This window comes from Anolis sagrei, chromosome 1 (genome assembly GCF_037176765.1).
Source record: "Anolis sagrei isolate rAnoSag1 chromosome 1, rAnoSag1.mat, whole genome shotgun sequence".
Classification (NCBI taxonomy): Eukaryota; Metazoa; Chordata; class Lepidosauria; order Squamata; family Dactyloidae; genus Anolis; species Anolis sagrei.
The window spans coordinates 316,162,615-316,272,216 of NC_090021.1; the positions used below are offsets into that span (position 1 = coordinate 316,162,615).

Below are 109,602 nucleotides of genomic sequence, written 5' to 3' on the forward strand. Positions count from 1 at the left end.
TATTTCCATCTATGTACATAATGAGATGTCTTGGAGATGGGACTCATGCCTAAACAGAACATTCATTTATATTTTATACACACCTTGGACTGAAGATAATTTTACACACAATATTTTATACACAATGCATACGAAGCAAAGTTTGTGTGCACTGAGTCATCAGGAAGCAATGGTATCATAATCTCAGCCACTTGTGTGTGGGCCATTTTGGAGCATTTTGGAATTCAGAATAAGGGGTGCAATAACCTGTCTTTTATTGCTTCCTTTTCTTCAGGGGGAGAAGTGTGAGCTTTTTCTGCCACAACTTCCAAAATAATTTGAATCTCCTTGGGCATTATACTTCTTTGCTCCAGGCAGTAAAATGTCTCAGGACAGCTCTCCTTCCTGGAAGCGGCGGAGACGAGGCCTTAAATTGACAAGCCTTAAATTCTTAAATAGGCTGGATTGCGTGGAGTTTAATCCACTGCCTCAGCAGAGCAGATTATAAAGTCAGGTCATTCTTCACACAGAATGCAGTGTGTGTGTGTGTGTGTGTGTGTGTACATGCACACGAAAGAGAAGCAGAGAAAAGGAGAGAGAGATTGATTGATTCTACATCCTGAGAAAAGGTTAGCATTTATGTGGACGCAGCTCATCAAAGGCTCAGCGTTGTGGGAAAAGCCTCGCTCCAGTGTTCAAAACCAGACAACAGTTTGACTCAGCAGCTCAGATAGCCAGTTATGTAATGCTAGTTTGTGCTATAAAAGGCTTGTAATCTACGGATTAGCAGCCCAGGAGCCCTCAGCGGTGGGTTCAACGTTCTTATGTAGCACCCAGGGGATATATAGCAAGCCGCTCACAAGGGGAGGAGAAAACCATTGTTATGCAATTTGCACTTCTGAGAGCACAGTGGTAAAAACCATAGCTTATCCCTTTGGTATTTGTTAGGGTTTACTGTCACAGCTAGAATACATTATTTTCCTCTCTGGAAAGAGATATTGCAATGTAGTCAAATATGTGCTACTCCTTTGGAAGAAATAAGTTTGTTTTCTAATCTGTACATTCATGCATTTTTAATCAGAGCCAGTTACAGCTATTAATAAGATTTATTTATTTAATTAATTTACTATATTTTTACCCCGCCCTTCTCACCCCGAAAGGGACTCAGAGCAGCTTACTAGTAGGCAACAATTCAGTGCCGCTTAAAACAGACATACCAACAAAATAAACATATACATTAAAAGCCATAAAGTTAAAAAGCATCTAAACATTAAAACCAATTATTAAATTACACAATCTAAAATCATAATTCAGGAGCCATTTCAGTCGTAATTGCACTTATTCCATATTTACATTGCACTGAAATTACTGTCCAAAGGCTTGGTCCCACAGCTATGTTTTTACTTTCTTTCTAAAGGTCAGAAGGGAAGGAGCTGATCTAATTGCGCTGAGGAGGGAGTTCCATAGCTGAGGGGCCGTCACAGAGAAGGCCACATGGGAAGGAGGTGGGACCAAGAGCAGGGCCTCGAGGTGGTTCATAGAGGGAGATACATTTGGACAGGTAAGCTGGGCTGGAACCATTTAGGGCTTTATAGGCTAAAGCCAGCACTTTGAATTGTGCTCAGCAGCTGACTGGCAGCCAGTGGACTGGTGTAACAGGGGGTTGTATGCTCCCTGTACACTGCTTTGGTGAGGAATCTGGCTGCTGCTTATTGGACCACTTAAAGCTACCGAATAGTCTTCAAATGCAACCACACATAGAATGTGTTGTGGTAGTCTATTCAAGATGTTTGTTCACTTAATCGGTTAAGAGAACGAACTCAAAGGGTACTCACAAATTAAACATGAGCCAACAATGTCATGCGGCAGCAAAAAAAGCCAATGGGATTTTGGCCTGCATAAATAGGAGTATAGTGTCTAGATCCAGGGAAGTAATGCTACCCCTCTATTCTGCCTTGGTTAGACCACACCTGGAATATTGTGTCTAATTCTGGAATTGGAAAAGCTGGAATGTGTCCAGAGGAGGGCGACTAAAATGATCAAGGGTCTGGAGAACAAGCCCTATGAGGAGTGGCTGAAAGAGCTGGGCATGTTTAGCCTGCTGAGAGGAGCCATCATGGCCACATATAAATATGTGAGAGGAAGTCATAGGGAGGAGGGAGCAAGCTTGTTTTCTGCTGCCCTGGAAACTAGGACATGGAACAATGGCTTCAAACTACAAGAAAAGAGATTTCACCTGAACATTAGGAAGAACTTCCTAACTGTGAGAGCTGTTCAGCACTGGAACTCTTTCTCCCAGAGTGTGATGGAGGCTCCTTCTTTGAATGCGATTTTCCTGCTTCTTGGCAGGGAGTTGGACTGGATGGCCCATAAGGTCTCTTACAATTCTATGATTCTATGATTCTATGATTTTAAGAAGAGCATAGTCCACGGTGACCAAGTCTGACTTTTCAAGGTATGAGTGCAACTGACGCACAAGTTTTAATTGTGTGAAGACTCCCCTGGCCACCGCCGAGAACTGGGGTTCCAGGCTCAGTGATGAATCCAGAACTCCCAAGCTGTGATCCTGTGATTTCAGAGGGAGCGCAACCCCGCGCAGCACAAGTTGTAACCCTATATCCTGTCGGCTTTTCAACTGACTCAGGTAATTTTCAATGGTAAGCAAACAGTACCCCCCCCCCCCCCCGCCCACCAATCACTGATATATATTTTCTGTTTGTCGTGGGAGTTCTGTGTGCCATATTTGGTTCAATTCCATCATTGGTGGAGTTCAGAATGCTCTTTGATTGTAAGTGAACTATACATCCCAGTAACTACAACTCGCATATGTCAATGTCTATTTTCCCCTGGGCAAAATCAACTATACTGTAAATGCTTACTTTGCATAATGGCTTGAGCTGCCTCTGAACTGACTGTATGTCTGTCTTGTCTGGATTCATTTTCAGTTAATAATAAGATCATAAGTAAAGATAAATATTTCCCCTGACATTAAGTCCAATCATGTCTGACTCTGGGAACTGGTGCTCATTTCAGTTTCTAAGCCAAAGAGCTGGCGTTGTCTGTAGACACCTTCAAGGTCATGTAGGTAGCATGACTGCATGGAGCCCTGTTACCTTCCTGCAGAAGAGGTACCTATTGATCTACTCACATTTGCATGGTTTCGAAATGCTAGGTTGGCAGAAACTGGGGCTAACAGCGGGAGCTTGAACTGCTTCCTGGATTTGAACCTTCCACCTTTCAATCAGCAAGTTCAGCAACTCAGTGGTTTAGCCCACTGCACCACAGGGGGCTCCTAATAAGACCATAAAACCAATCAAATAAACACAGATTAAAACTAAAATTAGGCCTAAATCATTTTTTGCTTCTACTTTAGATAACATTTCCTTACCTCCAATGCATATTTTCTGTTTAGTTAAATTCTAAAGATATAAAGACAATAGCAGTGAATCAAACATTAAAGACCAGATCCTAATCATTCATATTATTATAAAATAACTTCTACTTATATTATTACAAACGTGGTTAACGTAGTTTAGGGAGAGGGAAAGAGGCAAGTAAAGTAGAGGAGGTTGGAGAGGAAGGAAAGCCGAAGGGCATACAAATAAACTTCAAGAATAAAAGGAAATGGGAAGAGACAATGAAACTTATTTGATTACATTTCAACTAATAAAGTATGTGGATAAACAGCCTCAGTCTGGCACTTTAAAAGCAATGACCCTCATCCTACAGAAGTTCTATTGCTGCAGTTATGCTCTTATTTTATATGTTAATTCATTCAACCCCACACCATTTATTCTCCAACCAATTACTGAACAAAGGCGCATATGTCCTTTCGCATAATTTAGCAATACAGATTTTTGCAGAAGTCGGAAGAATTGTAACTACGTCTAAATCTGTGGCTTGACCTTTGGATTTTGAAAGAGTCGGAAAACCATTTTAAGGTTTCATGCTAAATTACACTCAGTAGTCTGCTGAACAACATCCAACACTTGATTTCAAAAATTATGGGGTTTGCTTGTTTTGTGATTTATTTATTTTTCAAACTCTACCCATAAGCATTCTCAGAAAGACATAGTTTCTTATAGATCCTGGATTTTTTTTTTTATGGAATGATGCCCCAGTGATACACCACAGTGAATACATTTTCTTTTAGACGTGAACTGGTTAGATTAAATGGGCTTGCATTAACCAGCCCATTCCTCTTTGACTGATCAGTTCTCAGACAAAACTTTAACAGATTTTTCTTCCTATTTGCTCTTATAAATGGGATATGACCAAATATATTTGAGATTAGAAGGTTTTAAATGACTGTTAATGACTACCATATATTATTGAAGGCTTCCATGGCCGGAATCACTGGGTTGTTGTAGGTTTTTCGAGCTGTGTGACCATGTTCTAGAAGCATTCTCTCCTGAAGTTTCACCTGCATCTGTGGCAAGCATCCTCCAGAGGTTGTGAGGTTACTTCTAAGGATGTTTGCCACAGATGCAGGTGAAACGTCAAGAGAGAATGCCTCTAGAACTTGGCCATACAGCCCAAAAAACCTACAACAACCCAGACTACCATATATATTCGTGTTTAAGTTGACCTCATGTATAAATCAAGGGCAGATTTTGGGGGGTCAAAATTATGGATTTCTTTGGGCTCAGTAAGTCCTTTGGAATACATACAACTATTAGTCCCAACTAAAACAGACAGTGGTGATGATACCAAGTTCCTACTGATTCAGCGGCTCTATTTTAGTCTTCGTTGCCTGCCTAAGTGTTTCCAGGGCCAATTCAAAGTGCAAATTATTACCTTTAAACCCTATGGAGTTTGGGTCCAGCTTATTTACGCAACTGCATTTCCCCCTATGAACCAGTATGGTCTCTAAGATCTGCCTAGGAGGCCCTCCACATGGCCCCACATTTGTCACAAATGCAGTTGGTGAGGACGAGGGAGAGGGCCTTCGCAGTAGTGGCCCCTGGCTCTGGAACGCCCTCCCCAGAGTGATTAGAGAGCGCCCCCCCACGCTATCCCATTTCCAGAAGGAACTGAAAACTGACTATTCAAACAGGTATTTGAAAATGGGTAAAATTAATGTCATCCAATAGTTGGAGATATGAGATAAATCTAAAATTAGATCTTACTGTTCCATTTCATTTCAACAGTGGCTGGGATTTTTAATGAATGATGTTTTATATAATTTAAAGTGCTGCTTTATTTTTGTATTATTTGCCTCGTTATTAACTGTTGGTTTAATTTAAATTGAAAATATTTATGTGAGTTGTTGTCAAGATGATTTATATAATTATACTCTTATGAGTTGCCCTGAGTCCCCTTGGGGAGATGGGGCAGGATACAAATAAAGTTGATCATAATTATTATTAATAATATTATTGTTATTATTTTTACTCTAGTTTGGGCTATTACATGGAGTACCCATCTTACTAACAAGATAGGTTCTGTAGGTTTATTCTTAAGCTGAATTTGTATGTAAGTTTGATCAGGTACATTTTTAAGTGTGACACACACACACACGTAGGGTGAGGGGAGTTGGATAGCATAGGGAAGTGTTAACACTCCCATGATGTTTGTTTTGCAGCCTGTGCTCCTGTTCAGAAGTTTTCACCGCACTTTCTGTCCCTGTGATAACTAGGCTTTGAAAAATCTGCCTTGTTGTGGAAACAAGGATTGGTGAGAAACTTCCGTGGAGAAACCTTTTCCCCATGATTTTCCCTTCCGAGGGGTATATTTCTTTCACTTTCTGTTGTATAACTCCATTCTTAGCTATGATGCGTTTGTAAGTTGGATCTTTGCAATTCAGGGAATAGGCTGAGATGTTTTCTGGAGTTCTATTTGCCTCATTAAAATCTTTGACACTAAAATGAATGTGTGTTAGTGGAATATTAGAAAAATAGACACATGCTAGCTCTGGGCACATATCCAACCTAATTAAAAATAAAGATAAGAGTGAGACAATAAGGGGAAAGGAAAGCAAATGACCGGCTTGTAATAGCCCAACAGTACAGGGTTATTGGTCTAATACCAGCAAAACATTCTGCAGGAATAGAGGACATCAATAGATTTGTGAGTGAGCAGGTACAGTCGCTGAGACAAGTGGGAGGGGAATGACTCTACTTTACTGCAGGGGGGATCATAGAGAAGATGGTTGTTTTGATTGGATGACATAACTAGGGGAGAAGTGAGAGCTCTTGCATGACTGGCTAATAAAGAAGTCTGGAAGGGGTATAAAACCGAAGCCTTGCTCTCAGCAACTTGATCCATTTCTAAGTAACAGATAACCTGAACTCCCACATGTGGTAAAATATTTATTTCTTATATGCCAACATCCTAAATAACCTGGCTGGCACCCGTTGTATTGACTGAATCAGAAACATCAAAACTCATTTCAGCCCATTATCTTTTGCCACATTGCATTCCTTTCCACTTGCACCTTTCTCCTGGACAGATCAATACATAGATACAAACCTTCAAATATACCAATGACAGTTTATATTTTTTCTCCAAATCTAGAGACGAATCAGTAAATGTGACAGACAGCCCATCTCAGCCAACCAGCCTGCAGATCCTAGCCTGCCATGGTCAGGACCAATCAACACTCAGGGTACCGGAAGCTCTTAGTTTCAAACTGCTGTCAAAGTGCTATAAACATTTCTGTGTGTTTGCATTGCGGTATGTCAATTCTTTGGAGTGCTTTTTCAACTGACATCCTCTCTGGCCATTGAGAATAAAGCCTCCGATTTTTAGCTTCAGCCTGCATGTGTCTTATCTTGGTCCTTTGGGAGCTTGGCTCTCCAGGCCCTGGATCCACAGTTTTAGCAGAGCTGAAATTACAGAACAGATATGCCCTAAGAGGTAAGAATAACAAGACTGCAAATGCTGAGCCATGCTTTGGGTTTACCTGACTTCCATTGCTTTAAGGGTTGTGGCTTTTAAAAAATAGCTGGATTTACTTGCAAATACACAAACAGAGCACACAATCCTATGCTTTCGTCTTTGCAAAATATGCTTCTTTTAAGAAAATAATTTACTGATTGCTTCACTGCTGCTACAGTGTTATTGCATGATAATGTTTCTCTGTGAGTTGTTTTAATTTACTGCACTGTAAACTGTTCGCAAACCCTTGATATCACATTGTTCATAAACTTGGACAAGTAGATAAGTAGAAAAGGGAGAGGGAGAGAGATTCCTGACCACATTTTGGAAGTCATAGAGCTGGAGAGCTGTAGCTTTGAGGCATAAAGATCCTCCCAGATCACAATCTCAGATCAATTCTGGCAGAAACTAAACCCTGGGCTCCTCCAAAAATACAGCAACTGATGACACAACCTGCAGGAAATGTGTCAGCAGCCCACTGCCCTCTGTGGTATTACACACCGTACTTCTTGTTTTTTGTCTCTTTAAAAAATCCAAATAATGTTTTGGTCACCCCAGATTGTTTTCTTATATTGCCTGGCACCAGGAAAAATATTTTATTCTTACTTCCAAGGTCGGAACAGCAAATTGCGGCTAGTGTGCTTCTCCCTTTTATTTTATTTATTTACTGAATTTATATCCTGTCCTTCTCACCCTGAAGGGGATTCAGGGCGGCTCACAAAACATGCATAATCCGATGTATGTACATACATAAGATTATATATATATATACATACACATATGCATTAAAACCAATAATTAAAACACATCAATCTTAAAACACTTAATTAAAATCACACAATCCAAAAGCATATTCCAGGAGCTATTCTGATCCATAAACACTTATTGTTCCATAAACACATTGTACTGAAAATTATTGTCCAAAGGCTTGGTCCCATAGCCATGTCTTCACTTTCCTTTTGAAGGCCAGAAGGGAGGGGGTTGATCTAATTTCCCAGGGGGGTTCCATAGCTAAAGGACCACCATTGAGAAGGCCCTATCTCTTGTCCCCACCAGTTGCGCCTGCAAAGGGGGTGGGATCAAGAGCTGGGCCTCCCCAGATGATCTTAACCTCCGAGATGGTTAATTGAGAGAGATACATTTGGACAGGTAAGCTGGGCCAGAATGTTTAGAGCTTTTTAGGCTAAAGCCAGCGCTTTGAATTGTACGCGGTAACAGACTGGCTGCCAGTGAGGCTGACACAACAGGGGGGTTGTATGCTCCCTGTACCCCACTCTAGTAAGGAATCTGGCTGCCGCCCATTGGACTACTTGAAGCTTTCAAACAGTCTTCAAAGGCAACCCCACATGGAGCACATTGCAGTAGTCAATTTGGAATGTAACAAGAGTGTGGACCACTGTGGACCACGCTCTTTTATAAACAAGAGTTGTAATGCACCAGGGCTTTAGTGAATGTGGCACTTTTTGCATCATACCACTTAAATGCTAAGCACTTTCTGTTTAAAAAATCATTGAAGATAAAATTTCCTGTCAAGTCATAGAATCATCTTTACAAAACATGCCCCTTCCTTTTTAAAAAGAAACTTTTGGAAGTGTTTTTGTGCAAATCCAAGAAATCATTACAAATGGCACACAACATAAAAATAATGGGATATAGATATAGAGGTGATAACAACCAGCAACACCCCAGGAGCTGTATGAGAATTTATGCTTCCTTGGGTGGGTCTGGAAGAGCCATCTGCTTATTTATATTGCTCTTATTCTTGCCCTGAATTTGCACATTCCTCGGGTGGGAGGGAGGACGTAATTCCCCTTCCAGGTCCCCCCAAAGCATTTCCTTGTGTCTACAAAGCCAACCATTCCAGGGACATCCGTGCTGGATTTCTTTTCAAAACAGGATCTGATAGACTGAAGTTGCTGAACTAGTTTGGGTTTCCTTGGCGGTCTCTTCTCTGTCTTTTCCAACAACTGCAAAGGCTTTGTTTCAGAGCTCTCTCTGGTGCATGTCCAGTATCTGCCCTGCTTTCAAGAGAAGGAAATATCTTTTGCTGCTGCCTACAGATGTGGAATTCAGGGTAAAGTACTGGATGTTACTAGTAAATTTGATATCTTTGACTAATTTTCCTCTTTGAGTCACCTACAAAGAGGAGTATAAGGGTGTGTCTACAATGTAGAATTAATGCAGTTTGACTCCACTTTAATTGACATGCTCAGTGCTATGGAATCCTGGGATTTGTAGTTTGCCTTGTAAAATTACAACTCCTATTATTCCGAAACATTGAGCAATAGCAGTTAAAGGGATGCCAAACTGCATGAATTCTACAGTGTAGATGCCCTCTAAGACAGGAGCAGAGGGACCCAAAAATGGACACTGTATGAAACAAATGCTCCAAATAGTAGAATCTCTTGTCATTGCATCCTGTTGGCACTCTCAACTGTTTGGTGGTTTTCTTATTTTAAAACAAAGGATTTATCAAATGACACTTACTGTTTTATTTTATTTTTCTGTGTCAGGAGTGACTTGAGAAACTGCAAGTCGCTTCTGGTGTGAGTGAGTTGGCCATCTGCAGGGATGTTGCCCAGGGGAACCTTGGATGTTTTACCATTCTGTCCCTGCATCGGAAGCTGTAGCTGACAGATGGGAGCTCACTCCACTGCCTGGATTAGAACAGTTAACCTTTTGGTCAGCAGTCCTGCTGGCACAAGGGTTTAACTGGGCGTGGTACAACTTATGGTACAAAGATTTGAATGCTGGACTGTTACTCTGGTAACTAGGGATGGAATCTCCATTCAGCCATTGAAATCTCACTGGGTAACCTTGAGTGAGTCACATGCTCTCAGCCTCAGGGGAAAGCAAAGTCCTTTGAATAGTTTTTGCCAAGAAAAGCTTTTATTAAGGTTCCCATAACTTAAAAATGACTTGAAGTAACACAAAACTACTGTGTGGTTATTGCTTATTACTTGCATTCACCCAGCCTTTTATCCATTTGTTTCAAGGCATGGCTTTTCTCCACATTATTCAAAGTGAGGGAGAGAGTCTGGCCAAAGGTCACTCAGTGAGTTTCATGGTTTGGCAGAGACTAGAATTTGAATATTCTAGCTTCTCGTTCAGCCGAGTAATCATTACCTTTCATTGGCTTCTGCTAGGATTCCTAAGTCCAGTTCTCAGTCTAGCAACTCCATTGGATCAATGGATTTGACACAAGGGTTTACAGCCCAGAGGGAATCACAATTTGATTTCACTTTCTGTGTTCTTCTGGACAGCTTTTCTATCAGCAAGAGAGATGTGCCAATTCATGGGGAAGCACTTTTGTTAAAAGACAAGAGGAGGCACAGTAAATACTGGCTGAGATACTAATGAGACTGTGGAGAAGACAAAGCATGTATCTCAGTGATGTTTCTCCTTCTGGTTTACCACTAAGATTGTGTGATTCAAAAATTCCAAGGCACGTTTTGACCTGGCCCCTTATGCCTAGGCTTTTAATGAGTGGGACAAGTTCAACCCAAGATGTTTTGCTGTCTGAAGTGGGGAAGCAAATTGCCTCTGTGCCAAACCATAGTACCCAGAGCTGATTTGTACAGATGGCAGAAAATGCCATTGGACTCTCCCACTTCCCACAATAACACTCTGGGCCCTTCCACACAGCCATATAACCCAGAATGTCAAGGCAGAAAATCCCACAATATCTGCTTTGAACTGCTTTGATATTCCAAGATATAGTGCTATGTGGAAGGGTTATCTGAGTCCACACTGCTATATATTCCAGTTCTGTTTTGTGCTTATTGAAAATTGGCTGTATTTTTATGAATTACAAAATCTGCTTCCCGAGTTTGCCACCTCCCTTAAGGTTGACCCTAATGTGTTCATATGGTAGCAAGTTGAGGATACATAAATGCAGCGTGCCATCAGAAATGTGTGCCACTTCCAGTGTGTAAACGTTCCACTCTTGCCTGTGCTATGTAAATAGAGTGAGGGTTTCCAGGCTCCATCTGGTTCCAGTTACTCACTCACACACGCCAATACACATGCCTCAGGAATGTGCAGATGGACACTGTGCCGCTGTGCATAAAATCCATCGTAATGTTCATTGTGCTCTGTCACTTCCTCACCTCCAGAATGTACCTGTAGCTCTGATGAATTAATCCCTTCCTTCAACTTGAAGGAAACGCCAGGTACAAAAAACAACTGCTGACTAACAGTCACAGGCCTCGCTTTGTACTATCTGAGCTTAAGTTCATGACCAAAAATGGGTTTAATAAAAAAAAAATCAGAAGAAAACACCCTTGACCACCAAGGACTGCCTCTTCCTGAAAGCCCCCGTTCACATAAATACAGGAAGTAGAAAGAAAGCAGCTAAAAGCAGACACATTTGGAAGTGTATCCTGACTTGGGAGCCTCTGGGCTTTTGGAAGCACGGCAATAAAAAAGCGTCCTGTCAAAGGCATCATCTGCCAAAAAAAAAAAGTGGGTCTGGAGAAGGCGTGGAAGTTTGGTCAGGCTATGCCAAGGTATATCTTGCTTCACAAGGGAGATTGTGAGTGATTTTGAAGGGAGAAGCAACTCACCAGCTTCTTGGCGAAGAGGATGAAAACATCGCTGGGGAACCAGGGAGCTGGGTGAGTCCTGAAACTTTGGAACAACTGGACTTTTTTCTCTCCAGTGAAAGCCTCTCTCTTTCCTTTCACCCCACCCAACCTTCATGCTGCCTGCTGGAGAAAGAATGCCTCTCTTCTGTCTGCCTTTCCCCCTTTGCACTCTCTCCTTTGTATTAACTTGCTGGAAGACTTTGGGGAGGTATCAACTGTGCAACTGCAGTAAAAGTGATTTACAGTCTTTCTGTGACCCAAGGCCACTGAATACCTGTTTCGAGGAATAGGTGTTTTATGGCAAGGGAGAAGTGCAGTTTGAACAGGAGGTGGGGGCAAGGAGGAGAATTTTGCAGAAAATGCTCTTGCTACCATGTTGTAGATCTGGAATTATAACAGGGTTTTTCTGTGACTACTTTTTTCCCATGTCAGGAGCATCTTGAGAAACTGCAAGTTGCTTCTGGTGTGAGAGAATTGGCTGTCTGCAAGGATAGCCCTGAGGTCACCCAGATGTTTGATGTTTACCATCCTTGTGGGAGGCTTCTCTCATGTCCCCACATGGGGAGTTGGAGGTGACAGAGGGAGCTCATCCATGCTCTCCCCAGATTCAAACCACTGGCCTGTTGGACATCAGTCCTGCTGACACAAGAGTTTAACCCATTGTGCCACCAGGGGCTCCTCTGTGACTACAGACTGAAGAGGAATGCCCCCCCCCCCCCCAGTTTGGCAGTTCGAATCTGGGGAACAGAGTGAGTTCCCGCTGTTAGCCCCAGTTTCTGCCAACCTAGCAGTTTGAAAACAAATCAATGTGAGTAGATCAATAGGTCTACTGGCAGGAAAGTAGCAGTGCTCCACGCAGACATGCTGGCCATATGACCTTAAAGGTGTCTACGGACAACGCTGGCTCTTTGGCATAGAAATGGAGATGAGCACCACTGGCTCTTTGGCATAGAAATGGAGATGAGCACCACCACCCAGAGTTGGAAACGACTAGACTTAATGTCAAGGGGAAATCTTTACCTTTACTTACTGAATGAAGATGGGTTTTGAGTTCTTCATCTGGGTCAGAAAGATGGAGCTTCTTGGGTTGCAATGAGTTTTCTGTGCTGTATAGCCATGTTCTAGAAGCATTCTCTCCTGACATTTCACCCACATCTATGGTAAGCATCCTCAGAAGTTGTGAGGTCTGTTGGAAACAAGGCAAGTGGGGTTTATATATCTTCAGGGTGAGAGAAAGAACTCCCGTTTGTTTGAGGCAATTGGCCAGCTTGATTAGCATTGAATAGCCTTGCAACTTCAAAGCCTGACTGCTTCCTGCCAGAGATGTGGGCAAAGCATCAGGAGAGAATGGTTCTGGAACATGGCCATACAGGCTGGAAAACTCACAGCAACTCAGGGCCCTTCCACACAGCCCTATATCCCAGAATATCAAGGCAGAAAATCCTACATTATCTGAGTGTGGACTTTGATAACCCAGTTCAAAACAGATACTGTGTTGCCAAAAACTCTTTAGCTATTGGGTTTTTTTTCTTCACAGCATGTTGCTGTGAAGGGCACACTTGCAGTAAACAAAAGGTCGTGGTTCCTGTCACGGCAGCGTGAGAGGGAAGAGGCAGCCTTTGAGGCACAGAACAAAAGCATGCAACATTGTGGTCCATGGCGAAGACAGAAGAAAGTTAGAAAGTTGCAGCTAAAGTGTTTCTGTTTTTGTTTTTGTTGTTGTTGTTGTTATTGTTGCTGAGATTGCTCTACTTTTATTTGAAGCTATGAGTGATATCAAGAGTACAGTCAGCCCTCTCCATCTACACATTCCACCATCCCTGATTGATTCTCGTCTGGAATTCCTCAGAGAAGTCATTGAAATTCGATAAGCATGTGGACACTTTCAGCAGAAAAGAGGAAAGCATGAAAATGAACAAAATCTGTCTACCAATATTAAGAAAACCCTCTAAAATCAGGACAGTAAATAGAGAGCAACACTTAAAAAGGGAAATTCCAGACAACAAACAGTCAGGGCCAGCTAACACATCCCAACAAAGGACTCCCCAGGCAGCAACAGACCAGGCTTTGAAGCTACAAGGCCATTCAATGCTAATGAAGCTGGCCAATTGCAACATTCCCACTTGCCTCAAGCAGAGAGAGTTCTTTCTCCCACCTTGGACATTCCATATATATATAAACAGACCTAACACCTCTGAGAATGCCTGCCATAGATGTGGGTGAAATGTCAGGAGAGAATGTATCTGGAACATGCCCATACAGCCCAGAAAACCCATAGCAACTCAGGGCCCTTCCATGCATCACTATATTCCAGAATATCAAGGCAGAAATTCCCACATTATCTGAGTGTGGACTTAGATAACCCAGTTCAAAGCAGATATTGTGGGATTTTCTGCCTCAATATTCTAAGATATAGGGCTGTGTGGAAGGGCCCCCAGTGATTCTGTTTCACGCTGGATGGTTATTGCAATTATATTGCACAGCTCCGTGTTTTGTGAAGGCTCCTTCTTTCTGCCTTTGTACATATTTTAGATTACCGGTATATGCCTTGGCAAGACTCCTTGTTTGTGGTTGTTTTACAAAAGCACCATGTGCATTTGACGGAGTTGTATCATCAACAACAATAGCATTTGGTATCATTTTAACTCCCTTGCCTGCATCCAACAAACTTGCAGTTTCTCAAGTCGCTCCTGCCTGCATCCAACAAACTCTTGCAATTTGTACTTTGGGAAGGCACTAGAGCTCTCTGGCAGAAAATGGTAAAGATTACAGCATCCCATAGGATTGTATTTAGGTAAAAGTTTCCTCTGACATTGTCTAGTCATGTCCAACTCTAGGGGATGGTGCTCATCTCCATTTCTAAGCCAAAGAGCTGGCATTGTCCATAGACACCTCCAAGGTCATGTGGCCAGCATGACTGTATGGAGCGTCATTACCTTCACACAGAAGCAGTACCTATTGATCTACGCACATTTGCATGTTTTCAAACTGCTGGTTGGCAGAAGCTGGGGCTAACAGTGGGAGCTCACCCATCTCCCCAGATTTGAACCACCAACCTTTTGGTCAGCAAGTTCAGCAGTTCAGTGGTTTAATTCGCTACATCACTGGGGGCTCCTAGGATTGTATTTAAAAGGGTACTAAAGTGCTCAATTTTGTAGCATGAATGAGATCCAATAACAAAACCAGCACCATTTCCCCTGCATTACACTTTCAAACAGTTTTGCCATAACTTTTACATATTGATGGTATTTGTCCCTTATCCTACAAGCTGACTGATGAACTTTCATGCAAAAAAGTGTCCCTTAAAGAGGGAAAGCATAGCAGTTTAGTGGTAGAATGAGCAAAGCTGTCGTTTAATGCAGATGTGACAAACGTATTTGTGAGTATAGAAGAAATTTGAAGTTACGCCAGGATGAAGAGCCTGTAGTGAAATGTTCTTAAAGAATCACATGCAACTTTTGCTTCATGTGCATTCCTTTGTATTTCTGCACGTATCTGATCCAGTTAGTTATCTTACTAACACATAGACACCATGACTTGTGGCATCCCACAGCTTGTTTTCTGTGCTGATTATAATTAATTCTTGAAGATATTGTCTTGTTTTTTGGACTACAGTTCTCAGAAGCCTCCCATGGCCATCTTAATTATGGAAGTTGTCCATATTATGCTAGCAAATACAGGGAGCCACTGTATATTTTCATGCAGTTGTAGTTTGTAATATTTTCAAAAAAGTTTATTTTTTAAAAATTCCAACATAATTTTGGAGAAAGAGTTCTCAATCCTTTGTTTTGTGCCTTGAAGTTCTTTCTGATTTATGGTAACTCTCAGGTAAATATATTGCGAGACATGGTTGTTCTTATCTTCCTCTGAGGCTGAGAGAGAGATACCTGCTGAAGTGTGACTCAGGCCCCTTCTACATTGCTATATAATCCAGTTCAAAGCAGATAATCTGGATTTTATATAGAAGTGTAGAAGGAGGCTCAGTGTGTTTCCTTGACTGAAGAGTTATTCAAACCCTGGTCTTCTAGACCAACACTCAAACAGTCAAACTATGCTGTTATTCCTAACTGCTGTCAAAGTGTGTACTGTGGCATGCAAATTAAAAGTGCTGGTTTTGTCCTATAAAGCCCTAAACAGTCCCAGCCCATTTACCTGTCCAAACACATCTCCCTTTATGAACGACTGTGAAAACCAAGATCTTCTGGGGAGGCCCTGCTCTCGGTCTTGCCACCATCACAGGCACGTTTGTGACAGGGCCTTCTTAGTCATTGCCCCCAGTTATGGAACTCTCTTCCTGGCAATATTAGATCATCCTGCTCCCTCCTGTCCTTCAAAAGGATGGTGAAGACCTGGCTGTGGGATCAAGCCTTTGGGGCAGTGCAATGATGCAAAATGGTATCCTGAGATGGATTTTAAACAACAGATTTTAAAGTGAATATAAGTGATTTTAATGTTTGTAGATAGAATCATAGAATCAAAGAGTTGGAAGAGACCTCATGGGCCATCCAGTCCAACCCCCTGCCAAGAAGCAGGTGTATTGCATTCAAATCACCCCTGACAGATGGCTATCCAGCCTCTGTTTAAAAGCTTCCAAAGAAGGAGCCTCCACCACGCTCTGGGGCAGAGATATTTATGGTTTTATGTCCCAGCATTGAATGCTTGCCATATATATGTTGTGCGCTGCCCTGAGTCCCCTGCAGGGTGAGAAGGGCAGAATATAAATGTTTTAAAAAAATAAATAAATAATAAAATCCTTTCTCTCTCAGTAGTAAACATTTTTGTTGGTAATGCCCCTCCATCTCTGAATAATGGATGGAGGGGAAAGGAAAAATGAGGGGATGTTGGAGCTGGAGGAGAAGAATAGCCAAAAAGACAATGTTGAACTAATCTTCCAAGAAGTGATTCATAAGGAACCCAGATTTTCTCACTGGATGAAGATGCACTTGTAAGCACAGCAATCTGCAATCCACATGGAAGCCATTGCCATTGAGGGCATCAGGCATGCAAACAGTTTAGAAACCATAATTCTCTGACCTGCAGAAGTGATGAGAGACTTGAGAATGAAAGGGGGAAAGACAACAAAATGTATTTTGATGGGGATCAGGGGAATCTTAATATAGCAATTAAAATTAACACATTTGTACACATGACTTAGGGACCTCCGCTCATGAGAGTGCGACCAGGCTATAATATGGTTCCATGAAGTCCTGAATAAGGATCATGGTTTGATTTGGACTGAGAGAGAATACTGAAACCTTGGCTGGTAGAATTACAGATATTATTTAACTAAGACTGTGATACAGAAACTTCTTTTTGCAAAAGTCGTTTTACACTCACCTGTGCCTCCGTTCATCCTTGTTCTCTGTGTAATAACTAGAAGTGTTTCTAGCAGTGTCAGCATGGAAGACAGGTGAAGGAAGGCAGGCGACATGCAAGACTTTTAGAGGTAGTTTTCAGTAATGATTCTGCTGTCAACTGAGATCCAGCCTGAACTGGGAAAAAAATGGGATTTATTTTTATTTATTTACTTCATTTCTATCCCGTATTTCTCACCCAAAGGGAGGCAAGGCGGTGTACAACTCCAGCAAAGCTTCAAACCAGTACTAACAATAAAACTTAAACAGTTAAAAGCAATTAACATTAAGCAATAATATACATAAATCAGTATACAAAATTTACAAAGCATATAAAGTGCATGTTTCCATTTGTCCAAAACCCTGCTCATAATCCTTAACCCAGACCATGTCACAACCGTAGAAACTTATTCTTTGAACACTTGTGCAGAGAGCCAGGTCTTCCGCTTTTTTCTAAAATCCGGAAGCAACGGAGCCTGCCTAATATCACTGTGGAGGGAGTTCCACAGTCGAGAGGCTACCATGAAAAAGGCCCTGTCTCTCGTCCCCATCAGTCGTGTTTGCGAAGAAGGTGGGACCGAGAGCAGTGCCTCCTCAGAAGATCTTAAAGTTCTAATTGGCTCATAAGAGGAGATGCGTTTGGACAGATAAGTTGGACCAGAACCATTTAGGGCTTTATAGGCCAAGACCAGCACTTTAAGTTGGGCTCAGTAGCATATCAGCAACCTGTGGAGTTGACGCAACAGAGGAGTTGTATGCTCTCTGTACACCGCTCCGGTTAGAAATCTGGCCACCACCCATTGGACTAGCTGAAGCTTCCAGGCTGTCTTTAAGGGCAACCCCACATAGAGTGTGTTGTAGTAATCTAAGTTGTGCCTTAGCCAACTCTATTGTGCAGCTGTGTATGGTTCTGAACAATAAACAAGATAAACAGCAACTGCCTTCATATTCTCTTACTGAGCATGCATAAACAGTGGGGAGTAGGTAATCTATTTGCCTAACTAAATCAAATATATATTTTAAAAAGCATAAATCACTTAAGTTTGTCTACCAAATCAAAAGGAAAATGGAGGCTGGGAAATGAAAAACGCACCCTTTGGGTGCATTTTGAAAGAAGCCATCAAGCGCATTGTAGAGGTTTCTATATTTGTTTAATTCTTGTATGCCAGGTTTACCTGACCTGATGGTTTCATTTCATACATGCCCATTGGTAGTTATGAATAGAAAATTAGCTGATACATACTGAACTGTTTTTATTTTTGGAAGTGTAGGATTTCTATCTCAATCTGTTCCATGTTGCTTCTGCCTCTGGAATCATACTTTCTGTTAAAGAAGTAATGTGCAGAAACACACCTACTTTGGTAAATGAAGCCTATCTGTAATTAATTGGGGAGGAGCACTGCTTCTGAATATAGAAGTCTTTGAGGTGAGTTCAGGTTTAGTTCTATCTTTAAAAAAAAAAAAAGGGTGGGGGGAGGTTGAAACTAAAAAAAGTTCCTGTTTCCTCCTGAAAAACAATCAGGGGAAGGTGGCGTCACTTTCCAAAACGTCAATGAAACATGTGGAAAAATGCTGCATGCCAGCCACTGCAAGGATCTCTTATCTGTCCTACACACCTTGGGATGCTATTTCCCATGCAAAAGGCATCCAGATCCTCCAGAGAAGCTGAGGGCAGAGGGGAGAGAAAGGCTTGTTCTGACAGTGAAGGAATGGAAACAAACACATTCTTGAGATCCAGGGATAACTCTCTTTAGAGGTTTTATCTGGCAACTGAGAACACAGTTCTAGCAAAAAGAGGAGTTGGCAGAGGGGACCTTTCAGGAGCTTGGGTCAAACAGGAAGGAAATGGCAAAAATGCCAAAATAGCACAGGGAAGAATGAGTGTACATTATATGCGGTTGACCTTACCTTCTTCAAAATAGCAAAATATTCCAAAGGTATCCACAGCAGTGTTTGAAAGAGTGACACAATTCAGTGTAAACAAACATTGGTGCATGCACAATTGTTGTGTATATAATGACCTTCAGGCTATGTGTATAAGGTGTATATAAAACAAAACAAATTTTGTGTTTACACTTGGGACCCATCTCAAAGTTACTATATCTCATTATGCAATATATGCAAATACAGCTCTTCCCAATTCCTAAATAAACAAATGAATGAATCCAAAGCACTTCTGGTCCCAGACATTTTCAGCAAGCGATACTCAACCTGCATGATAACATAGAAGTGTGTTTTGATGCCATCTATCATTATCTAAAACACTGATAACTGTGCAATGAAGCTGACACTTTTGGGAGGTGTGTGTGTTTATGTGTGTATGCATATTTATGAATGTGTATACATATACATACAATAGAACATAATATTTAAACATTAATAAGGAGAACATTTGTTGTGACTGCTTTTATATTTTATTGTTGTTTATTCATTCAGTCACTAATGACTCTTTGTACCTCCTGGACCAGCCCATGCCAGCGCTGCCTGTCAGCTGTCACCACCCCCAGCTCCTTCAAGGTCAAGCCAGTCATTTCAAGGATACCATCCATTTATCTTGCCCTTGGTTAGCCCCTCTTCCTTTTTCCTTCCACTTTCTCCAACATCATTATCTTCTCCAAGCTTTCCTGTCTTCTCATTATGTGGCTAAAGTACTTCATCTTTGCCTCTAGTATCTTTCCCCCCAGCCTGTCATTATTTCCTGGAAGATGGACTGGCTTGATCTTCTTGCAGTCCAAGGAACTCTCAGAATTTTCCTCCAGCACCACAGTTCAGAAGTGTCTATCTTCCTTCGCTAAGTCTTCCTTATGGTCCAGCTCTTGCGTCCATAGGTTACTACTGGGAATACCATTGCTTTAACTATGCAGATCTTAATTGCCAGTGTGATGTCTCTACTCTTCACTATTTTATCGAGATTGGTCATTGCTTTCCTTCCAAGAAATAAATGTCTTCTGATTTCCTGGCTACAGTCTGCGTCTGCAGTAATCTTCGTGCTCCTGAGCTCCTCCTCGCTTTCAGCCATCAAAGTGGTATCATCTGCATATCTAAGGTTGTTAATGATTCTTCCTGCAATTTTAACTCCAGCCTTGGATTTATCAAGCCCTGCACATTGCATGATGTGTTCTGCATACAAGCTGAATATTTAGGGTGAGAGTATACAACCCTGCCATAGTCTTTTCCCAAACTTGAATCAGTCGGTTGTCCCATGGTCTGTTCTTTCTCTTGCTACTTGGTCGTTATACAGATTCCTCAGGAGACAGACAAGGTGACTTGGTTTTTCTGAAACTCCTGGTTTTCTCCATTATCCAGCGGATACTGGCTATTTGGTCTCTCATTCCTCTGCCTTTTCTAAACCCAGTTTGTACATCTGGCAACTCTCTCTCCGTTTATTGCTGAAGTCTACCTTGCAGGATCTTGAGCATTACCTTGCTGGCATGTGCAATGTGCCACAGTAACTAGTAATGTTATCAGCACAGTTTAAAATCTCACTAATTTTTAAAAGGAAGATATCATATTTGGGCTCCAGTCAGCACCATCCTAACCATGTTGACTCAGAAATACATTTATTTCATTAGGTTCAGCGAGAACACCCCAGAGGCCTTAATATTCGTTTCTCTCTGACATACACATATAGAAAGAGGATGATTTGCGAGGATTTCCACACATGACTACTGGTCACAAACAGGGCTTCTTTTTCTTCTTCAGAGTGTGATAGGTGGCGTGACGCATTTCTTCCTGAATAAGGCCCATTCATTCCATGACTTCATTTTTGCCCACTGGTCTTAATAGGTTTTCAAATTTGTCCGGAGATTATAGCAGACTGAGAAGTAGCTGCTCATAAAGACTTGGGCTGAAGAGGCATTTTTTCATTTCATGAGAAAAGGAAATAAAATTGTTTTGAGCAATTTCTTCATAGTTGTATACAGCATACCTTTTTTGTTGGTGCTCCGGGCCACAGCTGCACAATATTGAAATTTTTCATTACTTCGAATGAAACCCACATTCCATGTTTTAGAATATGTATCTGTGTGCAATAGTTGTTCATGCTGGCAAATCTTCAAAGGCAATTTATGATTTATCCTTTGGCTTGTCACGCTATAACTTGGTGGAAGGGAGCCACATGTTAGGCAACTGAAAATGTCGCCTCCATTTGCACATGCCCCCTGACTTCATGCAGTTATTAATGTGGACAGAGACAAAGCTAGTTTTAGGGCTCATCTATATGGATCAAATGAAGAGGGCAGAGGGTGAATGGACTTTATGTTGTCCACATGATGCATGAAACTGATTCACTCCACATGCCTGGCAAGACTGCTTAGCACAGTCTTGCCCCCACATTACTCAAAGTCGGAGGATGCAGTTCTGATTTGGAACAAACCACCACTGTTAACACAGCCACCCTGCTTTCTTATTTATTTATTTATTTATTTGCTATGCTTGTATACCGCTGTTTCTCAGCCTAGCCGGCGACTCAACGCGGTTTACAACAAAATATAACAATCCACAGTATACAGTTTAAAACCATAAAAGCATAATACACAATTCACATTTCAATAACAATCCAATGCATCTCCTGACTAAAATCGTGATCCAGTTTCGTCGTCCATATTGCCGTTCCTTTCTCCAGGCATTTGCTATCACTGCCCTGTCTTCAATGCAGTAGTGACCATTGGATTGTTGGTTCCCATAGCTTGTTGCAAGTGCTGGTGCTTCCAGAGCTATTGGAGAAGGGAGGGGAAAAGCAAGGGGTGATCTCTCCTTTCCTTCTCATCTCCCGAGTCGGTCTGGTACATCAGCTAGTACCAGCACTTGCAAATGCAATGACTCCCAGCAATTTCACACATCATAGTACAAGCATGGGCATTTTATAGACATTTTACAGATAGTAAAAGTAGTGGAAAATTGCAGTTTCAGGATCTGTGGTCTCATTGGTTAAACTTGGCTGCTGATTGATTGAAAGTTTAAAGGTCCATTCAACTCAACTGTCAATAAGCAAGGAGGTCTGGCAGGCCTTTCAATAAACTGTCATTGGTTAACTGGGAAACCATTTACTGTCTGGTGAGTCTGCCCACTCTGGGTGTGGAAGGGTTGAAAAAGAATGTGGATTGGGTCATGGAGACAATGGGTGCTTGATGGATTTTTCCTTGGGTTAAGGGTCCCATGGTGGGATCGGATTTCAGCCAGTAGGTGTCAAGATCCATCTATGGGTCCCAGCAATGCAGAAAAAGGGTGTGAGGATGGCCTGATTTGTTTTAGGGTGCTGCTGGATATGGGTCCATTAGTGGATGACCAATCCCTATTTATTGTGAGGCATGTGAGTAAGAAGAGATAATTGTGCTTGCGCATATGGTATGAAAGGGTGAACCAGAACTTAGGAAGAATTGCCCAGTTTACCTCTTGGACTTTCTAAACAACAGCCAAAGGACCTCTTTGGGTCATCCATTTGGATTCCAATTTGAGCTCCATTGGCTGGGCTTTCATTAACAGTAAGGGTGGGTGTCCAGAGGCACTGAATTGGGTTCATCACTGTTGGACCATGCAGACTTCTTCCTACTGCTGTGCTGTGCAGTATGGCTACCCTCCTGCTGCAAAGCCACCTCAGAGGTTTGATGTGCAAGCTCCTTCGCACTGAGATCTGGAAGACCCCAATCCAGATTAGATCTGGTGTATGTGGCACATGTAGATGTGCCCTTAGTCAACATTGTAAACAACAACATTCTGCAAAACATGTAAACAACAACATTCTGAAAACCAAACAGATATGCTTCCTTGCACATCTATGTTGGTCTCTCAATGCTGAGCTACTGATATCTCTGAATTAAATAATAAAGATAATGATATGTCTCTGTAGTGCAAGATGGAGCACTCGATCTCCTCTCTGTGTAAATTTTGAATGTTCAATCAGCCCTGTACATTTGAGGGTGTTCCTTTGGCAGATTTGATTATTCATGAATTTGATTAATATGGTCTCTTTAGGAATCTCGACGTCCTCCAGCACAATTTGCAGATCAAGATCTAGCAGGCACTGACCACAGAATCACATTGGATGACCTAGAGATTACTAGAGCAGTGTTCTCTTAGATCAGTGGTTCTCAACCTGTGGGTCCTTAAGTGTTTTGGCCTACAGCTCCCAGAAATCCCAGCCAGTTTACCAGCTGTTAGGATTTCTGGGAGTTAAAGTTCAAAATAACTGGGGACCCACAAGTTGAGAACCGCTGTCTTAGATGTTAGAAAAGCATTTTTTTTAATTTAGTCTCGCTTTTACAGAGTCCAGACCCTGGAACCCCAGTGAATGCAGAGGGCTGACTATAGTCATTCAGAAGATCATTTTGTTATGTTTCTGCATCAGTCTGTATTTTTATATGCATTTTTGTATGTCGTTCCATTTGCTTAAAATGCAGACCAAACAAAATCGTAAAGCATCCCCCAACAATTTAGTTACCAACAATCTCATGAGCATATCCAGGGACCTGATGTGACTTCCAAGAGAATCAAAGTGTGAATATCTCTACATGTTCAAATTAAAGCTGTCTTCCTCATTCCCAACTGGTCTTCCCGCTATGTTCAGATATCTGCCTGGGGAGGTAACTAAAGAATCAGATTTCTTGCATTAGAAACAGAGACAAAGATAAAAAAAATGTTTGATGTCAGATGAAGTGCAAACATTAAAACAGGATTAAATATAAACAGTATTTTAAAATTCCCAGTTAAAAACCATTAAAACATATTCACAGTTAAAAACCACAGCACCCCTGACTAGATCTTAATCTTTAAACGCCTGTTGGAATAAAAAGGTTCCAGAGTCAAGAAGCAGTCACTGAGAAGGAAGTCTTGCTCCCTCGTTCCCACCAACCAAGCTTGAGATGGAGGTGGGACTGAGAGAAGGGCTCTCCTGGAGATCTCAGGGCCCGGGTAGGATCATACAAGGGGATGTGGCCAGCCAAATAGCCCAGACCTGAACCATTTAGGGCAGCTTTTCTTAACTTGGAGGTCGCGAGGGGGGTTTCAGAGGGGTCACCAAAGCCCATCAGAAAACACCTATTTCTGATGGTCTTAGGAACCCCTGTGGCAGAGAAGGCTTAAGATCTCTCGGCCTGTCCTTCTCTTCCTTTTTGGAAAGAGATGACGAAAAAAACCCTCGTCCTGCTGTGATTGGCCAGCCTCTCAGCCAGCCTCTCAGCCAAGGGAAGGGGTGTTTCTGAGACTCCAAGTGGGGAGGGGAGAGCAGGCATGCTCCATGCATGGCACTCGGCGCTCCCACTGAATCCCACCAGTATTCAATATTGGTCATGTAGGTTGTGTGGCAAGTTTGGTACAGATCCATTGTGGGCTGGGTTCAGAGTGCTCTTTGATTGTAGGTTAACTATAAATACCATCAACTACAACTCACAAAGGACAAAATCAATCCCCACCCAAACCCCACCAGTATGGAAATTTGGTCATATTGGTATTTGTGCCAAATTTGGTCCAGTGAATGAAAATAATCCTGCATATGAGCTATTTACATGACAATTCATAACAGTCGCAAAATTACAATTATGAAGTAGCAACAGAAATATATTAAGGGGTTGTGGCATTAGGAAGGTTGAGAACCACTGGTCTAGGGCTTGAAAGGTCATAACCAGCACTTTGAGTTGTGCCCAGGAACAGACTGGCAGTGGAGCAGCTGCAACAAGGGGGTTGTCCGTTCCCTGCAGCCAGCCCCCCGTGAACAATCTCACTGCAGCTCTTTGGACCAGTTTGCTACTTTAGGCAAAGCGTATAATGGCAGAGGCAACAGGAAAGCCTGACATCAGGAGGCCAGATTGCAAGTGTGAGAGAAAAGTGATTGTGTCCTGCATCCTGCAAGATAGTTCTTCAAAAAGAAGAGTGTTGCCTGAGGCATTTGCCTCACTCTGATAGGGCCAGTCCAGCTGATAGCATTTCAAAGTTAGCATAGATTAATTGGGGTTTTCTTCCGCTGTGAGATAGAATGTGGCTTTTTGTATGTGTCTGGCAAAGCAGCAAGGGAAGCTGCTGTGGTCAAACAGAGCTTGTGGCCTAAGCTGGAGGTCTGTCTCTACAAACATCAAACAAAGCAATGGCTGCTGCTGCAGCAAGCGCACTTTCATTGTCCATTTCCTGAAACAATGATAAGGCACGTTAACTAATAATACATTGTTTCATTGAGAGAAATGAAGGATAGCCAAACAGAAACATCACTGGCTGTGACCACCAGGTACTCTTTCCTTTTGTAACACATTGCCAATAAAGAGGAATTGTAGAGTTACAAGGCATTGAAAAACCCTTCAAAACCTGTAACGGGAGGAAGTAGTACAAGATATGAAAACTGGAGGCAATCTTCAAATTCAAATTTAAGCTGCCTTGAATTTCAGGCACGGGATAAATGTGCAGGGTAAATACACTATTTCCAGGTCAGTCCTGACAGTATTCCCACAGTTTACCAGGCTAAATAAGGGAGAAGAATTTCTGGTGTGTCATTTCTATGTGCCAGGAGAGCTCGCCGGGGCTTCTAATGGAGGGCACATAAGTTTTTCTTAGTTTTCTAAGGGGTCGGGGGGCTTGGGGAGAGGGGGGGAGGGCCTCCACATGTTCTCTTGGGCTAGTCCCGAGAGAACGTGTGGACACTCCACCCCAGAAAGCGCACACTTTCTGGTGTGGGTATAGACAGGCCCCCAGAAACACCGGTGTTAAAAAAAAAACCCTGAATGCTTCTGGGACAAGGGCCTGTCTGGATCCAGCCCCAGTTCAAAGCTGATATTTTGGGATTTTCTGCCTTGATATTCTGGGATATAGGGCTGTGTGGAGGGGCCATCAAACAATGTGTTCCAAAAGAACTTAGCTATAACCATCTCCAGCCCTTCCACACAGCCCTATATCCCAGCATATCAAGGCAGAAAATCCCACGTTATCTAAGTGTGGACTCAGATAACGCAGTGTCTTGATATTCCGGGATATAGGGCTGTGTGGAAAGGCCCCTAGATCCAGCATCTCACTATTTTCAACAGCATCCCACCACACCCATTTGGAAGCTGGCCCTGCCTTACAGTCCACCAGCTGGCAATAAATCCAACCAATTTCCCATCTGTTCAGTCAGTGCAACACAGGGAACAATTTCTGTTTTCTTTGAGTGCAAGGGACACATTCTTTAGAGATGACTCCACTGAAGTCCTCTCCAAAGGAAAACAGAAACTGCTCACGGCATTGCATTTATTTAACAGATGGGAAATTGGTTGGGTTTGGGCCATGGATGAAATTCTCCTTAGAAATTGTTCATGTAATAAAAATGTGCTGAGTGCAGTTTGCAAGTTAACTTCTCCAAATATTTCTCTAGTGGAAGAAAATTATACACGCACATTTCTCCCTCCTCTACTATATATGATGAGAGAAAAGGAACCTCCCAGCTCTTCTTTCAAACACCTGCTTTATTAATTTTTTCTTGCTGCCTGACCTTTTTTAGAAATCATCTTTATTATTGCTTAATGATGTGCTGATTACTCATTGTCATGAGGGATTAATACGCAGACCAAAGAGATACAGCGAGTGAGTAATGCTTACACAGTACTCTAAAACATTTAGAATCCTGTCTTTGCTGCAGGGAATATTAAGAAATCAATGGTTCCTATGATAAGGAGGCATTGCTAAAATTCAGGGAATTATACAAAGGGAGACATCTTTAAGTCCTTTTGATATCTATGGGCAATCCCTCATAGCCTGAGGATGATGGTCCTCCAAGTGTAGTGTCTTGTTGGTGGGTCCATGGTAGCTGTGGAGCCCAATTTTTTATCCGCATTTTCTCCCTCAGTGAGAACATCAATTTCCAGGTGGAAGGCGGTCCCGGTCAGGGTTGGTTTGACACATCTTCCTCTTGACACCTTTCACCCTCCATTCATGCCTCTTTGAATTCTGCAGCACTGCTGGTCACAGCTGACCTCTAGTTAGAGCACTCAAGGGCCAGGGCTTCCCAGTTCTCTGTGTCTATGCCACAGTTTTAAGCTTGGCTTTAAACCCATCTTTAAATCTCTTTTCCTGTCCACCAACATTACGTTTTCTGTTCTTGAGTTAGGAGTACAGTAGCTGCTTTGCTAGGCAGTGATTGGGCATTCGGACAACATGGCGAGTCCAGTGGAGTTGATGGCATAGGAGCATCACTTCAATGCTGGTGGTCTTTGCTTCTTCCAGCACGCTGATATTTGTCTGACTGTCATCCCAAGAGATTTACAGGATTTTTTTGGAGGCAACACTGATGGAATTGTTCCAGGAGTTGAGTGTGATGTCTGTAGACAGTCGATGTTTCACAGGCATATAGCAGGGTTGGGAGGACAATAGCTTCATAAACAAGCATCTTGGTCCTCCTACAGATGTCCTGTTCCTCAAACAGTCTCTGCTTAATTCAAAAGTCTCAATGGGCCAAGCATGAGAGCATTACTAAGCTTGGTTAAAATGAGCCAACAGAATACTGCTAATAAATTGAATGAAAACTAGTTTCACAAAGACAGCTTAATATATTGTCACCTTGAGGATTACAGTACTTTGGCTTGACTTGAGCAAAGATGACAGCAAAGTAGAGCATAGAAAGATTACCCTTTTAGATTACAGTTCCCAGAATCTCTCAGCCGCCATGGTCAGTTATCTCCAAAAGTCCAAACAGTCCATGGGCTTTTGTAATCCAAATGAATAACTCTTCCAAGCTGTAAACCAAATCCAGAAACAGTGGAACCAGAGAAATCTGTATTCCATAGGAGGAGAGGTGAAGGGAAGCACATGTTAGGCCCTTTTCACACAGCTGTATCAAATCCACATTGAACTGGATTATATGGCAGTGTGGACTCGGATAATCCAGTTCGAAGCATACATTGTGAATTATCTGCTTTGATATTCTAAATTATATGGCTGTGTGGAAGGGGCCTCAGTCTCATCTGTTGGCCAGTTTACCACAAACTGCTAGAGATCAAATTTCTTCCAAGTTGAGCATCACAACAAGAGGGCAACTATCCTGAGTCCATACCTTGCCCCCAAAAGGAGTTGGTGCAGAGAGCACTTGTTTCTTCTCTCCTTGAGCCTATTCACACTATACAATTATAATGCTACTAGCTTTACCCGCCACGCGTTGCTGTGGCCAACCTTCTCTCCCTCTTTCTCTCCTTCTTTCACTCTTTCCTTCATTTCCTTTTCTTCTTTTCTTTCTTCCTTCTCTACCTGTTTACTTCCTTCCTTAGCTTTTTGCTCCCATCCTTCCTTCTCTTTATTTCTTTCCTTCCCTCCCTCTTTCTCTCCTTCTTTCTCTTCTTCCTCAAAAAACTCAAAAATTACAACAGCAAAACAACAGAGGGGAAACAAACAGGCACATAAAATCACTCTCAACAAAAGATTCCCCCCCCCCCCCCGGGCACTTCCAAGCCATTGAATGCAAATCAAGGTGATCAGCTGAAACATTCACAGCTAGCCCCAGCAGACAAAAGTCCTTTGTCTCACCCTGGTCATTCCACAGATATATAAACCCATTTTTCCTACTTCCAACAGACCTCACTACCTCTGAGGATGCTTGCCATAGATGCAGGCGAAACGTCAGGAGAAAAATTGCCTCCAGAACATGGCCATATAGCCCGGATAAACCTACAACAACCCAATGGAATAAGTTCCTTGGAGTATGGTGGAGTCTTCTCTGGAGGCTTTTAAACAATGGTTAAGTGGATTTTGATTGCATTCCTATATAACAGGGGATTGGTCTGGATGTTCCTTATGGTCTCTTTCAACTTTATGATTCTGTGATGCATTGAACCAAGGGCCCTTCCACATATCCCTATATCCCAGAATATCAAGGCAGAAAATCCCTTGTTATCTGAGTGTGGATTCAGATAACCCAGTTCAAAGCAGATAATGTGGGATTTTCTGCCTTGATATTCTGGGATATAGGGCTGTGTGGAAGGGCCCCCATGAACCACACTCCAAGCACATCACCAATTTTGCTTTTGCCACTCTGCTCATGAATGGAAAGACCAATCCAAACAGCCTGCAGGGAAAAGAGAGGCATATCCTCCGTGAATCACAGTGCACAGTAGTCTCCCGAATCTAACAAGGTGGGAAAGGTTGTAAAACAGCATGTAATTTGGCCGTTCATTCCTAAAGAAATAGGTTGCGGTGGTGATGTGACTAATTGATCAGTACCACAAGGCCCTAAAGGCAATTTATCCTGCCATTTCCTCCAGATTCCAGCTGAGCTGTCTTGCAATTTATGTCAGATAAAGTACCATGCTTCAATGTAATTATTATGCAATCAATTAAGCCATCTTTCCAGTTCTGCTGCAAAATTCTGGCTCCTCTGGAAAATGTTATAAGCATGACATTCTGACTGAGATAGCTAGAAATTGGCCGTTTAGCAGTATGGGAAACTCAGGGCTTAGAAAAGCTATATCTTCTCCTCTGGGACTCTGGAAGTTTTAGTCTAAAGCAGGGGTCCTCAAACTAAGGCCCGGGGGGCAGATACGGCCCTCCAAGGTCATTTACCCGGCCCTCACTCAGGGTCAACCTAAGTCTGAAACAACTTGAAAGCACACAACAACAACAACAACAACAACAACAATCCTATCTCATCAGCCAAAAACAGGCCCATACTTCTTATTGAAATACTAATAAGTTTAAATTTGTTAAAATTGTTTTTCATTTTAATTATTGTATTGTTTTTTAAGTGTTTTCTGCACTACAAATAAGATATGCGCAGTGTGCATAGGAATTCATTCATTTTTTTTTCCAAATTATAATTCGGCCCTCCAACAGTTTGAGGGACTGTGACCTGGCCCTCTGTTTAAAAAGTTTGAGGACCCCTGGTCTAAAGGTTGCTTCTCCAAGGTCTGGGGAAATGGTAACTTTTGAAGCAACCTAGTTGCCAAATGTGTTGATAGAACTGATGGCTGGGAAAGGGCTTTCAGTTTTGTTGGTCTTCATTCTTGTTGGCTCTATTTCTTGTGTGTGTGAGTTACTAGCACCCAAGATTCCCCTTGTCCTTCAAAAATTTCATAGGGGAAAACTGGGCCACGTGTGGCCTAGCAACATCACACAAGCTAGGAGAAACTGCAGCAGTTAGCTTTTGCCTGAGCTTACTGGGAAATGCAAGATCTTGCTCTCGCCTTGATTCTTGCTTGAGTTAGAGGACAAGCCACTTTTGAATTTTGATATTTTGCAGCAAACTGAAGAAACTGGGGAAGTGAGTGTATTTTTAAGAATACAATGCTCAGAACCTCCCCCCCCCCCCACCCCCACCCCCAGGCCAACATGGCAATAATTCTTCAAATACATTACAGATCTAAGGCTGTAAAGCCAAATATGACCCACTGGAAAGTATTTGACCCAGCATATTCTCCATCACACCATAGGCACCTGTCTCCCAGATTTTCTACCTCCAATTTGCAGCTGATGAAAGATTCTTTCTGCTAAAAGAAATCTTATCTGTAATCACTTAATGGAGATAAGAGGTTTCTTCTGCTTCCTTAGCAATGGAAGGTTTTTAAAAGCCTGATTTTGCAGCATGGAGGCCATTAACGGAGAGGAAGGGATGGCCTACCTTTCTTAACAGTGTACCTTCCCCACTTTGCATAACTATTATTATTATTATTATTATTACTATCATATCTATATTATTATTATTATTATTATCATTATCATGATTATATAACGGCGCTCCATGCAGTCATGCCGGCCACATGACCTTGGAGGTGTCTACGGACAATGCTGGCTCTTCGGCTTAGAAATGGAGATGAGCACCACACCCCAGAGTCAGACATGACTGGACTTAATGTCAGGGGACTACCTTTACCTTATCATTATTATCATTATTTGATACATAACAAGATAAGTACCAAGCAAACAAAATCACTATGCTGGCTTTTGTATTTGATTACATGTCGGATACTTCCCAAGTGTCTAGGACTGTGTGATGTATTGGCAAATAATGCATGCAGATCCCACTAGGGTGGCCTTTTGCAGCTTAAAGATGGTAATTTTGTCAGTGCAGATTTTTTTTAAGTGCAGGACAAGGTCTTTAGGCACTGCACCCAGTGTGCTGATCACCACTGGGACCACCTGTACTGGCTTGTGCCACAGTCTTTGCAGTTCTATCTTTAAATCCTCGTATCGTGCAAGCTTTTCCAGTTGCTTCTCATCAATCCTGCTATCACCTGAAATTACAACATCAATGATACATACTTTTTTCCCAATGATCATGAGGTCAGGAGCATTGTCAGTCTGAATTCAAAAGTCCCAAAGTAGGTTGACGTGTTCATTTTCCGTAACCTTTTCAGGCTTATGATCCCACTAGTTCTTTGTTGCAGACAAATGGTATTTGTGGCACAAGTTCCAATGGCTCATTTGAGCAATGGTGTTATGCCTCTGTTTGTAGTCCATCTGCGCAATCTTCTTGCAGCAGCTAAGTATGTGATCCATCATTTCATCTATTTCCTTGCAGAGTCTACACTTGGAATCTGTTGTCAACTTTTCAATACTGGCTTCAATGGCTATTGATTCTAATGGCTTGTTCTTGGGCTGCCAGAATCAGGCCCTCCATCTCCTTTTTCAAAGTTTCATTTGTGAGCTACATCCATGTTTTTTCCTTGTAAATTTTGTTCTCAATTTTTGCAATTTTTCCAAGGAACTGTCTATGGACAGACCTCTGCCTCTTGATTTTCTGGGCAGGTGAAGTCTGTTGACATCACTGCTTGGATGTAATGAGTAGTAGATTGTCATCAGTTTTAAGATGACAATTCACTGTTATGGATTGTTGTTGTTGTTGTTGTTGTGGTTGTTGTTGTTGTGGTTGTTGTTGTTGTTGTGAGATATTAAGATGACAAAGGTAACTGAAAGCAGAAAATCCATATACTGCTGCCCCATTAATGTACACATGGTCTTGGTTCTAGGACCACAGTACCAAAAAACCTTCCTTTGTAAACATACAAAACAAACAAAATAGCAGACATTTTCCCTGTTTGTTCGGACAAGGAAAATGTCCTGCTGGCTGTCTTGTTGGAGCCGTCAGTCTGAGGTCCTGTTCAAAGCACAGCACAGAGAGAGAAACTATTAGATGCATGTGGAGTGAAATAGAAATGACCTGCTGCTCAGCACAAACCCTGAGACTTGGCAGGGACAAGGGAGCTCCAAAGTGGCTCCATTTCTCTCGTTTCCTTTCTTGTAGCAGCTACCTGTGGCTTTTGCCCTACAGTTCGATTAAATAGCTGATTAAGCTTTTTCACAGCTTGGCCTCTGGATGTTCTGCCTGCTGAGTGCAATGTGCAAGGCCAAACGTTGCTCTGCCATCTCCATTAGCTGATATGACTCAAAACCTGGACATTTAGAAAGGATGGGAACACCAATTATATATACAGCTCTCTTTCTGTTTGTCACATCTATGTATTTTGTTTCCGTGTATAAGTGTGCATTCAAGAAGAGATTACTTTCTCTTTTTTAAAGTAATTATTCTGTTTATTCAAAACAGAAAGAAAACATAGCAAAAGAGCAATAATAATACAAAAAAACAAATTATAAAAATAATATATAATGCTAAAATTATATAGATATGTTCTTGATACTACACAAAACTACAAAACTAAACTAAATTAAAACACAACCACACAAGATACTAACAAAGAACAGACAAGGCTAGAATTCTGTGGACCTCACACTCACTTTGTGATGATTATAAGATATTATTTTCTAATATATTTGAGGGATGCCCAGTGTGGAACACATCTCACCACGTTAAAGCAATGGATGTGGCTCTTAATGAGACATGCCGCATTATCACAGGGTGTCTGTGCCCTACACCACTGGAGAAATTACACTGCTTAGCTGGTATTCCACCACCTGACATCTGCCGGGAAGTAGCAACCAATAGTGAAAGGACCAAGGCAGTGACATCTCCAGACCATCCCCTGTTTGGATATCAGCCAGCATGTCAATGATTTAAATCAATAAATAATTTCTAAGATCTACAGAGACACTCACTGGAACACTGCAATCAAAAAGTGGCAGGCTAAATTCCAGAAGCAAAAGCCATGGCTGATACCAAATGAGAGACTCCCTCCTGGGCACACAGAAGACCGGGCGACTTCGAATGCGCTGAACAGACTGCGCTCTGGCACCACGATATGCAGAGCCAATCTTAAGAAATGGGGCTACAGAGTGGTGTCCACAACATGCGAGTGTGGAGAAGAGCAAACCACAGTGTGGAGAAGAGCAAACTATTACAATGCAGTCTGAGCCCTGCCACATGCACAATGGAGGACCTTCTTATAGCAATACCAGAGGCACTCCAAGTGGCCAGCTACTGGTCAAAGGACATTTAATAGAATGCCAAGTTTGCAAACTTTGTGTGTGTGTGTGTTTAATACAATACAGCTGTTTGGTTTGCTCCTGATACGATAAATAAAATAAATAAGAGGGATTACTTGTCCTTTATTACTTATTTCTTAGAAGCAGTAATCATACTTGAAATATGTGGCAGTCATACTTAAAGAGATATAAACACAACAAACAGAAAAATAACAATATGAGTCAATATTCACAGTATTACTTATCCACATTCCAAAAAAATATCATTTGCCCCAGAAGTGTTTGTAGGCCTCTTTGGGTCCTCCAGTACTATCCTATAATATTTATTTTTTATTTATTTACTTCATTTCTACCCTACCTTTCTTGACGGCAGAGGGGACTCAAGGCGGCTTACAAATCCGGCAAAAATTCAATGCCGTACAGGTAAACAATAAAACACATCTCATCAAAATGTAAAACAGTCTAAACATATAGCAATTAAAATACATATCAATCAATAAAACAGATTGAAAACCATATAAAATGCAGAGTCATTATTTCATATCCATAATATGCTTCCAGTCCAAGTATAGGCAAAATACAGGATTTGTTATGATCTACAGCAGGGACCCTCAAACTTTTTAAACAGAGGGCCAGGTCACAGTCCCTCAAACTGTTGGAGGGCCGGATTATAATTTGAAAAAAACATGAATGAATTCCTATGCACACTGCACTTATATTATTTGTAGTGTACACTTAAAAACAATGCAATAATTAAAAAGAAAAAAATTAACAAATATAAACTTATTAGTATTTCAATGGGAAGTGTGGGGCTGCTTTTGGCTGATGAGATAGGATTGTTGTTGTTGTTGTTGTGTGCTTTCAAGTCATTTCAGACTTAGGTTGACCCTGAGCGAGTGCGGGTAAATGACCTTGGAGGGCCGCATCCGGTCCCTGGGCCTTAGTTTGAGGACCCCTGATCTACAGTTTCAGATGCCCACAAAGGTATGCATGAATATAACCCAAGGATATGAAGGTCATGCTACCTAGAGTTGCCAGGTCAAAAGTATCCTGGGCATTTCATAAACCAAACTTCAAGGACCAGGGACTTTGCTTGTTGGTGCCATGGGGGCAGAGTCTGGTGAGATCATTTTATTAAGCAAGTAACATTAAGCATCAACCACTGTCGCTATGAGCATGAAGTCCTGTTTGATGCTTTAAAGGGCATATATTGGTAGTGAAAGATAGAGCAGGGCCAGTTCTTTTTATCAAATTCATTTTTAGGTGCAATTCTTGTTATGTATTATTAAAATTTACAGATGAGACATCTACCGGCCTTATCACTTTGGCCACCAGAGTTGCCACGGATTGTGGAAATCTGGTGGTGACCAGAGAGGGGAACCTGTCACTCCGTGCAGTGCACGGCTTAGCCCAAACTCCATCCCACGGGAGGAAGCAGCTGTTGTTTGGTTTCCCCCTGTTGATCCCATATTGCTGCTGCGGTTGCATACGCCAGTTCCTCTCCATTTTCATCACAGAACCCCATTGGAGGAATCTTTAAGTTGTGGGATGGGAGCTAGCAGGCTCCATGGGGCAAATGGAGAAGGACCAGTGTATGACGCTGTTTTTAAGACTTCTTGACAAGGTCTAGAGCAGGCATCCTCAAACTGCGTTCGTCCAGCTGTTTCGACCTCTAACTCCTAGAAGCCCTAACGAGCTTGTTCAGTTGTCAGAAATTCTGGGAGTTGAAGGCCCAAATGGCTGGAGGGCCGCAGTTTGAGGGTGCTTGATCTAGAGACTCCTTGGTAAGAGTCCATCGCTCAAGGGTTGAGGATACATAGGTGCCTAGTGAGTGGAGTTTGGTGGACTCTCTTTCAATGGAGGTTATTCAATAGGGGCTGAATGGCCATCTGTCAGAAGTGCTTTGACTGTGTGTTCTGGCATGGCAGGGAGCTTTAATCGGAGGCCCCTTCTACACAGCCATATAATCCAGATTATCAAATCAGATAATCCACACTATCTGATTTGAACTGAATTGTATGAGTCTACGCTGCCATATTATCCTGTTCAAAGCAGATAATCTGGATTTCATATGTAGAAAGGGACGGAGACAAATAGGATGATAAATTACCTTCCTTATTTTGGGGAAGTGGGCAACTGTCTTCCAGGAAGCTTGGTAGACCAAACCTACTTCTCAAAAAAACAAAAAAAAACTGAAACACCCTCTACGTGACATGGGGCATATTTTGGAGCTTTTTGTGCCCCAGGAGGCATTTTGGAACATTTTGAAGCAAAAAGGTGTGGGTTTTTTTTAAAAAAAAAATTCATTTTGAGTTCCAAAGGGGGCTCCAAACACGTGGAAATGCCCTTTATAGCCTATGAAGCATGTTGGGGCATTTGGGAGTGCATCTATGCTGTAGAATTAATGCGGCTGGACCACTTTAACTACTATGGCTCAATGCTGCAGAATCACAGGAGTCGTAGTTTTGCAAGATCTTTAGCCTTCTTTACCAAAGAATGCTGGTAGCTCACCAAACTGCGACTCCCATGATTCCATAGCATCGAGCCATAACAGTTAATGTGTTAAACTGCACTGATTCTACAAAGCAGATGCAACCTTGAAGCCAGAAACTGGGGGCTACATGTGCATGCAGGATGTATTTTGCCCATTCCTGCTTTATATTAAGAACTGTAAATGGAAACACACGTTTTTGCCAACATACAACAGATAAAAATCATGCAGACACTGGAGGAGAAACTCAATTGATTGCAGACCCTTTAAAATAGATTCAGTACATAACATCTGGTCTATATTGACAAAGTATTAGCCATCGAAAGTCAGTTTCCTATGAGAACTTTAGAAAGCAACTTTTTGGACTACAGTTCTGAGAATCTCCCAGCCAGCATTCTGAGTTCTGGACATAGTGGTCAATGTGTAATTTTCCAAAACTCTTTTAAAATTGTATATAATTTTTATCCTACTCTTCAGGCTATAGATCTTCCAAGGCAATTTAACAAAAATATCGAAATAATAAAACTACAACAAATATCAAAAAGTTATTAAGATACTTGCCTCAGGGCAATACAATTTTGCACAGGATATATATTTATTTATAATATTTATATTCCGCCCTTCTCTCCCAATATTCAATGTCGTTTATACACCAACGAGACAGACAAGACAGACAACTGTACATAGATAGAGGTATATATAGGCTTTCCCCATCCTCTGCGTTTTGGAGGCTTGTGCTCACTTTGGCCATGGGAGGGGATTCTGTTGCTCCATCTCCTTGCTACAGGTCAATACAATTTTGCGCAGGATAGATATTTATTTACAGTATTTATATTCCGCCATTCTCACCCAAACATTCAATGCCATTCATACACTGACAAGGCAGACAAGACAGACAACTGGTCATAGAGGTATATATAGGCTTTCCCCATCCTCTGTATTTTGGAGGCTTGTGCTCAGTTTGGCCATGAGAGGGGATGCTGTCGCTTCATCTCCCCTGCCGAAGAGTTTTGTTCGTAAACTTCCTCCTTGATCAAATCACCGGCATTTTCTGGCATTATCTTATGGGTTCCTTAAATACCTTCCCGCTTTAACACATTTTGCTTTCGAACTGCTAAGTAGGCAGAAGCTGGGCTAAAGGCCAGGAGCTCACCCCGACCCAGGCTTCAAACTGTCAACTTTTGATTGGCAAGATTTACTGCAACTGATGGTTAACCTGCTGTGCTAAAGCCTGGCCCTATCACTAATATATATTCTTTGGTATTGAAAGTGTTATGTTAGTCCTTGGTAACATTTAAAAAAAACCTTTTAGTGAGAATTTAGAGCTTGGTTTGGCTTTCTTGTGAAATTCCAAAGAACATGGTTTAAAGAACAAAGTCTGCTCACACAACAAAGAGGAAGAAGTTGTAAGCAAAGCATCTAATTCACATTATTTCCCACTTTATGGGACAATTCATCACATTGTTTACGGAATGAACTATATGGCATCAATCTTCCTTTTCAATAGAGGTTGTTCTTATGAGGAGGAAAAGAGAAATCGGCTGTATATATTGCTCATCTTTTCCTTTCAACCTTTAAATCCGGTTTCTGCTTCCTGCACAATTCTGGGCATTGTAGTTTAGTGAGGCTGTTAAAGGTTACTCCCTCAACTACAAACCTCAGAATTCTGCAGGAGGCAGCAACCAGATTTAATGTGAATTCATTCTCTAGTGTGATGAAGTGTTTGGGAGGGTTCTCATTTGTCAATATTTTGAAATAGCATATTATGGTTACATAAAATCATTATGAGTTGCATAAACAAACAAGACCAATAAGCAATCAACTGTATACTTAAGCTGAGACAACATGGTGTAGTGGTTTGAACATTGTAGTGGTTTGAACATTTTGAATATGTCAGGCGATCAGGGTTAGAATGCCCACTGAACCATGAAACCCATGACCTTGGGAAAGTCACACTCTCTCAGCCTCTGAAGAAGGCAATAGCAAACTTCTACACAAATCTTAATAAGAAAAACCTAGGATAGGTTTGCCTTTGTGTAATCACAGCTTGGGAAAGACTTAAAGACACACAACAAAAAAAATCACAAACTCTTTTATGGATTTGATTATTTGTGGATGTCATTAATATTTATTTATTTATTGTACTTATATTCCACCCTGCTCACCCTGAAGGGAACTCAAGGCAGATCACAGAACACATATACTGCAAACATTCAATCCAATTATATAATGACAAGACAGCCACCAGATAGAGGCTTTTTCTCATCATTCGGCATCTTTTGGAGGCTGTGCTTGGTTCTGGCCACAGGAGGTGCTGTCGCTCCATCTCCTTGCCGAAGAGCTTTCTTTGTTCATAAACTTTCCTCCAAAATGCTGTGCCTAAAATACCTCCCTGCTTAATGCGGTTCTTATTCATCTGCTCACATTGCTGTTTTCGATCCACTAGGTGGGCTGGGTTAAACCTACATCCTCCAGGCTGAATATATGGTCAATGTCGACTGGAAATGGATCAAAGAGTCACACTGGATGGGTTGTTGTAGGTTTTTTGGGCTATATGGCCATGTCCTAGAAGCATTCTCTCTTGATGTTTCGCCTGCATCTATGGCAGGCATCCTCAGAGGTTGTGAGGTCACACTGGATGATCTAGAAATAACATATTAATCAAATTTTTGAATAATCAGATCAATTTAAGTTAAACTCACAAATATGGAAGCCTGAATGTACTATGAGAAAGGGAGTTGAAAAATCTCTTGTGTCTGTTCTCTTCATGCTATGCAATATCATGCCTACCCTTTACATACTTACGTGTGAGCAAATCCCCCATTGGACATACTGAAACAGTGATGTAAAGAGAGTAAAAAGGATCATGGTTTTTACAATTTGGATCTTGGCATTGCGTGTCTCTTCCGAGGTGAAGACAATTGCCTGGTTTGCCAGGGACAGTCATATACTTTTGATTAACAGTTGCCATCTGTATCCATGCCCTGTTCACCCCATCAGCTCAATAGATATCTTGAAGAATGATCAATCAATCTGCCCCAAGAAAATGGGAAATTGTTTCCATTCAATGTTTGATGTTTTGTTTTATATCTGTTATATGTGCTTTTAATTTAATTTTAGTTGTTAAGTTATAATTCGTGTTTATATGTTGGGCTGTTTAAATTTTGTTAGTATGGATGTATTGCTGTTATATTTGGGCATTGAATGTTTGCCTTTTATGCTTGGAATCCGTCCTGAGTCCCTTTGGGGAGATAGAGTGGAATATAAATAAAGTTTTATTATTCTAATATTATTATTATAAATCCTCTGTCATCCTATTGTTTTCTGCTCCTTTTGGAATGCCCCATTTTCCCTTTCCTGCTCCTGCTTTCCTCCTTTGTCCTGTGCTAAGTTTCATAGGTTTAAAATGAATGCAAAGTGTTCTTTGCATGTAATTAATTCAGTGGCAGGAATGAGGTGGAGATGGAATATTGCTTTTCCCAGTAGATTCAGGCAATAGGAAACTGTTACAGCTTCTCCTAACTTGTATGTTCTTAGAATCATAAAATCATAGAGTTGGAAGAGACCTCGTGGGCCATCCAGTCCAACCCCCTGCCAAGAAGCAGGACAATTGTGTTCAAAGCACTCCCAACAGAGGGCCATCCAGCCTCTGTTTCAAAGCCTCCATAGAAGGAGCCTCCACCACACTTCAGGGTAGAGAGTTCCACTGCTGAACAGCTCTCACAGTCAGAAAGTTCTTCCTAATGTTCAGGTGGAATCTCCTGTAGTTTGAAGCCATTGCTCCATGAGGAGAGGAGATTCCATCTGAACATGAGGAAGAACTTCCTGACCGTGAGAGCTGTTCAGCAGTGGAACTCTCTGCCCCGGAGTGTGGTGGAGGCTCCTTCTTTGGAAGCTTTTAAACAGAGGCTGGATGGCCATCTGTCAGGGGTGATTTGAATGCAATATTCCTGCTTCTTGCCAGGGGGTTGGACTGGATGGCCCATGAGGTCTCTTCCAACTCTTTGATTCTATGTCCTAGTCTCCAGGACAGCAAAAAACAAGCTTGCTCTCTCCTTCTTATGACTTCCCCTCACAAATTTATACATGGTTATCATATCTCTTCTCAGCCTTCTCTTTTTCAGGCTAAACATGCCCAGCTCTTTAAGCCAACTCTTTGATTCTATGTCCTAGTCTCCAGGACAGCAAAAAACAAGCTTGCTCTCTCCTTCTTATGACTTCCCCTCACAAATTTATACATGGTTATCATATCTCTTCTCGGCCTTCTCTTTTTCAGGCTAAACATGCCCAGCTCTTTAAGCCACTCCTCATAGGGCTTGTTCTCCAGACCCTTGATCATTTTAGTTAACCACCTCTGAACACATTCCAGCTTGTCAATATCTCTCTTCAATTGTGGTGCCCAGAATTGGACACAGTATTCCAGGTGTGGTCTAACCAATACCTTTTTTGTTATCTTGATTATTCTCTTGTATTGTTCTAGGTTTTTATCTATGAAATATCGAAGAGGACATGTTGTCTATTACTTCACTCACCTCAAAATAGATCAGCCTCAGAGTCTTGATGTCCTTTATCCATATGGTTTGCTGTAGGAGACTCCAGAATTTTTGCCTAGTCTGAGAGTACCAGAGAAGCTATTCAGCAACTTTTGGGACAGATGCTAGAGAAGCCTGGTATTGATGCCAGCTAAAAACTGCACCCATCTTGTTTTCCATACATTTCAATCTAATGCGCCCCTCCTCAGCACAAACTGCCATGGTTGTCTCATTGGCATTTATTTTCTGTTTGTTTGTTTTTCAGACTTGTCACAGAAAGTGGTGACGAACAGGAAAAGAAGTCCCTGCCAAGCCAATCTATTGCTTCAAAAAGCTGCTTCCCTCCACCAGGCATCGGCGTCCTTGAAAAGCTCATCAAAACTTGCCCAGCTTGGCTTCAGCCGAGCCTCAGTAAAGAAAAGGCTGCTGAGATACTTTGCAAGGAACCAGCAGGGGTATGTCTCCAATCCTCCAAATCCTACTGTTTTCTGCTCCTTGGGGAACCAATTTTAGAGCTGTTGTTTTCTTTCCCCCCTTCTCTCACCAAATCTGAGAAAAATACTTCAATTGAGTTATATTTGAATTTTCTTTTGGGTGTGTGATTTTCTCTTCATCCAATTGCTGTCACTTCCTTATGTTTTCATGAGACAATTTGTGCGAGAGTGAATGATTTTAGGGTGGCCAAGTGTTTTTTTTTTTATTATAAAGGCTGTCCTTTATTTGGGAATGAGAAAGCTTGTCCTGTGTATGGCTGACAAGTGTCTCTTATTATAAGGGCTGCTCCATCTTGGGGGTTGGAAAACGTTGCCTTTTATACTTAATGAGATGCCCAAACTCCTGTATTTTGGGATGTGGTTTCATCATAAATACAAAACTGTGTGCATAATATAATGTATGAATGTGGACAATTTGCTTATAGAGAATTAGATGGCTAGGTTAACTGAAAATAGTACCTTTCTTCGATATGTAGATGGAACACAAACTTTTTAAAAGCTGTGTTGTTAAAGGCTTTCATGGCCAGAATCACTAAGTTGCTGTGAGTATGGCCATGTTCCAGAAGCATTCTCTTCTGACATTTTACCCACATCTATGGCAGGCATTCACAGAGATTGTGAAGTCTGTTGGAAACTAAGCAAGTGAGGTTTATATAGAATCATAGAGTTGGAAAAGACGTCATGGGCCATCCAACTCCCTGCCAAGAAGCAGGAATATTGCATTCAAAGCACCACTGACAGATGGCCATCCAGCCTCTGTTTGAAAGCTTCCAAAGAAGGAGCCTCCACCACACTCCGGGACAGAGAGTTCCACTGTTGAACGGCTCTCACAGTCAGAAAGTTCTTCCTAATGTTCAGATGGAATCTGCTTTCTTGTAGTTTGAAGCCATTGTTCCACGTCCTAGTCTCCAGGGCAGCAGAAAACAAGCTTGCTCCCTCCTTCCTATGACTTCGTCTCACATATTTATATATGGCTGTCATGTCTCCTCTCAGCCTTCTCTTCTGCAGGCTAAACATGCCAAGCTCTTTAAACTGCTCCTCATAGGGCTTGTTCTCCAGACCCTTTTAGTCACCCTCCTCTGGCCACTTTCCATATATCTATGGAATGTCCAGGGTGGGATTACACAGAGAAGCCATTAAAATCAACAAGCATGTGGAAATTTCCATAGAAAGGAGGAAACCATGAAAATGAACAAAATCTGGCTACCAATATTTAAAAAACTCTAAAACCAGGATGGTAAATAAAGAGCAACACTCAAAACACAGGGTAATTCCAGACAAGAAACAGTCAGAGCCAGCTAACACATCTCAACAAAGTATCCTCCAGTCATCTAGGCTTTGAACCTGCAAGGTTAATGCAATGCTAATCAAGGAGGCCAATTACAATACTCACATGTTCCTCAAACAGAGAAGAATTCTTTCTTCCATCCTGGACATTACACAGATATATAAACCTCTCTTGCCTAGTTTCCAACAGATCTCACAACCTTCCATAGATGTGGGCGAAACGTCAGGAGAGAATGTTTTTGGAATGTGGCCATACAGCCTGGAAAACTCACAGCAACCCAGTTCTTAATAGCTGCTTCTTGTAACAAGGCATTGAATATTTGCCTGTGTCTGTTTATATGCTGTAATCTGCTCTGAGTTCTCTCAGGATAAAGGGCCGAATATAAATAAAGTGTTATTATTATTATTTGAAACACAACAAGATTAGTACACAGCAAACAAGATCACTATGCTAGTTGTTGTATTGGATTATTATTATTATTATTATTATTATTATTATTATTATGTCATTCATAGTGACATTAATGTAGCTATGAATGCAAGGTAGGATCTCATCTAGCATTCTCAGAGTAGTTTAGGAGAAAAGGGGATAACAAACAAGTAGAATCTATATGATATCAAATTAGAAATACATCCCCTTGAACATGGACCTTTAAATAATGGCAATGATAGCTGCAGAGGTATAGCTGTACAACCATCTTCTCTGGTTGTGATTGTTCAAATGAGTGGGATGAAGAAGTGGACTGGCAGTATCATCTTAGTGGGAGATCTGGACTTTCAGCTTCTTTTTTTCGTGGCAGGAGCGACTTGAAAGACTGCAAGTCACTTCTGGTCTGATAGAATTGGCCATCTGCAAGGACGTTGCCCAGGGGATACCCGGATGTTTTTAAAATAATGTTTTATCATTCTGTGGGAGGCTTCCCTCATGTCCCCGAATGGGAAGCTAGAGCTGAGAGGGGAGCTCACCCCTTTCCCTGGATTTGAACCGCAGACCTGTTGGTCAGCAGTCCTGCCGGCACAAGCGTTTAACCCATTGCACCACCGGGAGCTTTCACTTCCAGCTGAATCATAATGATCTTGTGTGAAAGCACCCATGTGTTCTTCCCACAGATCTCTCACAGAGTTATGTCAGCCAGACACTTTTGTTGCTTTTACAGATTCATTGCATCATTATCTGTGTTAATTTTGCAGAAACTCACCTCTTCTCTTTTTTTCGTAATGTCTAACAGCCTGTAAATGACCTCTTTTCAAAAGTACTCATATAGATTTCTTACTTCTTTTTTTTTTTGCCCAAAATAACAAGTGGGCTCTAAGGACTTAATTTACTGTGTAAGGCTAATGATATTGGTCATTCCTGCAGAACTCAACCCTAATTTTCAGCACATTGAAAGCAAAAATTACCTCTTTCTATCAGCCTTGGAGGGGGCTACTTACAGGAAGGATAAGTTGGTGGGATGAAGGGGTGTTTCAGCTTCCTTGTTTCTGCTATTTCTGTGCTGCAAACGTTTTTCCAAGATCTTTTCTTTTTCAGTTGGACTTTTTCCCCATTCCAGAGTCTGGGAGTTTAGTGGTTAAAATATCTTCAGGGAGGATAAGTGTCTTTCTAGAATTAACAGATCATGAAGGGTTTCATCACCCCCTTCCCACTCACTAATTTAATTTTGCCTGCACTTACCATGGCAATACCTTCAAACATTTTGCAGACGAAAGTTGTAGAGCGCATGTGGTCAAGATAGCAATGCTCAGAATATAGTTAAGACAGCAAAAGGTTTTAATGACGAGGGCGAGGCAAGCTAGGAAAGGCTGAAGCAATTTGCTTTTTTCTGAGGCTACAGTGAAAAACAAGACTCTATTTTATTGTTAAAGGCTTTCATGGCTGGAATCACTGGGTTGTTGTGAGTTTTCCAGGGTGTATGTACACCCCCCCCCCCCCCTTGTACGAAGGTCAGTCTATCACCTTGTCTCTCCACGGGTTCTTTATTTCACCGTGAGTTTTTAAATCATTTTATGTACATGCAGCCTGCTCACTGTTATTATGTTTGCTTTTTTTGTATATTGTTTATTGTATTCTTACGTTTTGTACTTTCCTGTGATGTTGTTATTTTGTTGTAACTTGTATTTTATTTTATTGTAATTTGTTGTTTGGGCTTGGCCTCATATAAGCTTCCCCGAGTTCACGTTGGGGGAGATGGTAGTGGGGTATAAATAAAGATGATGATGATGATGATGATGATGATGATGATGATGATGATGATTATTATTATTATTATTATGGCCATGTTCCAGAAGCATTCTCTCCTGATGTTTCGTCTGCATCTATGTCAGGCATTCTCAGAGGTTGTGAGGCTTCTGGAACATGGCCAAACAGCCTGAAAACTCACAACAACCAAGATCTATTGCCTCCTCTCATGCTTCTTTAGCTAGTTAGCTACCTTTCATCTAGCTATCGTTTATCACATTACAGTGTTCCCTCGCTACTTCACAGTTCGCTTTTCATGGACTCACTGTTTTGCGGGTTTTTGGCAATGATGGAGTATGAAAGGGGGTTTCACCCTCCCCCTAGGGAGACACGCAGCCAATCATAAAGAGAGAGAGAGGAGATGCAAAGTAGTATGTAAATCATGGCCTTATAGCCCCTTCCTTATAGCTAGCAAAAAAAAAGTGTGCAGTGCCTTTAAATCTCTTCTCGCTTCGGCCTTACCCTCGGAATATACATACATACATACATATATTCCCTACTTTTGCGGGTGGTCCTGGAACGTAACACTCACTGTGAGGGAACACTGTATATCATATTATCTTGATACATAGTATAATTATATGGATAAAGGACCCAAACTGCTATAAATGTGCAGAGTGGATGCACTTCACAGCAATTTTATTGTGTTTCCATCTTGCAATTGTATTTAGGCTCCTGTAAGTATCTAATTTTGCTGTTTGATAGGAATTTAACCCAACTCCCATTAGTCACCCTTGCCTTTTTGCTTTCCATTTACTGAACAGAAATATCATCACCAAAAACCACTTATCAGTATTTGTAGGGAGAACATGATCTTCTTGCAGTTGTACTTTTGATTTACTAGAACTATAAAAAAAATCACTTATTTTGGTAAGTTTATTGGACAGGCAGACCCATGACCCTCTTCTGTTGTCACAACATTGTATTGTTTTTGTCTTTTTTTAGATATTCATGGTTAGGAAAGATGAGAAAATGGAAAATCTGTTCCTCTCAGTTCATTGCACAACTCAGAAAGAGACTTCAGAGGTCCTGGAGTACAAGATTAAAGAAGAAAAATCATGTAAGTCTATGGACATGTTTGAAACTTATTCTTTAGACAATCTGTTTTTCTGTCCTCATTCTTCCATACATATATATAATATAGAATAGAAGTCATACCATTTTTTTCAGAGCTTGGAAAAGTACTTTTAGGGACTTTGTTGAATTCCTTCAGGGTTTTTTTTTCTGGATTATGGTAACTCTAAGGAGACCCTATCATGGGGTTTTCTTTGCTGAACTTGTTCATAGAGGGGCACCAGCAGCTGTGATTCTCTGAGACTGAGAAAGTGTGACTTGTTAGTATGCTTCCATAGCTGAGTAGGGATCCTTCCAGACAGGCCCTACATCCCAAGATCTGATCCCAGGTTTTCTGCTTTCAACTGGATGATATGAGTTCGCACTGCCAGATAATCTGGGAAAAACAGAAAAATCTGAGATCAGATCCTGGGATATAGGGCCCTAAGACTTCCAACCCTGGTCTGCAGAGTCATAGGATTTTAGCACATTAATCCACTATTCCACTGCAATCAGACTATCATCAGACTATTATTGATACATACTGAATTTAGCACCATCAATATCGCACCTCTCTTCAATTGTGTAATTGCACCAACTCAACAATTCATGTCCCCACCATTGTACTTCTGCATGCCTTTGTAACCCTGTTCTTCCCACACCGTTAAACCCCAGTCTTGAAATATTAGGGCAGTGGTTCTCAGCATGTGGGTCCGCAGGTGTTTTGGCCTTCAACTCCCAGAAATCCTAACAGCTAGTAAACTGGCTGGGATTTCTGGGAGTTGTAGGCCAAAACACCTGGGGACCCACAGGTTGAGAACCTCTGTGTTAGGGCCAAACTTCAACTTGTTTGCTTCATCTTTTTTTTCTTCCCTCCCTTTTTCTCAATTTCATGAGAAGTATTGTAAACAAGAGTGTGGATGGGGAGGGCATTTCCCTCCCAATAAGAATTCTGTCTCCAAAATGAAAATTTCCTTCACTTTTCAAATTTCTAGTTCTGCAGTGAATGTGACACTGAAATGTGAATATCTAGACCTCTTAGGAAAGAGGAAAGCGCAAAAGCTGAGTTGCAGTTAAATATCATAAAACCAAGATGATGGCAACCAGACTGATTGATAACAGGCAAACAGAGGGAGAAAACGTGGAGGCAGTGACACACTTTGTATTTCTAGACACGAAGATAACTGCAGATGCAGACTGCAACCAGGAAATCAGAAGTCGTTTACTTCTTGGGTGGGGATCAATGACCAATCTCAATAAAATAGTTAAGAGTAGAGACATCACACTGTAAAAAAAAAGATCCTCATAGTTAAAGCAATTGCATTCCCTATAGTAACATATGGATGCAAGAGCTGGACCATAAGGAAGGCTGACTGAAGGAGGATAGATGCTTTTGAACTGTGATGTTGGAGGAATATTTTGAGAGTGCCTTGGACCTCAAGAAGATCCAACCAATCAATAATTCAGGAAATAAAGTCCGACTGCTCACTGGAGGGAAGGATGTTGAGGGCAAGGAAGAACTGCTTTGGCCACATGATGAGAAGACAGGATTCCTTGGAGAACATAATGATACTGGAGGAAATGGAGGGATGCCTGCAACAGATGCAGGCAAAATGTCAGGAGAGAATGCTTCTAGAATATGGTCATACAGCCCAAAAAACCTACAACAACCCAAAAGGAAGAGGGGTCGACCAAGGACAAGATGGATGGATGTTATCCTTGAAGTGACTGGCTTGACCTTGAAGAAGCTGGAGGTGGCAACGGCCGACAGTGAGCTCTGGCATGGGCTGGTTCATGAGGTTACGAAGAGTCGGAAACAACTGAACGAATGAACAATAAGACCTCTTAGATTTGTTGTATACTTTCCTTTTTTGGGATATTTCTGAAGTTACTGCAATGCATAAAATTTGGGGATTGAAGGAGAATTTTATGGGGTCCAGAATTCTTATAGGGTCAATGACCTCATTTTCCCCACTTGCATTTATACCCCTGGAATTAATCTTTCTCTCTCAGACCACAATTTAACATATAATCACAGCTAAAATTTGCCTTTGTGTATCTGTTGCCAGGGAACTAATCCGCCTTTAGGGAAGTGTGACATGGAACAGGTAGATGAACTCATGGTTTGCCACTGGGTTCTCTGTGGATAACTGATTCAATATTCTTTTGTGAAAAGAATATGGGACTGGGTAGCCCAGTGTGTGATCCAGCATGACTGTTCTTGTGTACTTGTTTTCTTGATCCCTTTAATGAAGCAATCTAAGTAAGTGAGTGGTTTCTTTTACATTTTGTATCAATTAATACTCTAAATATCCTCAGCCATTCCTCATTGGGCTTGGTGTCCAGACCTTTTGCCATTTTGGTCTCCTTTCTCTGGACACATTCCAGCTTGTAAATATCATTCTTGAATTGTGGGGCCTAGAACTGGACTCGGTATTCCATGTGAAGTTTGATGCAGTCCAGAAATACATTGGGTTTTCTAACTGCCACATCACACTGTTGACTCATGTTCAGCTTGTGGTCTACCAAGACTCCTAGGTCCCTTTCACATAGATGGTTTTCAACCTAAGTGTCAAACATCCTATATCAGTGCATTTTTTTCTTCCTTACAATTTTTCCCTGCTGAAATTCATTTTGCTAGCTTTGTCCCAACTCTCTCAGCATTTGAGCCAGGAAAGTTGTGTGCAATGGTTCTCCAAGCCAACTCGCCTCTACTTCTTTATGTGGGACAAGGCCTCTCTCTTTCTCTTTTGGCTTAATTTTTCAAGGGGGATATATGCCCTTCCTTAACAGCATACAATTTTTCCAACTTCTACTATATAAGCCATTCCTGCACTCACGGTTCTTTCTGATAAGGTTACTAAATAGATTCAAATGCTAATTGTTAACCCGGAGCAGTTGGAATAAAATGGCCTGCGCTCCATGCATTTGAATCTAATTCTCCTTCAATCCCCATGCTGTTTTGACACACAATAGGCCTCTTGCTGATGAAATTTCTCTTGTAGCATATTCTTAGAAGCTTCATCCACAGGAGCAATGAATTGTTCCAAAGAGAGGTCAAATGCTTTTACCCAGGCACACATCCACACACACTTTTCACAGCAGCTATCATTCTGAACTTCACGGCCATTCTCTCTGGAGAAGTGAACTGAAAATAAATGAGGGATGCATTTACCCCCTTTGTTGCGTGTTCTCATTTTCTGATAAGCATCAATGCAAGCCCCAGTGTTTGCTTTGTAGCTACTTCAGAGATTTATTTTTTTAAAAAACTGTATTATTATTTTAAAGGTGAGTGTATTAAAGGTCTTTTGAATATCTGGCATTGTGAGCGCCTTGTGCCTAGAAATATGTAAGAGCTTGGGGAATATTTGTGGGCTTGATGGCATATCATGATTCAGAGAGTGTTAAATTAGCTTGAACAATTGAGGAGTTATGACACTATCTGTAGCAGCATCTATGCATTATTCAGATGGATGCTTAATGAGGGAACTGAAGGGGATAACTAGGCAGAGGTTGACAAAAGGCAGGTTTATTCTTGAACAGACAATTTCCCTTCAGCTTCATTTTGCATTGGTTTGAAACCCTGTGGTAATTTGGTGGTTATCGGTAAATGCACCATTAAGCCCGCAGATAACAGTATGCTTTCAGATCTTTCATTCTGTAACTAAAGATTCAATGAAATGTTGCATAAACTAATTGCATCACAGTGTCAATAATGGATTTGCCCTTAGGGATTATTTGTTATATTTGTATTTCATCCTGCCTCTTAGAAGTTCACTCCTATATTTATTTACTAAATTTGCATATCATATTTCTGCTGAATCATAGAATCATAGAATCATTGAGTTGGAAGAGACCTCTTGGGCCATCCAGTCCAACCCCCTGCCAAGAAGCAGGAAAATTGCATTCAAAGCACCCCTGACAGATGGCCATTCAGCCTTTGTTTAAAAGCCTCCAAAGAAGGAGCCTCCACCACACTCTGGGGCAGAGAGTTCCACTTCCTAATGTTCAGATGGAATCTCCTTTCTTGTAGTTTGAAGCCATTGTTCCACGTCCTAGTTTCCAGGGCAGCAATAAACAAGGCTGCTTCCTCCGCCCTATGACTTCCCCTCACATATTTATACATGGCTATCATGTCTCCTCTCAGCTTTCTCTTCTTCAAGATCAACATGCCCAGCTCTTTAAGCCGCTCCTCATAGGGCTTGTTCTCCAGACCCTTGATCATTTTAGTAGTGAAACATGATAAAGGTAATTACAGGTGTTCTTGAGAATAGTGAAATATGATGCAGGTAATTACAGGTGTTTATGAGAATAGGGTTTTTAAACCAAGGCTCTCTGTAATCTGAGGATTTCACAAGAGGATGCTATGGGTAATTGCGATTAGGGAGAAATAACATTTTTTGAGTTGTGCATATAATAATTTTTATCAGTGGTTCCCTGAGGAAGATGGCATAAGACAGTTTTGGGAGGATAGGAAATAAATGGTCTTTGGTCCCATCCAGTAGTTGCCATCTGCTCGTCTACAATAAACCATATTTAATAATCTTGAGCTGATGTGGGTAGTCAGCCTCTCCCCTCCCAACATCCCCGTTGCCTCGGCATTATAAGAGGGTTTCATGAGACCAGTCACTCTCATTTCCACGTGGGTTAGAGGCAACGGTGTAGTAATGGTGAGGCTGCAGACCATAATTTCTTCTTGCGGACCACCGGTGGTCCATGGACCACAGATTGGGAACCACTGGTCTACACTGACCGTATCATGCAGTTCAAACGGAACACTGAATCTCACAGTTTTAACTATGAGCTCAATAAAGAAGCATTTTATTTTATCTGTTTTGAATCTCTCATGATTGTCTGCAAGTGACAGCAAAGGGTTAAACCCTGCTGTGTGTAGAAGGGTCATGCGGATAATAGAGATCTAAATTTGATCCCATTCAGTTTATAGGCAGATGATGCCACCATAAACATGCAGAATGCATGCTGGAGCCTTGGAGACGCTGCATTCCAGTCATGGTGACTTGTGTTATTTTTAGCTCAAGTAATGTGCCAGTGATAGCTGTGTCAGTTCTCCCTTTTTAGTAACTTTGGCCACAGAGCATTGGAGCAAACTAAGGGTTGTGCCTCTGGTTTCCTTCCTCATTTAGGGTAAGTTGCCCACCTTGCTGTTTCTAATAGCAAGTGGTCATTGCTCTTTCTTGTATAGTTTTCTTGGAGGAATGAACTTTTATGCCTATATGACAGAGCAATGTAGCAGACTTCTTATTTAAGTTGTTTTAAAAAGTTACTATTTTCAGAGTATTCTGTCTATGGAACAAGCATAAAGGACATTAGATTTAGTTTAATCAAACTATTATTTTTTTCAGATGACCTTGGTGTTCTCTAACAAACATCCATTTTAAATTTCCAGAGCGCTGGGACTATTCTAGGACTATCTGCTCATGTAAATAATGAAAGGACAGTAATATTATTTAATCAGGCATATGTTTTTAAAACTGAAAAATATATTTAAAGAACAATATTCCTCATAATGCGCAGGCTCCAACCATGACATTGGAATCAAAATTTTGTCTTGTGGGATGTGTAGATTGAACATGGTCTAGCATTTGTTTTTATATTATTTGCCAACAAGCTGATTTGGATTTCCTGCAACCCTATGAATTACTGTCCTCCAAACACTTCTAACCCATAAAGGTCAATGTGTGTTTAGTCACTATTGGGCCAGTCATATTTTCTCAGTCTAGTCCACCTTACAAGGTTCCTCTAGCACAGCAAGATGACCTTGGTAAGCAATTCAGTGCAGTCCTTGAGGTCATCATATGGGGTTGGAAATGGAGGAATACACAAAAGCAAGATTTTATGTCCACATGGTTTGGAGTCACTGCAAAATTGACAGCCAGTAATGATTTTAAAGATGAAGCAGACATTGCTTGGTGGAAAATAACATTTTTTGCATGCTGGAGGAATGTGTTTCAACCCATGGTGTACAGCTGATGTGTTGTGGAACTCATCTCTTTCAAAGAAGGTTCAAGAAACCAGAGTACAAAGGGACCCGGGAAGTAGACAGGCATGTTTTGGGACTTTCTAGATGGGACCACTTCCACATGTTACTGCTAAAATCAATATAATCACAAACAAGAAGGTCACAAACAAGAAGGTCACTCATTGCTTTCAGTCTCACATCCAGCAGATTTTTCAGGGACAGTTTCAATTAAACCTCTATCATTCCACTTAGAATCATAGAGTTGGAAGAGACCACAACGCCCATCCAGCCCAACTCCTTGTCATGCAGGAAGATACAATCCAATCACTTCTGACAGAAGGAAAGCATTGCTAGAGGGAGCTGCATGTGGGGCAAGAGATTCACCCTGCTGCACTCTCTTTCCTCCCTGGAAGCCAGGCAAAGCTGGACACTATGCCTGGTCTTTAGGATAAGGTAGTAAGTGACATTGCTTCAGCCTCTCCTATTTTGTGCTCTTCCGCATTAAGAACTTTTATCATTTTGACCACTCCCCAATGCTGCTTGGCCAGAGGTATCCTGGTTTTAATCTGTGAAATGTTGGAACACATTATTTGGGATACAGTCAAAGCCACATGGCAGTTTGGTTTCTGGACGATTTCGTAACAGGAAATCAAGGACACTTCAGAAGATGCCTTTCTTTGCAATGTCGGTGCTTGAACACATGTCGCTCCAACCTTTTAAATAATATTTTAAGCCCATTTCAAGACTTTGATGTAGAATTTGTTTGCATGATTAAACCCCTTAATAATAGATGCTAAATTTGTTTGCAAGGTTCTGTGTATCTATAATCAAATTTTGTGAGTTATTTCACATTCAAGAGAGAAGGAACTAGAGGTTTGAAAGTGGGAGAAAATGATGAACCCACGCCTACAAAATATAAATTATGCTGTCGTGTGGGCGCAGGGGACAATTTTAATTTTCTGGGCTGCTTATTTCTGCATTCTGAGAAGAGTTAACTTCTAAATCAAGGTAGAGTAGGGGTTTTCCATACTTCTCTGCAAATGCCATTATTCATAGCAACCCTGCCATGGTTAATTTGAAGCACAATTCAAAGCAGTTATTCAGACAGCCTGCAGGTATAAAGAATTTCCGTCTTAAAGTTTAATCTCTTCGTTTAAGGGAGAACTTCCTGAACAAGCCTGCCTCTGGCAAATGAGCACAATTTCCTTTTTTCTGTTCTGTTTTCTTTGGAACAAAACTCCTTACATTGTTTTGTGGTGCATATCTGGATGCACAATATTAATGAGGAAAGTAAAAGTAATGCCATTCTTCTGAGATGACTGCCCAATCTTACCTAACTTGGTCTCTCATTATCCTCCCATGAATTGTGACCAATACAGGCTGGAGATCACAAGAGGTGTTGTTCAATACACCTGGAAGACTTGGAGAAGCCAGGAAAGAACAAAGATGTACTCTGGTTCTGTGCTGAATTTGATAAGGTTAGGATCGGATTTTAGAGTTTGAAGGGCCATTGGGTTCAATCCTTGCTTAGTGCAGGATCTCCAGGTAAAGCACACCTAGCAAGTAGCTGTTTGTACAGCTCTTTGTGAATATGTCCAGAAAAGGAGACCTCTCCACTTCTCTGGCCATTTGGAGCCATTGAAAAACCGATCTTACTGTCAAGAAATTTCTTATAATACTCAGTTGAAATCTACCCTCCTGTAGAATCATTGAGTTGGAAGAGACCTTGTGGGCCATCCAGGCCAACCCCCTGCCAAGAAGCAGGAAAATTGTATTCAAAGCGCTCCCGACAGATGGCCATCCAGCCTCTGTTTAAAAGCCTCCAAATAAGTAGTCTCTTCCACACTCCAGGGCAGAGGGTTCCACTGCTGAACAGCTCTAACAGTTCGGAAGTTCTTCCTAATGTTCAGGTGGAATCTCCTTTCTTGTAGTTTGAAGCCACCTCCTAGTCTGCAAGACAGCAGAAAACAATCTTGTTCCCTCCTCCCTATTCCTCTCACATATTTATACATGGCCATCATGTCTCCTCTCAGCCTTCTCTTTGGCAGGCTAAACTTGCACAGCTTTTTAAGCCGCTCCACATAAGACTTGTTCTCCAGACCCTTGATCATTTTAGTCACCCTCTTCTGGACACATTCCAGCTTCTCAACATCTCCCTTAAATTGCAGTGCCCAGAATTGGACACAGTATTCCAGGTGTGGTCTGACCAAGGCAGAATAGAGGGGTAGCATTACTTCCTTGGTACCCCTCTATCCTGCCTTGTTACTTCAAATCACATGACATGATACTATTGCAGGCATGGGCAAATGTGGGCCCTCCAGGTGTTTTGGACTTCAACTCCCACCATTCCTAAAAGCCTCAGGCCCTTTCCTTTTCCGCCTCAGCCGCTTAAAATAATAATTACAAATTTAACTAATCTGTTCTAATTTGCCTGATTAACTCTTTTTTGACAATTGCTGACAACCCACCTGTGACCTGTATCATTTGCTGAACTGCCATTTGTGCTATGGTAGAAATACTATCATTGCAATATCATGTGTCCAGGACCACCCTATCTAATCTAACAAACAATCTATCTAATTCTGTGTGGGTCACATAGATGAGAATTACCATGTATATATTATATATTTCTCATCACACTTTGTCACCTCATCACATTGAGAAGGGAAAGCATTGTCTACTTAATTCTGAAGTTCTGTAAAATATTGCTGCCTAAAATATACTCTATTTCAACCAGTGCTGTTAGTAGATTGGACTGAAAGCAATATGGTGCTTGGTAGTTTCTTTGATCAAAGTTATTGTTTCTTGCCTCTCTTCCTGCTCAGTTTCAGGGCACATCCTAGCTTTGTGTCCCACCTAGGCGATACTGCGAGGCTGACATTTCAGTCCCATCCTACAGTACTACTCTCTGGGGCAGCTAGTAACAGGCCTGTCTCTTCCTCCCTGTGACAGACTTTTAGATATTTGAAGCGTGCAATCACATCACCCTGAAGTTTTATCTACACCAAACTCAACAAGCCCTCTCCTTCAACCTTTCCTCAAATGTTTTTTCCTGAACATCTCCCATCTTGCTGTTGCTGGAGGAACATTTAGAAGAGTGGCGGTTCTCATGAAACTTTTCCTTGATTTAAGTCTACAGTGGGTGGCTTTCACACACCTAAAACCTGGAGGGTCTTCCTTTAGGGGCAAACCAAGAATGGGCAACTTGGAAGTCCCTGAACAGACTCAGGAGTGGAGTTCGCACATCAAAGGTCAACCTGGCAAAATGGCACTACCTAGAAGAATCCTCCACTTTGTATGGCTGCTGAGCAGAACAAACAGCTTTGCATCTGTATGCTTGCCCACAATGCCCTGCCTCATGCCCAGAGGAAGAACTGTTTAAAGCTACAGACAATGCAGTCACTGTTGCCCGTTTTTGGTCTAAAACTATTTAGTTGTTTATGCTCCCTCTATTTTACCAGTTTTAAACATATTTATTTATGCAGTGCTTTTGTTACAAAATAAATACATCTCCCATCTGCCCAGGAAGTCGAGATTTTAGGTTGCACCCACTAAAGCTACCATTTCTTGTTTGGGCAAATAACTGAGTGCCATATAGAGAAAAATAACTCCAAATCACAAGGGATTTGAATCAGAAAAAAAACGAGACAGGGAAAAGGATTGATTTTTTTAATTAGAAAAAATTCTTTACTGTTGTGTTGTAATTTCTGCCTACTGCAAATGCTTTTGAGCTTTGTTTAAGAACTTAAAATGTGCTACAACTGAGAGGGCCCCTATGTTAAAACAATTTGTTCCTATGGAGGGGCATTCCAAGATGAGTTCACATGGATGTGGAAGCAACAGTTCGAATGCTATAGCACTGAACCAGTTGGTAGAGAGCCAGTTATTTTATCAGAATTCACAGCTGTGATTTTTTCTGATTGTTGTTGTGTGCCTTCAAGTCATTTCAGATTTATGACAACTCCAAGGCAACCCTATCATGGGATCCGCTTAACAAGATTTGTTCAGATGGGCATTTGCCTTTGTTTTCACTTGAGGCTGAATGAATGTGACATGCCCAAGGTCACCCAGTAGGTTTCCATGGCTGAGTGAAGACATGAATCTTGGTCTCCAGCTTCCTTGTCCAATGCTTGGACCCCTACAACATGGTGGCTCTCTTTAATACAATAGTTTACAGAGTAATAGGTAATAAACTCTATTTTTGTATGAGTAAAGATGGAGGATACTTGTATACAGGATACTAGTTAAAGAATCAAATGGGAATCGTGTTCTCTAGTACTTGGGAGGCATGTTTGTTTTCATGGGGTTGTAAGGAGTAATCTTAAGTCTCCTCCTGGACTGTTAAAGAGTGGCCAATATTCTGCATTAAGATGATTAGTGTAAATCTCTACCCATGGAGCTATATGTTGGTTATGGTTATAGTATGCAGCTCTTATGTTGAATGGCAGTGTTGGACAACTAAATGCATACTCAGATAGGCAATCTAATGTACAATGAAATGTGCATTTCATGTGCCATCTCAAGCACACATCCCTCTGCACATACAATGCCATCACATGAGCAACCTCAGTTTAGCAACATTGAATGTGGTTGTTGTACATTGGACAGAATACTTCAATGGCTTCCATAGGACAACTTGTGTAAGACACCAAACATTTATTTACTATATTTGTATACCATCCTTCTCAGCCCTTAGGTGACTCAGGCCTATGAGTAGACTCTGGCCTATGTGATAAATTCACTTTGGTAACCCATCTGCTTTAGTGAGGGCTGTATACTCTGAAAGGAAGGGTTCCCCTATTTAATAACTCATCAAAGCAAAGTCCAATGGGCCTTCAAAAATGAAAAGCCTTCTACTTTGATTGGCCATACCATTCACCATACCAGGCCAGTCAAAAGGACATGGACACAACTATGGTAATAATAAATAACTATTAATAATTAAGTTGATTAATTGATTTTAAGTTGATTAGCAGCACTCCTTCCTATGAGAGATTGCCACTCTGCTGCCCTTGCTGTGCATGCACAATAACAAGTCACTAAATCACCCTTTCTGGCACATCCAGATTACCCAAGCTCATAATCAGCTATGAAGAACATTTTCCTATTCGAAACTGAAAATACTTTCCAGCTCCCTTTGCACTTTTGTGCCCATCTGTGAATGTTGTTACTGTAAGTTAGGAAGTGGAAGGCAATTATTTTTAAGTCAAATATACATTCTAGCCAGCGTAGGTTTTACATTTGCATTCTGGGTCTGGGAAATGCAAAATATGTTCCAGTGTTGTGAATACTAAAGCATGCTTTAAAAAGCTGAGTTTCCACTCCCTAACTTTAAAAATGTGCAACAATTGTTTACCTTTGTCCCTTTTTTTTAAAAAAAAGTACAAATATATTTCAGATAACAAAGGAGACATGTTCGTGAACATTACATGTTTAACAAAAAAAATGATGCCAAAAGTGGATATAATATGGAAAGAATGGGGATTAGTTCTTATACCACAAAAAAGAGGAGAACTTGAACTTGTTTCAGCAAATGTTTTATTCAAAACTAACAATTTGCACATGTGAAGTGAAACAACCAGGTCAGATAAGCCTCGCATATGTGAACAAAAAAAAAAGTTGAATCTTTGGAGAACAGCTGAATGTTTTCTCCCCCAAATGTTCCCAGGAATGATTTTTTTCTTTCACCAGTCCCACTTTTCTTAGCATTTCTATTGCCATGACCAAATTACAGCACTATCCTCATCTTTGTTAAACAAAACATGTTGGGGGTAATAGATGAAGCAGTTTTATCTGGCCTTTGTTTTGCCATTCATTCATGCCCAGTAAGGGATTTGGGAGGCAGCTGCTGTCAACCTTGCGTATTGTAGACAGGCACGCATGGCTACAGCAGGATTGCTTAAAATAGCATCCTGTCCTTTCCCATGTTAACATTTATTGCATTGTTTACTGCTGATACGCTGGTGCAACCCAGCAGCACCAAAATGTGTATTATTCCAGTCCCCCTTCACTATTTTCCCAATACTGATGGCACTAAAAAGATTCTGTCTACATAGATGAAAAGGGGGAAGTAATTGCATAGATCTTTTTGAAAGGCTTTGTTCACTATATTATGCCTGTACCTCTTGAAAACGAGTTGGGCAAACATCAGTAACCATCAGTAACCTTTAAATTACCATTCCAGAATGAATATATCCATCATTCTCATTTAGTGAGAATAACCTCTGAATTCTTTTCTTGCTTTTCATCAGTTCTGTACCTGGAAGGATCTCTCCTTGTGTTTGAAGACATTTTCAGACTAGTTGCATTCTACTGTGTCAGTAGGTAAGTTGAATGTATATGCTGCCTGTTGGTCTTGTAATGGCATCAAGGATGCTATTGATGGAATGCTGCCCATCTCCAGCAGAATTGTGGGAGCTGAAGTCCAAAACACCTGGAGGACCAAAGGTTGGGAACCACTGGTTTATGCAGTCTCTTCAGGGAAAGCCTTCTCTTCAGGGAAAGATTCCCAATTCTTCAGCATTTGCTCTCTGATGAGAATGCTTTGCCTAATGCTGGGGCCTCTCCAGTAGGATTGTATGTATGCATTTTATTGAGATGAGATAGGCATGTGGAGTAGATGGATACTCATCTGCTAGTCAGCAGATGAGTATCTATCTGTTCCACATGCCTATCTCATGTGTTCTCTAGACTGCTTATAATAAAAAAGCATGTCTCCTAAGAGCTGCATTTAAAGCAAAAGAGAAAAATATATAAAACCACCTCTTATCTGCCAAACCACATTCAACTGTTTGTGCTTCTGCTTCTTCTCTTCATCCTGTTCCCAACTTCCCTAGAGATTTGCTTCCCTTCACATTGAGATTACCACAAGCAATATTGGAAGCCAATAGCTCTACAGACTTAGAAACCATCTCTAGCCTTGGGATAGGTAAGTTACGTTGGTAACATAAATCTGATCTGTAGCAACTCCACTTCTTACTGAAAGAATACTTTGTGGTGAGTTAGTCTTCCTTTCTTCAAGCATAAATACATGCCCTGTTGCCTTCAGAACATGCAAGTTGCTTTAGAGATTCAAAATGAAGCAGCGGCCCTTAAATATTGCCTAAAACACTAAAAATCCCTATCTTTCTTTAATTTTACCCTGTCCCCGGGGCTCTTTTAAACATCAAGCCTCACAACCTGTTGTTTTTCTGCTTCTCTTTCTTTTTCTGAACAAATCCAAAACCATGTTTTCTCCAACCATTTCCTTATTTGTTTATTATCATTGTATTTCTCTAGCAAAACTTTATTCTTCATTATCAAGTTTTCAAGCATGTAACATTACTTTTGACTTTGCATGTGTGAGTGTGTAATGCAAATTAAAGTATCAAAAAAATGTCTCATCTACTATCACAGTTATTATCATGTTCTCCCCCGACCTCTCATGAGCCATCAACTTAAACCATAAACCAAAACTTTTTATCTGTCTGTCCTCCCAACATCCACTTTTAATATAAACCTTTCAAATATAAAACCTTCATTTAACTGTAGGAATTCTTTCAACATTAGATTGAACATGTGTGAGTGTGCAATCCAAACTCCAGTTTTCAACCTTGTCCTGTCATCTTTAAACCTTTTAATGCTTTCCACAGTAACTTTCTTTCTCCCTGTATCATTAATCATTTATTCTCTTTGAAACAAACAAACACATTCGGTAACCCAATGTTTCAAATTATTTTGTTCATTTCAGAAATCTGAGACTGGCTGCTCTGACTCTCTGAAACAAACATATATTGTCAATGATCATTGACACCAGATTGTGGATAACCAATGCCATCATCCCCAACATGCTTTTTAATGCACTTCTTCCTACTTTGGTTCTGTGAAAACTACCAAGTATAAACAACATGTGCACCTTATTTACTTATTAAATTAATACTGTAACTCCCAATTATGGCAATTGCAATTTCATCATGAACGGTGTCTTCTTTGGGCAGTGGCCACTTCTAAATTCCTGTTGAACTTTAAACAAAAATTGTTAATTTGCTTGCACCCATTTCTAGAAAGGCTTGTTTAAAATGCCTACAGCACTTCTTTAATTCTCCTGTAAAATAAATATAATTAACAATGTAAAAAAATCCTTAGCTCTATTATTAACACTTTTACAAGCATTAATAGATCTTGTACATCCTGATAAACTTCTTTTAACTTTTAGCTATCTCAAAACCTTTTATGTTCTGTATTTTCTCTTCTAACACAGACATTTTCTCCTGTCAGTTTGCTCAGAACAGGAGCTTTTTCTCATTTTTCTTTCTTTTGTAACCATGACACATATTTAGGTATAATTGTCCTTCTTGTTTATATGTACTAGACAACAAATGTTTTAGTAAACTATAGGAACTTTTCTGGAAAGTCTATCATTTTCTATTTATATTTTGTGTCAAATAAACTTAAATCATAATGAGATTCTCATAGTGTCAGAGGCCGATGATTTTTAAAGCAGACATCCAAGATTATCAGAAGTTAATAAGCCTAGAGCAATTGCCCGGTAATTTGTTTTATCTTTTCAAATGTCCTTTTGGACTCCTTAGAGCCCTAAAGTAAATATATTCAGTGGAAGGAGGCGGGTTACAATCAACCCCCTCATTGACCATATATCTGAGTGGATGGGAGAAAAACGGCTTGAATCAGTTTTCGTGTTCAAAATAAATCTCTCTTTAATGGGATTTATAGGATCTAATGAGCTAAAAGGACTACAGAAATTAATGAGTGAAGATACTGTTATCACTTTACCGAGCAAGGTAGGGGCACCTTTAACTTTAAGAGGAAGGGGGACGGCTATCATTTTAAACATTTAAACCTCAGTTTTATATATTTGTATCTCTAATCTAGTTTAATAATCCTGGGGTGTGGATATTTTGTGCTGGGGTGTTTAGGGGGAGTTGCTGCCATAACTATTGCATATCTTGCACTGTTTAATCAAGAAATCACGTTTTTAGATCCAATTGAGATAATGGGAATGGTAGTCTTACTATTTGCACATAGATATTAGCAGCTGGTGTCTGAAAACATGGCTCCTGGTTCAAACCCTAGCCAACAAAGAAATGCTTTGTCACAGACACAAAACCTCCAGTAGTTACAGAACGTTAAAGTGATTTAACTTTCTAAAATAGATATTTAGAAACAAATCAAATGTTTAAGGATTCAAAATATGTCAGCCTTTTCCCCAAAAATATTTGAACATACATGAAAAGACAACTTATAACACTGTTTACCTCTTGTTTGAGATTATTGAAAATATTCTTGCAAGAAAGCTTTTTTTAAGAATGAGAATTCATTTACCATCTTGCAGATACATTTTGAGCTCATCCTTTTGCCGCAAGTATTGACATCCATGGTTCTCTTGTGCTGGCCTCATACACACATTTCCTCACATACAAACACATACATACTGACAAGAGATTATTTCTGTACTTTCAGTTAACACTCTTTTGAAAATTATATTATTGAAATAAATGGGCAAAATAAAAGAGCAGAGAGAGACTACATTTGGATAAGTCTTTTTCCCAATATTAGCTGGAGTGCCAAGGATTAGATTTGGGGTTTTCTGTTTGTAGTTTATGTGTGTGTGTGGTCTACCCCTGAGCAACACTGCCTTTCTAAGCTTTCTTTTAAAAGATATAAAGAACAGCTTGCATGATGTTTGACGTTGCATAGCCTTATCAGCTCTAAGGGCAGGCAGTGGCAGGTAGTCTACTCAAGTTTCCTTTTCCAAAAGGAAAGATTTCATAATCTGCACTGCCTGTTTGTTGTCAATTTCCACTTCCTTCTGGAGGAATTCCCCGTTTTGTCGTGACAGTTCCAAAGCTTATGCACACATCCCTAGAGACAAGGCGTGTTTACACATCCCCCTGCAATCTTTTTCTTTTATTAAAACACCATTTGTTGGTTGGTTATATAACATCAGGATCTTGGCTTGAGGATGCAACTAAGATTGCATTTAGCTTTTATTTATCCTTGTGCAGAAGTGCTATGAGACATTACTTAATGTATTGCTTTCAATGAAGGTTTGAGGGGGTGGGTTTGAGGGGGTGGGTTTAGCTGTATTTGTTTTATTTTTAGCTATCTTAAATGTTACTGTTAGTGGAAAAGTGGCATCTAAAATAAATAAACACACAAATGAAACATCAACTAGGAGAAAATGATAATTTGCACCATGTGTTAACCAGGCCCCCTGGTGGTGCAGCAAGTTAAACTGCTGAGCTGCTGAACTTGCAGATTGAAAGGTTGGTGGTTCGAATCCGGGGAGGAGGTGAGCTCCCCCTGTTAGACCCAGCTTCCACCAACCTAGCAGTTCAAAAACATGCAAATGTAAATAGATAAGTAGGTACTGCTTCTGCAGGAAGGTAACGGTGCTCCAAGCATTCATGCTAACCACTAGACCTTGGAGGTGTCTACGGATAATGCCGGCTCTTCAGCTTAGAAATGGAGATAAGCACAACAGCAGGATGAGCCCAGCGTCTGCCAATCTAGCAGTTTGAAAACATGCAAATGTGAGTAGATCAGTAGGTACTGCTTCTGCGAAAAGGTAATGGCGCTCCATGCAGTCATGCTGGCCTCATGATCTTGGAGGTGTCAACGGACAACGCCGGCTCTTCGGCTTAGAAATGGAAATGGGCACTACTCCCCAGAGTCGGACATGACTAGACTTAATATAAAGGAGAAACCTTTACCTTTACTATGTGGTAACCAATATTTCACATATTAATTCTAAATATAACAATGAAGTTTCACTTATATTTCCTAACTTCAGGGTTACAAAGAATAACATACTGCCTCTTCTAACTCTGTTAAAAGCAAAAGTTGTTACAGTTAATATCCTAATGTTTTTTTTAAAAAAGTAGATAAGACTTATTGGCATTTGTTTTTAAGGGGGAACGAATACAAAAACGAGAACCAATCTTCTAAAGTGGGATGCAGAGTAGATTCAATCTTTAGAGACATTTGATTATCAACATTTAAAATACTTGCTTCTTGAGTAGCCTAGAGTTCTTTTGAAGAGAAGCAAAACCTATTGAAGATAATGCCTTTAATATTATTTTTTCATGTGCACTCAAGGGCACAATATTTTCTCCTTTGGAAAATGTGCTGTTTCCCCCTCCTTGTTTTCTGTAATGTCTTGCAAAAGGGGGTTAAGGGCAGGTGTTTAATTGATACATTTTGTGATACGCTTAACACAGGACAATTCAATTCTCAGGTGAAGCATGTGTATTACTTACGTAATACACCCTCTCTCTCTTTCCAACATTCACTGTGCTGCTGGGTAGCCTACTGTGTAGATCATTGCAGACCATTGTGCTGACCAATTTTGTGCAGATTGACTTGTATAGATCTTGTGAGGCGAGCCGCTCTGGTGTAGACCGACGGTTGTATTTTGTGTAGACCGACGGTTTCATTGCTGTGTAATTTAATTGAATATAGACCATCTGAGCCGACCGCCACCGTGTTGACCACCTCCGGAGGTCTATCCGCTAAATTACATCAAACGTCTGTTATTTACATCTGAATCATAGCACTTTACTAACTGCCAGTCTCCTGACCATTGTGTACATTTTGCGAACTTGCACGGTATAGTCCGTCCTACCTCTGCTGCTAATGTGATAATAAGAACATAATATAGCGCTTAGTGGCGCCTGTTCCGTAGCCAACTGTTTGCACTTTACCAACTGTTGCACCTTACCCCTCCCCAATTCCTCCTGCCGCACTTTAGTAGTATAGAGGGCCAAATATTTTTCTGTTGAGGCTGTTGCACTTTAATATCTTGTTGCACTTTAAAACCTTGCACCTTAAGAACTACCTTGTAGCCGCGGAATTTACTTTGCACTTTGCACTTTAAGACTCCAGTATCCAGGGACCATCCTATTTCGCGGCTAAACGCTTGCCTCCTGTATCCATCATCTACTGAAGTGCTCATTTCCATCCATGTGGTCCTCCACCCTCCTATGCTTACTATCTCTGTTACTATTATCTGGTGGAAGGGGCAGGGGAGGTAGCGGGCTGGAGCCTGTGGGAAACAATGAGGGGGGGAGTGGGGATGAAGAAGGCCAGCATAATTGGCAAAATAAAACGCCAACATCCCAAACAGCTGGTGAAATTGTGATTAAGACCCTAGCCAGGAATGGCGGCATGGAGGAGGGGAGGTGTTCCACTAGCCGAGGGGCCCCCATAGAGGTCGTGGTGGGAAGGAGGAGATGCGGGAAAAGGAGACCTCAAATTCGGCCTTATTCGGACCACTTACCCATAATCAAAATTCCAAATCGGTCTCCTAAGGTAAATTGGTGTAACCAGGTGAGCGGACCCTCCGGACTGAAGGTGGTGTTGTTGAACGCCAGATCTGTCAACGGAAAAACGACCTGGATCCAGGACCTAATCCTGGACGAACGGGCAGATCTGGCGTGCATCACGGAGACCTGGTTGGATGAAGCTGGAGGAGTAAATCTGACCCAGCTTTGTCCTCCAGGTTTCTCCGTGCAGCACCAACCGAGATCCGGAGGGCGGGGAGGCGGGGTCGCAGTGGTCTATAGGGATTCCATCCATCTGACCAGGTGCCCCATCCCGCAGACCGCAAATTTCGAAAGCGTCTACCTGAGGGTGGGTGACCGGGACAGTATAGGGATTCTGGTAGTGTACCGTCCACCTCGCTGCACTACAGTCTCCCTACCTGAGCTAGCGGGGGTGGTCTCGAGCCTGGCGTTGAAGTCTCAACGGCTTCTTGTGCTGGGAGACTTCAACGTCCATGCCGAGACTTCCCTCACAGGCGCGGCTCAGGACTTCATGTCTGCCATGGCAACCATGGGGCTGTCCCAACAAATATCTGGCCCCACCCACTGTGCTGGACACACATTGGATTTGGTTTTCTGCCAGGGATGGGAACAGGGTGGCGGTGTGGAGGAGTTGTCCATCTCTCCATTGCCATGGACCGACCACTTCCTGATCAGATTTAGACTCACTGCGCCCCCTAACCTCAGCAAAGGTGGAGGACCCATTAAGATGGTCCGCCCCAGGAGACTGATGGATCCGAATGGCTTCCTGACGGCTCTTGGGGATTTTCCCGCCACCTCGGTAGGTGACCATGTCGAAGCCTTGGTAGCTCTCTGGAATGGGGAGATGACCAGGGCCATTGACATGATTGCTCCGGAACGTCCCCTCTCAAGTAGCCGAGCTAAACCAGCCCCTTGGTTTACTGAGGAGCTGGCAGCTATGAAGCGAAGGAAGAGGGAACTAGAGAGCGTGTGGCGTTCGGAACCGAGCGAGTCAAACCGAGCACGGTTTGTGTCCTTTCTTAGGGCATATGCCGCGGCAATAAAGACCGCAAAGAAAACTTTCTTTGCGGCCACTATTGCGTCTGCAAAGAACCGTCCGGCGGAGTTGTTTCGGATTGTCAGAGGTCTTTTAACTCCCGCCTCTGCAGGTGGGAGCCCTGACAATTCGGTCGCGCGCTGTGAAGCATTTGCTCGGTTCTTCGCAGACAAAGTCGCCTTGATCCGTTCTGGGCTGGACGCCACGTTAGATGCAGAATCTGTGGATGTAATGAGAGCACCTGCTTGTCCTATTTTGTTGGATTCTTTTCAGTTTGTGAAACCCGAGGATGTGGACAAGATACTTGGAGGAATGAGGCCCACCACGTCCATCCTAGACCCCTGCCCATCCTGGCTTCTGAGAGAGGCCAGAGGGGGATTGGCTGAGTGGGTAACAGTGGTGGTGAATGCCTCCCTCCGGGAAGGCAAGATTCCAGCGAGCCTAAAACAGGCTATTATAAAGCCGCTGTTGAAGAAGCCATCACTGGACCCCACTAAATTGGACAACTTTCGGCCTGTTTCCAATCTCCCCTTCTTGGGCAAAGTCATGGAAAGCGTGGTGGCCTCACAACTCCAGGTATTCTTGAGAGACACTGATTATCTGGATCCGGCACAGTCTGGTTTCAGACCGGGGCATGGTACCGAGACGGTCTTGGTCGCCTTAGTGGATGATCTGCGCCGGGAGCTAGACAGGGGGAGTGTGTCCCTGTTGGTGCTCCTGGACCTCTCAGCGGCCTTCGATACCGTCGACCACAGTATCCTTCTGGGGCGCCTTGCAGAAATGGGTCTTGGGGGCATTGCTTTGCAGTGGCTCCGGTCATTTCTGGAGGGTTGCACCCAGAAGGTGTTATTGGGGGACTCCTGTTCCACACCACAACCTTTGACTTGTGGGGTGCCACAGGGTTCCATACTGTCCCCCATGCTGTTTAATATCTACATGAAGCCGCTGGGTGAGATCATCCGGAGTTTCGGGGTGCGGTGTCATCTGTATGCAGATGATGTCCAACTCTGTCACTCCTTCCCACCTGCTACTAAGGAGGCTGTCGAGGTCCTGAACCGGTGCCTGGCCGCTGTAACGGTCTGGATGAGGGCGAACAAACTGAAACTAAATCCAGACAAGACAGAGGTACTCCTGGTCAGTCGCAAGGCCGAACGGGATATAGGGTTACAGCCTGTGCTGGACGGGGTCGCACTCCCCTTGAAGGCGCAGGTTCGCAGCTTGGGTGTGACCTTGGATTCATCGTTGAGCCTGGACCCCCAGGTTTCAGCGGTGACCAGGGGAGCATTTGCACAGCTTAGGCTCGTGCGCCAGCTGCGCCCGTATCTCGGGAAGTCTGACTTGGCCACGGTGGTACACGCTCTTGTCACATCCCGCCTGGATTACTGCAACGCTCTCTACGTGGGGCTGCCCTTGAAGACGGCCCGGAAGCTTCAGCTGGTCCAGCGCGCGGCAGCCATGTTACTAACTGGAGCGGGTGGCAGGGAGCACACAACGCCCTTGTTGTCCCAGCTCCACTGGCTGCCGATTTGCTACCGGACCCAATTCAAGGTGCTGGTTTTGGCCTACAAAGCCCTAAACGGTTCCGGCCCAAAATACCTTTCTGACCGCATCTTGGCCTACGAGCCCACGAGGACCTTGAGATCGTCTGGGGAGGCCCTTCTCTCGATCCCGCCTGCATCACAGGCACGGCTGGCGGGGACGAGGGAGAGGGCCTTCTCGGTGGTGGCCCCCCGGCTGTGGAACACTCTCCCGGCATACATCAGACAGGCGCCCTCCCTCATGTCCTTTCGAAAAAGCCTTAAGACCTGGCTGTTCGAGAGGGCATTTAATTAAGTGCTAAGCAACAACATTACGGTAATGAGAACTGGAATGGTACAAGGAAGATGAGACTGGCTATGATTCTACTAAGAGACGAAGCGGATTTTTATGTAGTCTATGTTTGTTGTATAGTTATATGTTGTTGACACTGGCCTTTGTAACTGTCTTTTATGTGTACTGTACACCGCCATGAGTCGCCCGTAAGGGCTGAGAATGGCGGTCAATAAGTGCATCAAATAAATAAATAAATAAATAAATAGGTGATCCCTCGTTGTCTGAGTATGATGGCCTTCCATATGTGTATACATATGTGCTATAAAGCCACATTATTAATTAATTAATTAAGATACATCTTACCTTTCCTCCGCTGAAATCAGAGTAGGGCACTTTTGGAGAAAAGAAAGAAAGAATTATTGGCTCCATGGTTCAGTAGAAATTCAGTACCCCGACTCCCAGGCCAACACTATCATGCCTTTCAACATTTCACAGATGAAAAGAAGCACACAAGATGTCACACAATATCAAAGTATGGTCAAGATGCCAAAGGTTATTGATATAGAAGCATACATAAGCTAGGAGGGAGGCTACTGCAGTTTGCTCTTTCCTGAGCCTTCTGGGAAGGGCAATATATTAATTTACCATATTTATACCCTGTTTTCTCACCCCTTACGACTCAGAGCAGCTTACATAAATAGGCAGCAGTTCAATGCCACATGAACATAAAGGTAAAGGTAAAGGTAAAGGTTTTCCCCTGACGTTAAGTCTAGTTGTGTCAGCAGGAGCTCACGCCGCTCACCGGATTCGAACCTGTGACCTTTCAATCAACAAGTTCAGCAGCTCACATACATAAAAAAAACATATATATTAAAACAATTACTAAAAACATATCAAACATGAAAACCACTTATTTAAAATCACGCAATCCGATATCATAGTCCGAGGCCATTCCAATTGTCATTGTACCATTCTGTATTCTCTTGTTGCACTGTTACTGGCAAGAGGACATTCCACAGATATACCAACCTTACTTGCTTAGTTTCCAACAGACCTCACAACTTCTGAGGATGCCTACCACAAATGTGGATGAAATGTCAGGAGAGAATGCTTCTGGGACATGGCCATGGAAACTCACAGCAACCCAGTGATTCTGGCCATGAAAACCTTCGACAAAACAGTCTAATTGTATACAGTTTAATATGTGGTAGCTAAACAAAATGGAATCAAGTACTGTAAATACTAAATACTGGCAGAATCAACTATTTATTATTTATTTATTTGGGTTATTTGTACCCCGAAGGGGACTCAGGGTGCTTCACAGTGTTGGCAACAATTGAGTTCAACTAAATATTGGCAGAATTATTTTAAAATGCCTGTCTTTTCTCAATCAAAGGGAGTTGTCAATTTTCATACTGCCTTGAGCAGATTATTCCAGCACCTATAAACCCTTATTTGAATGAAAATATTTATTGTGAATTTCATACAAAGATTATACAAGATGTTTTCAGTTCTAAAACAATGTTGTGTAGTTCATTGCAGTACAGAATAATATGCAGATTTACAAAAAATATTCTGCAGTTCTTTTTTATCTGGAAGTAAGGCGTGAGAGCCTTTTCTTTTCTAACCCTTTGTCATTTCTTTAACCATATATGTATTTTTGGACAGGTTTCTGGGACTCCTCTTTAAATCAAAGGCAAGGCAGAAGATTTCCCCATTCTGTGAGAAGTCCTGCTTTCGCCACAGCCCAAGAAAAAAAAGTTAAAAACACCAACCAGTGTTTTGCAAGCAGCGCAAACAATTGTTCATGTGAAATTGAGTTGTCAATAGGAAATGACAGGTTGTGGTTTGTAAATCCTATTTTTATAGAAGAGAGAAGCCATTGGTTTCCCCTGAACGTTCCTCCCCCAGAGAGCGGCAGGGAGAGTTCTCCTTTTACTAGAAATACTGTGACAAGTCCACAAAAGAAGACGCCAAGCCGCCGGCCTCCTCCTCCTCCTCCTCCTCCTCCACCTCCTCCTCCTCCTCCACCACCACCACCACCTCTACATGTTCTGAAGCAGCCTGACAGGCCTTCCATGACCACGTCTGAAGAGGACCACCTGCAGGATCTGGGGAAGAACAAAAAGGAGATGAAAACTGAAGCTTTTAAAGAGAAGGATGGGCAACAATCCTTCTTTCCTGGTGACTCCTCTTCATCTGCCATTCCCAAGAAATGCTTACCCCCTTCAGTTCCACCAAGAAGATGCTCAACTGAAAGACCGTCAGGGAAAAGCTGTTTTGACAAATCAGGGTCAGTCCCAAAACCAGGAGGTGAACAAGTAGCAAAGCAGAATGGTAGGAATGACAGCTGTATCAAAGATACTCAAGCCATGGAAGAAACACAAGTGTTGGAAGAGAAGATGGAGAAGACCTCCTCAGCAGTTTTGGAACTGAAACCTGGAAATAAGGCTAAGAAGCCAATTGAGTCGCAAAAGAAGTCCATAGAGAATGACAGCTGTGCCAAAGATATCCAAGCCATGGAAGGAACACAGGTATTGGAAGAGAAGATGGAGAAGACCTCCTCAGCAGCTTTGGAGATGAAACTTGGAAATAAGGCCAAGAAGCCAACTGAGTTGCAAAGGAAGCCCACAGAGAAACCCACAGGGCCTCCTGTTCCACCTCCAAGAAAAAAGAGGCTTTCCCGATATCCGTCATCTGCCAGCTCTGGATATTCAAAGCACATGAACACTGAAGACCTGGAAGTGTTCAATCCTGATGAAAGCTCACAGACAGGAGAAAAAACTTGCTCTGACATAAAAAGGGAATCAAAAGCAACCCATAAACTTGCCAGCACATCAGATTGTGGAGGTTCTCATGACTCACTGCATTGTCCAGTAGGCAATACTGGCCTTCCAACAACCACTTCTGAGCTTGACTCCTATTCCACCAGTAGCACTGAGGATGAGACGGAGTCGGTGAGCAGCCCTTCTGTGAAGAAGACCCGGTCCATGATTTTAGGCAAAGCAAGGCATCGTCTGTCCATGGTCAGCCTGAGTAATGTCTTCACGGCTTTCCTGTCTGCTGACAGAAAGCTCCAGAAGAAGATTGTGGAGTTGGCTCAAGATAAGGACTCGTACTTTGGCAACTTGGTGCAGGACTATAAAGTGTACAGTCTGGAGATGATGGCCAAGCAGAGCTCCAGCACAGAGATGCTCCAAGAGATTCGCTTGATGATGACGCAGCTGAAGAGCTATTTAATCCAAAGCATGGAACTCAAAACTTTTATGGACCAGACCGTTCACACAGATGAACAACTAGGTAAGTGATGCTATCCTCATTTTTTTTCCAGATGTTCCAAGATATTTGATGTAGAGCAATAAATGAGTGGCTTTTCTATCTTGAAGTCAAACACTATGGTATCATAGTGCAATCAGATTATTTTGGCACCTAAAGCAAACAATATTGCCAGTGCCTTGTCCCTTTACTGGCAGTAAAAGGCAAATGGACAAAACAGTTGTAATAGAATATGGAAATAAAAATTATCTACTGTTTCAAGACTCAGAAATCTGACACTAAAGATAGAGGCAGCTCTGTGTTTGTGTTATGGTATTAAAAAGGTAATTGAGAGAAGGGAGCAATTTAAGAAATCATTAGGCGAATGGAGATACACCATATCTCCTTGAGTATTAGCTGAGGTTTTCAGCCCCCTTTTTAGGCTGAAAAAGCCCCCCTCAGCTTATACTCAAGTCAAGATTATTTATTATTTTATTCTATTTATTATTATTACATTTACATTATTTTATTCTATTATTATTGTTTTTATCACATTTATTATTTTCTCTATTAATTATTGTTATTATTACATTTATTATTTTACTCTAATATTATTACATTTATTATTTTACTTTATTTATTATTATTATTACATACATTATTTTATTCTATTATTTTTATCACATTTATTATTTTTCTTTATTATTGTTACTATTACATTTATTATTTTACTCAATTATTATTACAGTTATTATTTTATTCTATTATGACTGTTATTATTACATTTATTATTTTACCCGCTGTTAACATTGGAAGGATACATAAGCATGTTTACATTGAAGGAGGTTAGAATAATGGTTTAATCAGAGTTGGACAGTCTTACCTTAAATATGGTTTTATGTAAATATTCAAAAACATTTAATCTACTGAGACCTCAATTAATGTAATTTTATTGGTATCTATTTTTATTTTGAAATGTACCAGTAGCTGCTGCATTTCCCACCCTTGGCTTACATTCATATCAATACGTTTTCCCAGGTTTTTTGTGGTAAAATTAAGTGCCTTGGCTTATATTCAGTTCGGCTTATACTTGCGTATATATGGTATATGATTTCTGTATTTGACATCTACTGCGTCTAAAGTTTTAAAAGAAAAGGTATCTAAAGAAAAATCTGGTTTTCCTACAGTTATTTTAATTGCTTTTTATCATTTTAACTGCATGTTTTCAATTCTTTTTTAATGTTATTTATCATTTAACTCCATTTTAATGTTGACCTGGGATGGTTTTATATTTGTGGGGAGTTTTGCATTTAGTTTAATTTGTAAGCTGCCTTGCACCTGAGTTTTGGGGAAAAGGTGGCATATAAATGAAGTTAGTCATCATCCGGAGAACACAGGTTTCTTGCGTTTGGCAGCGACTATCATCCACTGAGTCTCAAATATTTATGTGTGTAAATCAAGAGTATTAATCTAATTTTATGTCAACATTTAAAACAGGGTCTTGGAAGAAGCAGTGCAGTCAAAGAGCACATTCTAGGCTTTCAATTTTGGCTGGTATGCTATTGTTTGCATTTGTGCCACATCCTTTTCCTAAGAGCTTGGGAAAGTCTACCTTTGGGAACTATTTGTCCCAGGCTCCCCAATCAGCATGTTTCCTGGTCATAATGGCCAGAAAATGGTAACAATGAAAAAAAAAAACTTCCCTCCAATCTTCCCCTCAGTTTTTTCCAGGATTTAAGACTGACAGTCATGAAGTCATGCCATTTTACATTGAGAAACATTGGCTTTCCCCGGACTGAAAAGTATATCATTAATCTTTGAAATGTTATGCACTTGATCACAATGTCAGAGCCCTAATGAGTTTCTGCATTTTTGATCCAGTGACAATGATTTTTTTTCCTTCTTGTTTTTACTTTACCTTTTCTTGAACTATGACAGCGAGGCAATGTTTCATGTAAGTGAGGCAATGGGTTGGGACTAGATAGGTGCAATAGCTGAGTAGGAAGCAAGAAAATGGTCTTTCTGGAGAGTTGGTTTGTATCTTCCTTGGTTCTTCTGAGCTGTGCTCCTTGAATTGAATCTTCCCCCATATATTGCATATAATGGCACAATATATATTTATGTACAACATGTGTCTAAAGTTCTGGAACTGGTGTGAGGTCATGATCATGGCTGTCTGTTCCAGAACTTTAGACATAATTATATTTATTTGTATACTACAAGAGGAGCTTCTGCTCTAAAGAGTTTTTGGCTCTTCTCTAAAAGGTTATATTCTGGAACTTGAATATAACCTTTTAGAGAAGAGCCAAAAACTCTTTAGAGCAAAAGCTTCTCTTGTACTATACAACCAAATATAATTATACTAGGCAAGGGTTTCAGTTGTTAGACTGAATAACCAGCAATCTCCAATCCATCAGGAAAACAAAGGTTTGCCAGTGCATCAAAACAGCAGAGCTTTTGATATGGAGTTGATTGTAATATGGTGTACATTTGTAAGGCATTGAATTTTTCCACTATTTCTGTGTAAACCACATTGAGTCCCCCCCAGGAATTAGAAAAGCGGTATATAAATACTGTAAATAAATAAATAAATAAATTAGAAGTGTTTTTATCAGTGCCCCCCAAAAAAGTACTCTCTTATCTCTTGAGTTTCTTATCATGCACTCAAGAGACAAAAATGAAGTAGACTTTGATGTAAATAACATATTTAGTTTACTCACAATTTTCATGTGATCAGCATACACAGGTACAAAAACTTATTAGTCCAGTTACAAATGTCTTTGAGATGGTTCCCCGTGCCAGCCGGCCAGGGCATCTCTCTTGTAACAAAACAGCTATCAACAAGTCACATTGTCAAAAGGAGAGAGTGCCAAAAAGGAGAGAGAAGAGTATGTGGTCTGCAACCCCTCTTATAATTTCTCAGAAACCATAGAGTAAAGAAAGCTGCACATCAGAACGTACATATAGCAACAAGATCATAGACAAAAAGATTGCTAGAAATGGGTGATGCTTCATCATCCATGAAAACATAACATTTCTGGCTCTGTAAGGATTGCACATTCTGTCTCTGACCTGTCTCTCCCTGACAAAGCCAAGCTGGGAGATTCTGAGAGTTGTAGTCTTTAAAAAAGTCATTGTTCCAAGCCTTTATGAACTATCATGCAAAGAATGGCTAATTTGTCTTAAATCTTAAATAAGTTGACCCAGATTTTTCGGTTGATTTTTTCACTAAAATGTCTAGACTTATTATGGGAGCCCCCGGTGGCGCAGTGGGTTAAAGCACTGAGCTGCTGAACTTGCTGATTGAAAGGTTGCAGGTTCGAATTCAGGGAGCAGCATGAGCTCCCACTGTTAGCTCCTGCCAACCTAACAGTTCAAAAACATGCAAATGTGAGTAGATCAATAGGTACCCCTTCTGCTGGAAGATAATGGTGCTCCATGCAGTCATGCTGGCTACATGACCTTGGAGGTGTCTACGGACAACGCTGGCTCTTTGGCTTAGAAATGGAGATGAGCACCACACCCCAGAGTCAGACATGACTGGACTTAATGTCAGGGGACTACCTTTACCTTTTTATACATGAGTATATAGGGTAATCTATCACACTAGCCAGAAGTTGGTTGCAGAGGAGATTAAATTCTGGCACAACAATGAATGAGTGGGTTGCAGGAGGCTAAGTAAATACAGCTGGCCCTCCATATCCACTGGTTCGACACCCACAAATTCAACCATCAGTGGCTTGAAAATGTTCAAAACTCAATTTCTCCTTGCAGACCTTTTTAAATAAGGTCCGTTGTATAGACAGGCAGTCCCCAACTTACAAATAATTCATAGTTAAGAACAGGGGTGAGGCAACAGGAAGTGAGATAAATCTACCCCTCGGAAGGGAAATTTACTCTTGAAGAATCAGAATCATAGAGTTGGAAGAGAACTCGTGGACCATCCAGTCCAACCCCCAGCAAAGAAGCAGAAAAATTGCATTCAAAGCACCCCTGGCAGATGGCCATCCAGCCTCTGCTTAAAAGTCTACAAAGAAGGAGCCTCCACCACATTCTGGGGCAGAGAGTTCCACTGCTGAACAGCTCTCACGGTTAGGCAGTTCTTCCTAATGTTCAAGTAGAATCTCCTGTAGTTTAAAGCCATTGTTTTGCATCCTAGCCTCCAGGGCTATTATGTCTCTTCACACCTTTCTCTTCTGCAGGCTAAACATACCCATCTCTTTAAGCCACTCGTCATAGGGCTTATCATGGAGTTATTATGGGACAAAGGTATCTCCACCAAAGCTTTATAACCAAACTGTTCCACAACAAGCCACATTATTCAAAATCCAATTTTCACAGAGACAGAAAGTGAGGTGAAATCTTCTGAACAGGAGCACAGACAGCAAAACAAACACCGCATGGGTGTTAACCCCTATGTGATCCAAAGCATATAAATTTGGCTGGAGTTACAGTTTAAAACATGCCTGTTCCAATTTACCTACAAATTCAACTTGTGAATTGCCTGTAATGAGATTTGAGCATCCACATATTTTGGTATGTGTAGGGAACCCTGGAAACCCACTGCATATAGAAATATGCACCCTGAGTCCGTTGCAGCAACAAATCAATTAATCTTTGAGTATTGTTGCGAGCTGCTGCTCTGTTAAATGAGCTGGAGATTTGCACACAGACCTTTCCTTTTCCCAATAATGGAAGGCCCTGAGATCTGGCATCCTTTGACTTTGATTGCAATTATTTGACTTATATTCAAGCTCCTTTCAAAGAGGTGTAATTCGTATAATTAAGTGCTTGAACTCTATGTCTCTGTTGCTACAAGAGGAACCATTTCTTTGGCCAAAAGGTTTGAATTTGCTTAAGTGCATGTCGAGTTGAGAAGAGGACAGGCATGATGCAATTTGGTTCTTTTGCAAGCCTGATAGAAAGATACTTAGTCACTAGCTGGATGTTAAGCAACCATTAGGCAATTGCCTCAGCAGGCTATGAAGAGCAGCATCCTGAACTGTAGAATAGGCTGTTTTATACTGCTGAATGTACATTAACAGCAGCCAAGGCTGCAGAAGGTTGTACTCAGCAAAGCTGTAGGAGTCAAAGCAACCAACTGCCTTATAGGGAAATGAAAACTTGAAAAAGTTGCTTCACTTAACATCAGCCCTGGGGGATCATCTTTCTACACAGTCATTTTGTCGACATTTCCTCCTGGATGCTCTGTTGCCCTTTCAAAGTAAACACAGCATGAGAAATATTTTCCCCCATTGGCACCCCATGATCCCACTTTCTGAAAAATCCCAAGAAGAAGGGATTTGAGGAGTATCTTCACCCTCTGCCTTCTCTCACTGTTCCACTATACACACTCATGCCAGCTTTTGCAGAATCTATTATTTCTTCTGTATGGGTTGCTGAAGAATTTGTCTAAGATGTGACAATATTTTACTCAAATTGCTCAGAAGGATTCTGGCTTACTTTCTTATCATCGTCATTGTTTTCCATTACTTCACCAAGACTTTGCTAGAATCAACTTTGTGACACCTTCCTCATTCTGGCAATGATGAAAGTTGTAGGCTAGTTGACCCCCCCCCCCCCAATTTCCCAGGAATGGAGCTATGTACACTTATTAAGTTCCCAGGCCCTCCAACATTTCACAGATTAAAACGGACATGTCTGTCAAGTAAAAACAGAGTTGTGGTCACAATGGCAAAACATATTCGTGAGGGAGAACATAAGAGAGGAGAGAACTGTTTGTTTTTGCCTGGACCTACTGGGAAGATTGAATGTGTCTCATCCTTTCTCCCACACTGTATTCATTCAGTGTGTACTACATTTGAACTTTGAACTTAGTTTGTACCAAGTAAGAGAGAAGAATAACGTGCATTCTAAAAGCAGCTGAATAAATGGAATGACATTAATCAGAAGTATTCCTGCCAGTTGAGCATATGCTTTTATGCAAAATGAGTTTTGGGGGAGAAGGTAAAACAACCCCGAAGGGGACTCAAAGCGGCTTTACACAAAGGCAACTATTCAATGCCTTAAAAACAATGTACAATTAACATAAACATTTTAAGATAGAATTAAAACTCATTAAAACATATAAAAACTTTACATTTTCATATATTTAGTATATAAATAGGCAGTACTCAAGCCACATAGAGCTTTGTAGGTAATAACCTGCACTTTGAATTGGGCCTGGAATCAAATTGGCAGCCAGTGGAGCTGCTTTAAGAGGGGGATCATATGTTCCCTACAGCCTGCCCCTGTAAGTAGTTTGGCTGCAGATCTTTACACTAATTGAAGTTTCTGGACCAAGTGGTTTCATGTAGATGTTGAAAAGCATAGAAGATAAAATAGAGCCTTGCGGGACACCACAGACCAACGACCAAGGGTCTGAGCAGGCATCCTTCTGCACCGCTATCTGGGTCCAACCCTCCAGGAACTAAGGCCATCCCAGAGAGCTGGTCCAGAAGAATATCATGGTTGATATTATCAAAAGCCGCCGAGAGATCCAAGAAAACCAACAGGGATACATTCCACCTGTCTAGCTCTCTGCTAAGGTCATCCACCAAGGAGACCAAAGCGGTCTCTTTTCCTTAACTAGATCTAAAACCATGACTCATTTTTATGCTGATAGAGAATAACATGATTGTTTATTTAAATATGATTTCACCAAAGCTAGCCTAAGATTATACATATCAGGATGAATTTTCTTAATAAGCAGACAAACATGAGATGATGAAAGGACGGGACAAAGATTAAATCATTTTTTAAAATATCAGATTTAGGATAGTTGTAATTTATTCATTGTGAGTAGGTGTTACATTATATTATGTATAGTTTGCATTGCTTTTATTTATTTTTTTCTGCAAGTTGTTTGTAAGATTTATCTGTTAGAAAAGATCACTCAAGAAACCATCAGCAGAATTCAATGATATTTGTTGGAGCATGTAAAAATCAGTTGGTGAGTGTGTTAACGGAAAAATACAGAGCACTAAACTGTTTGGTTGGGCTACGCCTGGGGTGCTAGCTGAGCCTGGGAGTTTTGGCAACAGTTACATGTTTAGGCTTTCTGTTCAAGAGCTTGCCAAGACAAGATAGTATATTTTCTGCTTCTGAACTGCTGGAAGAAGTTCCTTCATATGGACACCTAAGGAATATTTGAATCTTTCTCAAAGGACATTGTGCGAGTCAATGCAACTGTTCACATGACTGTATATGTGTTGCTCTGAATAACAAAGAGTAAACACCTTATATTTTACTGATTATCTGTGTAGCATATCTTTTCTCTAGCAAGACAGTGTGTGGATTGGTAAAGATGTGAACTATGCATGATTTTCATTCTGCCACAATCTTTTCATATTGGACTACAGCTTCCAGAATCCGCCAATCTTCATAATTTACCTATGTTACCTGGATGAGTCTGGGAGTTGTCGCCCCAAATAATAAGCTTTCCAATTTTTGAAATTGACCTTTTATCTGACATAAAATAAAATATAAAGCATTTTATATAGCCATGAATGTGGCAGGAGGAAAAGAAAAATATTTCAGAAATTTCAGTACTTTTTGCTGTATTTTTAAATAAAAGATAGAAATATAGAAAGATAGGAATTGCTGCCCTAATGCTCCACCTACCTGAACCACCCCATACGCTAATTTATATCCACCAGGTTCAAGAGCTTTTCCTGTCATATTGAATACTATGTCAATAATTCCAGTTCTTGCATACTAATAATAAATAATTTTTAAAACTTTATTTATAGACCATCCTCTTTCACCAAAGGGACTCAGGGCAGTTCACAAGAAAAACAGACATGGCAAACATTCAGTGCCAAAAAACAAATAAATAGCACTCAAGGAAAAACATATAATAAATAGACTCAATAAACTTATAAACAACCAGTATATACACTAGTATGTACCAATCATTTTACAATCTTCCACATTTACTGGATTAAGGGTGTTGACCCCTGCAAAATTAGGGAAAACACAAATTTAAAATATTAACTTGAGAGTACTCCAATCTAGAAATCTCTAGGTTCTTCAGCACAACTTGGAGGACCTAGAGATTCCTAGAGGGTCATATTAATCAAATCTGTGAAAGTCAGACCCATAAATGTGGAGGGCCAACTGTACTTCTATACAACTTCTAAGAAGCATGTGCCTGTCTATCCTAATCTGTTTATTGCTGACATATGCCTTTTCCGCTTCTCCAGAGGTGATTATTGAGTCGGCGTTGCACAAGTGTGTCTTGAAGCCCTTAAAAGAGGCCATTGATTCCTACTTAAGGGAAATCCACAACAAAGATGGATCCTTCAGGCTCCTCAAAGAAAATCAACAAGTCATCCAAAATACGACCACCACTGACTTGGGAGTCACCACCAGCGTGCCCGAAGCTGCTGTTCTGGAGAAAATCCTACACAAGTTCACAACTATGTCCAAGGCTTATTCCCCAGAGAAGAAGATTAGCATCCTACTGAAATCTTGCAAACTCATCTATGACTCCATGACTCAGGGAAACTCAGGTAGTGTAACCCTATTTTAACCAGCTTGATGTTGCTTTTCTGTCTTCCAAATTGTAACAGGTTCAACAAAAATGGTTGTGATTAGTAGTCTAGAATTGCATTTATTTATTTCTGTCTCACTTTGGCTTTCAAAATGAGGATTGAAGGAATTGGGATGCCTCCAGATTGGGCAAAAAAGCCTGGAGATTTGGCAGGAGTTGATATCTGTACTTACTGTTTGGGTTTTTTTTTAAATAGCCATATGTCTACTTCCTTTTTCTGGTCTGTTTCTCATGAATTTCAAGACCAGCGTCCATGGATTTTGATATCCATAGTGGGGGTGGATCCTGGAATCAAACTCAGCAGATACCAAAGGCTCACTGTAAAAATACACAGTGTTAGATAGAATCATAGAATTGGAAGAGATTTCATGGGCCCTGCCAAGAAGCAGGAAAACTGCATTCAAATTTGGGCGTATTGGGTATTTGTGCCAAATTTGGTCCAGTGAGTGAAAATACGTCCTGCATGTCAGATCTTTACATTGTGATTCACAACTGTAGCAAAATTACAGTTATGAAATAGCAACGAAAATAATTTTGTGGTTGGGGGTCAGCACAACATGAGGAACTGCATTAAGGTGTCGTGGCATTAAGAAGGTTGAGAACCATTGGTACATATGAAGTGAGAAAATGGGTAGGAAGGCCGCTCCATGGATCTTCCCCCACTCACACACACACACACACACACACACACACACACACACCAGTTGCAGTCCCACTGCAGCAGTGGGATGCCAAGATCTGTAGGCGAGCATGGGCAAACTTAGGCCCTCTGGATGTTTTGGACTTCAACTCCCACAACTCCTAACAGCAGAAAAACCAGCTGGAATTTCTGGGAGTTGCAGTCCAAAACACCTGGACTGTCTATAGGGCTCCTCAGAGCTTTTACTGTGTTGAAGCAGTGGCAGATTTACTCTCTGCATTGGAAAAGGAAAGTCAGTGTTTGCCAACCCTCCCGCTGTGCCCACCTGAGATGGAGATTTCTCCTTGTCTAATGGGAGAGCCAGCCCTGCTTAAATCAGACAATTAGGATACTGTCACAGACAGTGCACTCCTATTTCTGTTAGCTCAGAAGTAATTTGCGCAGTGTCCAATTGAACTAGTAAATGTATTAAATGTTCGAGACAGGCAATACAATCCTGTGCATGTCTGCTCGGAAATAAGCTCAATGAGGTTTATTCCTCGGTTACAATATTGCAGGCAGATGCTGTTATCTTTTGTTATTTGGATCTAATATTAATTTAAATCGTTATATTTTCTGTCTATTTCTCTACTGTTTAAGAAAAGATTCACATTTTTTGTAAATACATTTCCTGGAAAAGGTGACATCTATATGGCTTGCTTAATGATATTCGGAAAGTGCTTTGAGATCCATGTGTGGGGACAGTACTAAGCCAAAAATGACTGATTATTTGCCCCATTGTGCCGCAGAGCCAAGGGAGAAGTACAGATCCATTCATATGTGTGTGCAGAGTCCTCATTGCTTTATGGAGGTCTGGGAAGGATTCCAATTGCTTTTAACTCAGCATTCAATTATTAAATACCAATTTCATTCAAGCACTGCAGCCCAACCACTGTGGCTGATTCGGCAACTCGTTTACCTAGAAGACTGTAATAGCGAGGCAGTTTTGTAGCACAGGAGAGGGCTTATTTTAAGCCTCTTATAGATATTTATGAAGCAAATTTTTTGTGTCTGTGGAAAAAAATTAAAAGAAGCAAACTGGATTTGGAATAAGGCAATTCCACCTTGAACAAGCAAGACCAGTTCCTATGTCATTGAATCAGCCACTGAAGGACATGTACCTACTAATCACGAACTCTTTGGTGAAGGCTGGGAGAAAAACATGGAAGTTGCAGGATTAGATAAATCCTTCCTTCCTTCTTATTCTTTGTGTATTTACTTACTTACTTAGGTGATCCCTCATTGTCCGAGTAGGATTGTCTTCCAAGATTGGTGTACTGGCGGTGGATCCGTAGGTGGGTCCGTAGGTGGAGCCCTATTCTTGATCTGCATCTTCTCCTGCAGTGAGGGCATTGGTTTCCTTGTGGAAGGCGGTCTTGGTCAGGGTTGGCTTGATGTGCCTTCCTCTTGGCACATTTCTCTCTTTCGCCCTCCATTCACGCCTCTTCAAATTCTTCAGCACTTCTGGTCACAGCTGACCTCCAGCTGGAGCACTCAAGGGCCAGGGCTTCCCAGTTCTCCGTGTCAATACCAGAGTTTTTAAGGTTTTTAATGGAAGTTGGAAAAAAAACTAAAAAAATCAGAGATAGAGAATTACTGATTTAGCGGATGTCTCTATGGAAAGGGGTAGTAGCAGTTATTTGTAATTCCCCTTTCTTTATTTATTTATTGTTTATTTTCAGTATTTATATTCCACTCTTCTCACCCCGGAAGGGACTCAGGGCAGATTACAATGCACATATTCATGGCGAACATTCAATGCCATTTAGACATACAACATATATAGACAGAGGCAGAGGCAGTTTTAACATTCCAGGTGTGCCCAAACTTTTTCTGGCTTCATAAGAGTATGCCAGATTCCGGCTCGATTCCGGCCACAGAGATAGCTGTCACTTCACTGTCCATTGTGACACTGAGTCCTTTGATGGAATACTTCCTCATTCTCCTGCACACTGGTGGAAGGTTTTTTTATGGCATCCTAAATTAGTTAAATTAGCCTCCCCACATAAGGAACACCAAAATTTCTTACTTGACAGATGCAACTGTTTTTTGGGCTGCATAGGTCGACAGCAAGCTAGACCCAGGCTGGCTTCGAACACATGACCTCTCGGTTAATAGTGATTTAATGCAGCTAGCTCTCAGCTAACTGCGCCACATCCCAGTCCTTTGCAGCCCATGGTATTCTGGAAGAATCTTCCAGCTCTCTGGAGAAGATAAGGGATTCAAAGGCAGTAAGAGAAAAAGCAATGAGTTTAAAAAATACTGCACCTCTATTAAAAGAGGTCTCTGTGGGACCAAAAGATCTTTCACATAGAAAATCTTACCTTTAAATACAACTCTCTAAAGCAACATTTCTCAACCTGGGGTTCGGGACCCCTGAAGGGGGTTGCGAGAGGGTGTTAGAGGGGGTCTCCAAAGACCATTAGAAAATACAGTATGGGGTTCTGTGTGGGAAGTTTGGCCCTATTCTATCATTTGTGGGATTCAGAATGCTCTATGATTGTAGGTAAACTATAAATCCCAGCAGCTACAACTCCCAAATGTCAAGATCTATTTTCCCCAAACTTCACATTTGGGCATATTGAGTATTTCTGCCAACTTTGGTCCAGATCCATCATTGCTTGAGTCCACAGTGCTCTCTGGATGTAAGTGAACTACAACTCCAAAACTCAAGATCAATGCCCACCAAACCCTTCCGATATTTTCGGTTGGTCATGGGAGTTCTGTGAGCCAAGTTTGGTTCAATTCCATTGTTGATGGAGTTCGGAATGCTCTTTGATTGTAGATGAACTATAAATCCCAGCAAGTACAACTCCCAAATGACAAAATGAACCCACCCCCCCACCCCCAAACCCCCCCCACCACCAATATTGGGCATTTGTGCTAAATTTGGTCCAATGAATGAAAATACATCCTGCTTGTCAGATATTTGCATTACGATTTATAACAGTAGCACAATTACAGTTACAAAGTAGCAACGAAAATACTTTTATGGTTGGGGGTCACCACAACATGAGGAACTGTATTAAGGAGTCACAGCATTAGGAAGGTTGAGAAACACTACTGTAAAGTATTGTTGACTCTCCAATACTAAATGTTTACACCACATCAAAATTCCCCTCTTTTTTTGATTTCTGTGCCTATGAAAAATGTGAGTGATTTATTTCACAAGTGGATCTGAGCCCACATTGCAAACTTCAATCCAGATTTTGGACTGTTAAGAGATATTGAAAGCATTTATCATGCTTGCGTCTTGAAGGCCCCTGCATTTGACCTTGTTCGTTTGTGCTGAGCCAGCACTTATCTTCCATCGTTCCTGACCTGCTGGGTCTCTATAAATTTCATCCATGGAGCTGCTATGCTCCTTGCCAAGTAGACAACCAGAACACAACTTTCCTCTTTGCAGCTGATGACAAACCAGTGTAAAGAATGACCACAAACTTGCTTTCTGTGGCAATTACTTTGGCTATTTTTTCATGTCAGTTCCACTTTCCCAGAACAAGTGCAAACATCTTTATGTGGTTTCCATCCATCAAGTTTTGAACCATCCTTTTGCTGCTTATGTTAATGCCTGATCATTGCTAATGAAGATGTGGAATAAGTCACAAAAAGGAGCTCTTGGTGATCTAATTGAAGCTGTATTTTACATGTGCCTCATAAAACAAGGGAAAAAGCAAAGTTCAGTATTTGAACTGTAATAATTGTATATTGCAGTGTGATAAGAAACGGATGTTCTATGATGACAAGCAAATTATTTCATTATGTCAAGTGCTATTCGTTCTTCTGGAGCAAATATTAAACTTGTAATGACTGTTAGGAATTGTGGGAATACTAGTATTTGGAAGAGATAGCCCCAGGTGGCACAGTGGGTTAAACCACTGAGCTGCTGAACTTGCTGATTGAAAGGTTGCAGGTTCGAATCCAGGGAGCAGCATGAACTCCCACTGTTAGCTCCTGCCAACCTAACAGTTCAAAAACATGCAAATGTGAGTAGATCAATAGGTACCCCTTCTGCTGGAAGATAACGGTGCTCCATGCAGTCATGCTGGCCACATGACCTTGGAGGTGTCTACGGACAACTCTGGCTCTTTGGCTTAGAAATGGAGATGAGCACCACACTCCAGAGTTGGACACGAATGGACTTAATGTCAGGGGAAAACCTTTACCTTTACCTTTACCTTTACCTTTACCTTTACCTTTACCTTAGTATTTGGAAAGGCAGTTATGAAAGAACTATATGAGATCCTCAAGTGCAAAGGCATATTGCACAGATCCATCCAAGCCATAGAAAGCATTACAGGGAAAAATGGGAGAAAGCATTAAATCAAGAAAGCTGCAGCCGTGAATATGCAAATTCTGAAGAAAAGCAGTTTGATGACTGTGGTTCTTGGAGATCTCTCATTCATAGAGTTATCACATGTTGAAATCAACTTGATTGCAAGTAACAGCAACATTCAAGTTACGAAAGTGAACTGGCATGAAAAGATAACAAATTATTCTGCATTTAATTATCTATGTTTCATCTATACTATCAGGAAAGGGGGAAATGCTTATACGTTTTCTGCTTTAGTGAAAAAAGCCATTTATACCTCTACCAGTAAAATACCTTGGGCTGACCCTGATACAGTGCATAACACTGGCCAAGACACGTTTTGGTGCCTCTAATGTTAGAAATATTTCTGGGTATATTTGACCTGCTGATGGCTCCCTGGTGTCTTAGCGGGTTAAACCACTGAGCTGCTGAACTTGCTGACCAAAAGGTTGGCGATTCGAATCCGGGGAGAAGCGTGAGCTCCTGCTGTTAGCCCCAGCTTCTGCCAAACTAGCAGTTCGAAAACATGCAAGTGTGAGTAGATCAATAGGTACCACTTCTGCAGGAAGGTAATGACGCTTCATGCAATCATGCTGGCCACATGACCTTGGAGTTGTCTATGGACAACTGTGGCTCTTTGGCTTAGATTTGGAGATGAGCTCCACCCCCCAGAGTCGGACACAACTAGACTTATTGTCAGGGAAAACCTTTACCTTTACCTTTACTTGACCTACCGATTCCAAAAATAACAACAGTTTTCCCCTATTGCCTCTTGTTTTTGAGATGCAAAACATATACCATATACTACTTTTACTTTGTTTGCCCATGAAAAATCAGGATATTTTAATGTAGTGTTTAAATTAATGTCTCAAGCATGAAGAGAACATATTAAAAATGAAAAGAAAAAAATGTACTGCATTAAAATCTACTCGTTTCATACCAAAAGCACAAAATTATGATACAAATTTTCCAGTAATTTGACATAAGATTTCTAAGAAATTAGAGCTGGTACAGTCTATCCAAAGCAATTTTCTGAATCAGCATCCAAAATAACCATAGGAACAGACCTAAAAACCTAGTCTTTTTGGAGGAACTGTGTTTTTCCAGTTCTGTAGGCAGCTTGTTTTGTTTTCTGAAAGCACCTATTGATCTACTCACATTTGCATGTTTTTGAACTGTTAGGTTGGCAGGAGCTAACAAGGACTGTCCTTGATGTTTCCCTGTGTTCGGGATGAGGTTTGGAATTGGAAGGGCTGTGAATTCAATAGATGCATGTTTATCCCTAAAGGTAAAGGTACAGGGTTCACCTTGACATTAAGTCTAGTTGTGTCCGACTCTGGGGGATGGTGCTCATCTCCATTTCTAAGATGAAGAGCTGGCGTTGTCCGTAGACACCTCCAAGGTCATGTGACCGGAATGTCTGCATGGAGCACTGTTATCTTCCCGCCAGAGCATTACCTACTCACATCTACTCACATTTGCATGTTTTCGAACTGCTGTGTTGGCCAAAGCTGGGGCTAACAGCAGGAGCTCATCCCATCTTCAGATTTGAACTGCCAACTTTCTGATCAGCAAGTTCTACAGCCTAGTAGTTTAATCCGCGGTGTCACCATAGCCCCCTATGTTAATCCCTACCTGCTGCCATTCCTCAAACATATTGATTTCCCTTCTTCTGGGTCTGAATTTGAGCTTCATTGGAGGTAGGCATTATGGACACCCTCATGATGTCTGGGATGGGACAGAAGAGGGCTTTATGATCCAAACTCCTGTGAATTTTAGAGGATTGCCCAAAATCTTGGAACAGTAGTACCACTCCTTCTTCTGTCCCATCTCCTCTCATTCTGTCCATAGATTTTGCTCTTTACATTTAAAAGTACAGCACAATAACCCCATGTCCCCTTTCAGTTCTATGAACGTCTAAGTTCTTGGAAGCAGTCAATTAATTCCCATGCGCTCCCACCTAGGTGCATAACTGTTATCACTTTCCAGTTTTTATACTTCATGCAGGGAAGCGACAAAGGAGAAATCACGACATGTACTCAGCATCATTTGAGGCAATGTTCTCCATAGTGATTACCGGTGTAACAAGGGAACACTGTTAAGGCATAACTGCTGTAATGTCAAAGAAAGGTTAGATTTCTGGTGGAAGTAAGAACAACAAGCTGTTCAGTAAAATATAAAAATGCGGAGGAAAGAGTTTTAAGTTAGGTCTGGACTGGTATATAAAGCAATGATAGACTTGACCGTATGCTTGGAAATCCCAGCAGCTTCTAAATGCTGCTCTTCTACATTAAAAGGAAGGAAGGAGGGAAGGGGAGAGGAAGGGAAAGGGAGAGGGAGGGGAGGAAAGGAAAGGAAGGAATGGAAAGAAAGAAAGGAAGGGAGGAAGGAAGGAAGGAAGGAAGGAAGGAAGGAAGGAAGGAAGGAAGAGAGGAAGAGAGGAAGGGAAGGAAGGAAAAAGGAAGGAAGGGAGAAAGAAGGAAGGGAGAAAGAAGGGAAAGAGAAGGAGGAAGAAATGAAGGGAATGGAAGGAAAGGAAGGTAGGAATAGGAAGGAAGGAAGGAAGGAAGGAAGGAAGGAAGGAAGGAAGGAAGGAAGGGAAGGGAAGGAAGAAAAGAAGGAAGAAGGGAAAGGGAAGGAGGAAGAAAGGAAGGAATGGAAAGGAAGGGAAGGAAGGAATGGAGAAAGAAGGGAAGGGAAGGAAAGGAAAGAAGGAAGGAAAAAGGAAGGAAGGAAAAAGAAGGAAATAAATAAATAAATAAAGAAAGAAAGAAAGAAAGGGCAGACAGAAAATGCTAGACTAGAACCAAGTTCTACTCTGGGGCCATCCTTACTGTATCTCTACCCAATAATATAGAAAAAGAATAAGGAACACATAGAAGTCAGTTGAGACCAGGAATCTAATCCCTGCTCAGCTATGAAAACCCACTGAAATACTTTGGTCAACGCCCACTCTCTCAGCCTCAGAGGAAGGCAAGGGCAAATTTTCTCTGAACCCATCTTGCCCATAAAACTCCAAGCCTTTGGATTGCCAAAAGTCGAAAATGAGTTGGAAAACTCACAACCATGATCCACCACTTGATTATTGTATTTTAAATTCCATTTTACTCGCATTAATACAGTGTATTAATTTGCAGTTTGTTGAAATGAATAGCCAAAAACCTGAAAGATTTCACTCATTCTAAATGTTAAAATTAGCATATTATATTAGATCAACTTTAGAGGGTATTTTTTTCTACAATTAGCTTATTATATGAGACATTTCCGGGAGACAGAGTTCATACCATCTTATCACATGGTTTATATTGCTCAACATTCACACGCCACCACCCCTGCCCACACCATAGTATCCCAGCTTCTAAAAATTCCCTAAGCAGGAGAATTATTTCACAATTTAAAAAATAAAAATCTTGGGTACCAATCTGTTAGGAAAATCACTGAAAGGAAGGAAGGAAGTCTGATTACATCAGTGTTGATCTCTTGTAATGAGAAATGTAAGTGATACTTTAAAATATATAGTACTAGCCATCCCCTGCCATGCGTTGCTGTGGCCCAGTCTGTGTATATATGTGTATATATATTTGTGTATATGTGTATATATGTGGTTATGCACATGCATTGTAATGTATGTTTTATTTTTTTGGCTTTTCTTCCGCTATGTTTTCCAGTGTTTTTATGAGTGATGGTCACTCGTTTGCCTGATAGGTGTATTGTGTCCAAATTTGGTGCCAATTCCTCCAGTGGTTTTTTAGTTATGTTAATCCCACATATGAGCATTACATTTTTATTTATATAAGACTCTAAACTCGTCAGGTATATCCCAGTGCTTAGAAAAGCTTTTGTGATTTTTTAAGACACTGGCATGGTCAATGTGTCAACATGGGAGTTGTACTTTTAAAAGTAACTTTTATGAGCTCTGATATACCCATGATCCCTGCTGTGCAGGGGGGGGGAAAGCTTTATAGTCCTAAAATATCTGAGCACATGATCAAGAATGTATTTATTATTTTTTTACTTTATTTATATCCCGCCTTTCTCTACCCCTAAGAGGACTTAAGGCGGCCCCTTTTTACACTATCATTATAATGTAGCTTTAACTGCATTATATGACTAGTGTAAAATTTATTTATTTATTTATTTATTTACAGTATTTATATTCTGCCCTTCTCACCCTGAAGTGGACTCAGGGTGAATCACAACACACACATACACGGCAAATATTCAATACCATTTTTAGACATACAAAACTGACAGACAGATAGAGGTATTTTGGCCTTTTCAACTTTGGCGCCTGGAGGTTATGCTCGATTCTGGCCACAGGAGGTTGCTAACGCTTAATCACCAACATTTTTATGGTATCGTAATATACCTCCCTGCATTAAGCGGTGCCTAATTTCTCTACTGACAGCTCTGCTGTTCAATCTGCATTATAATGGCAGTGTAGATGGGGTCTAAGACTGGATCTACACTGCCATATAATCCACATTATCAAAGCAGATAATCCAGATTGTATATGGCTGTGTAGATAGTGTCTCTTATGTCATTTTGATCTCAAATCTTTTGAGACATATTAGTGAAATTGTGGTAGCCATGCAACTTTGGCTGATGGAATCGACATTTTCTGTTTCAACTGGACAGATCTTAAAAAATATATTGGCCACGTTAACTGCTGATCCTGCACCTTGCTTGATTCCTGGTTTTTAGAAATAGTTTTTGGCCCTCCATCCACACCCACTTGATACTTCCTCTGTACAGGCAAAAACAGGAACGCTGCACAAAGAAAACATTTCACTTAATGCTTGTTGAACAATGAAATCCCTTTTCTGGTTTTGTAAAATAGAGAACACAACTCCAAGAATGTATGGTACTATGTGAATAACAACATACAATTCAGTTTATAAAACGAGTCTTAACCCTCATGAGTCTTTGCCGCTCTGTTTTAACTGAGCTAGCTTTACATCTTTGCCGATGTTCGTTGGCTTGTTTAAAGTTGGTACATTTTTGGATGGAGAACAGAAGAGCATTTATTCAGAGTTCCAGCTCGATAGAGTTTCTCAGCCTCAAAGAAATCCTGTTGACTTTGCCTGACATATAAGGGAAACTTTACCACAGGAAATACTTGTAAAAAGCCACTGCACAGCTAAGCACGCTTAAGCCCATTGATTTCAATAGACTTAAGAATATTTATGTCACTGTTGGAGTTGTGAATCAATAATGCTCTTCTGTTCTTCATCCAAAACTTTTAAAACAAGTCAGAAAATATCGGCAAAGACTTGGCCAGTGGGAACACTTCAGAAATTAGGGGACCGTTTCTACCTTGGGACCAAATTCAATAGTGCTGTGATTTTAGAGGATCTTTGTTATATGTTCCATTCACCTACAACTCATAGAATCAGAGTTGGAAGGGACCACAGGCCATCTAGTCCAACTTTATTTATTTATTTACTTCATTGGATTGTTGTCAGTTTTTCGGGCTATATGGCCATTATCTAGAAGCATTCTCTCATGATGTTTCACTTGCATCAATGGCAGGCATCCTCAGAGGTTGTGAAGTCTCACAACCTCTGAGGATGCCTGCCATGGATGCAGGCAAAACATCATGAGAGAATGCTTCTAGAACATTGATAACACCATGATTCCATTTTAATTGCCATGTTCAGTTCTGTTTTAGGAATAATAATAATAATAATAATAATAATAATAATAATCTTTATTTATGTTCCACCCTACCTCCCCAAAGGGACTCAGGGCAGATTATAGTGCACATATACAACAAACATTCAATGCCGTTACACAATTAACAAAGACAGAGGTAAATGCTTCCTATCTTTTTCCATCTCTGGCATCTGGAGGCTGTGCTTGATTCTGGCCATGGGAGGGCACTGTCACTCCATCTTCCATGCTGAGGAGCTTTGTTATCTTTAGACGCTCTCCTAAATCGCAGGCATTTTTGTATGGGCGCCTTTAATTACCTCCCTGCCAAAGCGGTACTAATTTATCTACTTACATTACTGTTTTTGTTTATGTGTACGTATGACCTCCTTATCCATGGGTGAGATAACCACAGTTTCGCTTACCCAGGCCCCCAAAAAAGATATCTCTCCCCCAGCCCCACTTCCCCAGGGTGTTTGAGAGACTCTCTGAGTTATTCCAGTGTGATCGTACTGTATGTTTCTAGCTAGTCAAAATATAAACTTCACTATTGTCCACACTTTCAATTATCTTGGGGGGTGGGGGGGCAGGGTCTTTTACACAACTATTAAAGATAACAATTGCAAGTTTTCAACTCTGACAATCCTAATTGTCCAAGGTGGTGATAAACTGAATGAAAAACTTACAGTTATATGGCAGGGATCCCACATGCCATACCTCGCCTCATTATTTGCAAAACAGTAGGGCCAGGCTAAGCAGAGTCGACTCAAAAGGTCTTCCTTCTGACTCAGAAGCAATCAACCTCATACCCTCCAGCCTTTCACTTGTAAAAACTGCAATAAATGTGTTGAAGCTGCAACTGAATGGAGTCAAAAGGGCAACAAGAGACAAAAAGTATTAATGAGGAATAACAAACAAAACTATTATTTTCAGCCAAGAAATCCTGGAATGTATCTACATGTTTAGGAAGAGTGAACATCTTCCTCTTTCTGAGCAAACTGGGTGTAAACTACTTTGTATTTTGACTCAGTTTGCAGCAATTGAAATAAACCAAGGACAAAGGAGGAGGGAAGAAGAAACAGGACATTTTAAAGGCAGCTGCAAAAATGGGACCACAGAGGATTAAGTAGGGCTGTCCCTCTCAAATTGGGACATTTGGAGAATATGCAACCTAATGGTCTTCAAAATACAGTCAGAACTCCCTGCTAGCATGCAATAGGAAGTAGATTCCAGGAGTCGAGGCCCCAAATAAGTACAATTTCCATGCTCTGTTCTTAAATTCCTTTCATTGCATAATTTCACCCAAGGAGGGGTTTTTTAGGTTTTGTTTTGTTTTTTACAATAACAGAGCCACCAGGGCTGCCTTGATAGCTGTTCTGCTGCCAAATCAATTTGCACATTTACATACTCATCAATCCTACCCTATTTCTGATATGTGTTTTGGCAACTATGCAAAGCCAGCTGCTTCCAAAAGGCCCGGACAAGGGCTGGTTCATGCATGGATCTGGTACGTGGTTGTATATAGGGAGGTGCATCTTGGGACTCAATGTGGCTTTCCAATTCTTGCACAGGTTTAAATGATCTCTGTTCTTATTTCAGGAAAGCCTCATGGGGCAGATGACTTCCTTCCGGTGCTCATGTATGTTCTGGCCCGCAGTGACCTGACAGAAGTGCTTCTGAATGTAGAGTATATGATGGAGCTCATGGACCCTGCTCTACAGCTGGGAGAAGGTATGGGAAAGAATGGATACATTGCTGTAGCCAAGGGAAAGCAGAATGATGTTGATGTTTGTTTATTTTCTTATTTAATATCTCAGCTTTCTCCCAATATGGGTCTCAATATTAGCTAAAACAGACAGTTCAAACTTTTTCATGGAAATTAAAGAGGATACTAAAACTCTAAGGGTTAACTGGACCCATTACCAAAATGTACTTTAATGGTTGTTAACATACACATGCACACACATTTCTTTCTTTCTTTCTTTCTTTCTTTCTTTCTTTCTTTCTTTCTTCCTTCCCTCCTTTCTTTCTGGGAGCATGATTATGGTTTCTGTTTAGCATTTTTAGTGCCTGTTGCTCCCGAGGGTACTATTGTGCGCGTGTGGTGCTTTGCATTATGGCCTTGGGCCCATACAATAAACTATTTTGATGAATATTATGATGAACACACAGTTTAGACTTATTCAGGGAAATTAAATAGGTACTGTTCCGGCAGGAAGATAATGGCGCTCCATGCAGTCATGCTGGCCAATTGATCTTGGAGGTGTCTATGGACAATGCCAGCTCTTCAGCTTAATAATGGAGATGAGCATGAATCCACAGAGTCGGACATGACTGGACTTAATCTTTACCTTTACCTTAAAGAGGATACTACTGGTAGTAATAGATACATTCAGGCTGTTCCAGTGGTAGATAGTGGCAACAAGGTGTAAATTCATTTAGGATGTTAGTCTGAACTTTAAAAGACCCAAAGTACTGAGCCCCCAAATATGTTAGGTATCTTGGAAAACTCCTTAAAGTTCAGGTAAAACCTGGAGTGGATTTCCCATACTCATGATGAGGAGCCAGCAGCCTCCAGTGGGTTATCATGAACCTGTTTTCATGTTTAAACATGCAGAATAATCACAGGATGTCTCAAACCTACACCTGTTGATAAAGCTAGATGGCATTGCCCCCCTCCCCCCCCCCCATGTATGACAGGAAGCTGCTGCTAATTGTGAGAGAAATAAGGTTGAACACCCTGAAAGCCATCCACTGAATGGCTATCAGCCTCCTTCCAGTAGACTCAAATCAAGGGAAAGCTTCATGAGAACCACCACTCCTCTTAAAGTTCCCCCAGAGTATCCCTCTGAGCAGCTAAACCAGGAAATCCCAATTGGATGCCCCCCCTCCCCAAGAGGGTCTGCTTCCAGGCCAGGGGGAAATCAAAAAACAACCTGGCAAAATGGCACTACCTAGAAGAATCCTCCACCTTATACAACTGTGGAGCAGAACAAACAACTCTGCACATGTATGTTTGCCCACAATGCCCTGCTTCATGCACAGAGAAAGAATTGTTCAAAGCTACAGACAATATGGTTGCTGTTGCCTGTTTTTGGTCAAAAATCATTTAGCCACGTGTGCTCCCTCTATTTTATCAGTTTTCATACTTATTTATGCAATGTCTTGGAGCCCCTGGTGGGTTAAACCGGTGAACTGCTGAATTTGCTGGCCAAAAGGTCATCGTGTCAAACCCAGGGAGTGGGGTGAGCTCCCGCTGTTAGCCCCAGCTTCTGCCAACCAGTTCGAAAACATGCAAATGTGAGTAGATCAATAGGTACCACTCAGGCGGAAAGGTAACGGCACTCCATGGAGTCATGCTGGTCACATGACCTTGGAGGTGTCTATGGATAACGCCGGCTCTTCAGCTTAGAAATGGAGATGAGCATCAACGCTCAGAGTCAGACACGACTAGATTTAATATCAGGGGAAAACCTTTACCTTTGACATGAAATACAGTAAATACACCTATTTTCATACAATTTTATCTCAACTTCTTATCTGATGAAGTGATTCTAGATTCTAGAACTTGAAAACGCTGTCTATTTTGGGACAACAGTTGTCCAGAAACACCTTTCCCCCAATCAGATGGCTGGAACAGGGAGGAGTTTTGGAAAGTAAATTTTGCTTGTAATTTCAAAGGGGTGGAAGGCAATTGCCAGATTTCTCTCTCCAGCAGATATTAAGGGCCCGCTGTATTCTCAGTGAAGCTCCAGTGCCTTCCAGCACTAAAACCTGTGAGTTCTAAGCAACACACAGTGAGTTTCCATTGAATACAATATATATTCCACTTGGGACTGGCTAGATCTAAGACTGCATCAAGTACCTTCACACCAGAAATATCACAACAGTACTAAAAATAGAGGCTCATTTCATTTTTTCTCATTTTTTCTTATTTTTTGTATTGTTACAGTCCTTGCCCCTGGTTTGTTTTTCCTCCACCTGGGTCCTTAAACACCTGCTTGTCCCCTTGCATCTAGTGGACATATTTTAATGACTGCACACCAATAAAACTGGCTGTTTCTTTGAATTATGTGCTGCCCAGCCATGGGCCCCAGGAGTTTCCCAAGGTACTTGCGCAAACAAGCAGGCTTCTTTGGTAATGCTGCTACCTAGGCAATAAATACCTAGTGATGGCCCAAAGGGAAGCAGAATTGCATGCTTTCCCCTCCAGAATCAGGTCAAAGAAATATTATTACAGCATAGTCTTTTTTTCTTTTAGCCATTTACATCAAATGCATGAAGTGTAATCCACTCTTTTTATTTTTATTTATCGTGTCAGGAGCAAACCAAACAGTTGTATTGCATTTTTTAAACAAACAAACAAACAGATCCCTCTCGGTAGGTATACATTTGTGGGTGCATTCAGAGTTTGTTGTTCTTAACTGTCCTCAAGTCTGTTTCAATGCATGGTGATCCTATATAAGAGAAACCTCCAAGTCATCCTGTTATCAACAATCCCTAGGTAAAGGTAAAGGTTTTGCTCTGACATTTAGTCCAGTTGTGTCCAACTCTGGGAGTTGGTGCTCATCTCCATTTCTAAGCTGAAGAACTGGCGTTATCCATAGATGCCTCCGAAGTCATGTGGCCAGCATGACTGGATGGAGTGCTGTTACCTTCCCGCCTGAGTGGTACCTATTGATCTACTCACATTTGCATGTTTTCGAACTGCTAGGTTCACAGAAGCTGGGGCTAACAGCAGGAGCTCACCCCACTCCCTGATTTGAACTGGCAACATTTCAGTCAGCAAGTTCAGCACCTCAGTAGTTTAAACCACTGCGTCACTGGGGGCTCCTACTCACTGATATTAACAGCATTGCAGATCCAGGACAAATTTACTTGTGATAGGATCTTCCTCTTTTCCTGCTACTTCCCACTTTATCAAGCATTGTCATTATTTTCCAGTGAGCCATGTCATCTGAGGATATATTCAAAGTATAACAGCCTCAGTTTAGTCATCTTGGCTTCTAGGGAAAGTTCGGTTTTCATTTGTTCTCAGATCTATGTTTCAGTTTCAGTTCTCTGATCTGTGTTTCATTGTTTCCAGGCATTGAATGTTTGCCTTTGTGTCTGCATATGCTGGAATCTGCCCAGAGTTCTCTTGGAGCAATAGGGTGGAATACAAATGAAATATATTATTATTGAAGCCCCTGGTGGCTCAATGGGTTAAACCACTGAGCTGCTGAAATTGATGACCAAAAAGGCACCAGTTCAATTCGGGGGGGGGGGGGGGGTTGAGCTCCCACTGTTAGTCCCAGCTTCTGCCAACCTAGCAGTTCAAAAACATACAAATGTGAGTAGATCTGAAGAACAAGCTCTTTGAGTAGCGGCTTAAAGAGCTGGGCATGTTTAGCCTGAAGAAGAGAAGGCTGAGAGGAGACGTGATAGCCATGTATAAATACATGAGAGGAAGTCATAGGGAGGAGGGAGCAAGCTTGTTTTCTGCTGCCCTGGAGACTAGGATGCGGAACAATGGCTTCAAACTACAAGAAAGCAGATTCCATCTGAACATTAGGAAGAACTTCCTGACTGTGAGAGCCGTTCAGCAGTGGAACTCTCTGCCCCAGAGTATGATGGAGGCGCTTTCTTTGGAAGCTTTTAAACAGAGGCTGGATGGCCATCTGTTGGGGGTGCTTTGAATGCAATTTTCCTGCTTCTTGGCAGGGGGTTGGACTGTATGGCCCATGGGGACTCTTCCAACTCTATGATTCCATTATTATTATTATTATTATTATTATTATTATTATTATTATTTTGCCATCCATGGTATGTGTATAATTCTCCCCCAGCACATTTCAAATGATTTGATTATCTTCCTATCAGCTTTCTTTTCTGTCCAGTTTCACAGTTGTGCTGGTGGTCCAGCGTGTTAAACACTTGTGTTGGTAGAACCGCTGACCAAAAGGTCGTCGGTTCAAATCCAGGGAGCAGGGAGAGTTCCCATCTCTCAGCTCCAACATACCATGCGCGGACATGAGAGAAGCCTTCCACATCTGGGCTTCCCCTGGGCAACATCCTTGCAGACAGTCAATTTTCTCACATCAGAAGCAACTTGCAGTTTCTCAAGTTGATCCTGACATGAAAAAAAAGTTGTACTGTACATAGCAGTTGGAAATGCAACACAATTCTGTCTTCGCTACTTAGTGCTATATCTTTACACATGAAGATCTTTTCTTATAACTGTGAACAACAGCAGTGCTAAAGGTGGTGGCATGCAAACAGTGTAGTTTATGACCTATTATGTGGAGGTTACTGTTTTCACCTTCCTTCTTTCGCAGTCTCATTTGTTACAGCTTTATCTCACCTTTCTGCCACAAAAACAGGTTTGCATGAAAATGTCAAAATGGCACTCTTTTTATTTCCTGGCTTTTTGACCTCGCCCTTCATTACTTCCTTTCTCTCAACCTGTGTCTGTAGGGATGCATGTGTTGTGTGTGCAGGCTTATGCTACCAACTGGTGATGATTCTCCATGTATTGATAGCATTCAGTGCAATTTGCAAACATTCTTAGCAAAGTAGTGGCATAATTGTATTCATGTCTACTTCCAATGGATTCAGAAGGGCTTCCTCCTCAGTAAGCAGGGATGGGATTGCTGCCTTAATCTGTTTGCCCTGTAATATTTCCCATGAGAAATTGTGTAGCTTTCTCTAAGCACAGGAGAGTTCATTTCCCAATCTAGTATTATCAGAGATAGCAATCACAATAGAGATCCATCATGATCTATTGTTTTGTTCAGCTGCAGGTGTAATTCATTCATCAATTGATTAAGTGAAGTTATTAATTTAATCAGCTCAATGACATCCACAATTAATTAACTACTAATGACTTTCTTTAAAAAAAATGTAATTCAAGAAAGATGTGTTTTGCATTCTCCTAACAGAACTCTAGAGGCTTTGGAATATTTTTATACCATTTCTTTTTGGGGTCTGTCAATCACAGTCCTTATTACGTCTTTGACATATGAACTTTCTTATGTGTTGTTGAAGGCTTTTATGGCCGGAATCACTGGGTTGCTGTGACTTTTCTGGGCTGTATGGCCATGTTCCAGAAGCATTCTCTCCTGACGTTTTGCCCACATCTATCGCAGGCATCCTCAGAGATTGTGAGGTCTGTTGGAAACTAGGCAAGTGAGGTTTGTATATCTGTGGAATGTCCAGGGTGGCAGAAAGAACTCTTGTTTGCTTGAGACAGGTGTGAATGGTGCAGTTGGTCACCTTGATTAGCATTGAATGGACTTGCACCTTCAAAGCCTGGCTGCTTCCTGCCTGGGGGAATCTTTGGTTGGGAGGTGTTAGCTAGCCATGAATGTTTCCTGTCTGGAATTCCCGTTTTTTGAGTGCTGCACTTTATTTACTTTATAGAAGTTTTTTTTAATACTGGTAGCCAGATTTTGTTCATTTTCATGATTTCCTTCTTTTTGATTCTGTATTTCAGTGGCTTCTCTGTGTAGTTTAACATGGTGGTAGTTAGAGTAGTCCAGGAAGCAGCCTGGTTTTGAAGCTGCAAGGCCATTCAATGCTAATCAAGGTGGCCAATTGCAACATTCACACTTGCCTCAAGCAGACAAGAGTTCTTTCTCCCAACCTGGACATTCCACAGATATATAAACCCAATTTTCCTAGTTTCCAACAGACCTCACAAACCTTGAGGAAACGTCAGGAGAGAATACTTCTGGAACATGGCCATACAGTCCAGAAAACTCACAGCAACCCAGTGAACTTACATAGCTTTTTTTAAAAAAATGTTGATTTTTAATTGTGGTACTTTTAAATAATTCTGTTGTGTTTCTCTTAAACAATAATATTTACTGATAGTTAGCCATGTGCATTAAATAAATGTCATATGTTCAGTTATGTATGTTTACAGGCTATATATTTAAGAAGTCATTCCCAAACCTGTATGAATCTAACCATGAATTAGATACGATTCTGCTCTACCTATGAAACTAGTTCAGGCATCGGCAAACTTTGGCCCTCTTGGTGTTTTGGACTTCAACTCCGACAATTCCTAATAGCCTCAGGCCCTTTCCTTTTCCCCCTCAGCCGCTTAAGGGGCCTGAGGCTGTTAGGAATTGTGGGAGTTGAAGTCCAAAACACCCGGAGGGCCAAAGTTTACCAATGCCTGAACTAGTTGTACGTGTGAAAAAGATCTTGGAGTCCTCGTGGACAACAAGTTAAACATGAGCCAACAATGTGATGTGGCAGCAAAAAAAGCCAATGGGATTTTGGCCTGCATCAATAGGAGCATAGTGTCTAGATCTAAGGAAGTAATGCTACCCCTCTATTCTGCTTTGGTTAGACCAAATCTGGAATATTGTGTCCAATTCTGGGCACCACAATTCAAGAGAGATATTGACAAGCTGGAATGTGTCCAGAGGAGGGCGTCTAAAATGATCAAGGGTCTGGAGAACAAGCCCTATGAGGAGCGGCTTAGGGAACTGGGCATGTTTAGCCTGAAGAAGAGAAGGCTGAGAGGAGATATGATAGCCATGTATAAATATGTGAGAGGAAGCCACAGGGAGGAGGGAGCAAGCTTGTTTTCTGCTTCCTTGGAGACTAGGACGCGGAACAATGGCTTCAAACTACAAGAGAGGAGATTCCATCTGAACATTAGGAAGAACTTCCTGACTGTGAGAGCCGTTCAGCAGTGGAACTCTCTGCCCCGGAGTGTGGTGGAGGCTCTTTCTTTGGAAGCTTTTAAGCAGAGGCTGGATGGCCATTTGTCGGGGGTGATTTGAATGCAATATTCCTGCTTCTTGGCAGGGGGTTGGACTGGATGGCCCATGAGGTCTCTTCCAACTCTTTGATTCTATGATTCTATGATTCTATGATTCTAGTGCAATGTATTTAGATATTGTTGAGAAGTATCTGTAGAAAACATGCTGGAAAGATTTGCACTTGTTGAATTAGACAGGGTTGGATGGAACCAAATGTAAAGTGTTAACTAGCTGCAATCACATTTTTACAGCGCAGCAATGAGTAATAATCCACATGTGCCATCTGCTGACCACTTCCATTAACTGCAATACAGATCGTAGCTCTTCAGCCATTCCTTCTCTGCTGGAAGTATTAAGTGTTGTTGAAGTCACTTCTATCAAAGAACACAGAGAGGGTTTGCCCTTAGCCTTCCTCTGTAGTTGAGAAAGTGTGACTTCATCAAGGTCACCCAGTGAGTTTGCATGGTTGACCGGGAATTCCAATCCTGTTCTCTTGAGCCTTAGTGTGACACTCAGATGGCTGTACCCAATCCTGGCCCAGAAAAGCAGAAAACCAAGCCAGTTCATAAATGTGTTATCAAAGTTTTTCATGGCCGGAACCACTGGGTTGCTGTGAGTTTTCTTGGTTGCACGACCATGTTCAACAGAAAAAAGGAAACCATGAAAATGAACAAAATCTGTGTCTTGTCGAAGGCTTTCATGACCGGAATCACTGGGTTGTTGTAGGTTTTTCAGGCTATATGGTCATGTTCTAGGACCTCATAACCTCTGGGGATACCTGCCATAGATGCTTCTAGAACATGGCCATATAGCCCGAAAAACCTACAACAACCCAGAACAAAATCTGGCTACCAGTATTCAAAAAAATCTAAAATCAGGACAATAAATAAAGAGCAACACTTAAAAACAAAAGATTTCCAGATAGGAAACAATCAGAGCCAGCTAACACCTCCCAAATAAGGATTCCCCAGGCAGGAAGCAGCCAGGCTTTGAAGCTGCAAAACCATTCAGTGCTAACCAAGGTGACTAACTGCAACATTCACACCTCAAGCAGGCAAGAGTTCTTTCGCCCACCCTGGACATTCCACAAATATACAAATCTCACTTGCCTGGTTTCCAACAGAGTTCACATTCTCTGAGGATGCCTGCCATAGATGTGGGCGAAACATCAGGAGAGAATGCTTCTGGAACATGGTCACACAGTCCGGAAAACTCACAGCAACCTAGTTCATGCTATAAATGTTTATTGGAATGTTTTAAATATGAAAATAATGACGTTAGAGCTTCAGGGTTTTCACTTCTTTCAGATCTGGTGAATTACATGGAAATGGCTACCAGTTTCAAAAGATAGTGACTCAGAATCCTTCTATAGCTCTAGGATCTAAGGTCCTTTTGTTCCCTATTAGGGATGGGAGAATCTAATGATTTCCCTTTCTTCTGCATTAAGACTTTCACACCTCCAGCTATTTCTCTGATAGATATGAAGGCATTTGTGATGTTTCATAAACACTTTAAAAATGCATTTAACAACATTCTACTTCACATGCACTTGCCAAAACTGGACATGGTGTAGCTCCCTACCATATAGCAGTAAAAGATTTATGAATTGGGGAAAAATGGCAGCTCTAAAGTAGCACTAAGGTGGCTGAAGAAAACATTGTGTCTCAGATGCCATTCAGCAATACTCAGAAAGAGAGCCAGCATGGTGTATTGGTTAGCACATCGGATAACAATTCTGGAGGACAAAGTTTGATTACTTGCTTAGCCATGGAAACCCACTGGATGACCTTGGATAAGTAACACACCCTCAGCCCCAGAAAACCCTATGATAGTTTCTCCTTAGGATGGCCAGAAGTCGAAAACAAATTGGAGGGACTCAGCAACAATTCTAAAAGATGCAACAAGGAGACAGATCCTCTGTGAGATGTGACTTGTTAAAAAATGATGAACACACAGTTAATGCTTCTTGATTTTCCATAGGGTCTTATTATTTAATCACTACTTATGGAGCGGTGGAGCTTATCAAGAGCTATGATAAGATCACAGTCACCCGGCAGCTAAGCACCGAGGTTCAAGATTCGATCCATCGGTGGGAGAGACGGAGAACGCTTAACAAAGCCCGGGCATCCCGATCCTCTGTTCAGGTTAGAAGATGAATGGAGCATTCTCTTTCAACATTGTTATTTGTTTTCTAGGTTTAGTTAAAAGAATTCTATATTTCCCCATACACTACAAGCCCCAGAATCCTGCAGAAGGCAGCTACAGGATTGAAACTGGGCACACACTCTAAATACTATGCTTTAGTGTGATGGCCTTGGGGGTATTTAAAGGTTTTTTTTGGGGGGGGGGTGTCGTGTCAGGAGCAAAGGTAAAGGTAAAGGTTTCCCCTTGTCATTCAACTCTGCTCATCTCCATTTCTAAGCTGAAGAGCTGGTGTTGTACTTAGATGCCTCCTGGGTCATGTGGCTGGTGCATGGAGTGTCATTACCTACCCGCCGAAGCGGTACCTATTGATCTACTCATATTTGCATGTTTTTGAACTGTTAGGTTGGCAGGAGCTGGGGCTATCAATGGGAGCTCACCCCATCTTGTGGATTCAAACTGTTGACCTTTGGTCAGCAAGTTCAGCAGCTCAGCGGTTTAACCCACTGAGCCACTGTGGCTCCGTATTTAGTCCCCATAATTCCTTCCAGTAAGTTGGGGGAATTTTCATGAGATTTGCTTGTGGTTCCGCTTTGCAGCTCTAAATAGATTTGGCAGCTAAAGTCTAGGACCCCAAGCATAGTTCTCCTATAATGCACCTACACTGCAGAATTAATGCAGAATGGCACCACTTTTAATTGCCATGGCTCACTACATCCTGCACTTTACTCCATGCCCTCTCTTCATTAATGCAGCTGGTACTTATTGTATTCCAATGTTTACAGCCCAGCCATGGTGCCAGTAATTTTTCCACCATGGTTAGAGGATTGCAGCTTGATTGAGTCTAAATTTATGTGCATGTGTTTTTTTTTATTGTATTTTAAGGTGTTCACTTTTATGTTTGTTTTTAAGTGCTTTGTGCCGTCTGTAAGCTGCCCTGAATCCCTTTGGGGAGATGGTAGTGGGATATAAGAACTTTTTTGTTCCTGGTTTGAAAGTGTTATTTCCTGTTTAATTGTATGGTACTTACTTTGGAAGTAGTTGTTATACTCCAGAAACTTCGTTTTTTTGGCTGCCACAAACTATGTTGAATTGGTTGAGACGGGATGAGATATTCATTGAAAAACAATAGCAAAGTATGCTGCAAGATGTCTTATGAAAACAAAAAATGCAGTTTAATAAACTTTTTCCATGCTTTTATGATAGAACCAATTAGAACTTATGGAACAACAAAAAAAACCAAACATGTTTCATAATGTAATCAGAAAGGAAAGTAAGTTTTTATGCTTGATTAAGTTTTCCTAATCTTCTACCACAGGGTGGCAGCACAACATAACTTGAAAAGTGGTATATAGCATTTCTTTTCTTCTTCTTCTTCTTTTTTTTAAAAAGCAGATAACTTCTTCAGAGGGGAGAAATGCATACCCTCCAATATTTCACAGATGGTCAAAATAGTAATAATTAATTAGGGTAGCTATACAAGGTAGGAAAGCTACAGCAAGATTCTCCTACTCCTCTTCTACTCTCCTTTCTGCTGGATTAACTGAGTGCAAACTACTTTTACATTCTGAATTCATTTTGCACCAATGGAAATGGAGAAAATGAAGCATGTTAAAGGTGGCCTTCTTTAAAGGTCTTTAGAAGTTGGTTGACTTTTTTGGAGTGTTTTAGGTGTACACTCCATTGCAGGGGTCTAGGCAAAATGGTGCTTGTAGTATTTTCCACTTCTGTAATTCTGAGACAGGTCTAGGCTGCAAGGAGATTATGAACGAAAGCATAATTTAGACTTTTTTTGTGTCAGGAGCGACTTGAGAAACTGCAAGTCACTTCTGGTGTGAGAGAATTGGCCGCCTGCAAGCGCGTTGCCCAGGGGACGCCTGGATGTTTTACCATCCTATGTGAGGCTTCTCTCATATTCTCAAATACGAAGCTGGAGCTGACAGACGGAAGCTCACCCCACTCCCTGGTTTCGAACCATCAACCTTTCGGTCAGCAGACCTACCGGTACAAGGGTTTAACCCACTGCACCACCAGGGGCTCCATTCAAACAAATGAAATGTCAGGAAAGAAGGAGAGGGGATGCCAACGATGTCGGGTGGGTATTCATGGAAATTATATGCAGAGTATATTTTTAATTATAAGCAAGATAGCTTCCAGGAAATGTTCCATTACTTGTGATCCCCATAGAATCTAAGTGAACTAGGGATCATTTAGACTAGTGCTATTCAAAGTGCTGGTCATTGATCGATAGCCTATTAGCTGCCAGTCACTGGAGATTTTCTAGAAAAGAAACAATCACGTACAGCCAATAGACACATTGGAGTTGTGGGGAACATGCTGTTCCCTGTCTTTGGATAACTTCAACAAAAAAAGAAAAACAAAGCACTGATCTAAGACAATCCCATGTTACCTGTAAGAAATGAACTGCTAAAATACCCAGACCTCTGGACTAAAGAAAAACTGTTGAGTCTGCCAGTCTCGCTTCCAGTGGGATATTGTTACTATTGCTCAGATGAAATCCCCATCCTTGTAATTTGGACCCAAAAAACAATTTGCTCTGTTACGTATACAACACCTCTTCAAATATTTGGACAGGGCTCTCATATCATATCTCTTAGTACTTCATCAATAGAGAATGGATCCACCTTACATCTGGTTTCTGTCTCCTGCAGAATTCTGGGGTTTATAGTTTAGTGAGGCTGTTAAAGGCTCCTCCCTAAACTACAAACCCCAGAATTCTGCAGGAAACAGCAACCAGATTTAAAGTGTATTCATTCTCTAGTATGATGAAGTCAATCATATGTGCTACAGGCTGAGTACATCTGATCCAACTCCTTCACAGCTTTCCTTGTAAAACTAAAACTCTGCCACACTCCAAGGCAGTGTGTTCCCCTTTCAAAAGTTGGCATAATCTCTTTTCATGTCCATTGCTCCATGTCCTATTCTTTAGAGCAGCAGAAAAACAAACTTGCCCTCTCATTATGACATCCTTTCAAATATCTAAATATAACTATTGCCACATTTTAACCTTCTCTTCTGCAGACTAAGCATACCCATATCCCTATGCTGTTCCTCATATGGATGATTTCTAGACCTTTTACCATTTTGGTCAACCTCCTCTGGGCACATTCCAACTTGTCAAATCATGCCTTGAACATGAGTGTAGCAGTACTTTCCATCTTGTACTCCCCCAAAATTGATACCTAGAGAACCATTTTGTCATTGGTTGTTGTGAGTTTTCCTCAATGTATGGCCATGTTCCAGAAACATTCCTGACGTTTCGCCTACATCTATGGCAGGTATCCTCAGAAGTTGTGAGGTCTGTTAGAAACTAGGCAAGTTTCCAACAGGGTGTCTGGACACAGCATATTATTTGAGAACACAGAAATGCTGAACCACTCTAACAACTACAATGTCAGACTACACAGAGAAGCCACTGAAATCCACAAACATGTGGACAATTTCAACAGAAAGGAAGAAACCATGAAAATGGACAAAATCTGGCTACCAGTATTTTTTAAAAAAACTCTAAAATCATAACATTAAATAAAGAACAACTCTCAAAAACAGGGGAATTCCAGACAAGAAACAATCAGGGCCAGCTAATCACCTCCCAACAAAGGATTCCCCAAAGCAGTAAGAAGCCAGACCTTGAAATTGCTAGGCCATTAAATTCTAATCAAGGTGGCCAATAGAAACATTCACACCTACCTCAGACAAGAGTTCTTTCTTCCACCCTGGACATCCCACAGATATATAAACATTACTTGCCTAGTTTCCAACTGATCCCTCGATCTCTGAGGATGCCTGACATAGATGTGGGTCAAATGTCAGGAGATAATGCTTCTGGAACATAGCCAGACAGCCCAGAAAACTCACAACAACCCAGTGATTCTGGCCATGAAAGCCTTTAACAATACATACTGTCAGCGGTCCTGGAGGTGGTTCCCACATTGTATATTCTTTTTGTTACGATGTATGCACCATCTCAATTAATAATACAATATGATACTTCTTCTTTCTAGGATTTCATTGCAATCTCTTTCATGGAGGCTGACTCAAAAGCACGGACTCTGGCTTACCGGACTGACTCAACAACTCACCAGCTGAGCCAGCAGTGTGCTGAGAAGTTTGAAGTCTCAGAAGCTCAGGACTATGGTTTGTTTGTTCAAGTGGACGACAAGAGCATGCAGCTTGACAATGATGCCCTTCCCTATCACATCAAATCCCACCTGTTGAACAAGGAGCCCAAGCCGACTTTCTACTTTATTTATAAGCCAATGGGCAGTGAAGAGACAGCGGTCCCTGTTATCAAGGACCCAGAGGCTTTATAATCGCAAAACAGCTCTTACATCAACTTGTTTCTAAGGACTGTGATGTTCCTCCTTTCAAAGTATGCTGATCTCCACCAAGTAGCAGAAGCAGCCTGAAGCACAGCTTCCTGAATGGCTGGTGGTGGAGACAGCATTTGTGATTGTCCATCAGGGAAATTTCTTGGTTGAATCCATTTGCATCTGTAAAAAATTATTTCATCCAAAGTTCACTCTTGCAGAAACTTGAAGAATTTAGAACCTCATACCATGAGCAAATGATGTAGCCTTGAATGCCAGCTGCACTAAGTTGGTAGACTTGAGGTTATGGGCATTATGGCAATATCTTCTTAAGCCATGGGGCATGAAGCCTACAGTGTTATCAGAGACAGCCCCAAACATTTGGGGGCCTGAGGTAGAAAATCCAAATAGACTTTCTAGCAGCAGCACAGAAAAAATGTGATATATTTAGCAATTAGCAATGCTTTTGACAAACTCTGACATTGCCTTTCTCTCACAATATAATTTCCCAATGATAAAACTGACTCTGAATATCACATCTAGCCTGAGATCTCTTGCTGCCTGAGATGGAGCAACAAAACAGCATCCTGCATTCAACTAAGTCAGAGTGCCCAAACGTACCCAATTATTTTGGCAAAAAAGGCAGAAAACTCTGCAAGTTCTCCCCCACATCTCTGGTAGTAAAAGGACAAATTAACAAGTAACTAACATGACCTTTCATAAAATAAAATGCTTGCTTTCTGAATATAACCCCCAGTGGCTCAGTGGGTTAAACCACTGAGCTGCTGAACTTGCTGACTGAAAGGTTGCAGGTTCGAATCAGGGAAGTGATGTGAGCTCCCACTGTTAGGCCCAGCTTATGCCAGCCTAGCAGTTCAAAAACATGCAAATATGAGTAGATCAATAGGTACCGCTCTGGTGGGAAGATAACAATGCTCCATGCAGTCCTGCCGGTCACATGACCTTGGAGGTGTCTACAGACAATGCCGGCTCTTCAGCTTTGAAATGGAGATAAGCACCAACTCTCAGAGTCGGACACAACTAGACTTAATGTCAGGAGAAAACCTTTACCTTAGCAACCACCCTGCCTTACATTATTATTCCATTTCTGCCTGCATATTCAGAATCCAGCTAGGCATTCAAAGAGAGATGTAGTTACTGCTACTTCTTGAATTTTTCCTCTAGAATGCTAAGTTCAGTGGTGGGTAGCAAAAATGGGAGTCAACCTGGACTCTCTAGGAAGGAAATTCCAGAATATGTAATCAGAGAAGGCCCTCTCCAGCGTCCTCAGCAAAAGTAGTGACCTGCCTTCAGTTCTACCAATAGAAAGGAACTAGATTGGTATTTAAATCGTGCATATTGGTAGTGGGGGAGCAGGATAGCTTTGTGTGTACATGAGTGGGAGCTAAGAGAAAGAATGTCTTGGAGCTAAGAGAAAGAATGGGGAAGGGCTACTGCTGTTCCATACAACTCAATACCTACTGCCTGAAATTATCACCACACTCTGCCTTTATGCCATATAGACAGTAAAAAATGATCAAAATTCTATTGGGGAACTGAACCTATGGAAGAAATGTCTTCTACATGTAGTTATTCTTAAGTCAAATTGCACATATCCTTGTGTTGTTCACTCTCAGAATGTTTAACCTCATGTCAGTCTTTACAACTTTGTGCTGGCACAAAACCAAAGGAAAGTCTGGACTTGTGAAGCTAAAAGTTTTGTACTTTGTACTACTCTGCACATAATGAGGTATACAGTGAACACCTTTAAGCACATAATGCATAGTGTCAGGTGATAAAGCCAGTCCCTGTTGATTAACAAGGTGAAGGTAGGTATGTGTCATACTGCCTCTACCAGCTTCTTTTTGAGCAGAGAGACATTTTGTATAATTGAGGTTTTGTTGCTTGCTGGCTTAGATATGGTGCCAATGATACCAGGAAAACAACAAAGGTTGTTGGCCAGGGTGAGAACAGGGAGGAGAGACACAATTTGTGAGGTGATACCCTTTCAAGTATTAAGATAGGGTCATATTAAAAACTCAGCTGTCACATTGCTATACTGGTGAATTTAAGCTAAAACTATTTTAGGAACAGAATACAAAAAGTTTACTTTTTGGGAATGGGATTAGCCCAAGGCATTTTCTTGCCTGTGGCAAAAGGGATATCGCTCCATTTCTATCTACAAAAGCTGGCCTGAATCTCCACCACAGCTCAGGGCAGCAGTCTACCTTCCAGTGTGCAGTGTGGCTTTTGGGGTAAGAAGACAACTCTGTTTCTTACCAGAGCTCAGCACTTGCTACCTGAGTCAACAGTCTTTCTGTGCTTTGTGTTCGGCCAGGTCTACTTTTTCAGTTGCTCCAAGTCAAACCAGATGTTCTTTCTGGTGGACAAGGTACAAGGATTTTTGGAGACCTTGGAATCAAGCAGTTATTTAGCCAGTTGGCAGTTATGTTGGACTGATTTAACCATCTCTCCACATTAAGTACTCTTTGTTACTGAAAATGTAGTTCTTGTTTTCCATTTGATGTTTATCGATATGCTGTCTCTCTATAGAACCATTTCATCACATCTGTGCTGCAAAAATGTATTTCAAAATATATTTATTACACTGGGATGTACTGTGTATTTGAATTTTAATTCCATGCCTCATTTATGGAGGCAGTATAGACAAAACTTTTGGAAGGCCCAAGTGCTGTAGTAGCTTCAGTTTGGTTCTCTGAAGTAGATCAAATAAAATAATTTTAAGGTCACTGGTTGGCCTTTTACCAAAGATCTTTCCTTGTGTATTAAGAACCTTGAAATTATTCCTCTTCCTTTGTTGGCAGTATTGGTATTTTCAAATGGTATTGTGTTGTGAGGTTTATGATTTCGACTGTTTTGAACTTCAGTTTTGGACTTCAGTTCTCACAATTCTTAACAGCTGGTAAGCTGGCTGGGATTTCTGGGAGCTGAAGTCTCAAACATCTGGAGGAGCACAGTTTGCGAAACTGATTTAGAACCACACTGTTGTTTCCAGTTATTGACAAAAGTATGTTAGCTTGTACCCAATGCTAGTTGCGCGATGCGGGTCACAATTACATTCGCGCAGCAAGTGAGAGACGCTGGTGCATGCTATAAACTTAACTATTGGTAACTGCCATTTTTTTTAACAGTCTTCACTTTCACTCAAATTTAATTACATGTGGATGAAGTGTGCTATAAACCCAACGCTGTCTCATGCATGTCTTTGCTTCTCTAATTCTGACCCGTGTTGCGCAACCAGCATTGGGTCCAAGCTATCATACTTTTACCCAGTTATCTCCTTACATTCAGAATATCAGCTTTGTCTCTTTAAAATCCCCTATCTGACCTTGGAGCTCTGTGATTTCATCATTCAGAGTTTTCCCCTCTACTCAAGCAGATTGCAGCTATGTCACACACATTGTGTTCATCATTGTGGCTGATTTGTGTGTTGATAAACCTCTCCATCCTTAGCTGGGCTGGTCTTCACATGGCAAGCACACAATCCCCAACTGGGGCCATACTTGATGCTATGGCATTTGCAATCTTGGCTACCCAAAGAGTTAGTAGAGCTTGGCAATGCTTACAGTCTACTAAAATATCCTACAAGTACTGAGCACAATTTCTACACCGCAACTGAGCAATCAGACAAGACTCCTTTAGGATTTTCTGCAAATGGCTTACCAGTTCCTGAACTGTCCTTATAATCAATACCTCACTTAAAAAATGAAGGTATAAAAAATCTCATACATCAGACCAAATTCTCTAATTATTTCAAGCACTGTAATTTGCACAATTGCCAACCAACTGCCTTTGGAAAGCCCACAAGTTGGGCAGGTTTCTTCCATGCTTACTTCCCTAAGAAGCATATTTACTCTGAAGTTCAGAGATTATCTGCAGACATGCTGATTTGCCATTGATAGACTTCATCTCCGTCAGTTCCCCCTTATATCGAATTGTCTCACCTCCACTGAAAGTCAACTAAAAATAATTGCCATTTCCATGCCTCGCCATGACTCTAAATTTTTCTAGTTAAAAGTACATACTGCACGAAGAAGTGCTTCCTTTTGGACATTCCTTTTGTCTCATATGTCTCTATTGCACATGAGTTTCATTAGTAATAGATTGAAAAAGAAGGATATAAGAAAAAATATATGTGAGGTGATACAGTGTTCCAAACCAACAAAACCCACACATTTTACTGGGTATTATATTAGGTTATATTTTGTCCCTCACCAAAGGGAACTGAATCCAAGTCACCACATCTCTCTTTTGCCTAGCTGAGAACATTCCATCTCAGGACATCTTCCTCTATGTTGTTTTCAAAAACAGCATTCATGGCATTAAAACATTAGTTGTAGAGTTGCCTTATTCACAGGATTTTACACTGAACTTCAAACCTCTGGATGACTCTTCCAGTAGTTTCATGTTGATATTAAACGACATGCAAATGTGTGTAGATCAATAGGTACTGCTTCAGCAAGAAGGTAACAGCGCTGCATGCAATCATGCTGGCCACATGACCTTGGAGGCATCTATGGACAATACCGGCTCTTTGGGTTAGAAATGCAGATGAGCACCACCCCCAGAGTCAGACATGACTAGATTTAATGTCAAGGGGAAACTTTTTATTTTTATCTTAAGCTGAATTGGGAAAAATCTGGAATGACAATGATGGTAATGCCTTTCAAGCTCTTTTTGAAAAACCAAATTAGTGACTACCTATGGTTACTTTCTTGCAGGGCAGAACTGGGAAACTATAAGAGAATTCCACTTACATTGCTTAAATTCCACTTACATTGCTTTATTATGTTACATTTCTGGTTTATTATATAATTTTAATTTATCTTTGTGCATCTATACTGTAGAATTAATGCAGTTTGAATCTACTTTGCTGTGTCAGAGAAGGCTAAACAATATGCAAAACAACAATCCCCATGATTTCATAGAATTGAGCATGACAGTTAAAGTGGGGCCAAGCTGCACTAATTGTGCCTTGTAGATGCATTCTTAGTTGTTGAAAAAATTAATTACAAGTAGTTGCAAGTAGCATGATTTCCCTGGAACTAGACACTATACTCCTATTTGGTCTGCAAAAATGTAAGTATAGTGTCTAGATCTAGGGAAGCTACCCCGCTATTCTGCCTTGGTCAGACCACACCTGGAAGATTATGTCCAATTCTGGGCACTGTAGTTGAAGATGTTGACAAGCCGGAAGAGCAACTAAAATGATCAATGGTCTGAAGAACAAGCCCTATGAGGAGCGGCTTAAAGAGCTGGGCATGTTTAGTCTGCAGAAGAGAAAGCGGAGAGGAGACATGATGGCAATGTATAAATATGTGAGGGGAAGTCATAGTGAGGATCATAGAATCATAGAGTTGGAAGAGACCTCATGGGCCATGCAGTCCAACCCCCTGCCAAGAAGCAGGAAAACTGCATTCAAAGCAACCCTGAGGGAGCAAGCTTGTTTTTTGCTGCCCTGGAAACTAGGATGCATAACTATGGCTTTAAACCACAGGAAAGGAGATTCCACTTGAACATTAGGAAGAACTTCCTGACTGTGAGAACTGTTCAGCAGTG

The 109,602-nt window shown here is 41.3% G+C and overlaps 1 protein-coding gene across 2 annotated transcripts; it reads left to right on the forward strand.

Moving 5' to 3' along the window:
• The first annotated feature begins 8,738 nt into the window (after positions 1-8,738).
• Positions 8,739-104,558, forward strand: RIN3 (Ras and Rab interactor 3). Of its 2 annotated transcripts, none has more exons than XM_060756547.2 (10): positions 8,739-8,932; positions 40,404-40,593; positions 45,104-45,218; positions 57,443-57,515; positions 58,028-58,119; positions 68,010-69,641; positions 77,801-78,109; positions 90,393-90,524; positions 99,530-99,693; positions 103,717-104,558. In XM_060756547.2, exons 1-10 carry the CDS (start codon positions 8,919-8,921, stop codon positions 104,023-104,025), a joined length of 3,030 nt encoding a protein of 1,009 aa, XP_060612530.2. In that variant the 5' UTR covers positions 8,739-8,918; the 3' UTR covers positions 104,026-104,558. The 2 variants fall into 2 exon arrangements, with proteins under 2 accessions (XP_060612530.2, XP_060612523.2); XM_060756540.2 differs by lacking the exon at positions 8,739-8,932 and adding an exon at positions 11,124-11,474.
• Positions 104,559-109,602: the final 5,044 nt, after the last annotated feature.

Excerpts from the sequence above, each read along its gene's own strand:
- RIN3 (XM_060756540.2), top strand. The coding sequence starts at position 11,443 with ATGAAAACATCGCTGGGGAACCAGGGAGCTGG. Across the intron at positions 57,516-58,027 it reads GCATTCTACTGTGTCAGTAG|AGATTTGCTTCCCTTCACAT; the intron begins GTAAGTTGAATG and ends CAACTTCCCTAG. Across the intron at positions 58,120-68,009 it reads CATCTCTAGCCTTGGGATAG|GTTTCTGGGACTCCTCTTTA; the intron begins GTAAGTTACGTT and ends ATTTTTGGACAG.